Genomic DNA, 140,512 nt, shown 5'->3' with positions numbered 1-140,512 from the left:
GTTCGCACTTGCACAGCGTGTCAGCGTATCAAGGTACAACGGCACACCAAGCCTCCATGGGGAAAATTCCCTCTCCCTGATGCACGTTTCGACACCATTCATTTGGACATTGTCGGGCCTTTACCTCCATGTCGGGGAAATACGTATTTGCTTACGTGTATTGACAGGTACACTAGGTGGCCTGAAGCAGCTCCAATGCCTGACATCACGGCAGAAACAGTTGCTCGTACCTTTCTTGCTACCTGGATTAGCCGTTTCGGTGTACCATCAACGGTGACTACCGATCGAGGCAGACAGTTTGAGTCAGCGCTTTTCACCTCTGTCACATCTCTACTGGGTTGTGCGCGTATTCGCACAACTGCGTATCATCCAGCATCAAATGGCTTAGTGGAGAGACTCCACCGTCATCTAAAAGCAGCACTCGCCTCGCAGCCTCACGCCGAAGATTGGGTATCACACCTCCCTATCGTGCTTCTCGGCCTGCGTTCAACACTTCGGCCAGAACTTGCCTGCTCTGTAGCCGAGATGGTTTATGGCTGCACACTCCGTTTGCCTGGTGACCTCGTCAGCCCCGTTACTACGCAGAGTGTTTCGGATCCATCTTCTTTCGTCCAGCGTCTGCGGGTCTTCATGCAAAACTTGCGCCCATCACCAACTTCAGCTCATACTAAGAACGACATTTTTCTGCCGGCAAACCTACAGACATCTTCACACGTTTTTGTTCGTGTCGATGCGTCTCGCCGTGCTCTTCAGCCTCGCTATGACGGTCCTTTCCCAGTCATCAAGCGTTCTGAACATCATTTTACAATCCTGCGTAATGGGCATGAAGACACAGTCAGCATTGAAAGGATCAAGCCGGCACCCATTCTGACAAGCTCAGTCTGACCATTTTTTTTTCTTCAAGTGCCCACGGCCACTTGTCTGCAGGGGGGGCCTATCTGTGGCATACTTTTCTTCTTCTTCTGGCACGACACACTTGGGACATAAACTGGTAGTGGGTAGTCTGCTGTGGAGAAAGAAGAAGTAGTTGGAACAATGGCGGAGATACAATAATAAACCGCGCTGTGTTTTCGGAACCGCGTTTCAGTGTGCTATACAATAAATCATAAGAAGCACATCTCTGCGTAAACCTGCGCGCTTGTTGCTGAGCCTGCGTAGCATACCTGCTGCGCGTGCTCCCTTAACAGCCATGTTTTCTATATGGGGACTCCAGTTAAGTTTTTCGGTGTAGGTTACCCCTAAATACCTGACTGCCTCTACCTGGGGTATGATGTCTTGTTGGTAAAGTAAAGAAATTTGCACTGGAGCACTTTGTGTGAACACTACAATGGCACTTTTATTGATATTGAGTGATAAGTTAATGGCCTCCAGCCATGTTTCCAGTCTGTTCATGTATGCCTGCAGAATTTGGTATAGTGTGTGAATGTCTGCTGATGTAGCAAAAAATGCGATGTCATCGGCATACACGTACACCTGTACATCCTGTTGTATGGGAATGGTACATAGCAGAATATTAAACAATAACGGTGACAATACAGACCCTTGTGGGAGACCTCTCGTTTGTTTATATTTTGAAGAAGCCACACCGGATTGCGAGCAATAAAATTCTCTATCACTTAAGAATGCATAGATCCACGCTACAAAGTATTGTGGCAGACCTAAGTTCTGGAGTGAATGTATAAGTTTCACATGCTCCACACTGTCGTAAGCTTTTGTTATATCTAATGTTACTAAAGCGCAATATTGTTTCTCATATCGAGCAAGTTGTATTCTACTTTCTAGGTCGACGTGCGCACACCAAATGGAGCAGCCACGCCTGAATCCAATTTACTGCGCTGGCGGCGTCGTCTTCTCCTTCGTCGTCGCCGCTTGCGCTTAGTGCGCCGTGTACACCGCGCTTCTCTCCCTCGCCGCTGTCTGCGGCCCTCTCTGCCTCGGTGGCGGCGGCAGCTTGGTTGGGCTTAGCATGGCCATGGCTGCCTTCCTCCTCCTGCCTCTCGCCGCTGCGCATGCTCGCTAGCGTCGGCGCATCTGTCTGTCTGCCTTCCTGCTGCTGCGCCGGTGCCGTTGGTGCCGTAATGGCCGCAGCTTGCGCGAGCGTTTTTTCTGGGATAACTTGCGGTTCCGGGCCGTCCTCGTTTGGCTTCGGTCGTTTCGCCGGGCGCAGAGTAGTCATACGCCTTTGCGTTTGGCCTGCAGCGGTCGCCGTACCGAGTGCCGGGAATTCGTCAACGTCCATTGCCGCCGCCATGCTGTACGACTTCCTCGCGGTACAGTCGACGCTCGCGTGAGCGCCGCCACAGCGTCGGCACGGTTCGGTGCAGGTATCTGTGCGGTGCCCGAAGACGCCGCACCTGGCGCAGTGCGGGGTGTCGCATTGCGCCTTGAAGTGGCCCTCCTGGTTGCAGCGGCGGCAAAGACGACGTACGCCGCGGTACTCGAAAGTCGCACGATGACCCCCCACTCGCGCGAAATTCGGAAGTGGGTTTTCCAGTCGCATGTCCATTTTAATGTACCTTGTTCCTGTGCGGATGCTGGGACGGTCTTTGTATCGGGCCTCCTCGATTCTCAACGTGGTTCCGTAAGACTTCAGGCCTGTGACGACCTCGTTGTCTGGCACGTAACAGGGCAGGTACAGACAAGTGACACTTGCCACCTGTCGTGCCACCGGTACTAGTGGGACTGTTCTGGTTCCGAGGCGGAGACCGCCGATTTCTAATAAAGTTTGGACTGCTGCAACAGAGTTGACGCCGACTTGAAAGTCAAAGCCTCCATGGTGCTGGACACTGTATATTTCCTGAATGCCGACCAGGCCTTCCAAGGCATCGATTACTTCGTCCACCGACGTCCCCGGCGGAGTACGAACGTTGAAGAAGTGTTCCTTCGGTGGCGGCATGATCGCAACCCGCGTGCCGCCCTCGCGCGGGTACTTGCTGGAAAAAAAAAAAACTGAGGTTCTGGCGGCAAAGGGTCCTGCAACAAAGAAACAATTAATACGAAGCTCCTGCGGCACCCGTTCGTCCCTCGTAGTCGTCGTGATCGTAGTAGTGAGTAACAAGTCTTACGCTTTGACCTCCAAGGTGGTGCCGGTGGGAGATTTCTCCTGTGCGTTGTTGAACAATAAAAAATTCGCAGCGTGCGCCTTAACTAAAAGCCGAATTCTTCTGTCTCTCATTCCCCATTAGCAGCCATTGGCATGTTCCAGTAGGAAACGTTAGTAGAAGTAGAAGTGTAAGTGTTAGCTAAAAGCCGACTTCTTCTGTCTCTCATTGCCATTAGCAGCCATTGTTTACCTCCAAGGTAGTGCCTGGTGAGATTTCTCCTGTGCGTGATTAAACAATAAAAATTTTGTTCAAAACGCCGTTGATTGATGAAATAAACCAACGAAAGACGCCAGATGTTTTGTAAAAGCAGAACGAAAGAACGCCAGATGTTTTTCTTAAAGTGTAGTAGTAGTAGTTGCATTTAGCCACCTCGCCCGATCGTCAACGGGCGAGGTGGACCGGCAACGGCGCGAGGACCCTGCCGTACGAGAGTTAAATCACACTAAAAGACATACTTTGCGGGCGATACACTCTAGTGAGCTTTCAACTTTTCGTCTTAATGTACATGATAAAGAAATTATTTCTACGAAAAACGCAAGGCACACCTTGAGCAATATGTTTGGTTTTGGGACGCTAAATGGAACCATGAGGCGATGCGAAGCCGGAGCACTTGCACGATCGCATTCCGTTGGCGTTCGTTGGGCATGCTACCGACCTCGCGTCGTGGAACGCGCATCCTGTCTTCCCTCTAGCCTTGCCTTTAATTCGCACAGGGCGAGCGGGGAATGCGGTCGCTCTTGGCGCTCTTTCGCTCGGGAGCGGACTTCTTCCTTGCATTTCACCGATCACAAGTGATAATGAAGGGACCACGTAAACCAACAGTACAATAAAAGTTTGATGTTTAATATACACACGATGTTTCACACTCTTTATATTATGTACTGGGCGCATTTCACGGAAGTTTCACGGTTTACAGATGATTCCCTCCGTAGCTTCGCCCCACTCATCATCATTCACCCCGTGGATATGCTGTGATTTTTTTTTTTTATGTAGCGGCCGTGGCCCTGTGCGCATCGCCTTGTCAATTGCTAGCCTAGCTTCGGTTCTCGGTGCATGCCTCAACCATACCGCGCGGAAACCAAAGTCTGTGCGCGTAACATTGCCAGTTTAAAACTATCCTAGAATGGCTACTGCAAGTGCAGTCGCGCAGTGCCCACTACGCCGTAATTCTTCCTTTTGCGAATCAGCGAAGGGCCCACTACGCGTCCGTAAGGCAACACGCGAACCTACGCAGCTGCTTACTTTGTTGATGCTTTCGCTGATGGTGGTAAGTAAATATGTCTGACCGCTTTGTAATGGGTAGGCCTTGCAAACACCCACCCGTTGCGCAATTCTCATGTTTTGACGCGTGCTGCGATTCTACGCTTCTGCCACGCAATATTACATGCGTTAAGGAGACTCCTCCCACTACGTGACACTTATGTAGCTTTTTTTTTTCCGACGCAGTTTCTAGCAATGGCGTGGCTCGTTGGTAGTACTCCTGCTTGTCACACAGAAGGCCTCGTTTCGATTCTCACTCGAACCGAAGATTGTTATTATTTATATTATTCGCATCATTCTCGATTTTTCGGTCACGGACAACGCTGATTTTTCGCTCGCAACCGACGACACCGACGCCGACACCGGAATTTCTGCGAAACGAGCTCTTTAACGCTTTCGCGTTAGAATTATACTCGTATTCAGGAAACCCTACACCTTACCTCAAACACTGACGTCATCCACGCCCACTACACTCTACGAACGAGAATCGCTGGGTGCTATGCTACGGACTACCTCAGGTTTCGCAGTAGTAGAGCGGTAGAGCTGCATTTAGCGCAGAACTTAGAACTACACCAATCGCTACACAAGTTTGTTTGTTTGTTTGTTTGTTTGTTTGTTTGTTTGTTTGTTTGTTTGTTTGTTTGTTTGTTTGTTTGTTTGTTTGTTTGTTTGTTTCTTTGTTTGTTTACCTTGGCCAGATTCGTGCCGCCTTGCGCTTCCAAGAATTGATCATCAAATTCAAGCATGTCCTCATGCGATTTGGCTCTCCTTTCTTTCAGATAAATCGACAGGCTCGGGTGATAACTGATGAGAATCTGCTCCCTTACCAGGCGCTCTCTAAGCGCACAGTACTGCTGCGCCGTCTCTGAAAGTCCGATCCACCTGTCAAAATAGCGGCTGAGTCACGCGGCATAATGCGTAGCCGTCTCGCCGTCAGCTGGCTTTCCTGTCCTATAAACTTATCTCGGAAGCGTTCCACTGCGAATCGAAATCGCTTAAGCAAAGCAGCTTTCACCTTTGCGTAATTAGCTGCATCGGTTGGCGTCAGCCTACCGTACATACTGAGCGCTTCGCCACTCAAACAAGTGCTCAATGCTGTGGACCCAATAATGCTCCGGCCAATCTTTCGTTGCGATACCAATTATATGGACACAGTCGACTGATTTTTGCCATCGCCATCATGCCCCGGATATGTATATGTATGTATATATATAAAAAAGGCACAAGGAAAAATAAAGCAGAAGAAAAAATTCCGAAGCACCCGACCGGGGATTCGAACCATCGACCCCTCGCACCCCAGCCTGCTGCATTAGACAACTCAACCATGCCCCACTTTTTTTTTTCCTTTATTGCGCCGGCGAAATAACAGCCCGCTATTTATATACGCCATTTACCGCTGGTGGTAAGCAAATCTCGGAGGAGCTTGAGCGTGTTTTCTATCACGCAACGCTCCTAATTTTCTTACAATTTGAAAACTGCCCTTGAGACGCGCACGACAAAGTGGACCTTTTCTATGACCACTCGTGATGTGGAAGGGAAAAAAGAACAAAGAACACCGGGCACGCCTTACATCAGACGCCCCCGTGTGGTAGGAGATACAGGGGGTCACTCCACGCGCCACAGTTTAAAAGAAAAGGAAATATCTAAGAGCGTTTGATTCCCCATTGTCGACACTTGCAGACGCAACGCTCCTAATTTTATTGCGATAGCAATTATATGGACAGTCTCGGCTGGTTTTTGCCGCCGCCGTCGCCGCCGTCATGCACCTTATATATATATATATATATATATATATATATATATATATATATATATATATATATATATCCCAACAAAAAATAATTCAGAAATACTTTTTTCCGACGCGCGGAATCGAACCAGCGACCTCTCGCTCCGCAGCGCGTGGCGCTAACCACTACGCCAAAAAACGCAGATCCTTCAGGTAGCTAACGGCGAGCGTTATATACACACCCTTTACCGCAGTATTCAGAGACCGCAGGCGCTTATAAGCGTTTCTTCATTACCAGCGAGATGGTGCGAGGAGCGCAGCGGAGGAGGAGGAGGAGGAGAGGTTGAGGAAAGGAAAAGGCGTAACTTCTGCAACCCTAATGAGCGCAGCGGGCGCATTTCAAAGTCGTCGGCCAGCTCGCTCGCTTTTTCTAATATTTGCGCAGCGAGAACCCTTCCGAGAACCCTTGCCCTTCCGCTGTCTGCTCGCGCGGTAGTTGCTGCCGGGGGGCAGATATTTCTGCAGCGAGGCAGCGCGTCCATCACGGGCCGCTTTTCTTGCTATCGCATTCATTGCTTCGCCCTTGCGGCGAAACTGTGACTTTTTCTTTCAATGTGAAAATTGCCTTTGAGGCGCGCACGACAAATTGGCCCTTTTCTCTATAGAGTTTCCTACAATACTTTACGAAACAGTACGCTTTTCTGTACGCACTCATGATGTGGAAAAATAAAAAACAACACTGTGCATACCAGGCACACCTAAAGTCCCTGAAAAATTAGGCACACCTTGCACCAGACGCCCCCGTATGGCAGGAAACGCAAGGGGTCACTCCACGCGGCTCAGTTTAAAAGAAATATAAATATCTAAGAGCATCTGATTTTCCATTAGAGAGTTTGAGAATTGGGGACCCAAGACACTGGGTCACCAAGCTGCGTTGGGTAGGCTGCTCTTGCGTTCGGAGGATCAGCAGAGCTTGAGAACTGGGTCAAACGCAAGCTGCGTTGGTGCAAACGCACGGGGCGCCACATGTGGTGAAATTAAAATCGTGCGAGACGCGGGCCATACAGCGTCGTGGCCCGCGCTAGAGCACTGCACGGGCTCGGGCCCGGCCGGGTAAAGTAGTTTTCACGGCGGGCTCGGGTCTGAAGCTCCGGGCTTAGGGCCGGGCCCGGGTTTGAGGTGGCGGGCTCGGGTCGGGTCGGGCTTGCGCTTTGCTCAGTTCTTAAAGGGACACTAAATTGATACAATGAGTCGGTTAAGACTAATAAAGTGTGCTCTGAGAACTTGAATTTAATTAGTTTCACTATCATAAAGAGGAAATCAAGAGCAAAGTTCCATTTCTCCGCGCCTGACGACACGGATTTTAAAATGTATTTGTATTTTGGGGACTTTGGGTGAACGAAACGTCTTGAAACTTGGCATGTTAAGTCCATGGCCCTCTCAGAGGTCAATATACTTAATTTTTACCCATTAGGAACTACGTAGATCCCAGTAGACGCCGTCAGAATGTATGACGTTTAAGGTGGCGTCGGCATCCGCATTTTCGTTTTGCGTGTTTTCTCGCTTACCAAGACTCTTGCCGCAGCGAGCGTGGCGATTATGGAATTTTAAGAGTAGTTTACTGATAATAGGAGAATTTTTTTTCACTAGTGTCCCTTCAAGTGCATTCCTCATACGTTGCGCGTACATATACGTTTAACATTTTAACTCGATGAAACGATTTTTTATGTGGGTCAAGCTACTTGGAGAAGCTTTATGAGCGACCAGTACTGATCTTCTTTTGCTTCTTGCATATGGGGATACTTGATTTAACTGAAGCGGGCGAGCTAAAAGTAAATAGACCAGGCGCTTATGTACTTAGCATCTCACTATTCTCTACTTTATTTGCATTCGTTATTATTTTATATCCCAAATGTTATTATGTAATCGCAATCATAAATGTACTATAATAAATTTATACCTATAACTTATCATCGCAAGTGCAATCACGGAGATCCAAGGCGCGGAAACGTTCTTGGAAGTTCCAGCCCTCTATTGAAACGAAAGGACTGCGCGGAGTATTGTTCCATATAATCCCTATAAAGACACATTCTTTTTCCGTGGCTCTAGTCATGTGACGCGAGATGGACATACACAGCCTGCTTTGTGTGCCCACATTGTTAACGTCTGAGCTTTCGTATTGTGCCGCTATATCATGGGTCTCGAACTCGATTCAGCTAACTTACTTCCGCAAGGGCCAGGACAGTGGCGAAGGTGAGTGGAGAGTGAGTGGGGGGGGGGGGGGGTGAGGTTTTACCAGATGTTAGCTAACGTTGCCATTTGAAATACCTTTTTAATATTTCATATATGGGTCATTTCTGAAGGGTATTTGGTGGCAAGATTCCACCAGCATATCGATACCTACCTCCAAAATGACTATAATCTGGACGCCAAATCTGCAATATAGAATTTTGTTTCACGGGTATGTATCAACACATGATGGCCGCAGTCGGTGCCTCACGGAAAAAAAATGCTTTAGACCTGTCATGTCTGTGTAGCTCAATAATGTACTTATGAAGAAAATTGAAAATAAATGGGACGAAGACAGTCATGTGCGGGCCGCAGGCCGCTAGCGAGAGGTCCGCGGGCCGCATGCTTGAGACCCCTGCGCTATATAGTGCGAGAGCTACATGATACTGCCACAACAGTGTTGCAATGTGCAGGAATAGCATAAGTCCATTAAACATCTATATATCCGAGTTTAAAGGCAAGGTATATTCGCTTGAGGAAATATCTGGCTTGAAATAAGAATCGCGAATTCCATGACGGGTGATGTCGCCTTACCTCGAATCATATGCATCCAATGAGTAAGCATCGGTAAGCTTATTCGCACCTTTATTACCAAACTGGAATGAACCACGAAAATAGATCGCAATCACTACGTCCACCTCCTGCCAGTCCTACCAGTGCAGTCTTACCAGCGTAGGCCACCTTCTACCGGTACAACATCGTTAGGAAGGCATCCACCATTATAATATGATAAAAAAAGAACCCTGCGCAAGCCGTGCATAACCAACACTGCTGAAAACTGCAAGGAGAAGCCCTCAGATGCATTTATAGATTGTATTGAAGAGTGGCACAACGTTCGGGAACGAAAGAAATGAAGGGATGAACTGGACAACTATTTTCATTCTGCAGAGGTGCAAAAGACATCCTAAATCTGCTCCAGTGCTGGAAGTTAAGACCTACGACTCCCGACGCCTTCACATTTCTCAAGGCAAATGTGCGCCCCTGCGGCTAGCGCAAGCAGTGCAAGAAACTTTAGCGCGGCAGGACATGTGATGCAACGGCGCATGGTGTGCTTATAGCGGAATCTCTTTATAATTTGATTTTTTTTTGTAAAATACCATAAGAACAAATAAACTATTAACTATGCCACAAAAACTTGTAGAGTGTATATAAGAGCAGTGGTGTGACATATCAAAAGAATGCTATGACAAAGAGCTTAGTTTTTTCCACTCGGCTTCTTATACGTATTTCCGAAGTACACGTGGTGCACGCGGTTCGTTATCATTTTTATCTAGGTTAGTGTATTTACAACAAATCTAATAAATTTGGCTTTGTTCGTCTATTTCTCCTGATGTGGCAAGGTGCTACTATGATAAAGATAGGTGCTACATATCCAGAAGGGTGCACGGTTGGCTTTGTCGTTACAACACGCTTTAAAGGGACACTAAAGGGAAAAACGATTTTTGTCGTATTAGTAAATTACTCTTTCACAATTCTAAAATTACCACGCCTGCCGCGAGAAAACACGCAATACGAAATTACGGGTGGTGACGCCACCTTGAAATTGCCGCATCAAATGCCGGAACGTGATAGATTTTGACGGCGTCTGCTAGATCCTACGCAGTTCCTAATCGGTAAAAATGAAATGTATTGTCTTTCAAGGGGGCCATAGACTTAACATACGAAGCTTCAGAAAATGTCGAGTAGCCAAAGTCGCCAATATACGAAAAATACGCTTTGAAATCCGTGTTGGCACGCGTGGAGATTTTGGCGCAATATTTATAAATGAGACTTTGACCGTGATTTTCTCCGTTATTCATGCATCTGTGTTGGTGAAATTAGCAACATTCTATTACTCAGAGCACAATTTGACAATCTAAGCCGATTCATTGTTTCACTTTCGTGTCCATTTCAATTTCAATAGAGAGCGCAATAAAAACAAAGTGAAGAGAGCATTCTGTTCTCTGTCCCCTCTGTTTTTATTGCGCTCCTTCTGAAGCCGGACTCTCCTACAAAACGCTTTTCATGATCCCGATTGTATTCGCCGAAAATTAGGTATACCACTGCCGAAGAAACGTTCATCGTACCCCGTATGTCCGCTCAACTGTTTCCACGGTGAGCCAGCCCCTTTTTACAAGAAAGTATTGTAGGTTAAAGTATACTTGCTAGCGAAGCATGCGCCAAGCATGCGTACATATTTGGCACCTAAAACGCCTTGCGGTTGATTCTATGTTCGGGCAACACCACCTATATTATTCGCTCGGGCCCCTATCGGGCCCGATCTGTGGTCGGGCCGGGCCGGGCCGGGTAGGCGAAATTTTTTCTCGGGTTCGGGCCGGGCCTGGGTCTCGATTTTAGCCGCCGCGCCGGGCTCGGGCGGGTAAATTGTAACGAGTCCCGGGCCCGGGCCGGGCCCGCGCCGAGAATCACGGCCCGTGCAGTGCTCCAGCCCGCGCGGCGTCTGCATAGTCTCGCGGTGATCCAAGACGTCTTGGGACCCACGCTAGTTTTCGATTTTTGGGTCTTGCGCCAACGCGAGCACAAGAGCCCCAGAGTGGCTTGGGTTCTGCGCATGCGCCCTGGCGGCTCGCAAGCTCCTTGGCCCCAAGCTTTTTTGGGGCCCCAATCCTCAAACTCTCTATTGTCGACACTTGCAGCGCGTTACTCAAGCACAAAGACGTAACAAATGCGGCAGTTAGTTCATGCTTGCCCTGTGCATGCCTGTGCGTTCTTTTCGGGCGTCCTTTGCATTTCAGCGGCGCGCTGCAAGTATCGAGCGGCTTCTCGCTCTTCGTGTGACATTCCAATTTCTTGCTATCGCATTCATTGCTTCGCCCCTGCGGCGAAACTGACTTTTTGGGGGGGGGCAAAATGGTTGGCGACCTAGAGTATGCACATCATTCGACACATGGCTTTTCGGTCGCTCCACTGTCTTGGGGAAGAAATGGTAGGCGTGTTCAGGGTTGCCAGGTCGAAAACACAAAATATAGCCAGAAAGTAGCCATCTTCAGTAAAGGACAGCAAAAGCCACGCATGTTTTGAAACAGCTTCCACGCTTTTATTTAAATGACTGAATGCAAAAGCCTTTCCGAAATGTAAATAGGTAGAGCACACACCATTCAAAGTCATTTTTGCTGAGATTATAAAGCATAAACTGCTGACTAGCAATCACTTCGAGCCGGATGACGAAGTTTCTTGCGCTGTTGGAAAAAAAATGACACTTTCTGTTTAGAAAAAATTTATTTACACTATGTACAGAGTATACATCCTGCGTGACATGCTGTTTAGAAAAAATTTATTTACACTATGTACAGAGTATACATCCTGCGTGACATATCAGTGTTCAAGGGACACATTCACATTTTCACAATTGTACATCACAAAAACTAACACTTTCACATAGGGCGTGACATGCTGACTTGGAATTGTTCAGCAACGCTATCGTATCCAGCGACTATACCGTCTTCTCGTCTATGGCTTATCCCACAGCCTGCGCAAATGAACAATGCGCACATGCTGTTTACATCGTTTTGCGTCCCCTCGAATTGTGAAGAACCGCAAATAATTCCACGAAATGGTTAAATCATTGGACGAGCGTAGGACTCTTAAGCAAAACTATCCATAAAGGTAAAAAAAGTCACAGTTTCGCCGTAACGGCGAAGTAATTAATGCGATAGCAGCAAATTGGAATGTAACGCAAAGAACGGAAAGCAGCTCAAAATTTCCAGCGCGTCGCTCAAGCGCAAAGGACGCACGAAAAGAACACACACAGGGCGAGCGCGAACTATCAAGTGTCACAGCTGTCACTTATTTCTGTCTGAACAGCGTGCTCGTTTCGCAACGCGGTCGCTGCAGCGAGCGAAGTTACCTTTGTACGCTCTGTAACTTCGGCGCGGACATCGCGGTGAAAGCACAAGACATACAACCCCCCTGCTCCCTCCACGAGGCGCACGCAGGCGACCACGCCTTGTAGGGCGAAATGCACCGAGGCGCGCGCGCGCGCAACGCTACGTGCGGGGCGATTACCTTTAAAGCGCACCCCTCGCGCACTTCGTGCCATCTCGCTGGTCAGTAAGAAAGCACGCTAAAGTAAATGGTGTATATAAAGAGCTCGCCGTTAGCATGCTGAAAGACGGTACTCTTCGTGGCCTAGCCGTCTTACGCCGCGCGCTGCGGAGCGAGAGGTCGGCCGTTCGATTCCGCGCGTCGGAAATTATTTCTGAACTATTTTTCTTTGTGGCCTATATGTATATGGTGCATGACGGCGGCGACGGCGACGGCAAAGACCAGCCGAGACTCTTCATATAATTGCTATCGCAATAAAAAAATTCGGCAGATCCCACGCATTCTGGGAATTTCTTTCATGCGAAGCAGTCAGCGAGTACTTTTATGCTGTATTTTATGGCTTCGAGCCAAGCGTTACGAGGTGGATCGCCGTGTTTTTGTAAGTGTAATAGCTGTGGGCACATCGTGGGCTTACCAGGCATGTCGACTGCACTGGCGTTTAAAGGGTAACTTATGGTGCGACGTAACGTCAGCCTTCACGTTAGAGTACATACGTCAGTATTATCGAAACGAAGTGCACTTTACGGTGCGACGACGTGAATATCATAGGTAACTTTCGTTAGCGTATTCCTCCGTGGTCGAGCAATGTTTGAATATAGCTTGCTGAACAATAGGAATACACATGTAATGTTTATTGAACTGCTATAAAAGCGAAGCCAACACTGTAACCACAGGCGTTAGTCTGACATGACGCCTGTATTGTAGGAGTACATAAGTAGTGTTTATTGCTTTCTTGTAAAATTAGATAGCCAGCACCACAACCACAATTGACGTTGCACCAACATTACGTCTGCATAGGCTGTTTTTCCAAACTAGCTTATAGACCTGCCGTGACTCTGCGGATTGCCACGAAGAATGCTTGGGTTCGATTCCTGCCGGGATGGATGGATGGATGGATGGATGGATGGATGGATGGATGGATGGATGGATGGATGGATGGATGGATGGATGAATAAACTTTATTTTGGTCCCTCGGAACACGCCCTAGCACGTTGCGGGCTGCTCCCACGTCGGAACAGAAAGACCAAGCCTCTCTGCTGCGCAGCGGGCCCGTTCGACTGCCCATAGCTGCTCCTCGAGCCCAGAGCTGGTAAACCGCCACGTAACGCGGGGCACCGCCAGAGCATGCGTTCTAGATTCGCTATATCCGCGCATAATGAACATGCATTAGTTGGCTGTATTTCTGGATAAATCTTGTGCAATAGCGCGAGGTTAGGGTACGCCCCGACCTGAAGTAGCCTGAGTGTCACAGCCTGTGGTCTGCTTAATTTTCTGTGTGGTGGACGGTACTGTCTCCACCCCAGGTAAAAATGTTTGGTGATTCCGTTATACGCTGAAGTTATGGAGAATTGGGACCCTGCCTGCTGGGATACAAATGTTTTATTGCGATAGCAATTATATGGACAGTCTCGACGGGGTTTCACCGTCACGGTTGCCGTCGCCGTCATGTCCCGTATAAAGTTCAAATTGATAAGATCCCCACGCGCACCGTATGGTCACCGCGGGTAAAAGCGCGCGAGCGAGGGCGACGAACGCGGCCGAAGCTGAGATCAAACGAGTCGGCTCATTTCCGTCACTCGGAGGGCGCATGCGAAACATTACCCCGCTCGGGGGGCCTGTCGTCCAAGCAGACAGGAAGCGCCCCGCCCGTCTTGAACGAGCATGAAAAGACGCGGGGGGGGGGGGGTCGCTCGAGCAGCAACTCTGAACTGTGATTCTAAGGACGCGCCCACGATCGCTGGCGCGCGCGCTATCTCAGGAGTCATCAGCTGGCTGCTCGTATACCCCTTCTACGTGCTGCGCTCTAAACACGAAGTGACTATACGGAAAGAGCATTTCTCCCTGGAGCGGCCGTATTCGCTGACACCAGCGTTTTGTAGTTACGCGAGATCGGACACAAAAGAGTTAGCTGCCAGCCTCACTTCGTATAACACCACAATTTGTTGCTATCGCATTCATTGCTTCGCCCTTGCGATGAGACTGTGACTTTTTTTTTTCAAACCGCCACCACGAGAAAAAAAATCACGTGACGCGCTCACCCAAAAGCCCTCCTTACCCACAGCTGGCGCACACCCAATGAAGTAATAAATGAAACCAAACAAATTTTCTTTCTAGGCCTGGGGTTTGATGTCGGGTCCCCCCGGGTCGAAAGCGAGTGATTTGACCACTCTGGGCCACATTTTTTTTTACTGCCTTTATAACTAGGCCACGTGCCCATGGTTGCCCACTTTGAACTGAACTGAAGCATATGAATGCGTTCTTCCGACGATGCAAAAAAAAAAAAAAACGAGTGGGAAGCAGTACACTTGCCACGGCGCTTCATTGAAATATTTCGTGTTGGTGAACTAAAGGCGGTCTGTTGGACAACGCGTACGGTCGATGGCACCAACTGCACATTTCAGGAAAATTCCGACTTCGAGAAAACCGAATTCCTAACCCGCGTTTTCGTGATCGCGTGATGGTCCTTTCGTTGGTCCGTTCTACAGGTTGACGAACGCTGGAACGAACATGAAAGACGCCATGCCGCGTCAGCCCGAAAACAGCGTTCCGGGGATGGCCGCTACATAACAAAACTGAACGCTTACGTTACAAGGGAGTATTGCGCAACACGAAAGAAATAAAGTAAGAAAGACGGAAAGAGTATCGTAGGTCAGCCACGCCCACGCCAAGCTTTCCCACTCTCTATTGCGCCAATAGAAAAATGGCTCCCGATTTTTTTTAACGATTAACCGTTCACAGGTTTAGCCATTCATCGCTATCGATGCGTGTATTTTCTCTTTTCGTCGGTTACTTAGCAATTTCGGTAGGCGCTTTTAAAAAGAGCGAAACGGAGCCTGTACTCATGCACGACCCAATATGTTTGGTGGAACAAACACCAAATATAATTTGCCGCTAATGGCTAGCCAAGGGATCTGCAACATATGGCATCAAAACCAAGCAGTTCGGAAATTCGGACGATGATGGAGACGAGTGATGACGTATCGTCGAACAGAGAGTTGTTGGCACGGTGTGGAATGCCGAAAGAAACAAGCACTTACAGAGCGCACATCTTGAAGTCTAGCGCAAAGTAACGACGCAGGACGACAGAAAACACGAGGACACAGCGCTGCAGTGTTCTCGTGTCTCACGTCGTCCTGCTCAGTTCCTCCGTGGTAAACAAAAAAAAAAAGAAATTAAGGTAGCTTCCCACTAGTGGTGCCAAGCCTGAATGAAGTGCGGAGCTGGGCGCGGCCTGCCTTGTTTGTCTTTATTTTAAAGACGATAGTCTTTCTTGGGGAACTTAAACGCTGAAATTTTGGTCTGTCTTTCTGTCTGTCTGTCTTTCTGTTTGTCGGCACGTCCCTCGATTCAGCCACTCGGCCAAAGTTGAACCACTTGCCCAAGGGCCAGCCGTCTTGAACTGGTACGGCTGTTCATACTTGTGAACGTTGTCGATCAAAAAGTAAATATCATGCATATCTGAGGTGCAACATCACTAGGTAAGTATTAGGTGGCGTGTTCCTTTAATAGAAAATGCATACATACGTAATTTTAAGGACCCTAGTTTCTTAAGCTGCGCTGAAAATGCATAAGAATGGAAGCTTGAGCGAGTTGGTATGCGTTCATCTTTGTTGAAACAGCGCTCACTAGACGACGACGAAGTAAAAGAAGGCACAGGACAGGCGCTGCCTGTCCTGTGCCTTCTTTTACTTCGTCGTCGTCTAGTGAGCGCTGTATCAACAAAGCTGAAAATGCGACTGCGCTGAAATTTGCCTTCCTCCGTGCCCTTCGCACGAGCTCATTGTTGTGTTTCGGTTTCGGTTCTGTATTGCACTGTACGAATGCCATGGGTTGGTGTTGAAAAACTTTAGTTTTGAGAAGGCCAAGAAGGTGAAAAAAAATATTTTAAAAATGAAAAAGCAGCGTTGTGGGCGGCCTTCAGGCTGCCGGTTGTGGGCGCCGCTCTGGCGTTCCTGTTTTACCCAGGCGACGTGTAAATAAAAGAGTGTGTGGAGAGTACTCGTTGAGTGCGGACGTTTCTCTGCTTCAGCGCTTCGCGCCAAACCGCGTTTTCGGGCTGGCTGGCGTCCCCGCCGGTCGCGTTGGTCACCGCCGGTCTTCGCCTGCTGCTGCGCCGGGACTACCAGCACGCAACACAGCACTCATGTTTCCCGACGTATTGCCAGATGGCGTCCATATCTCACACAGCGCCTCTTCTATCGTCTTTACACGACATTTGCAGCGAAGCACGCAGATACGCGGCCAATTTTTCTCTTTCTTTCTTTCGTCCTCTCTTTCTTTCTCTCATAGCATAGCCATGTATAATAAAGTATAGCAAGGGGTGGAAAAGGGAAGTGAGAGTGAAGAGCAGAGAAAGGAGGAGGGGAAGACCACCAACATCGCTGTTTCCACAGACTTCGCACCACAAGGGCGCAGCTGCCCCACTTTCTTTCTTTCTTGCTCTCTCTTTTTTCTATCTCTTTTTTGTGTCTGCTCCTTTATATCTTTTCCTCTCTTTGACTATTTTTTTCTGTCTTTCTATCTTATTCTCTTTCTTTCTCTCTATTTCTCTTTCCTTTATTCTCTTTATTTCTCCCTCTCTGTCTCTCTCTCTGTAGTTGTTCTCTCGCCCATCAGAGTTATTGCATACCACGCCGGACAAATCGGCACCCGCGGGGAGGGGGGGGGGGGGTCGTTTGAGCAGCAACTGTGAACTTCGAGCAAAAGGGCGCGGTCGCGATCGCTGGCTCGCGCACTATCTTGGCAGGCATCAGCGGACGGCTCATATACCGAAAAAGCGGATCTAGCTGCACGTAGAGGTATATGCTTAAGGAAAATTCGACGGACACACTTCACTAAGTCAGATGCATCAGCAATGGCAAAGAAGAACGCCCACCGAGAGAGGGATCAGTTATGGAATCTTTCGCCTCAAGACCTCTTTCTCCGCTCCATAGACCCTGACTTAAAAACAAGACTTCCGCATCACCTTCCTCGTCACCTTGAGACACTCTATCATCGTCTTCGCCTCAACGCAGCATTCACCAATAGCTACATGTGCCGCCTTGGCTTGACCACTGACCCATACTGTGATAACTGTGGTGCTCTAGAAACAATAGAACATATTTTATTAGATTGCCAGGCATACAGAGATGAAAGAACTTGTCTCGAAAGTAGTATATGCTCAACTTCCCAAGCACCGCTAGATCTCAGGAATATACTCGGACCTACGTCTTCTCCTTCTCAGCAACGTAAAATTTTAAAATTTCTGTTCCGATTCCTCGAGGACATTCACCGAACTGATAAACTGTAAATTAACTTACATCAGCATCATTACGTTGTGACATGCACATACCACGATCATATTATCTTCTTTTTTTTTCTCCTTCTCCTTTTTTGCCCTCCTCCTCCTAGGGCCTTTCTGTCCTCACTCCCCTCCCCTATACAGAGTAGCATGTAGGCGCCTTCAGGTACGCCGGCAGAATTCTCTGTTTTTCATTAAAGAGCTTTCTCTCTCTCTCTTTTTCTACGTGCTGCGCTCTCAACGCGAAGAGACTGCGCGGAATACGCTTCTCGCTCCGTGGAGCGGCCGTATTCTCTTACACCAGCGCTTTGTAGAGTTACGCGAGACTGGATCTAAAGGAGTTAGCGTCCAGCCTTACATCGTACAACATTACAACTTTGCTGTTATCGCATTCATTGCTTAGCCCTTGCGGGAAAACTGTTTTTTTTTTTTTTCAAGGCAAACGCCTTAGATGCCCCATCATACGCGATAAGTGACCGTCGGTGTCGACGGTGTCACTGTCATCACGTGATTACGTCACCCTATGACGTCACAGGTCACCAAAAATATGACGTCATCGCATGACATAGTCGCTTGGTCAAAAGTGGGCCGATCCCGGAGGCACTGCAAAACCACGTAAGGTGCAGAAAGCTTCCAGTGCCTCGATCCCGAAGGCAGTGCGAAACCGCGTTAGGTGCAGATAGCTTCGAGAGGGGGGGGGGGACAATACAGTTGACTGTGAAGACAAACAAGAAGATGGCTTTCGCCTTCCAGTCGGGTTAAGCAAATGACCATGTGACCTTTTTGTTTGCTTATTTTTGTTTTGTTTGTTGTTTCTTTACTAATGTGGTTTGGTCTAATACAACGAGGGAACATGCGCAGGAAATGTTTTCACTGGTAGTTCGCTCGTCAAGGCTGACCGCGCGAGGTAATGCATGTGCAGTGTGGTGGAAGAGAGGGAAAGCGTTTGACTTCGGCGACTGAATCACAACCAGGGACTCGAGAAAACAGTCGACGCTAGAGTGTCGCTCTCACTCGGCCACCATGCACTCGCGGCAGCATCGCAGTCGCGGCTCTCCCTCAGCATTCTAGTACGATTTCAGAATTTGCTCGTCAATCCTGCCACTGTCTGCACATCGACTAATCGAGAAGGTTTAATCGATTAAGTCAATTAAATGAAAGGCGGACATACATGACGATGAGTCGTTTTTCGGGACGCTTTTCATCGATTCATACATTAATAATTTATCGATACGACAATCCCTATTTTGAAGCTGCCTCAGACCGCTGTTAACTCTGTGTGAAACCTCAACGACAAGCTTCCTGCCATGTTTACATAAAACGAGCCTTTGTTTACACGAGAAGGCTTAAAAATTAACATACGCCATCACTTACCTTCAGCTGATCGAGAAGCACGGCCGAGTTGTCCAGCGAAAAGCAGGAACAACTGCGAACGAAGGAAACAATATTGGAAGTATTTTAACGCAATGTTACGTATACAACTCAACGCTCTCTGCGCATGCGCGGTGTCTGCTACGCACGCGCATGGCGGGGACAAATGGTGATTCGGTATAACGGCACGACGGTGACAGCACTCACCGGCGCCAGACGCGCACCCTTCACATATGACAACTTGACAAATTGTGCGTTGCCCGAGTCGCGCCAGCATTTAGAAAATGAACTGTGCTTTATTACGACACTGTACCCAACTGTTAGTAGCGTCCTGTGATGAAATAAACTTTTTCTAAACACATCACACGAAAGCCACCTTCGAGTCGTTCTCAGGCAAATGCATTAGGAACCATGTAACTTGATTAAGGCGAAAGCCTTAGATGCCTCATCAAACGCGAAATTTTACCGTCGGCGTCCGGCGGCGTCAACACGAGTAATGCAAAAAAACATCATCGCGTGGTGACGTGATCATATGATGTCATCATGACGTCACAGATCGCCAAAATTTGTGACGTCATTGCATGATATCGTCGCTTGGCCGAAGGAGTGCCGATCACGGAGGCAGCGCGAAACGAGGTGAGCTGCAGAAAGCTTGTAATGCCTGCGATCCTGGAGGCAGTGGAAGACCACGTTAGATGCAGAAATATCTCGGAAGGCGGCGGGAGAGGATCCCTACATCGACTCAGAAGAAAAAGAAGAAGATGGCTGTCGCCTTCGAGTCGTCTTAGGCGAATGCATAAGGAACCCTGTGAGTTTTTCTATCACGACCGCGCAGCAGTCAGGAGCTACGAAGAACGCTCCCCGTGTTTTTTTTTTTTTTTTCTTGGCTTCAGCATCTGCTGCCTTCGTATACGGTTGGGCCTATTTATTTAATACAGTATTTTCAGGACCACAGCCCGCGATATAAGCATGTTCGACGGTAAAGCCCGTTCAAGCATGCACACGTATGCCAGCCGAGGCAAGATGCACAATCTGGGCGATGTGGCTGAAGTTCATTTTGATGAAACAGCGCGTTGCTTAACGGAGGAGAAACGAAACGCATGTCCTGTGGCCCCCGTTTCCCGTCCTTCCTTTAGTAACGCGCTGTTTCATCGAAACGTACATTAATCGAAATCTTTTTATTCGATGAGGACGGGTTTGAGAGAGAGATAAACAACTTTAATAAGCATAAGGCTCCCTGGTTACTCTGGCTGGAGCCCCTCGTCCCGAGCCCCAGTAGCCACTGCGGCTCGCCGGGCCTGGGCACGGGTCGCCAAATGGCTTCCCAAGACCAGTTTGGAGCGTCGACCAATTTATGGGTTTGATAGTATACGTTGAGTCTGAGCACCCAAACAAAAAAAAAAGTCACTGCTGTGGCGGTCATAAATCAGCTGCACGGATGCTATAAAAGATCACAAGATCCCATGTGCATTCACCTAATAAGACTCGAAGGCGAAAGACGTGTTCTTTTTATTCTCAGTAGATGTATTAGTGATACATGAACGGCCGGTCACGTAGGCTCCCTAGATGTATTTATCCTGCCCCGCCACCCTCCGAAAGCTTTGTGCACCTCGAGCCTAGCGTGGTTTCGCACTGCCTCCAGGATCGGAGGCAGCTCACCTGGTTTTGCACTGCCTCCGTGATCGGCCCACCTTTGACCAAGCCACGATGTCATGTGATGACAGTGTAGGCTTATGCCACAGGAGCGAAGGAACGAAACGGCTGAACCAGAATCGACGCCAGCAAGGAAACACGAGCCGTGGCTCCACGTGCCACTGCGAAGCGCCCAGGGACGTAGCCAGAAATTTTTTTCGGGGGGGGGGGGGGTTCAACCATACTTTATGTATGTTCGTGCGTGCGTTTGTATGTGTGCGTGCCTATATACGCAAGCAAAACTGAAAAATTTTCGGGGGGGGGGGGGTTGAACCCCCCCAACCCCCCCCCTTGGCTACGCCCCTGGAAGCGCCGTCTTTATTTTCTTCTCTTGAGGTCGCGCGCTCCTCTCCGGTTTTTGTTCGCCGCCCAAAGGAGGGCGCTACAACGGCATTATTTGGCGTTACGTCACATGACGTCCCATGGTGACGTCATCACGTGATGATGATTTTTTCCACCACTCGTCCCTGACGCCACAGGACGCGAGACGCCGCCGACGCGGTACGCCGATGGTCACATTTTGTGTTTAGTGAGGCATATAAGGCTTCCGCCTTAATAAATGACGTGACTCCTTTTCAACACAAGAGTTAAAGCGCTGCTCCGTTCCCCTTTAAATGGACGACCACATGCCGCGTGAGAACGACGTCAACGTGGACGGAACGTCGCGGCGAACAGGTGCACACTTGTATCACTCTAAGAAGAAATAGAGTGTTCGGGGAGTAATTCCACCCCACAACTATAGGCGCACGGCTTGTCGTCCATCCATAGATCTCATATGGCGTGATCACGCTCCCAATGAAGCGGTCAATACAGACCTAAAACAAGGATCACGTGACCGCGACGTCACGGATTAGTGAGTGGGCGTAAACCCTTCCCCCCCCCCCCCCCTCCCCGTGCCTCCTCGTAGGTCACGGGGACTTTTTCCCCGACAGCAAAAACGATCCGCCAGCGATATAGCGGAATTCCGGGCTCTTTTGCGGTTAAACTTGGCTCCCTTTAATAACCTGCGCACGCCTATGGGTGAATTCATACACGGCAGATCACGGCGGTCCACTTAAACACTTCAGTGATTACGACATGAAGACACACTGATACATGGAGTGTGTCTTGCGCACGAGGACGTAACAGCGATAAGAGCGATATAAAGGAGAAAGCGACCACGAATCACAAAACAGTGCAGGCGGCGACGCTATAGACCCTCCATATCGATAAATCGTTGAATAAAGGCTGACGAGGACGGCGCGATACAAAACCCCGTATGCAACAATAAAGATGATCCGTGATCGCGTCTCATCGAAGGAAGGACGTCCTCATATTGCACTCGCCGTGATAATGGCGACGCACCAGTGCAGCTTATTATCACGCAGAGCCCCTCAATATACCAGAACAGCGGGTACACGTGCGTGATTGTTTCAACATCCCCGACCTGTAGAGGTCCTGATCTGACACTGAGCAGAGTGCTTGCACCCTGGCTATGCCCTTATGAGCGGAGTGTGCTCTCGGTGAAGCAAGGACCCTGCACTGAGGGAAAGGGTTAAATGGCGAAATGAGATACGGAAGGAAAGAGAGAAAGCGCTATTCGCAAGCACACTGATCGGCTGTGTTGGGCCGATCGCGGCCAACATCCTTTAAAAAAAACGCAGCAATAAGATGCAACTTGTATGGGTGCCCGCTCAAGCGGGGAATCCGAGGAATGAGGCGGCCCACCGTGTAGCCCGAGGTTTGATCAACCGGGAGGTGGACCCCTCAAGCCTGGACTTCCCGCGGGAGGGAATTACCAAATATAATGAAATTACAGCATATTACAGAGAGAACCGCAAAACATACGCGGCCCCGCATACAGACCTCACAAGGGAACAGACTACGAGCTGGGGGCAACTTCAAACAGATTCTTTTCCCCCATCGGCTGTCTAAAATTTACACGGAAGCAATTCAACCACACTGCCGACATTGCGGCTGCCTGAAGGCTACCCAAAATCACATTCTTTGGGAATGCGAGGGAAACCCGCCTCCAAAAGCAATACTGCCAGCTTCCTCCCTCGAGGCGTGGGAGTCACTCCTGTCATCAAATGACCAACGCATTCAGACAGAAGTTATTAACTGGGCCGAAAAGGTCGTGGCGGGCTACTTGCCACCACCATTCGAACCACCGGCAAGCTAAATTCAACGACCTCGCTGTGCCGTGAATAAAGTTGTTTCTCTCTCTGCACATCCAGCACATGATTCGTAGTACTACCCTATTCGCGTTGAACCACAGCTGTCCCTATTACCAAGAATTCCTACCGACCATGATAAGCAAACTGTAACATCCGATCCTATTTCAGCATACAGCGCTCTTCCAATTATAACGAAAATTTCAAGGTCATTACAGCAATTTAAAAAAGAGCTAAAAATGTACTCACGTCGCGCAGACTAACCGCAGGACTTACTGTTTCTTCTATCTATTGTTTGCTTGTGTTGTTCGGCGTTTTTTGATCGAGGCAAATAAACTGTTGTTCTACTTGTTCTCTCCTTACAAGTTTTCTTGCTGCCATATGGTATGCCAAAATCGTACTGTTGTATGTGATCATTTGTGCACTTCGTTCTGTTGATGTTCTCCATTTTTTGCTTGAATGCTACCTTGTGCCACTGTTGCTTTGCATTGTCAGCTACCGTAACTGGCTTTGTACAGGAGGCCCTATACAGTCTTTGACTATGGGACTTCCTTCTATATACTAAATACTTGCAAAATTACCCAACTTTAACACTACATTCTGACAATATAATAAATAATAGCAAATATTAACAATAAATAAATAAATAAATAAATAAATAAATAAATAAATAAATAAATAAATAAATAAAAGAAGAACACTACCGTTTGTCTTCTCTACACCGTGTTCTTTGTTTATTGTGCTTATCGTCGCCTTGTCTTTATACAAGTATACAGTCGGGAGCAAAGGCATGGAGATCCATTAGTGCCAGAAGAAACAATGCCGCGGAAGGGCCGCAACAGGCCGCGCGTAGTGTCCCGTAAAGGTAAGCCACACAAGCGCGGAGATCTTGCGTACGCACCTCTCGCGTACGCAGTCGCACGCGTCTCTCACGTTGAATGCATGCTCACTGTTTGCACGCTCACTGCATGCTCACTGTGTATACAAGAGTTGCTCACGCTAAACTGTCTAATGAGGGACATCCACCAATAACGAATTAATTAATTAGTTAGTTAGTTAATTAATTAATTAATTAATTACTCTTCATTTTCCATTGAGCAGTCTATCGAGGGTGACAAAAAAGCCTTAGAGAGACGGCTTGCGAATCCTCATCCCTCTGACAAGATATGACAGCGAAAAAGAGTCCGCAAAGAAGCAATAAAGATAAAACTAACAGTAATAATAAGAGACAATAAATGCATAAATTTGGCATGTGAGCGCATACAATAAGCAAGCAGCTTAAGTAACAACTTCTTACTGAGCCCCTTCTTCATGGACGACTGAGAGGCACCAGTGAAAAGCAGTATGTATGCATAGGCCTCCCAAGCTCGGCCAGGGGGCGCTGCGGCGCACGCGTTTCGCCGCCTTTCTAGCGAAAACCGGTCGCTCCCCTCTCCGCGCCTGCCTTTTGACTGCGCTGTCTCCGCACGTTCAGGCACCCCGCACGCGCTGTTCTCTGCTCGCCGTGCACGTGCAGCTTCACGTGTCGCTTGCTCTGAAGGTTTAAAAAGATCCCAGAGATGGAAAAAAACGTTTTAACGGTGGGAATCTTACCAGAGGAGGACGGTTGATCGACCACCTTTTCGGGACCGAGCAGGTCGTCAAGGGCGATGCTGTTTGTGCGAGCGCTACGTGCGTGCAGATGAACGGGCACATTTCTTTGACATGAGTAGGGAGGTGACTGCGCGAGTTCTGTAATTATGTTACCGGTAAAACGCACATTCGTTGCGGCAGTCGTGTATACTCGGAGCTGTCAGCAACCAACCAGCACGCTTTCGAGTGCGTTTTCTATTGATAACTTTTCAATTGCTTAGATGCCAAGTTTGTCTTGCGGCTTTAAATTTATTATGAGCTCAGTGTGAAGAGCATAAATTTACATCTGCCCTGTTGAGTCACTGGCTGCATCGCAATGCGCAGTGTTCAGTTTCGTGGGAGTTTCACTTTTGCCGAGGTTTGCATCGAATGATAACAACGTCGGATCGCAAGTTTAATGTCGCCTTGGATTTTTTTAGAGCTCCCTTTGACAGCATAATGATATACGCAAACAAAAAATAAATAAATATTTCATGCCCACTTCGACGATGCATGTTTCTTGCAGAGGCGTGTTTCATTTCGAATAATATCGACGCCTCATCACGCACCGTGTTCGCTTATTCGAATGTCGCTTTGGTTGTTTCGACAGCTCGCTTGGTCAGCATCATATTATACAGGGGCGTAGCCAGGGCGGGGGGGGGGGGGGTCACACCCTCCCCGAAAATTTTCAATTTTGCTTGCGTATATGTACACGCACACATACAAACGCACGCACAAACATACATAAAGTATGGTTGGACCCCCCCCCCCCCCGAAAAAATTTCTGGCTACGCCCCTGATACTATACAATACCCACTGGGATCGCGCATGTGTATGATTATGCCGAGATTTGTGCCCAATAATAAGCGCATCTGAATTCGCGAAGCCATCGAAAATTTAATTGCCACCTTGGTTCTTTTTTCAGCTCGTTTCCAAAGCGGCATGCAAGGCTTTTTATTACGTGCCGAACGCATGACATTAATACGAGGCACGCCGTGGTGGATTAATTCGGATTAATTTCGGCCACCTGGGTTTCTTTAACGTGTACGTAAATCTAAGTACGCCGGTGTTAGTGCATTTCGCTCCCATCGAAATGCAGCTGCTGTATGCGTGAATCGAACCCATGACCACGATTTTAGCAGCGCAACACTTCAGCCTTCTAAGCAATCACGGCGTGTCGCATGCAAGGCCAATATAAACGCTCAGTGCAAACATACAGCTTAATTCTGTTTACAGGGAGCCGCGACGGGAAATGTACCGCAATCAGCTGAATTAAACACTTAGTACTCACGGTACGTTATTTAAACTGTGGTGTAATAAGCCCAAATGCTCCGCTGCTGTAACATTACAAATGGTTGACTCGGAAAGCCAGCGCGCAATCTCGAAACGTACAGCGGCTGTCTATTTGTTGTAACTTCGGTTCACAAACGCACTTCCCTTTCAAATGAGCACGATCATCGCGTTTCTCCCCGTTAATAGTTCGTAATACTGTGTACGACAAAAACTGCTTCAAGGTGACAAGACCGCGAAAGCATCGCATGCCATAATCCACTCTTGACGCCTCTGCTCCTCGGACTGCTTGCATTGGAAACGGTAGAACATGACAGGAAGTTTTCGGCTCTTCGACATTTTTAAACTTTTGTGACAGTTCACAATGCAGCAGGACTGCGTGCCTGCTTTCGAGTACGACGAAGGAACGGCACCCATAGCGTGAAAAATGCGAGATAAAAGCCCCGGGGAGCACGTTCTCCGCGCGCGCGATGGGAAAACCAAGCAAGAGCGACCCGTCCCAGCTACCGGAGTTTTCCCCTCTCTCCGCTGGGGCGGCGGACGGCGCTGCGCAAACTTGAGCGTTGGAGGCCTATAGCTGATGCTCGTCACTGTAAGCGGGGCTAGTCTAGCCCCCCCCCCCCCTCTCTCTCTCTCTCTCCCTCCCACGTCTCATTTTACAGGCTCAATCAATGGGAACGGCTGGGACCCCGTATGACCGGAAACATCAGATTGCGATCTGAGCCGCTCCGATAGCGACACTCCGTGGGAACGTTTTCTTGGTGCCCTGATCTGCGCGCCCATTCAACCGACAGAAGAAGATTACCATGTGTTCGGATTCAGGAAGCTTTATATGCAATGAGCTTCCCACCCCTGATTGGTTCTTCGGCGCTCCCGAAAAACACAATCCTCACTGAATCAAACGCGTCAATTTAGGGCTAAGTGGTGCCAAACTTTCGTTTCCGCAGTCTTCAGTTATAGTGCCACATCGGCGTAATAGTGGCTCGCACGCTTGCATCATAGCCAACATTACGTTTAGTGAACTTCCCGGTGGCGCTAGTCGGACTAACAGATTCGGGAACAGTGTGTATAGGACATTGTGAATACAGTTTAAACGTTTGAACTCTACAATAACTTTGAGGACGATGTCTTGATGAGCCTGCTCCACAAACATTCTGTTACACCGTGCGATGGTGTTCCCAACGTCTACACTTCCCGTTCTGATCCACGTAGCCTCGACCAGACACCTACTCAGCTATAACCATTTTGCATGGGTCAGTTTCATAAGTAAATTAAAGCGGCTATATTTTGTCTAAAAAGACCTAAGTATTGCGCGACACAATACTGACTCTTTAGCGTACTTGCGTTCATTCTGTAGGAACATTAACGCTGTGGTTCAATTAATATGAGGCAGCAGCGGATATTTTAAAAAGACCAGGAAAACGTAACATTGTCTTCACTCAACCTCAATGCGATGATTATGCTGTCTACAGTTATTTCTACGCAAAATACGATCTCCGTCGCCACTTTGATACAAGACTGAAAGAACAAGAAACTGTCAAAGAAATGATTGCCACCTGCAAACCCGTTACAAAAATGGATTTGCACAGTCTATAGACTGTCTAGAAATGGGTTTATGAAGTCTATAGATTGTCTATATCCATTTCTGTAAGGGACGTAAACGCACAAACTGGTTTCCGAGCCTCGCCAGCTCTAAATGTGTAAGAGCTCTGCTAATCTCAGAAAGCCTGGAGTCACAATACTAAACGGAATTCGCTAAACGTTTCGGCAGACTAGTGAACGTAGATCAATGTGCGCCTGTCACGAGATTCCGAAAGTAACAACCGTCCGCTCGAATGACGTCGCCATCCGTTAGATATCCTCATTAAGGTAACCAGGCAGATGAACGAAATATCACAAGCAACTGAGAAACCCTGGAGATGCATGGAAGAGGTCTCCGTCCATCCATTCCCACGAAGGATGTCATTTCAGCCGGTCGATCAAAAGCATGGAGGTGCTGGCGGTAAGCCACTGTAATGTTCTTGATCAAAAAAAAAAAAAACGCAGTATCTTCGAAGTGTCATGTTGGAATGTAGACACAGCTAAGCTTCTTTTCGCAATATATCGAAGTCGCTATTGCTTGGTGCGGCGCATTTTTGCCCCATGTTCTGTTGCACTTGCTATACCCTCGGCGCGGCCTCCGCAGTCGCAGTCCATGTACTTTACACCAGGGGCTAACGTTCTAAATAACTCATGTGGCTCTAAAGAACTCTCATGGGGCATGATCACGCTCACAATCAAGTGGTCAATATAAACCTAAAAACAAGGCTAGCAATGTTCAAAACCGGGTTAGAACAAACGAGCAAGGTCTAAAATAATATAATTAACAGAACTAACCAAGAAGTAATCGCAATAATTAACCTAAAATTGATAAACGCTTCGGAAACATGCGGCTGACACCGGGCCGCGCAAGGGAGGGCGCCACCGCCTCGCCAAGCGCGCGATTGCTCCTCTCACCGGCGCTTCTCCGGCGCCTTCGTCGCTACATCTGAAAGGGCAAATAACCTGACGGAACTTGCTGCAAACGACACGTATCTCAAATGCCGTAACAAGCAGGAAGTCAATAAAGCGATGCAAAAAAGTGGCACGCATTTCGCACGCCGAGTTTGCCAATCTCCCTGAGAAGATTCTACTCGTGCCGGGGAAACCTTGCTTACCTCAAACATTGACGTCATCGACGGTTTGGTAAACGCAGCAGAGGGAACTCTACGAACGGGAATCGCTGGGTGCCCGCGGCACATGCTTCCTCGGGTTTCAAAGTAGTGGAGTTGCATTTAGCGAAGGATTTAGAACTACACCGATCGCTACACAATTTTTTTTAGTGCCGCGTCCCAATCTGCCCCCGGCTGCTGCTGGCGATCCCTGAGCAATCCCTCGAACAATCAGAGGCTACTCGGCAAGGGAGCAGCAGTAGCCAAAGCGGAGGGAAGCCCGGAGAGGTTCGCAAAGAAAGAATCACTTTGAAAAGAATGTTCGCTAAAAAGATGGCACTGCGTAACTCTCCGCATCTCGAGATTCCGATACCGTGCCTCTGCGCTTGCGTCGAGCCCCGCGACTTGCCCGTAGCTTTCCTCGTACAGAGGAGGCCCGAACAGGCTGCGAACAGCACCATCCCGGTGGTAGACCAACTCTATACCAACGAGAGACATATGCATCCCCCACAGGCGATAGGGCTGGTCCGGCCACCTCCCACCCCCACGGAGACCAGCACGTCTTGCGTACTCGCCCACGAGGATGGTGACTAATGTACCGTAACAATACTATATGAGTGTGATGTTGTAACCTCGAGGCCAAAAATAGGGAGAAACACAAGGACATCCGACGCAGTTTTAGAACGGTAGACGACGCGAATCTTAGGATGACACGAGCATGGCTTCGCGTCCTATCACGCGCAGCTGCACCACAATCGAAGTCGAACACCCCTCAACGACGAAGTGACCTATACTACGAAGGATTACTGATGTTCTGGCTATGCTGCGAGCGTACAACAGAATGACCTGCAAAATGAAGTATAATGTTGAAGGTCCCCAGTAAGTCGTTGTAAATGCGTTTCGACAACTCGCACACACTTCGTCATGCCCTTATTTAACAGAACTACTTCGCTACGTTCAAATTACAGGAGCGCTATCTCCCGCGTCATTAATAATACAATTCTTGCGTGAATAGCAACGAATGTCAGCACGACCTGTAACGACAAGCTATAATGACTAAGGTACACGCATGCATAAAGTAAAAAAAAAAGTACTGTTCAGTGCGACCGCAAGCTGCAGCGCTCACACGGAAGTGTGCCTTGCGGCGCCAGTCTCTTCGTTTACCAGGCATACCAGAGGCTTTTTCTGTTTATCATATACAGATTCTTTTTATAAAAATGATATGACTATTATGCGCGCACCTGTCATTTTTGTAGACCACCCCTCTACGACGAGGTGGAAATACTTTGTCGTTGCTAAGATTGCTTTTGAAAGACTCATTAACAAGAACTTGTAAATCAACTTCGTACTATCAACTTTAGGGAAGTTGTCGATATTGAAAAGTTGCGGGGCTTCACAATTCATTGGTGACATCCCCACATCTTTTTTTTTAGCAATCCAAGAAACCATACGGAGCCTGTAATGACTCGGGTTCAATAAATAATTTGCTAGTTTGATTTGCCATGTTTTATAAACTTGGTTCTTATAAAGTGTCTTCGAAATCGACTAGAGTTCTTCGGAAAGAAGACAAGAAAGACTCTATCTCTCTCGCTCTCTTCTTCTTCTTCTTTGTTCTTGTTAGAATTTGTCCCAACCCTGAAATGGGTGCGTCTTTCCACTGCAGCCTTGCCGGTATCACGTTATACATACGAGCAAATTTAACTCTTCTCTGCGCGTTGACTGCCTCGCAACACTCCCTCTTTCTGCCGAACGCTTCCGCTTAATTGCATTTAACTGCTACACATATGATATATTACTTCAATGCGACAATATGAAGCAAGCAGGAGAGGCAGGAAACCAGCCCGCGCTGGTCTCGGCGTTACGGTGCTCGAGTGCTGACCCAAAGGTAGCGGGATCGAATCCATCCAGGCCGTGGTAGCCGCATTTCGATGGAGGCGACTTGAGGCCCGTGTACGTTGATTTGGGTGCCTGTTAAAAGAACCCCGGGAGGTCGAAACTTCCGGAGCCCTCCACTACGGCATCCCTCATAATCATATCGTTGTTTTTGGTGCGTAAAACCCCAGATAGAGCGAGGAGGCATACGTGAAAGCATAAAAGTAACAGGGGGTGTGACTCCACTTACGAGCAAGCGCATAACTGGCGCTACCGCAACGGGCGACATCGCTGCTGGCGTAGCAGCCACGATCTTGCGCGTTCCTTTTCAGCTCGTCGTGCTGACTCGTTGTTGAGTGATGGCTTCTGTCAGAGCGTGGATGTCAAGTGACTCTCATCCACTGGCACACAGCGAGAGACTGAGAAAGCCGGTGAGAGACGGAGCTGACACGGATGAAGGTGAGGGAGGAGGACGAGCTCTCCAGTGATACACGAAGATAGCGTTATGTTTGCTTCGAGTGTTTCCCTTCAGCCGGCGCAGATTTCTCGGCAGGCTCGCGATTACCCGATTTCCGGCGAGGTGGAGGCATACGAGGTCCGTCAAGGACGTTTCTCCCACGCCTCCCCGTCCTGACATTCTCACACCGTGCCTCTCCGCGGCGTTAATCTAAACCCTTTCTGTGCGTGCGACAAAAAACTCACAGGGTCCCTTACGCATACGTCTAAGACGACTCGAAGGCGAAAGTCCCTTTCTTCTTTTTTCTTCTCAGTCGGTGTGCTCATACGCCTCCTCCCCCTCCCCCTCCGAGAGCTTTCTGCAGCTAACGTGGTTTTGCACTGCCTTCAGGATCGTTGCAAGCTTTCTGGTTTCTGCATGTCACCTGGTTTTGCACTACTTATGTGATCGGCACACTTTTGGCCAAGCAAGGACGTCGTGTGATGACACCGTGGGACGTCATATGGTGACTTCATCGCGTGATGATCTCTTTTTTTGCATCACTCGTGTTGACGCCGCCGACGGTCAATTTTCGTGCCTGATGAGACAGCGAAGGGTTTCTCCTTAATAAAACGCCAGTGTACCAAGATACTGGCGCGCACGTTAAGCAGCCTCGGGTGGTCAATATAAATCTGGCCGGCAGGCTTGGCCTAACGGTCCCGACGTGGGAGTCGCCCGCTGCGCGCCTTGCAGGACCTCAATAAAGTTTTGCAACTAACCAACCAACCTCCTCACTACTCACACGGAGCGCCGCACAATCATATCGTGGTTTTTTGCAGCAGATAAAGGAGAGGAGTGTGTGTGTTCGGGAGTCGTAGCGACCATGGAACCAAGGAACCGGGCAGGCGCCTGCTGGTGGGAAGGTAGTCCTATATATGTTAAGGCCGGGGAGTGGAGGCACGTAAAAACAAAAAAAAAACCAGAAAAACACACTACAGTTCTTTTTTTCCACGTACGCCATTCACAACTGTGTTTACAGAACGTTTTCCACATTTTCTGTCTATTTTTTACATGCCGTTGTTCGACCTTGCACAGCGCTTTCACCTCGGCCTCGTGGACTATCCACGGTATAGTCAGGTAGCCGTGTGGGGTGGGGGTGCGGAGGGGGGGGGGGGTTATATTAGGACACGCACCAATATACTTATAGCCGGATCGCTTCCCCCCCCCCCCCCCACCCCCCCCACCCCCCGTGACTCGAAACAAGATCCTGCAGAAGCGCGCGAACTTGAACAGGTTGGTTCATTCACAAGTTGCGGGGGAAATAACAAACAGGACGTAAAAAAGCAGATAAACCACAGCGCTGTGATTTGTCCTTTCTTTTCTTATGTAATTTTTCGCACTGTTTGTACAAGACAAAATCCCGGCCACGACCCTGGCAGACAACACGATGCGTCCTTTGGGGAGTATGCAAATGGTCGTACTCGTTAAACCTACCGTGCACAGTTCTTGTGTTCGCGACTTTGAGCGTACTGCGACTTCTGCGACATTGAGCGTACCTACCTACCTACCTACCTACCTACCTACCTATCTATCTATCTATCTATCTATCTATCTATCTATCTATCTATCTATCTATCTATCTATCTATCTATCTATCTATCTATCTATCTATCTATCTATCTATCTATCTATCTATCTATCTATCTATCTATCTATCTATCTATCTATCTATCTATCTATCTATCTATCTATCTATCTATCTATCTATCTATCTATCTATCTATCTATCTATCTATCTATCTATCTATCTATCTATCTATTATCTATCTTCTATCTATCTATCTATCTATCTATCTATCTATCTATCTATCTATCTATCTATCTAGCTGCCTAGGACTTTGCGCTCTCCTGACCATATCGTTAGTCGGATGTATACCAAAATTGGTATGACATAACATGACCGTATTACGAACATCAGTGACAGGTCATAACATGAAAATCATGACACGCATGTCATGAACCGCATGATTTACATTCCATGGCCTTGGGGCTCTTGCGGCCGTACCGTTAATTTCATATATACCAAAATTGGTATGGCGTGACAAGAGTTCATGACGAACATAATGACAGGTCCTAACGTGGAAATCATGACACGCATGTCATGTGCAGCATGATTTACATGACATGGTCTCGGGGCGCTAGCAGCCGTTTAAATGAATCAATATATACAAAAACTAGTATGACGAGACATTTCTGTATGACGAACATAACTGACACATGGTAACATGAAAATCATGATATGCATGTCATGTACGACATGATTTACATGCCACGCTCATGGTGCATTCGCGACCGTTTCGCTAACTTGATATACACCAAAATTGCTATTGCGCGACGCGACTGTACGACAAACGTAAATCAGAGGTGGTAACATGAAAATCATGACATGCATGACATGTACGACAGGATTTACATGCCACGCTCCTGGGGCACTCGCGGCCATTTCGCTCGTTTGATCTACACCAAAATTGGTATTACGCGATGTGACTGTATGACGAACATAAATGACAGGTCCTAACATGCGAATCATGTTATTTGCATGTCATGTACGGTATGATTTACACGACACTGCCATTGTGCGCTTCCGGCCGTTTTGTTAACTGGATACATACCAAAAAAGTGTATGGCATGACACGAGTGCATGATGAACATCAATGACAGGTCATGCATTGTATATACCAGAATATACGTTTCATAGCATGGTACATACCAGGTTGTGCATGCATGCGTGCATGGCAAACATGCGATATATGGTGAAGTACACTACAATGATACTTGTAGAGGGAAGGGAATTCTTGAAAGGTACATAGAATGAGAGACAACACGTATTCGGGAACGTTTAAGGCTTCGTACACCCTGCGTCACAGTGGCACATTCGTTCTGGGGAAGTTATCAAGAACGGGCCCTAGGCTAGTTGCACCGACCAAGTGTCGAAGCTCCTTTAGGTACAATACATATACGCACAAGATAGTATTCCTTAAGATCTAGTCTATGTCGCAATAAAAAAAATGTCGGAGCTGCCTATTCGGACTCGTACCCATGACCAAGGTTGTTTACGAGGCCAGACAGCAACCAGCTGCAAAGTGTCTACACAGGCGCATACGTAGTGACCCAAGTCGAACATCTACAAATCCATAAGCACAGCTGTCAAGGAAACGACCACAAACGACAAGCAGCGAGAAAGAAAAAAAAAGTCACAGTTTCGCCGCAAGGGCGAAGCAGTGAATGCGATAGCAAGAAACTAATGCTATACGAAGTGAGGCTCGCCAATGGATACTCTCAGTTTGAACAGCGCTCCTGTTGCAAAGGCGGCCGAAGCAGCGAAGGAAACTAGCGTGCTTCAAGTGTCGAGCTGTGACACTTGATAGTTCGCGCTCATCTTCTGTTTGTTCGTTTAGCGGCGTCCCTTGAGATCAAGTGACTTTCGTACGCTCCGTAACATGAGCGCGGACATCACGGTGAAAGCGTGAAACAACCCTCTTCTCCTCAGCACGAGAAAACCGCGCGAGCAGACAGCGGAAGGGCAAGGCTCTCCCTGCGCAAACATGAGAAGAAGCGAGCGAGCTCGCCGACGCGCTCCTCGCGCCATCTCACTTATAATGAAGAAACGCTATAAGCGCCGCCGTCTCTGAGTCCGTCCAGCGCTAAAGGGTGTGTATATAACGCTCGCCGTTAGCTACGTGGAGGATCTGCGTTTCGTGGCGTAGTGGCTAGCGCCACTCGCTGTGGAGCAAGAGGTCCATGGTTCGATTCCGCGCTTCGGAAGCATTTTTCTGAATTATTTTTCTTTGGGGCTTTTATATATATATACATACCTATACATATACGGTGCATGACGGCGGCGACGGCGACGGCGACGGCAAAATTCAGCCGAGACTGTCCATATAATTGCTATCGCAATAAAAGGAGTTGACTTTCAGCCGACGCATGCGATTGCCTCTCTGTCCCGACGTGGAAGAAGCCCGCTGCGCGCTAATCGCGCGCACCGAAAGACCTCAATAAAGTTATTCATCCATCCACCCATGCGACTGGTGCACCGCTGCGCCATCGCGGACCCTCAATGTATTGCTATGACTTAGGGTACTTTATAATGCAGTTCTGGGCCAATCAAGCAGGGGAGTCCGCTGCATGCGCTTGCGAGGTGGTGAACTTTCGTATGTCCAGGCTGTATATACCACACAAACTGGCTCCAGCTCGCAAGGTACTGCAGCTGTCAAGCTGTTCTTGACAAAAGCACTCGAGCGAAAAAAAAAAACGCCAGGCCTGCGCGGATAGCGCAGCACAGTAACAGCGAAAGCTGGAAGAGCGGCATTTGTAGAGCCCGTTATAAACTCTCTTGTGGCTACTAATAAAATACACTAGCAACGTACCCACTACGCCACAAATCATAATTTTTGTGAAGTTGGAGCGACAAAAAAAGACAGCCAGGCCTGCGCTGAAACCGCAGCACAGTCACAGCGAAAGCTGGAAGAGCGGCGTTGTAAGCTCACTTGGGGCTACAATACAAGTACACTAGAAAGGTACCCACTACGCCATAAATCACATTTTTTGTGAAGTTGGGAAGCACCGACTAAGCCATTATTCGTCATTCTGCGGAGAAGCGAAGCACCAGCTACACCTCTGTAAGGCATTATGTGCACTTTGTTGACGCGACGACTGATGACGATGAAGAATTATGGCTCATCCCTTTGTAATGGGTTGGAAGCTTTAAACGGCCCACCAGTAATGTAATTTGCAATGGGTGACGCCCGCTCGCTATTTCCCTCTCCCGTCATGCTGTATAACATACGTTGACGTGGGAGAGAGACGGGGGGCGGGGGGCGGAGAACTTTACTGAGACCCCGAGGAAATGGATCATGCGCTTATAGGCTTCCTTGGCAACCAATACAAGTGCACTTGCGAGGAACCCACTACGCTCTGAATAATTGTAATTGTTGAGAAGTAGGGCAGCAGGCACTGTGCCATTATTCGTCATTTTACGGAGAGCCGTGGTACCTGCTAAGCGCATGTAAGGCATTATGCGCACTTTGTTGATGCTGTGCCTGATGACGACGAAGAATTATGGCAGATCCCTTTGTAATGGGTTGGAAGCATTTCACAACCTACTCGTCGCGCAATTCGCATTGTGTGACGCCTGGTTACAGAATTCGCGTTGTGCGACGCTTGGTGCTTATTTTACTCTTCTACTACGCTATATTGCATATGCTAATGTGGTTCCTTCCCGACATGAAGCCTGTATAGGACCTTTTTGCAAAGAAGTTTCAAGCACCGGCATGGCTCAGAGGTTGAATACTGGGCTCCCACGCAGAGGGCCCAGGTTCGAACCTCGTGCCATCCTGGAATTTTTTTCTTATTTAGTTTTTTTTCTTATTTCGAGCGATACTGGCTACGGACACCGGCGGCGGCGGCAGAGGCGGCGGCGGACAACTACGGCGCCAAAAACGGCCGGTGAAATGATCTCATAACAGCTTCCGCTGTAAAACGCCCCAGGATTGCAAAGAGAAACGCGATTTTGACCAAACGCACGTTCATTAGGTAAATCTCGCCGCTTCAAAGATGGAATACCGGAGCGCCTATTTGTACTTATTTATTGCACCCATCAAAATATTCCATTTTGTCACTGCACAGTGTCAATATCTACGGTAGCGGCAACTTTCTCCAACACTCGAGCGATGCGAAATGTTCCGATCTAAACGGCTGCAATGCCCTTGGCGAATGAATCGCGCACGTTTCGTCGCGAACTACAAGTGGCAACGTTTTAGAAACACGTTGCAACGACGGTAATCAAAGTATAGCGAAAGTTCGAACTAAAATTAGAGGGGAAATAGCGGGCAATGTTCGAAACACGTTACTTTCCGCTAGAGGAGCCCCGCGAAAGGTTTCGGGTTGGAGACGAAACAAGAACGCGCCGGCGGGCGGGTGTTCTGTCACTGAACGAAGGTGGCTGCAAGGATCTGTGCTGGTGGACGGTGCACATCCTTCGGACCGCGTGATACGCCTGCTTTTGAAGGTCGTCGGCTGCCGTCCCCGCGCGGCAAAGACCACCAGGTTTAAGCGCCTTCGGCCACTGGCGTGCCGTTAACTGGCCCATATTGACTGCGATGCGCTTCCCAAACTCGCCGTTCGCGCGGATGTCGGCGAAACACTTCGCAAAATTCGCTGCCGGGCGAAGCCGCCATGCGGTCTTGGCCGCCGCGACAGCGGAACGCCTCGGCGAACTGCCTCGTGTGTCTGAGCGGCACGTTCACGAGCTGTTCTGCCGGCAGCCTGTTCCAGTGGATGCTCTCGTCTTCGTCGGCGCAGTTGTCGAGAGCGAAGTATATGAAGAACAGCTGGCGCGCAGACATGTGCGGTAGCTGCTTGAACCGCAGGTCCAGGTGCCAGATACGCCGCACGTTGAGCAGCTCGTCGAACGCGTTCACCGACAGCCCGAGCGCCGACGTCTGTTCTAGAAAGGCAGTGCCCAATTGGCGCTCGACGGCGCGGGTCCCGCCGAAACGAGCTGGCAGTCTCCTCAGGGCGTCCTTGGCGAAGCACGATACTAGGTCGGCCCGTCGCCGGCGCAGCTCGTCTGTGAGGCCCAACGGCGTCTCGAACTCGTACGGGTTATCGTCGAGCAGCTGCACCAGACCCCGGTACAGGCGCACGGCAACGCGCGCCAGGTGGAAGACGAACACGGAGCTATTGATCGGCACGGAGACGTTGAACAGCGCCGCCGGAACGTGGATCGTGCGTAAGGCGCGCTCGAACGTCGCCACACCAGCGAGATCGGAGTGTGACGCCGCGAGCCGGTGCCGAAGCGTCGAGCCATTGACGAGCAGTCCCTCGAACAACTGCCCCTGCAACCGCTTCGTGACGTCCAAGAAGAAGAGAAGCGCGTTCTCGGTGTTCAGGCTTCCCGTGGGTGCGCACTGGTGCTGCTCGCCCGGCAGCTGACCAAACTGCACAGTGACGACCCTCTTGAGCCGATAGCGGACCAGCAGCGAAGACAGTTCGTTCATCCATACGAAGTCCATCACGTGCCCTAAGAAAACGGACTCGAGCTGGGAAAGCCACTCGAGCGCCGCGACGTCCTGGTTGGAAGCCTGACGCCACTGCTGAGACATCTTGGCGAAGCAGTCCGGCAGCGTCCTTTCCGTGAGCCGCGCGCAGAACCGCGACGGTGGTTCGTGGCTGTCCACCAGTGTACGGCCCATTATCGTCTCGGCGAAGAGCAATCGCAGTCTCGGCACGTCGGACGGTGGTAAGAAGGGCGAGACGCGAATGTAGGCGAGAAGGCCCATGTAGTTGAGCGCATCCAGCGACGACACTGACTTTAGCTTCTCGTCCAACTGGTCCAGGAGGTAGTGCTTCGAGCGGAGCAGTACCTTTTCGTGGCGGCTCACTTGACTGCGCACGTCGGCAAGCAAGACCTGAAGGAATTCTGTCAACCCTCGCCCGAGTTGCCCGACCTGGCGCACGACGGGGTCGTCGCTGTCATCCGCTGCGCCGAAGGATGGATGTACCAGGGAGGCGAGCGCGGTGTGGACTTTAAACAGGCTTTCGTTCAGGCCGGCCATAAACAGGCCCCGTTGATAGGCGGTCGCCTCGTCGACAGCTCGTGTGAAGAATTGGCGCACGACCACGCTTTCGACGCTGGCTTCGTGCAGCAGTAGGCGGGGCTGATACAGCTCTACTAGCGTGACGTTCGGATTGTTCGGGTAGACGCTCACGCCGGCCCCGACAAGGGTTGCCAAGCCCAGATCTCGAACGAGCTCGGCGGCGAAGCGGTAGACGGCCGATGTACCGCCGGTGGGAGGAGAAGTGCGCGGCCACTCCTGTATCGACCAGCGTTCGAACACCAATTGCATGGTCCTGTTCGAAACATTGTCGCGGTGCCACCTGTCAGCGCAGGCGCCGTAGAGCTTGGACGCCACCCTGACGTCTCCCTGGCTCGTGCCAGCGACATCGGCGGTGAATCGGGCCGCCAGACTTTCCTCAAGCAGCGTCTCCTGGGAGACAAAGGACGCGTGCTGCGGCACCTCGTTGAAGTGTTGACGCTTCCAGCGGGCACATACGTGCTGGTAAAAGTTGTCGCACGGATTCATTTCTCCAGCAAGGATATTGCCTATATAGTGGGCCTCGCGATCACAGTAGTCAGTCGAACAATAGTAGACCCCGGTGGTTGGAGGTACGGGTGGCAACGGATGTTCAGACGACGTCACTGTCGTCGTAGTCCGTGTGGTCGGACGTCCGTGCCCGGGCGTGGTACGCTTCGTAGACGAATCGACTATCACGGCGTACGTCGTGGTCTCCGGCGTCGTGTGGCGCGGCTTGACGACGATTATGTAGTAATAAAGCACGCCAACGCAGAGAGTGAGGACAGCGGTGAAGGCAAGCAACGTGACCAGGAGACAACTCAAGGCGGGCGCCTGCGACGGCCTGGAGGCCTCCTCCACCAGCAGGCGCCGGATCATCTTCCTTCGCCTGGCCGAACGCGACCTGCCTCGCCTTCGGCGGCCGCCACGGTCGTGTCTTCGGCGACGCCTTCGTGAATCCTTTCGGTGCCGTCGTCGCCGCTTTTCGCGCTTCTTGCTGCGGGAAGACGACCTCTTGCTTCGACTTCGGCGCTTCCTTCGGCCTCTCTTACTCCCGAAGCTCCTGCTATGGGTTTTACAGGACCGTGAGCTACGCCTGCTTCTGGATTGCTTGCTGCTTCTGCCCTTCGATCGGTCGCCTTTACTTTTGGATCGCCGACTGGATTTCGACTTCGAGCGCCGGCTGTGGGACCGCGTGCGATGCCTCCTGCTTTTTCGTTCGCGATCCTTTGCCGTTTTTTTCCAGTCACCGGCGGACGGAGACTCTGAATAAGCCCTCGTTGCCAGCCCGTCGTGTCCGCGCACTATCCTTACGTAGGTGGCGCTTTGACAACGTTCGAACGCTTCGACTACCGCTGGCTCGCCGATCTGCGTAAGGTCAGGTCGCGGCAGGGTGCCGCGAGTACGCGGACGCAAGCCAACGACGAAGTCGAAGTCGCGGCTTCCCCCTCCGTTGGCGCGTTCAACAGCAGCAGCAGTAGAATGGTCCCTATGGTCCTTCTCCGGCGTTATTCGCTCCTCGGGGCTGGTCAAGATACTGTGTGCTGTGGAGCTCGACGGGCTTTTGGCTACGTCTTTATCGTCATCACGTGCCTTCTTTCTATCCGGCTTGCGTCTCTTCCTGGAGCCCTTGCTGTGTCGTCCGTGGCTCTTACGGCTTCCGTGGTGTTTCCTATGTTTGTCCTCCCTTGCTCGCTTTCCTCCTTTCAGTGACTTGGAAACCGAAACTTTCGGCTCCGGCTGCCCTGTCCCTTTCTTAGTTTCTCGGTGGCCATACTTCCCGCTAATCACTGGACGACTGCTCATGTCGAAGTCGAAGACACGCTCGCCTTCACCAGCCGAGTCCGCACTTGAAGGCATTTTTGTTCGTCCTTCCGAAGGGGACAGTTCCTTCGTCAGACTTGCTCCGCCTTCGGTACGTAGATGTTTTCGAAGCGTCTTGTCCTTCGAGCTTTTGCTATGATGACCTCTACTCTTCTTCCTTTTGTCTCTATTCTTCGAGCTTTTGCTACGCCGATCTTTACTTTTGCTTATGTGGCTTTTCTCTCTCTGCTCCTTAGATTTCTTCGATTGCTCAGGTGACACCGATTCTTGCTGCTCGTGCGCCCCCTCGGTAACCGGACGACGGCTAACGTCGACATCGGTTTCGCGGCCACCCTGCTCGCCCTTGGACTCGACAGCAGCCTTCTCTTCACCCTTTTCCTTGGCAGTCGGTCCCTCGGGTGAACTAGTTCGTTCACCGTGTTCGGGGGATCGTTTTTCGTGGCCTTTCTTTTTCGAAGAGCTTCTTTTGCCATGGCGCCCACTCTTACGCTTGAATTTACGTTTGCCGCTTCCACGATGCGGAGACGTCTTTCCGTGCTTCCCATGTCGCCTCGAAGACTTGCTCTTGCTTTTCTTCGAACGGTGCTCGCCTTTGGAACGTTCCGGAGACTCGTCCTTGCCGGCTTTCTGATCTTCGCCACCCACGCCGCCCGCCCCGCCCGCCTGTATGTCTTCCGCGGGAGAGAGTAGCCGTGCTGTCTCGGTTGCCATGGTGCTCCTACTGAGCTGACGGCTCTCGCTGGGGCTCCGTCCGAACCGGAAAGGCACGGACTCTCCGGCGTCCGGGTGATCTCGGTGGGCGCCCCTTTTTCCGCCCTTCTTCCTGCCCTGTTTGCTTCGCTTACTTTTTCTTCCTTTAGAGCTTTTGTGCTCGAAGTGCTTTACCTTATCAGCACTCTGATCGCCCACTCTTTCCTCGGAACTCATGCTGGCAGCCTTCTTTCCTTCGTCGCTTCCCAATTCTGTGTGCGCGACGTCCGACAGAGGTTTCGACATTGGCTCCGGCTTGCGCGGCGGCTTATGAGGCTTGTCTCCTTGAGGTACCGTCTCCGGCTTGACATCGGACAGCGGTGAACCGGAAACTTTCGACTTGCGCTTCTTCCGCTCCTTGCGAGCTCTTTTAGAGCCTTTTGAATGTCTTTTCGATTTTTTCGACTTTTTCGAATGTTTCTTCGAACCGTGGTCGTCCGTGGGACGCGATATTGGCTCGGGAGACTCCGACGCCATCTTGGTCGCTTCCGGGACGTCCTTCGACGGTCGCCGTATGTCATATGACCGCTTTTTGTCGGACGGTCTCCGCAGCGTGCCGGAAATAACTGGGCTCAGAGTGACGCCGAAGCTGAAGTCTCGGCAGCTCGCTCCGCCTTTCTCGACGATAGGAGAAACGAGACATGTCTGCGTCTCCACGCACCTCGTAGCCGTCTCGTCGCTTCCTTTTCGCGACCGTTTCTTGTGCTTGTGATGTTCGTGCCCGTGGTGCTTTCGACCGTGTTTGTGCTCGTGTTTATGCGCGTGACCTTTGGATTTTCCTTTAGCTTTGCCAGGCTTGCCCTTCGGCGACTTCTCGTCGTCTTGGTTTCCTCCTTCGGGCGAGCCAGGCTCTTGCGTCTTCCCGTCGCCACCAGCTTCTTGAGGCACCTTTCGCGAACCTTCCTTCTCCAAGGAAATCTTGCGTCCGTGGCCGGACTCGCCGTCGTCGCTCCCCGGAGAAGGCGCCCTGCTAGGATCTCCCTTCAGCTCGGAGTATTTATCAACGCCAGCTTGCCGACTGCGGCGGCGCTGGTGCGCCCGGTTCGGCGCCGTGCCCGGTTCGGCACCGGCTTTAGCGTCCGTTTTCAGTTTAGCCAAGCCTCCCTCGAAAGGCAAAGCAATGATTCCCGCTTCTTCGTGAACCTGTAAAGGCCGCTCATGGTCTTTCACCGTGGCTAAAGCTTGCTCCGTCTCCTTGATCGCCACGAGCTGCTTCTCCAAATCCCGAGAACTTTTGTCGCGCGACTTGTGAGCTCCGACTTTTTTCTTCTTGGATTTTGCCAGCCGTTCCTTCGTTGACGCTCTCCCACCTCCCAGCGCTTTTTTACCTCCGGTAGTAGCGCTCACTTCCTTCGCCACTGCCGACTCTTCCCTATTCGGCCCAGTGGCATGAGATTCCGCGCTGCCTTTGCTATGCTGCTTCTTTCGCTTGTCCTCAGATGCGGTGCTCTCGGCACCCTCTTTCTTTCCGTCGCTCTTGCTTTTACTTATCATTGCCATAGAGCTCAGCGAGGCTGTCTTCTTCATAGTCGCCTCTTCGGGGCTGCCTATGCGCGAATCCAACCCGTCGCCATGCAATGCATCTTCCTTCCGTAACGCCGCGGCAAGGCGCTGAGAGCCGCTATTGGTGGACAGACGCCGCTCGAATGGTATGACGTGAGCTTTGGACTTGGTGCGCAGGGTAGACTTGCCCAATTCTTCCGGCGACTTCACGGCGTCCTCGAGTAAATCTCCTCCCTGAGAGTGAGGTGATTTCGACGGAACTGCAGCCCTCTTCGAATCCGGACTGCCGGACTCTTGCGCGTCAGTGTTCTTCATGGATCCCCTTCTACTATTTTCCTTCTTCCTTCCGTGCGCTGTAGAGCTCTTCCTTCTCGACTCTCCGGTTTTTCGAGGCGATGACTGTTCAGTCTCACCGGACACCTCCTCAGTGGCGTCATCTCTTGACTTCTTACGATCTCTTTGATGCGACTTCCTCCTACCGCCTTCCGACGTGCTAGAGGGCAGTTCCTGAAGTTGCTCCATCATTGAAGCCTTCCTGGCAGACCCCTGTGCTGTAGAGCTTTTTCGTCTCAACCGCTTTCCAGTGCTTTCCGACTCTTCGCTACTTTCAGCGATTGTCTTCTCGGTGACGTCACTTTCTGGCGCTGACTTCTTGCGTTTCTTCTGGTGGATCTTCCTATTGCTTTCCGATGCTCGCCTTCCTTTAGCTCCGGAAGATACTTCGCTAACTTCGCCGTCCTTATTAGATCCCGCCTTCTCTTTATGTCTATTCTTCCCGCCGACAGACTTCCTCCTCGCCTCAGCGTCCGGCACTTTCGAAACGTGCGGTCCTTCAGTATCGGTCCCGTCCTTGTCCCGTTCTATTCCTTTACCCGAAAGACGACGCTCTTTCTCTTCTCCCTGGTGCGCCGGTTCAGCGTGCGCCTCGACTACGGCTGGTAGATCGGCAAAGCTCTCCTTGCGCTCAGCCTTGCTTCTCCCGGGAGGCTGTTGCATATCTGCATGGTCCGCCGGTTCATCGGGAAGTTCGACCAACTCCGTTCCCACTCCATTGATCTCCCCGGGCTCTGCCTTGCTTCTTCTGCGTGGCTTCGCTGAAAGCTCGACACCCTCGGGTAGCTTCGCAGAACTTTCTTCAGGCTCTGCCTTGCTTCCCTTGCGTGATTGTTGCTTGTATGCAGGGAGCAGTGACTGCGTTGGATGTTCTATAACTTCAGGTAGTTTTTCAGAGCTTCCTTCACGCTCTGCCTCGCTACTCCTGCGTGGCTGTGTTTGCTTGTCCGCAAGGAACGCTGAGTGCGCTGAATGTTCGATAACTTCTGGTAGCCTTTCAGAACTTCCTTCCCGCACTACCTTGCTTCTCCTGCGTGGCTGCGTTTGCTTGTCCGCAAGGACCGGTGAATGCACTAGATTTTCGGGAACTTCTGGTAGCCTTTCAGAACTTTCTTCAGGCTCTGCCTTGTTTCTCCTGCGTGACTGCTGTCGCCTGTCCGCAGGGTGCGGCGATTTCGCTGGCTGTTCGGTAACTTCAGGTAGTTTTGCAGAACTTTCTTCACGCTCTGCCTTGCTTCTCCTGCGTTGCGTTTGCTTGTCCACAGGGAACTGTGGTGTCGCTGGATGTTCGGTAACTTCAGGTAGTTTTTCAGAACTTTCTTCACGCTCTGCCTTGCTTCTCCTGCGTTGCGTTTGCTTGTCCACAGGGAACTGTGGTGTCGCTGGATGTTCGGTAACTTCAGGTAGTTTTGCAGAACTTTCTTCACGCTCTGCCTTGCTTCTCCTGCGTTGCGTTTGCTTGTCCACAGGGAACTGTGGTGTCGCTGGATGTTCGGTAACTTCAGGTAGTTTTTCAGAACTTTCTTCACGCTCTGCCTTGCTTCTCCTGCGTGAGTGCGTTTGCTTTTCTGCAGGAAGCGGTGACTGCGCTGAATGTTCCGTTACCTCAGGTAGCTTTTCAAAGCTTCCGTCACGCTCTACCTTGCTTCTCCTGCGTGGCTGCTGTTGCTTGACCGCCAGGAACGGTGATTCTGCTAAACGTTCGGTTACTTCAAGTAGCTTATCAGAGCTTCCTTCACGCTCTGCCTTGCTTCTGCGCGGCTGTAGTTGCCAATCCGCAGGATACGGCGCCTCAAGCAGCTTTCCTGACCTTTCCTCGGGCCCTGCCTTGCCACTACTCGGAGTCTCTCGTTGCTCATCTGTTTCTCGGTGCCCGGGCAGTTTTCTCGCCTCCGTTCGCCTCCTGACCCTGATGATTTGCGTCAGTGATAAGCCAGAGGCTGCCAGACCTCTGTAGAGATCCAGGTGATGCCTGGAACGGGCACTGCCTCCACCTTGTCGACCAGTGGCTTCCGTTTCATCGTTAGCGCCCAGTTCGAGGCCGAGTGCAGCTTCAATGTCTTCGCTCCTCTCCGTTCGCATAGCTTGGCCGGTACGGCGAGCGGGCTCCGGCTGCTGTTCTGCCACAGCACCATTACGAAAGAACCTGCTCAAGACTGTGCTTATGCTGGTCGTAATATTGTGCAGCAGCGACGACCTGCGTTCGCGCTGTATACTGGTACCCACTGTAAGCGACACTTCAGAGCCGGCGCCACTGCGAAGCGGGGACATTTCGGAGTCCTCGTTTATCGGGGTCGGTCTGCCCCGGGCACCTGTTTCCGGCAAGCCGGCACTTTTATCTTCACGCTTTTCTTTGCCCAATTTCTGGATATCCACGTACACTTGAACGCTGCTTCTCGGTGCGGGTCGCTTACCACGTTTCTCGGGGGCAACCTGCGGACGTCCAGAGGCCCTCCCCGCTGGTACCGCCGGCGCTTCCCCCGTCCGCGGCGAGCCGTGCCCGTCGTCAGCGCCAGTCAGCAGACCAGCCGTGGACTTGTCGACTTCGACGGCCTCTCGCGCCGACGCAGCGACGTAAGCAGAGTCGCCCATGTCCCTCCGAAACCAAGTCCCCAGACGTTGCCGTGACGCTGCGCGCTTCTTCGGCGGCGAGCTAGTGGCTCCAGAAGACTGCTGGAAGCGTTCGTGACGTTCCCTTGGCGTCGGTAGCGGCTGTCGGCGGTTGATGGCCAGCGTTGCGACACGCAAGGGTCGCTTCGGTGCTGGGACGAAAGCGACCCGCTCCGGCGTGTCGGTGGGCGGCGGAGTCGTCGGCAACGCCCCGTCGTCGCCGTCTTCACTGGGACAGCGCGTCATGGCTCTCCGAGAAAAGGTCGGAAGGTCCCCGGCTCGTCTCGGCGAAGGCTTCGGCGATCTCTTGCGACTGCTCGCCACTGGCGGCGGTTGACCAGCACCTCGACTCTGGCCGCAACGCGGGAAGGCAGGTGATCTACTGCTACGAGCTACGCTAGGCTTGCGTCCTTCCATCATCTGACTCAAGAAGGCTACAGTGACGAAGCGACCCTGACAATGTCTGCCACAGAATCCGAAAACACGCGCAGGGCGCGGGGCCTCCTCACAGATTCGCGTGGCTAGCGTGGCGTATACGCGAGTGCATTTCGATGATGATGATACCCACACTTGACAAATTACGTATAGAAGAAGCGAGGCACAAACTGCGAATTGAGGGAAGCCTACAAAATAAATCTCTCATTGTTGTGATCCAAATATCAAAGTCATAACCTATAAATGTATGCTCATGAAGGTTGGTCCACCAACAGAAACCGTAAGCAAAAAAGAAACATTTGCTTTGATTCCTATTGAAGTGCCTTTGAAGGTTTATTACGGTAGCCAGAAGCAGCTCATGTTATTCACGCCTCTTCCTTTCGCCCTAGTGTAGGGTAGCCAGACACAGCTCTCGCTGGTCAAACCTTTCTTTGCGATTCCCCCTAGTGCAGGGTACCCAGCAGCAGCTCGTTATTCACACCTTTCTTTCCCCTTCACAGTGTAGGCTAACCAGAAGCATCTCGTTATTCGCATATTTCTATTCCTTTCCCCTAATGTAGGGCAGCTAGAAGCAGCTCGTTATTCACCTTTCCCCCTTCCCCCTATGTAGGGTACCCAAAAGCAGCTCGTTATTCACACCTTTCTTTCCCCTTCACAGTGTGGGCTACCCAGAAGCATCTCGTTATTCGCATCTATCTTTCCCTTTCACCCTAATGTAGGGTAGCCAGAAGCAGCTCGTTGTTCGCACCCTTCTTTCCCATTCCTCCTACTGTAGTGGAGCCAGAAACAGCTCGTTATTCACACCTTTCTTTTCCCTTCCCCTATATAGAGTAGTCAGAAGCAGCTCGTTATGCACACCTTTCTTCCACGTTCCCCCAAGTGTAGGGCACCCAGAAACAACTCGTTATTCACACTTTTCTTTCCCCTTCCCCTGTGTAGGGTAGTCAGAAGCAGCTCGATATTCACACCTTTCTTCCCCGTTCCCCAAGTGTAGGGTACCCAGAAACAACTCGTTATTCACACTTTTCTTTCCCCTTCCCCTATGTAAGGTAGTCAGAAGCAGCTCGTTATTCACACCTTTCTTCCCCGTTCCCCCAAGTGTAGGGTACCCAGAAACAACTCGTTATTCACACTTTTCTTCCCCTTCCCCTATGTAGGTTAGTCAGAAGCAGCTCGTTATTCACACCTTTCTTCTCCGTTCCCCCAAGTGCAGGGTACCCAGAAACAACTCGTTATTCACATCTTTCTTTCCCCTTCCCCTGTGTAGGGTAGTCAGAAGCAGCTCGTTATTCACACCTTTCTTCCCCGTTCCCCAAGTGTAGGGTACCCAGAAACAACTCGTTATTCACACTTTTCTTTCCCCTTCCCTATGTTAGGTAGTCAGAAGCACCTCGTTATTCACACCTTTCTTCCCCGTTCCCCCAAGTGTAGGGTACCCAGAAACAACTCGTTATTCACACTTTTCTTTCCCCTTCCCCTATGTAGGTTAGTCAGAAACAGCTCGTTTCACACCTTTCTTCCCCGTTCCCCCAAGTGTAGGGTACCCAGAAACTCGTTATTAAATGCGAAGCATTTCTTAGCGAACCTCAGGCACTTTGGCCGTTTCTATGATCTATCTATCTATCTATCTATCTATCTATCTATCTATCTATCTATCTATCTATCTATCTATCTATCTATCTATCTATCTATCTATCTATCTATCTATCTATCTATCTATCTATCTATCTATCTATCTATCTATCTATCTATCTATCTATCTATCTATCTATCTATCTATCTATCTAGCCGCCTACGTCTGGGAGCTCTCCTAGTCGTCTGCATAACTTAATGTAATATACCAAAATTGGCATAGCAGGGGATCAGTGTATGACGAACACGATTCACTGGTCATGACATGAACAACGCGAAATACCTGTCGCTTATATCATGAAACCCATTCTCTCAGTCAGGTGTGGCACATACCCGTATACCAGAGTTCATATTATGCGGGTATGTGCCACAGGTGATTTAGTCTCAATGAACACAGCAAACGAAAACACACTCACTGACAGGCAAGGAAAGTGATAATAATAACGATTGTTGGGGTTTTATGTCCCAAAACCACGATATGATTATGAGAGGCGCCGTAGCTAAGGGCTCAGGAAATTTCGACCATCGGGTATTCTTTAACGTGTGCCGAGATCGCACAGTACACGGGCATCCAGCATTTTGCCTCCATCGAAATTCGACCGCCGCGGCCGGGATCAAACCCGCGACCTTCGGGTCAGCAGCCGAGCACCGTAACCGCTACACCACCGCGGCGGATGCAAGGAAAGTGAGAAAGCTGAAGACAGAACATCCCTGGAAGACGCTCAACTACCATCCACTCGTCCACGTGGTCCGCAACGTGGACCACGTGGATTAGGCAAAAACCGGGGTCAATCCTTCCTACAATAAATCTGCTGAGAGAACCAGGCCTCTCATCATTACCGGTGATTTCAACATTGATTTATCAAGACCCGACAACGCTTGGTCCTTATACTGCGTGACAGACGGCTTGGATGTGGACACGGCACCAAAAGACCTCGCTGCCACGTCCACGACAGGAGGCATCATAGATCATTTCATCGTAAGAGGCGTCCTGGATTTCCACCAGCTGCACTATACCTCGTACTTCACTACACTCAGACTCTTCACAGCCACGATCACGAACGGATCCGATTAACAAGTCCGGTCCAGCTGCTGGTGCTCACTGACCCCTTCTACACATTCACACGGCTTCGTGAAACGTGCGGGCGTTCTCCGTCATAACGGACAAGTGTAAGAACTGTAACTGTGACTAACGTACGTACGTGCAGTGCGCCTGCGCGTGCCACTTGGCTGTGTATATATCTAGGGAAACTTTCCTAAATGAAGCTTAGTTGCGAGTAACGCCTGTCCTGTGCATCTGCGTTCCTTCCTTGTCCTGTTCGGATTCGCGCTATCCAGTATTGAAGGATACAAGCACTACACAACAGCTTACCGCGTCTGGTGTTGGTAACACCCATGTTTTGTTGGCATTGTTACGCAACTGTAAACAACTGGTTATGTATCACATATGCGACTCTTCAACATATGAGTGTGCGTATACCACTTAACCGCATTTTTCTAACGTCATTCCGTAACGTTTCGCTCAATATGAAAAAATACGCCACAGTCACCATCCCGCGCATGCTTCGCATAACATTGATTCCTACAGTACGTGGGATCTGCCGAATTTTTCACATTCTTTTGCCCTTCCTCTATGTAGGGTAGTCAGAAGCAGGTCGCTAGTCCCACCTTTCTTTACCCTTTGCCTTAGTGCAGGGTAGCCAAGAGCCCTAGCAGACGCCGTCAAACTTTACGGCATCGCGGGATCTGGTGCAGAGACTTCAAGACGGCGACACCACGAGCAGGTCTTTTGGAGCAATGGAAAGATACGTACTGATAGTCTAAGCTCGACATGACACACTTCAATGTACTGTAGTGAAGAGAGGACGACGACGAAGCGCACGACAAAGCTAGCAAGCAAGCAAGCCGCAGTGTCAATAGTAGAAGCTCGCGCTTGTTCGGTTTTTGGCTGCTTGACGCCCACCGCACTCCGACGCCCTATACTCTTGACGTCTGTCGACATTCCCTGAAGACGCGTCAATAAACCACGTCAAAGTACCGAAATTCGTCGGTGTGGCATGAAATCATGGTCGCCGGATCTCTGGTTCAACAATCTTTTCACGTAATTGAAATTAGTTTTTTACTGCCGTATTTGAACATTCTTGCGGCACTTTCCGTGTAAAAGTGAATCCTTCGGAGACTGTACTTTGCATAAATTAGAATTTCAATTCAACAAAGTTTCGATATAACGAAGCAAATTGCCGATTTTACCGAGTTCGTTATATCGAGGTCTAACTGTACAAGCGAAATATTTTTCTTAATGTTCTTTAAAAGGTCACGGTATTACGGCGCTGTATAACTCCGACGAATTAACTTTAAGCCCACTTTTCTCCTGGTCACATCGCATCACGTTTAGCATTTCAGATATTTGAACCATTCGAATATTCAACGTCTGCATACATTTTTTTTTGTGTGTGTGTGTGGAAAGCCCCAGTCACAGTGTCGTGCACACGTGTCGTGCTCCATATCTGCGCCGACACTGCGGACAACCAATGTACTCCACAAGAACACAAGACAAAGGCAGTTCAACATTGTTCAGGGTCTTTGTTTTCCAGTTTACATACATGCGTCGGAAAGACATGACAACAGTACAGTCACAAAACAGAAGATCACTTCTTTCAAAACTGCGCGCTCCGTGCGCGAGGAACACAACAGGGCCCATACCACGAGTTTGTTTCCTTCTGGAACAGTTACTTCGGTGTCCGGACATCAATCTCAATCCGCCCTTTTCAATTTCCTTTGCAGCCCTCTACCGTTTTGGGCGGAGCTTTGCGAAGTGATCCGGGACAGCCAGGCTCGTCAAACAAAAGCCTCCGAGATCGCAAGACGTGCGGGAATCCTGCCACAGCGTTTCGCGACTTTCCCGCCAGGGGAAGGGCGCATGCGCCGTTGCACACTGCGATAAAGGCGGATTGGGTACAAGCCCCACTGGCATTGGCACAGTGGCTTTGTCTCACGGATGTGGCGTCACATCCACGTCATCACTGCCTCCCAGAAGTCTAGTTCCAGAAAGACGACAGACGCCCACACGGATTCCCGTAATCGCGCAGCGCGGAGAAAAACGTCGCCGTATTCAATAACGTAACCAATCGGGCAACAATGCTTGGCATACAAGGTGAAAGCAAAAATTTTGCTCGTTAATCCGCATATTCAGAACGGTCATCTTCCACCTAAGAGGAGCCAGAACTAAACTAAAACGAAAGTGCACTTATGTCACGTGAGCATGTGTAGATTGAAGGAAGTTCAGGTATCGACATTTTACTCCATGCTGAGCACGTACACAGGCTGTCAATGGCAGTGCCAATACCAAGTTACAAGGCTACCGAGCCCTGGATCCAGAAGATATCAGAAGACCAGGAACTAAGGAACCTGCGCGAATATGTTTGCCGACAAGTACGAATGAACTGAGCATTGCGTGTATTTATTGAGCACTCGTGAGACGGTGAGCCGCTCAAACTGACCACTTGTGAGCAGTACCTTCACAACCTGTGTTAGTCCAAAACAAATTTTTAGAATACCAGTGAAACCAAACAAAGAAAAAAGAAATTAAAAAGCTAACACCGACAACCAAACTCAATGTGTTAGAACGCATCCTCAAGTCTTCGTAGTTCTTTTAAAGAAGGCAGTGGACGTTACAGCGACATTATACGCACATCAACGTTACATTATATGTGACTTGAAACAGCTGTTTCAATCAAGTGATTCATGCTGTAGTGTGGAGCAACAAAATTACTACATGCAATACCAGCAACTTCCATCACTGTGGCAGATGTCACCATTCCTGGCTCCTACAAGCACTGCTAGTAGCCGTAGCCATATGGAGACCTTAAGCAGATTCCAGCATGTTTTATGAATGCGAGTATAGTGTGAATATGATATTTATACGCATGTATTAAATTTTGAGACACTACACACTGCAGGAAGCTGGCAAAATAAATTTTTGGTAACTGTACTCTCTCCTCATTGCCAGAAACATCTTTATAATGTTTCAACAGGGGATGGGCTGTCTTTTCTAGAGTGACATGAGATGTGTATTCCAAGCACTGAACTGCCTGCGATCTGGCGAGACATAAAATGATACGTACTCCTGTATGTTGCTTTTTTGAAGCCATCACTACTACAGATATACCAGCGACATCTACTTTGACATTCCTTGCTTTCATCGTAAGCGTGTTTCTTTATAGTACAAGTTAAGGTGAAGCGCGATGTCTTGTGGCACAATAACACAGTATGGCCAAGAGCACCAGCCACCTCATAAGTGGGCATAGTGAAAGTTAAGCCGGCAGCAAATAAAGCTTCAGGCTTTTAGTATAAAACGAACTAGAAGGATTAGTGATGGCAAGTGCTAAATTTTTCTTGCACTTCATCACACTTATTCCAGTCATTGCTCATCAATCGCTGGTTCATGCGCAGCTTGATAAGACATCAATAGCAACGTGCAGATGCTGTATGTGTTGTAGACATTCATATTTGTGATTGCACGGTAACTGCGGTGCCATTTGGTATGCAGCTGCCAAATGAACTGCTAGCTACGAGATTTCTGTGCACAACTTTCTGTGTGCACCCCTGTTCAAGGTGCGCATTGCACACGCGAGGCTTTGCAAGTGGCTTTGCAAAAAAAGTGGAAGTGGTTTAACATCTGCAATAAAAAAGCAGCAAAACATTACACCTTAAACCATGTGCTCACATGAGCAGGAACCTTTTTTGTTGGCTTTACAAGCAACTAAGTTACATAAATAAGGTAGTGTTGTCAAGGCTTGCAAGAGCACAGAGGCAGTTGCCCTGCTCTACTCAATCACTTCATAATTGCACAATTTCGATATCATTTTATCCACACCCCATCGTTGCAGAACTACTCTGACTAAACGGCGTTCAGTAACCACCAAGGAAAAAATACACTGAGCTATGGGTAGCTTTAACAACTGTTACTATACCAAGCAGTGAAGTTGGTAGAAGCCAGCAATGGTGCCAACAGCATCATGAGCAAGCTGTCAGTAAGGCTGGGAAGGACAACAGTACAGTATTCAGCAAGATGAATAAATGGCCAAGTTGGCATGCGTTTGTCTTAAAACTTACTAAGTGCAACAGAAGATGCAACACGAGAAACATTGCAAGTGCCTTGTCCTAATGGGTGTGTTAAGATACCAGGCTCCCAAATCCAAAAGCTAAATTTCACTTTGGTATGACACCTTCAGAGCTTAACATCACGGCTATCTAGAGGAACTACGTTCAGGTACACAAACGCGACCATGCCACCATCTGACGTGTGTTAGGTCGCTTCTGCATCCCCTATCATGTTTTACGTGCTTTGTCAGCCCGGCACCAGTGACAAATGAGCTGCTGCTGTTCATCAACGATGATGAGCTCAAGAAACTTCACGCATGGCAGCAACAGCTATTTACATTTGTAATGTAAGCAGTTGCTGCTGCTATGAGAAGTACCACACTGCAAAAGTTATTCTTGCAGAATTCTTGCAATTTTGTGTCTCGCAGAATGTCTCTACCAATTGGTGGAGATCTTTCAACTGACACTTTGTCAGCTGAAACATCTCCAAAGCAGAAACTTTGTCTGCTGTTTCCACGATAATGTGAGGCCCCCACACACATACGTATGTATACAAACGAATTTAGCAACCACGTGTGGCCAAAGTATGACAATTCTGCAATGTACTGATCAGTTTGCACAGACGGCAAAGACTTTTATCTGGTCTGCACACAACAAAACTGTGTTGCTGCTATGGCTTTCAGCACGTAACTTTGCTAAAAGCTATTTCAGGCGCGAGCTCCCACACACTATTTCCAGGGTTGGAATGTGAAGAGCATGATCTGTAATCGCACACCAGAAGACACTTCAGCCGTTAAGTTCGCCAAGAGCGTGCTCTACCGGCTAGAGCATGCTTAAGCTCCTTAACTTAACAACCCACCATTTCTGTTGTACTTAATAAGTTTCAAAGATGAACAGTATACTATTACGTTACAATAGTCACAGCCAGTGTTACACGTTACACAACACTACATCAACCACACATGCACACAGCACAAACGACATAGTGCAAGTCATATTTTTTTTCTTTGTCACAAAAACTGGAACAAGGGAATCTGAAGAAGCCTTCTATAAAAATAGACTTAAGGATCGCAATGAACCGCGCTCTCCAACCGACAACAAAGCACACAGAAGCACTGTCAGTTGATGACTTGATTTGTAAACAAGAGTGATGACATCACAACGTGACACACTGCAAGATGCGGCAACAACTTAACCGTTTACATGACTATCGTCCCTGTAAGATTAAATGTTATCACAGCAGCAGCAACGCTGCGAAATACGAACAACACAACACCCACATCACTATGGAATCACCCCTCCCCCCTCTCTCAAGGATGAAACCACAGAAATAAGACACCGGGAACTTGAGAATTAAATGAAATCTGTGACAGCAAATGCGCACCATGCGATCTACACTGAAGAGTATCACACTTTTTATGTTTTTACAAGTTACAACAGAGATAGGCATTACATGCATTTGTTCAGCACAGCTTGGAGGGACCAACAGCTGATCACTGTGTTGTGCAGCCAAAGAAAGGTACCCTATTGCACACAAGCCATCATACTGTTATCAATTAAATAAGGAAGCCAGCATCGAAAGTCGCACAAAGCAAGCAGGAACAAGTCACGACAAAGCATTGCCATTGACACAGCATCCACGCCATGTGGCCTTATACATAAACACATGGTCCAGTCCTTGTTGAATATGTTAGACTATTAGAATAAGGAAATGTAAAGGCTTCCTCACACACAGATTTACCACTGTAAATTTACAGTGGTAAATTTACACTGGTACAGTAAATTACAGCAAATTAGTAAATTTACAGTGGTAAAGGAAGCCTTTCTATCCCTGTAAAGGCTTCCTCACAGATAGATTAATTTATATAGTCATTGAAAAGTGAAACTGCTTGCGCCTTGGCAATTGGATTGTTAAATGCAGGATCATTCCCTGCTTTGCCCATGGCCATATTCTTTCTTTTGCCTGGCACTTCCTTTTCTTAGAAAAGGGCATTTCCCCTTCTGTAAACCCCATGGATGACACATTAATGGCATCACTGGCATTTACTCCGAGAGCATGTTCTGCATTTCCCCTAAATTCCTGTCGAACGTTCGGTAACTCAATGGTATTGCAAAACTTTCTACTTAAAAGTACAAGCAGGCAAATTTAGTTGAACATTTTAAAAGAGAACATACATGTATTGCATGTTGGCTAATGCAGAAGTGAAGTTTGCCAATGCGAAAGTCGTACTTTCGAACTATATCTCTGTTTTCCTGTTCAACTTTCATCCATTTACTGACTTAAGAATGGCTTGTTGCCAATATCTGACCCCAAAAAAAGTCTGCTATAGGTTTACGCAAAAGCTTTTCACAAGGAACAATGGTGGACTGTGTAACAGCTAACACACGTGATAATTTTTCCAGTAGAAAGCATGTTTAAATATCAGTTGTCAGTCCCTCCAATGTGCTGAAAGCGCAGGTTAGGGATACACAGACACAAATGTCACGAAAGCACATTTCTCATGCGCATCTTTAGACGTCTTGGCAAAAGCAAGCTTTATAGAGTTCCAAGACGTTTTTTGATTTAGTACATATATTGCGAGCACGACAACCTGAATCACCTCCAACCTCTTTCTTTGTACACCGAGGAATGTACAATATTCAAGATTTCAGGTAGCAGACAACTGCGGGAACTGCATTTGATGCATCTTTGGTCACAGTACCCAGTTTAGCTGCGGCTGTCTCGCGCTCATTGGTGAAAGCACCACTTCTCTGGCTGAAGCGCGCTTCAAGTGGTCGCCAATAAAGGACGGTACTCGAAGCACTCATTTAGGCTATAACACCAAACAGTTCTCGTGTTGAGTGAAGCGAAAGTTCCAATGCCAATAAGAGCACTGGAGAGACACGTCGGCAAGGCATTCCCAACGAATGAAACTCTAGTCCACATGATTATGCATTCTATGTCTAACCACACCCAGCCAATGCTACAGCTTATCTGCGAAATCTGCAAACTCATTCTTTTCGGTCCAGGCCTTACAGTTAAGGCACACAAAAATAGGTTGTGAGAACAATGCCCTACTGACGCCGCGTCATCGTCGTGTTCTCACCACACCTTTAGCGCATTAGCATGTTTTCAGCCGACCACTCGCTACACATCGCACACTTAGCGGGACAGATCACTGCAGCACACAACAGTAGCACTGGCTACCTAGCCAGGTTAAAATATGGTGGCACTGGAAATGACATTCCATAATGACTCTCTACTTCCAGTTAATCTCTTGGTACTGATGCAAAAGCTGTAAAAATGGTGCTTATGGCGCCACCAAAATTCTGCACAAATGTCGATGAGCAACGGTTCTCAAAAGCACTTTGGAAGGTTGTTCGCTTTTCCTTTCTGGAGCTTTGAGAATAATTTCAAGTGAAGCAGGCATTGTATACGTATTTATAAAGATGCTTGGCCAACCTTCGCTGTTCCACGACATGTGACATTATACTACAGCATGCACTGGAACACATGCAACAGTTTTCAGTAGCCAGTGGCAAGAAATGCAGCAGGTGGATATGGAAAGGCGAGAAAAAAGTGCAAATGCATGCTTTGGCGAACAATCTTGGAAAAATCTCACAGGACAAAAAAACGTAAGAGCATAATCTTTCCGGCATCTCATACAGGCCCATAAAAACGAGCCCCTTCGAAATTCTGGACAGTGAGAACAGTTAGCATCAAAACTGGAACTTAAAATCACAGCAGGCGCGCTAAAGCAGAAAGTACTGGTAACCACATGCAATATTTGCTGCTTGTTTTGTCTAGATGCACCGCATCGCGGTTATCAGAGGGAAATACAATTTTAATGGTGTAAGTGCAAAGCGTTTAGCAGGAAGACAACCTGGACATGAGGGACAGACTGGACACAAGTGTGACACAAAGCAAAGCACAGAAAGACACTTAAAGAAATGTGAAGAAAGAACACCGTAGCACAGCTTTCAGTTATCTTCTACAAGAAAACCTGAGCTGCCAAGAGATCGTAAGACAGTATGTTAAACGCAGTAAGGTTCATCAATGCTGCAACACACTTAAGCAATTGCCTCCTGCGCACACAGTATGTATATCTACTGGCGTTGGCAGCATGTGACCTCTGCGAAAATCAGTGTATTCTACCTGTTCTTTTCAAGATTCCAATTAGTGCGTTGATCACTATTCTGCATCTTTACACTCTCCCGCCACTGACGTCACTACTGATCAATGCAAGCATTTCATGCAGCCCTGCAAACAGACAAGATGGCTTAAGAAAATATAGACGCTATTTTCACTAATCTCCGAGATATGTGGACTGGAAGATGCATGATGCAATAGAGAAGTTCTCTCTTACATTGAGCTGAGCACGTATAACCCTAACGCTATGCAAACACAAGCCCTTGTCACATTCAATAAGGCCGTCACTATCTCAAGGTACGTTTCGAAGTCGCAACATCCACGCCCCAGTAAACCAATGCATCGCCAAAAAGCAGCAACTGCACCAGTCTTTTGAAAACTGGCACGGTATGTAGCACGTGAGAATCTGAACTTATGAGAAGTTGTGAAGAGACTAACAACAAGCACATGAAACTGTCAAGTATCGAAAGTTCCAAAGTGGCGCCGAAGCGTGAACTTTAATATAATGAGCGTTAGCATACAAGCAGTACCAGCATAGATGGATTCTGAAATACTGAAATATGTAGAACCACAGTTTGTGGCATCCTGTGACGATGCAATCATGTTGAGCTGACTCACCAGCTTGCACTTATCTGCTAGCACAAGTGCATCAGCAGCAGCAGTCACTGCTAAGGCAATTTTGATTCGTATCTTACTCAAACAGTCATGTGAAGCCAGTGCATTACAGTTAATCAAAGGTGTCACAGGATGGCAACAATAATGCTGTTCCCAAATACAAGCTCCCCCATACCTCTATATTACAAGCACATATACAAATTACCGAATATAACGAATTATAGTATATAATGAAGCAAATCTAAAACAGCATGAACATGTAATGAACATTAGCACTGAAATTTAACTGTGATCATGCTATTTCTTCTCTCATAAGCTAACGCCCCTTACTGTGCATCGATCCAAGAGGCATACTCAACATGCTGCAGCAGTTTTGCCAACATAAAACTTGCACAAACTTCATACTACCTAAACACACAAGTCAGCACTGAGGCCAGCATAATAATCAAGCGGACTGACTGGAATGCGCAAGACGACACCCGCAAACAGGTGTCAAAGCAATTCACTCCTACACACTGAAACCAGCATCTCCTGAAGACTTTCACAACAGCTATCCTCTAGAAAATCACATCCACAAGAATAAAAATTGACTTGCAAGCCATTAGATGGCTTGCATTCAATGTACGTCCCACGAGGAGAAAACAAAAACAGAATAAATAGGCAACAAACATTAAAGGAATATGCACTGCACCACTTAAACACAGGAAAATCTACAACCATTTGATTTCAGACATGTGTGCCACTTATACAACCCGACCCTGACTGGCCAACAAAATATTTTTAAGGGTATAAATGGCGCAAAGAGGAGGGTAATCAGAGGAAGAAATTACAAAAGAAATGCCGTCAAGTCGGAAATAGTTTCATCGCTTGAAATGATCGGACCTGTCCATGAAAAAAATTTATCTTCACATTCAGTAGTAATTCCCAAGCTACAGCTAAAGATTTAGCCACTAGACATAAATAGCATGCTTGGTGAAAATAAAACATTGTTCACCAAAGCACCAAGTCAGCTACGTATGCATGAAAACGAAGTTCTGTGCTTCGTGCGAGAAAATATCAGGAATTATAGCTGGCACCTTTTTAAGTTTTACTCGTTAGCTCAGAGGCTGCCGCGTTAGTCAAAAAGGACTCTTGCTGTGTAGTCATTTTAAGTTTAAAAACGAAAATGTGATATGAGTGTCTTGGCACATGGTAAATGCAGATGATTGGTAAAGACAAGCACTGCACAATACAATTACCCAATGTGCCCTTTGCTACCTACAAAGGCGTCGCTTGCACTTGCCTCGGCAACATGAAAGACCCTGAATTGTGTGGCAGGCATGGAGTGATCAAACACCGAAAATCTCGCAACAAAAATTCACCTGTCATCGCCAAACACCACTGGCGCTGACCATTGGTCGTCCACTCACAGGTACTCAACCGCGGAACATTAACCGCAAGAAAAGCCACAACTACCGAAGCTCACTACGCTTGCACCATTCGTACGTCGTATACTTTGGTGCACGACACGACACTCATGCACTAGATTGCACAACTGACACCACCAAATCCATCTACTACATCCTTACACCAATATGCACTTGTAATAGAGAGCCACACTTTTCTCTTGTCCAACGACAGACCACAACCTGTCCAAGCAAGAACTGCCTGCCCGTAAAGAAAGATTCACAGAATGGATCACACAACTGAATGAGAACACAGAGAATGTGAGGCAGACATTTGGATTGTCACAAAATAAGATATTTCGCCAGGAAAACAATCTTTCACTTGCCCTTTTTTTTTTTCTTGAGCATTTGATAATTTTGAAATTTCCTGCATCCAAAAAGAAAATGCAACAGGAAAATTTAAGGAAAGTTTTGCGCAGAAAGCACAAACTGTGGTACCAACAGTCGTCTCTGAGCACAAACAGTGGTACCAACACAGTCTACATACCATGCTAGCACTTAATTTCGAAACGCAGACGTGTTTCGAAAGATTCGTGCTGCACTGCAAAAATATTTTGATGTCGCGCCGACTACAGCACATCAGAATAAAATTGTAAGCCTGTTCATATTTCCACCTACAATGAGTATAACGTCGCTCTGATACAAACACTGTGGGCAGTGTGAAACAAATTCATTTTTAACTGTTCCTGAAAAGACCAAAACCCCTTCTCTCTCTTTCGCTTTTTGCAGGTCGTTCAGAATTTCTGGAAATTTTGCTTCTCCAGGTCAAGCACTCCAGCACAATGACACGGCATGTACAAAGATACCACACAGGCTAGCTAGCTAGCAGCGTGACTCATGACAGCCAAGTCTTCTCACACTTGGTCCGTGAACCACAAATCAGCTCTTTGATCTGTCATCCTTCCCTACATACCCTAAGCTTCAATGGAAGCAACAGGTCGACAACTTGACTCCCGGCCTCTAAGCGTGCTTCCAACAGCACGCTCTTTAGCATCTCAAAAGCAGAACCAAGCATGCCAAATTATCTACTGCAGTTATTTGACAATTCAGAAGCTGCCACCTCTCCTAGCTCCACCCGAGGCGTTGCGCAAGCAAGCTGCCCCCTACACTACAAGATGAAAGGCGTATTTTGGCGTCTGTCTGCCCCACAACAATAATACGTCATCCAGCTCGCATAATTTCCTTGCATTGTCGCCATGCACTTCACGGTCACGAACAGCGTGCAGCTATAGGTATGACATAACACTCTTCACAGGAAGGCAGTAAGCACACAGTTTTCAAGAAAGGAAACGCAAGCAATCGAGATGACGATTATTGTCGTGCAGCAGAAGACTGCTCCAACCACTCCCATTTGGCTTAGAGTGCCCCTGCTTTCCTTGAGATCATCAAGTGCAACGCCACACTGGCAAACTGCCAGAACCCTTCGCACACTACGCTCTCATTTCCCTCTCGATTTCAAGACGAATGCTACACCCCAAGCACTCACCGAACATCTTCGACTCGCACAAGCAGCACAGCATATCTGCCGCCGTCAAAACCCCATTCCATCCCTGCACCAACGACAGTACTTTACAGTCAAACAGATTGATCTCACCAGGCGCTCGAGGACACTCTTCAAAACATCTCTTCTGAGTAAAATAAACGAGACAACGGGCCACTCCACACACCTGCAGTGTGCAACCCTCCCCTCCAAAAGTAAAAGTAACAGCACCCGATGTCAAGGACCGCTGATCACACTACGTCAGGGAGTATTAGGTTCTGACACCCTTTTTTTCCCCCAAAGAGTTCACCTTTGCCACGCAGGCCGATTAGCAAAGACAAAAAAGAACTGGTGCTGCTCAAGTCGGCAGCGTTTACAAAACGACATGAATCATGGTCTTGGGGCGAGAGTTCCCGATGCCAAAGCAAACGGCCGTAGGCCTCTTCTTGATGTTGGGCTCAAAGTACCTGCACTGCTTCAGGTGATTGGACATGTGCTCCTCGTCCGAAAGCACCCAATCCGTGATTGGACTGAATCCGTTGCTGAAGTACCAGCTCTGAAAAACAGACGACAGGGTAACGATGCTGCCGCATCAGCTCTGCTGCATCAGTAAGCACGGTAAGCCAGAGCACCACCACTCACAAACAATGGAGGCAAGGAGGGGTAATATGTTATGTTGTCCCATGTAAAATATAAAATGTGCGTAACCACCAAAATCACATCCCACATTGTAAAACTGATGTCTTGTCCTTGCGAACAAGTGAACCCTTCCTATTAATCTGTCTTGTTTTTGGCTACGGTCATCTAATTCCTAGCATTCTTTCACTCTAACAGTTCACACGGTCCTTTCGTTTTAGCAGTTCATGTGCAAAACCAAAAAAAAACACAGGCCATCTTAAGGGATCCCTGACAGCGAAATTTTTGCATGTGGCTTTTTTACTGTACTAATTTGTAGCCTTGTGTCCGGTAATGCCAAAATTGAATCGTAAATGCTCTAATGTATCGTACAGTTAATGCTAGTGTCGTTAATTGTGACCAATTTTGGCACCACTTCAAAACGGCTGCCTAAAATCGTAAGAAACTAGCACCCCACAGTGGGGGAGCGCCTGGGACCATTGCGCTCAAGCTTTGGTGACGCTGAACGCGCAGTTTTCAAATCAGGGGACCCGCGCGCAGTGAAGAAAGAAATGATGTGGGTGCTTTGAGCGTGTCCCCCTCAAGAAAAGCATTCCTGGTGTAAGCAGCCAAAACCACCTTGAGGGCAGCCCAACAACAGAGCGAGAGGGACCCCCTGAGGAACAATAGCCCTCGTTGGGTGTCAGTTGTGATTTCACGTGCACCCCGTCAATGTTCTGCGACGTCGACAATACTCGCATTTTTGTGGAACGTCACAAGAGGCCTCTGCCTACGTCATACTGTGGCTATGTCACGAGGTGCTGGAAACTCAGATGAGCTTATTTCAAAACCAAATTAAAATATCTTAAAGGCAACGTTCGTTAGTCATAATCGGTCAGAAATGCCCACGCATGTAGGACTATCAAACGACACAAGCATCTCGAGTTTCCAAATTTTGTGTCAGGGGTCCTTTAAAAAGGAAAAAGAAGTTATCAACGATCGTCACACAAGGGATGCCTCAGGAACAAACAAGAGGCACTTCCTATGCTAGAGTCCGGTACAAATTATTGTACGCCAGTGTCACGGTAATTGGGCATCGGTGACCTTTCCTGAGCTGCAGGCTGAACTAGCACGAATGGAGTCCGAAGTTATGGTGGAAGTTCTGTAATTCGCCCAACCTTTCTGCTGTCTTTATATGTGAAATCTGTGGGACAAGTCAAGGTGCCACAAAGCTGTTCGAATAATGGAGCATGCCCAAATTATCAGTCGACCGCTTTTACCAGGGGCGTAGCCAGGGGGGAGGGGTTGGGGGGGTTCAAACCCCCTTGAAATTTTTCAATTTTGCTTGCGTATATATGCACACACTCATACAAACAAACGCACGAACATACATAAAACATAGTTGAACCCCCCCGAAAAAAATTTCTGGCTACACCCCTGGCTTTTATCTTGCTGACAGACAGTAATTGCTACACGTAACCATAAGCACAGGAAACACAATCAACTGGAACTGTGATAGCAATATAAACAACTTTCTAACATTATAAACAGCAATATAAACAACTTGGGCTGTGTGGCTATAGCAGAAAGTGCGTACTTCAAGTGGCTGGGCACGGTCGCGAGCACTTTACCTCGACACAAATTAGCAGGTAGCTCATGCCTATGTATGTGTTGCGCTCTCCTCGCTCAGTTTGTGCTGAAGCGACAGACAGCACGAAAGTGACTTTGCTCACTTCAGCAGCAGCATTCACTATCTCAACGCGGATTAACAGACAGCTCATACCTTTGTATGTGTTGTGTTCTTCGCTCAGATTGCGTTGAGGCTACCGACAGCTTGGTCACTTTGCTCGCTTCAGCAGCAGCATTCACTATCTCGACGCGGATTAGCAGACAGCTCATACCTTTGTACATGTTGTGTTCTCCTCGCTCAGTTTGCGTTGAAGCGATAGACAGCACGAAGGTCACTTCGTTCACTTCAACAGCAGCATTCACTATCTTGACGCGGATTAGCAGGCAGCTCATACCTTTGTACGTGTTGCGTTCTCCACGCTTAGTTTGAGTTGAAGTGATAGACAGCACGAAGGTCACTTTGCTCGCTCCAGCAGCATTTTGTCGAGCTACGCCTGACCGGATGCTAAGGGAGTTAGTTGTTAGCCTTACTATGCATGGAATTCTAGTTTGCTGCTATCGTAATCATTGCTTCACCCTTGCAGCAAAACTGTGTCATTTTTTTTTACCTGTGTGCTTAACAGAAGCCTAAAATATACAAAACTAAATGCAGAGGCCCCGGATTTAAGTTTTTTGAAACCCATTTAGTGAGCATGAAGTTGTCTTTAGTGCCTCCTTTGAGCATTATGTGTGGTATGCACTACACCTTCCAAAGCACCAGTCGCACAGAGACGAGCTTACCTCTGAGCGGACATTCCAGCAACGTTTTCCTAGCCTCTCCCATTTCAACACCACCATTCCACGGCTGGTCAGGAGTGAACAAGAGACATCCCTCAAACGCTTCGAGACGAGAGAGAGGTTATTCAAGCTGAAAGCATCCAGAAAGCCAGCTATGAACTGCAGAATCTGAAACAGAAAATGCACTTCAAGCAAAACCTGTTTGGATACAACATGCAGCAAGACACTATCACAGCCATCACAATAAGGTCATCACTGTATTCTGATTCTGATCACCGAGAAGCCAGCCCCAAGGAATAAAAAATTCAGAAATAAATTGTTAGGTTAGATGCCCCAAAACTGCACAGTAGGTTATGAGGGATGCCATAGTGGAGGACTCTGGATAAATTTCAACCACCTGGCGTTCTTAAATGTACGCCTAATGCAAGATACACAAGAAACGCTTGTCTTCTGCCTAAAGAAGAGTGCGGTTGCCACGGCCAAACCCACAATCTTGTTTTGCTACGCAACATTATATCCAATGAGCTACTACAATGTGTGGGAAAGCAGACTAGTTGCCTGAATCAGCAGAAGCAGATTATAGCTAGCTTCATTTCTACTGAGAAGGAAAATAAAAGAGGTTTTTAGGTTACTAGACATGGCAGTGTTAGACAGTTTGCTTTGAATGTTTGAAATTTGGCAATGTTAGACAGCTGCATTTTGAAATCTGCACCCCTCATCTTTCTAATAGACTTTCTGTAGAGCGATTCAACGCTGCTTTGAAGAGCATATACGTTAGAACCTCATTGACACGTGTTAAAAAAATGCGGAAAATAAACGTACCATCCGAGGAAACATACAATCCCAATCCAGTAAAAATTGAGGCTGACAAGCTCATATAGAGGCGTAAGGACAAAAAACATTTATTTCTCAAAAAACAGGGTAATTTTCTGCTGCTGCCTCTCGCCCTTGGACAAGAACAGTTCCTTCTGAACAAACTGTAGACGCTCGTCCGCATTTTCATTGTTTTTGGTGCCAAAGAAGTTTTTAAAGCATCCAGTTCAGCAAGGGCATCGGTGACGGTAGCCGGCGCAAGCTTTCATTCTCACCACTGTCTTCAGGTGCCTCGTCCCCCCCCTCCTTCGCTGCCTCACCCCCCACCACCTCAGCAACAATCTTGGCTAAACTTTGCTGCTCGCAAGTCGGGACATTGTTGGCAATTGAGACGAACTCGGCGAAGGGCACATCTGCGCCAGAGGAAAGGAACTCCTCATCCATGTCGTCGTTGCTGTCAGACGCGCACAACACGGGGTCGTCTTCGCAGCGCTCCGTATTCCCTGCTGTAAGCTGATGCTAAAAGCCGCACTCCCTGAAACAGTTGTTAACCATTTCACTTGTCACACTCTCCCAAGAAGTGTAAGTAGTGTATAGCGTCGAGAAGTGACAATTTCCCAGGGTCATCGCCATGTGACATGCAAGCAAGAAAGCGTCGCAAAACACACTTGCAATACAAATGTTTCATGTTTTTCGAGAGGCTGCAAGTGGCTAGTGGTGTTGGCAGGTAGAAACACCACACGAAGGTTGCGAAGGTGTGACGCGCCCTTCGGATGGGCAGTGCAGTTGTCCAAAAACAGCAAACCACTGCGTCCCTTGCATCCGAGTCATCCGTCAAGGTAACAGAGGAAGTATTAAAAACGTTTGCAAGTCATCCATGCCTTCGTGTTGTTCTTGTTGATACAAGCAGACAAGCGATGTTCCGCAGGCATGTCGGGTTTTTGGCCTTCCCAATCATCCCTGGCTTCATCATGTCACTGCCGTCTTCGTTGCAACAAAGCAACACAGTTACTCAGTCTTTGCTGACCTTTCCACTGTGGCAGGACTCTCCCTTCATGCTCAATGACTTGCTAGGTTGAACTTGAAAAAAAAGACCAAGCTCATTTGCGTTGTAAACGTCGCGTGGATCATAAGAAATAATTATGGAGGGGGGGGGGGGCAGTGATAACCACTTATAGACGTCGACTAGATTCACACTTGCTGCCTCCCCGTTCACATGTCGGTAGGCGATGCCATGCCTAGCTCAAAAGTGACTTGTCCAGGCGGTGAAGTCGTCAATGCCTAAAACATCGGCAATTCCAAGTGCTTTCTCCTTAAGCATGCTGCCGTCAAAGTTAACTGCGGAGGCCCCTGCTTAAACCACTACAATAGTGCCTCTTCCAGCTCCCCATGATGAGCTCCATGAGCTTGCTTTGTTGCGCCGCTGAATACCAAGGCGTTCATCTCGATCTCTTTCCGCTTTGACACCACAGTATTCACAGCAGACGCTGGCAGTCCAAGTTCATTCGCTATGTCGATTCGCTTCCGAAGCAACCGCTAGGATATTCAGCTTCTCCTTAATCAACAAAGGCTTGCACGTCTTCAACGGCATGCTAAATGCAGTTATTTCGAATTGCGCACTACTGAGCAATGTGCAGCCCCACACAGGGCCTGGCCTGCCTGATATCCCAAGATTTTTTTCTCCTTGAAGTAGCGACAGTTGCGGCAATCACTGAGGCCCCACAGACGAATCTCATTGGGTGACGCTTGCTTCCGGTAGAGATCACCGGCCCACAGAATTGCAGACATGCTCTGGTGAAACAGCGGGTCATGCATCCACCACTCACTAATGACGGGTGAAATAGCAAGGGGAGATAGGCGTGTTGCATTCGCATTTTGTCCGTTAAAAGGTGTGTAGCTAACGTACTTAAATGTGCGTGGCTTTGTAAATCTTCTAGGTTAGGAAGAACATGGCAGCAGAAACCAGCTGCACATGAGAGGGAGGTCGGGAGAGGAGGCAGATGTAGCAAAAGTGAGAAGTCTAGGAATTTAAGGCCTGCCCAGCCCACGCGCTGGGAGAAAAGCGTAGAGGCATTGCTACAACTACGTGGTGCAACACGTTGTGTAGCGGCGGCAGCATGTGCGTCTTGTGGCGAAGCGTGGCGGATCGGAGGTGTCCGACAGCATCCATTCTTTGCGCCACACTGTTAGCTCCGCAGTGTTCTCCCGTCTGTTGTAGCCATGGAGTCTGAACAAAAGTGTGTGGGACGGTCACATTTCCACGTACCGTGCTACGGATGAAGGCTTTGCAGTGCTCAGAGAAATTGTGAAGGTACCAGTTCAGAAAGAAACCACTGTGCTACAGAAAATACAAAGACATTTTTTGAAAGCCAGTTGAAGACTTTGACGGCTTGGATGGTTCGATGTGTGGTTGAGAGAGCTGAGTCAATGACTGAGAGGGTGATTGGATCGATCCATTCGAAAAAGACATGGAGGGGACGATAGAGTAATTCGGAGAAGACGTGGAGGGGACAGCTAAGCACAGCAGAGAAACCACCGTCACCACACGGCAGCAGTCTGCCACTTAGTGCTTCAAAGCACCCGAGAGCGGCTTTTTCTGCACACCTAAATGAGAATTTTTGGCTGAGGAACATATTACACGACCACAGTTTGCCGCAATGCCAAACGTTGCTGTCGAATAATCGTATTTTCCGGGGACATATTAAGCGGAACATATTGACACATAGCTCTATTGCGGTGTTTCTAGTTTTCGCGATTTTGAGCGCAGGAGTCGGGAAATTGTACTAAGCGGGAACATATCAACAAGGTTCTACTGTATAGGCTGTTCGTCAGCAATTGACAACAATCAAAGTTCAGTGGGTATGTTTCTTTTGCCTATTCCTATGTCTTCATGTCCTCCTGCCATAAGCTATCATAACTAATCACTTAGCCCAAAGTACGTCCTAAGCTATTGAAAAGTTGTGATTCACTGGCTATGGGCGAATGAAAGACCGTGAAGCACACCATGAAAGGATACAGAACAAATGATGATCCAAGATGCCTCAACAGCAACGGAAGTCAAGATCACATCAACTGGCACAGAGCTACGCAGTTGTAGAAAAAAATGTCTCAGAGCTGTTTGTTTGCTTGCAGGCAATGAGTATTTGTAGAAATTGTTCTATAACATTTAGACGAGTTGTGAACTGCATTTAGCACAAAGAAGGCAAGGACAAACAATGCTGAGAAGAGTTTGATACCTGTTTGTGACCATACATTTCGTAAAAAAAAAGTAAACAGGTCACGCAGTCACCATACCTACTGCCAATCAAGGGTGCCTACTGGGCGAATATTTTTTCGGAAAAAAAAGGTGTACACTAACACTGCAATGATTCATTGTCGGCTAAAATTATTGCATTGTAATAAGGTTGCTTTGTGAATATGAGCCTTAAGCTAGTTTTGCAATTACGAAAAGGGTCTATTAGATCCTTTTCATAATTGTAAGGCTAGCTTTCCTGCAATGCAGTTAGCCCAACTAATAACGGTTAGTCGCTTCTGCAAACAGCCGGTTCAAGCACAGTTTGCTTGCACTACGACGTGGCAAATGTAGACTCAGCTCTCTTGATATAAACACGTATAATAGACAAGCCCCAGCATGTGCAACTAGGACGTTGTCTCCACTTGAAGGCACGATAGCTGCCACCATTAGTTGGGTGAATATGCAGCGCGGGGAAGCACACTTGTGGATTATGAAAAGGGCCTATTGGTCTCGCACGAAAAGATGCCAGTTGCCCATCCAGGTCTTACTTCAAAAGGCAAGTCCGACAACGTTTTGCCACTGGACTTTGTGGCACCACCAGTTTCATTGCAAGCACCACTAGTGTGCAAGTGTCCATTGGCCAGGCAAGGCCGTGCCCTGCAAGAACAACATCGCCACACATTAAAACAACACAGGTGTGCATATACGCTCGTAACATAAATGTCTAAATTTGAGAAATACTAGGTGTGAAAAGAAATGCACTAAAATGTAAACTTTCTGTTCTTATCACGCAGTTAAACCTTGCTGAACCACAGCTAGTGACACTTAAGACTGTATAGGTAGGTTAAGATGCTCAAGAGCTTTTACAGAACCAGTTAATTTACACTAGAGTACTCCCATTGCCTTCAATAGGCATTACAGTGAGGTGAATTGCATAAAAGAAAAAATATAATACAGGTTACATAGAATAAAACACCACAACATGATCTGTTCTATACTATTACATCATGAAACTACCACACAAACACAGTGTTTGAGGTTATATTGACAATATCATATGGTAACTGACCCAGACTCGAATTGTATTAAGGAAAGAAGACTTACTAAACCCATTAATATGGCACAAAGTTTATTTAACTTTGAGTTCACCATCAACTCTCACAGCCAGGCACATATGAATACTACTTCATGCGAGGCTAGACCATAATGTTAGTCAGATGGCCATGACACAGGTGAAATTATAGTGCTATAGCCTTTCCAGCCCTATTACATGTCATTTACTTGAAAAACTGCCACTGCTGTTGTTATCTGTGTTTGTTGTGTTGCACTGATTTGTGTCAGGTATACATAACATAGGGCTTCTTTCAATCAGTGTTTTCAACGTTTTCAAGCACTATTTCCCACTAAGATCATGCAATGTGACAAGCAAACGCCAGCTTAATTCTCACAACGATTCCCTGCAAAGCACTTTTGTGCAACAGTGAAAGATTCCAACTCGTGAAATTCCAACTCGAGCGGTCCAGAACTTTGACCGATAGAGCATTCGAGCAGTCCGTATCAGCCAGTAGAAACCACCGTTAGATGTTAGACTGCCACTCCTTTGGCTGCCCCACCAGCATTATAAGAAACAGAAACAGTGGTCCCTCAGCATTACTGCCAAGGCGCATAGAACACATGAAAGAGGTGCTGTGGGTTGACTCCTCCCCAAGGACGCCATTTTGAAAAGGAAGCCGCGTGCCCGAATCATTAGATTCAGCATTACAAGAGTACAGGAATGTGTTATGCTCTTTATGTACTGTTCCACATGAACAAATGTCCAGTAAATGAAAGGTACCTGTGGTCATGTTAATGTTCTCTTCAATTCCCTATCTTCAGTACTGTTTCCTGGCCAGTTACACACAGACTCCAGCCACCACCACTTTTTTTACGAATACTACACGCTTCTGCTTTGTGCAAAACCAGAGCTCCTGCCATCACAGATGAGCTTTTTCACAAAGCTTAGACAACCAGCAGCAGGGGTTGTCCCACATTACAATGCGAAATTGCGGTTATATGGAAAGCGTGGTTACACACACCACTCCAGCTGCTTTCTGAGGTAGGATGTTTCTGGATAAGAATTGTTTCAATTCTAAATAAAGAACTGCTTGACACTGCACTGGTCAGTGAATGTGAGTGAGTGTTGCCTAAAGGTTACTCACCCCTCATGTGCATCGCCCTTTCCATTTGGCTTCGCCTTTTCAACTGATGACTGTAAGGCAGCTTTCAGAACCTCACTGCCGTTCGTGGAAGTGCCACTCGGTCTTTTGGAGCAGCTTTTGGAACGAAACAAATTATTGCAGTTTGGAGCATAAACCTGGCCTTTTGAGCAGGGATTTATTGCACCGAGGAAAACTACACTGTGCATGCAATTAGAGAAAACATTACTATAACTATTAAGGGTATGCAGTACGGCGTGTTGGTACAGTTCCATACTGTTTTCAGCACACGGAAAGGAACAGCAAAAAAGACAAGACAGGACAAAGTTTCATTATGAAACTATAACTATAAATCTGTGTGCATTAAAAAAAATAATAACATTCGTGCTAATTCACGTTACACTCGTATCCCAGTTACCTCTTATCTAGCCTACCCCCCCCCCTTCCTTTGTTCATAATAAAGTATATTTTTCTAACTTAATTGTTCTTAGAAGCGAGCTCCTGCTTTCCTTAGCTTCAATGTCTACTGGTTTCACATGATTCCTGCCAAATTCAAGTGGCTTGGTTCCTTGTAACATTCCTTTACCTATGATTATAATCTTCTGAAACTTGTACTGTGGGGCTTTACGTGCCAGAATTACAACATGACCTACCTTGAGGCATGCCGCAGTGGGGACTTCAGTCTAAGTTTGTCTGTCTGGAGTTCCTTAGCATGTGCCTAAACCTAAGTACATTGGGTTTTTTTTTTTTTTTGCATGTCCTCCCCCCTCACCATGAAATAAATGCAGTCGCCATCGCCAGCTAAATGCCATAGCCACTAAGTTACCATGGAGGATAAACCTCTGAAATTGTGACTGCAGTCACACCTCGCAAATGTCAGCCAATCTTGGAACGTACAACTCCTAGTTTTTCAGAACAGAAAGCATTGTTGCTGCATACATCTAAGAAGGCCATAAAGTTGGCTCTTAATCCTACTGTGCCTGTGGTTACTGGAAGCTGCAAAACTCACATTATTAGTAAGATGCAAATGAAAGAAGGAAATTTAAGGGCTCGTTTTTCTTTGTTAGACGCAACCTTGATGAAAATCAACAGACAAGGAAGGTATAGGGGATGTTATTTGTAGTCTTTTAACTGTATTGTAGTAATTATGGTATAAATTTGAAGAAATTAGAGTGGACGAAAAGACAACTTGCTGCCTGCAGGGACTGAAGATACAACCTTCGAATAACACGTCCGATGCTCTACGAAATGAGCTACACGGTCGTCTTCCCATACACTTTAGTAAGAAGCAGTTTCTCTTCAAGGTCCCTAAACCACCCAGAGGTCAAAATTAAATTGTGGTGTTGCAGTTCTGCACGAGTCTTCAACAAACATGCAGCCGCAAGAATTTTTCAAAACGGTGCCTTATTAGCAGAGCTACACATGTTGAATGATCCAAAAGCACTCGCATCGCTCTTTCCTTCACTAAGCTCTGTTCGTTGGCTAGTCTCTCCTCCTGGGCGAGTGCACGTACCTCTGAACAGACAAACAGATTATTTTTGCGGATGACATGACCAGACTCGAATGCTGATGTCACGGCCAACTCCGGGTATTGCCGAAAGTCCCAGAGAGGAGAAGGAATTGTTTCTTTGAATTTGTGACGCGCTTGCGGCTCATAGCGCTGCCGCACTTGGTGTTATTCATCACGATGGCATTCTGAATTCGATGCGCGCGTTTGCTTGAAATGTTAAAGAATTATCGGAGGCGGCTTAGGGGCTCTTCAAAGGCTGACCCGCGTGGCAGCATTTCTCACGCTACTGGCATGTGGCAGTAGCAACCTGCACACCCGCGAATTCGAACTGCCGTTCGCTGCTATTCAACTCACCTTTCACCTGCATCACCATTTTCACTTGGCCTTGCGCCGTCGACCGCTGATGTAAAAGAAAGTCCAAAGCTCTCCAGCACTTCACTGAAAACGAGTTGAGATCCTGGCAATATCGGGTGAAACATCCTCCTTGAGTAGGTGCAGCCATACTGTGCCAATGGACATCGGTGCTCGAGCCAGCCGTTGAGGCCACAGTGTATGTCCCTGTGGACATTCTGATAATGCCAAGCGTATTCGTCTCGACGAAAGACCTGAAATTCATAACGGTTTTTATTTGTGTGCGAAAATTTGAAGGTAAAGTAACAATAAGAACATAGGATTTGCGGTAAACTTGCGTTTCTCTTAAGAACGTGGGACAGGGGTAAAACACGTTCTTCCCACGTTCTTCAGAGGAGCGCAAGTAACTGTACCACGAATTCCTACAGATTAGCACAAACTAGTACACTACCAAGTCATTGTATTTAACTTTCTCAAAAGCGAATTACGAATTTTCTAAGCAGGTTCTATGCTTTGTGTCAAGGGAGTGAGCATTATCCCAGAAGCAGCCCGTCATCAAGGCTACTTTCTGCTATGCGAGACCACTGTTCTGATAAACTTCAGCGCCGAGAATGCCCTCTCCAGGCTAGAGTGCGACTGGCTCACGAAAGTCCACTTGCGTTAATATAAACAGCTCTGGTTACCACTCTTCTCGTTTTTCGCAAAATTTCAACATCTTTACTTTGGAATCCCCGCATAAGATAGATGCTAGCGCTAAACCCCGAGATATGTATTACTGCTCACGTTGCATGACCTCGGTCGTTCTGAATCGCCAAGTTCTCCCGTGAACCGAAAACCGATAAAAAATATTTCGGTTTCATTCCGGAACAAAATAATAGATAACGTTTCGGTTATGTTTTTGTTCCGATCAAAAATATCGATTTTTTTTTTCGTTCCGCTCAGACGCACTGGTTGCAAATTGCGTGATCCCCCCAAAAATGCACTGCCGAGGCCAGAACATCAGCCTTTGCACTCCTGCAGAAGTCCATAAGAAAGGTGCCCACTCTTTCCGTTGAAAAGGTCTGCTAGGAGAGAGTGCTGACAGGCATCGTGACAGACAACACAAACTCGTGACGCAGGTGGCGGTTTCCTGTTCACACAAAAACCAAAGGTGCGTTTCGCATGCAGTGGCACTACATGCACTTTAAAATTGATTTTAAATAAGTTCTAGCCTATATTATCTACCGATATTTCGTAAATGATGCGTGTGCGTCAATGCAAATCTATCCCACAAGTTATCTTGCCTTCAAAATTTTGTGTCAGTACTCCTTTAAGGACTAGCAGCCTGTTTGGACAACATTTCTTATTCATGGCTTGTACAGTTTAATAGGCCAAGGTTTAGTGGATTTTACACAGCCTGAGACAACAAACCAAACCTTACCTCTATGAATGTGTAATACCTTGCAAAACGGTGAGTTTCCTTTGCCCCAGAGTGCTGATCAAATTATGAGGATTTCTAAGAAGATGGGCCATTGAAGTGGTAAGGAAAGAGACGTGGCTAGGAAAGACTTGCAGCTAACATTCATTGAAGCCGGCCAACTAACTTTTATTGAACATAATCTTGATGAATAGGGAATGATGTGATAACTTTTACTTCCACAGCCATCTGTTGTCTAGGTACAACAGGAAAATTGTTACCTCTCTTCAGTCACTTTCTACACGGCTCAAGATCACTGACATTTTGCAAGTTACAAATTGCAACAGTTGTGATTTCATAATAAGTAAGTCAACCAGTCTCGATTGCTGGAACTTGCAAATGAACGAACCAGACTTGGCACATGCATGCATTAAAGCTTCCAGAAATATTCTGCTCCAATAAAACTTTGTTGCAAGCGGGCGCCTTTTCCTGCAAGCATCAATCCTTTCTGCACTACTCGCAATGATCTTTGTACGGATGTCCCACTAGCTAGCCTAGTTATTCACGCTCCTGAATAAGAGAAAGTGACTGGAATATAATGAAAAATGGTGCACGCAGTTCCTAATCGCTGTAAAGTCAGTGTGACACCCACCTGGGAGCAAGAAAACGTGTACACCGTGTCCGGCTTCACCTGGTACCGCGTCAGGAACTCAACACACAGTTCAGTGTTCAGGTCAAGATCGTGCCTCCAAGCATAGCGTGCACCAGCCAATCGCATGCTCTTGTGTTCCTCTTCAATGTGCTTTTTCTTGGCTTCCTTGAGGCGCTGTATCTCGGCATCCGTGATGGCGGACGACAGGTCAGACTTCTTTCCCTCTTGCATGTTGATGTACCCATTCAACAAACTCGCGATTGGGACACCGCCGTAACTGCCACTACTGCAGCGGCCGTTGTACGGGTAACGATGGCTGCCAGTAGACCCAATGTCTACCTGCAACAAAAGGAAATTTCAATTAAAATTTGGGATCCCTTACCCTATCGGGAAAATGGGAGCAAGCGAGGCTTGGCACGTGCGTGTCTGACGCAATACTTTTCTTTCTTTCCATCGCTTTGAGCAATGCTTCTTCCGAACCTTTTTCCTTCCTACACGCCGGGATTTGGACCTTCACTCACTCACTTAGCAGCACAACAGTTCAGTTGCTACAGGCAGCAACGACGGTCATGTGTTCATATCCAGGCAACAACGAAACGTGGCAACGTGAAATGACAAGTCGCTTCAATAGCATATCACATTGTCATATCAGAAATGGCTCATCGCCGACAAGTCCACGATCGACAGAGCGTCAATTATTGGAAAACGGCACGTACAGATACGTGTGTGACCAGCATATCTTTGAGGACTGCAATTCTGCTGTACACTTGCTGCGTACTATGCCATCCCCGCCACCAAAATATGCAACTTCAAACAAGCTTCACTTGAAAACTAAGACTTATGCTATGCGGTTTTACTAGCCAAAACTATGATATGATTATGAGGCACAACAGAGTGGGGGATTCCCGATATTAAGTTTTACCCACAGCTGTTTGTTAATGTGCCCCTAAATCTGGGTGCATAGTTGTGTGCCTCGCCCCCATCGAAGTGCAACCACCATGGCTCAGAATCAAACTGGCGACGTTGAGCTTGGCACAACACCGTAACCGCCACGCTACTGTGTCAAGTTGGGAATTTCAGCGCCACCTGAAGACTCCTTTAAAGGGGCCCTCCAACACTATTCAACCCCCCATTTTTTACTTGAGGGTTGCGTAGACTGATGGCTGGGGATAATTTTAGCACAGGTCTAAGCACCGATATCAAATTATTTAGTATTTTAATCACGCGCTGAAGTTGCTACATCGCTGCTGACCGCGTCAGCACGTAGTGGCGCTTGCCAGAACTGTTGCGGGCGGAAATGACGAAGACGAGCGCTGGCCTATGATTGGATAAATGTAACGTTAGAAGTAATAACGTCGTTGCACCAAAGTTGAGATTACTATACCGTTTCGTTTTTCTTTTCTGTGCTTTTTCAAGGAACTCCAAATAGCCGCCGTCGCAACAAAAAATATCACTACAATCACAAAGTACGACAGAGGCGCTGGTTGCCATTTTGCCTCTGGTTTTTAGATGTGAAGCATCTTATAGCGGAGTTGAATCCGGTGGTGGTGGTGTGCGGCATGACCACCCTTACTGCACATGCGCGTACCCTCTCCACTTCCACTATCCCCTCCCCTCTCCCTCCCGCTCTCCACATACCTTCTCCCCTTCCCTTTCCCTCTCCCCCTTCCCTTTCCCCCTCTCCCTTCTGCTCTCCCCTACCGCTCTCCACTTCCCCTCTCCCCTCACCCTCTCCCCTTCTCTTTCCCCCTCTGCCTTCCCCTCTTCCCTCCCCCCTCACCACTTCCCCTCTCCCCTTTCCCCCTCACCACTCCCCCTCTGAGACGCGGGCTCTACATGCCGAAACACTGCTTCGCATCGCCTCATGGTCCCCTTTAGCGGGAGATGGTGTGATTTTTTTTTGTTTTTTTGCCTGCGCCGGTCAGATGTCCATATGAAACGCTTGTCCATCTTCCTTCTTTTTGCGTCTGTACGTTTGCGAGCTGCCTCTTTCCTCATGTGCGCTAGGCTCATGATTGTTGTTGAAACGGTGCAAGTAATCCTCTTCGTTGAATTGTCGCTGCACACTTGTAATTCGTCGGGCTGCTCACTGAACAACCCGCGTGGGGGCGACCGTGTTTAACCGCCCATGCCGCTCCACAAATTCCCTTCTCAGAACGAGAGGAGGGAATGACATGGAATGTCGTTGTAAAGAACAGCAGACAAAGCCTCGCCAGCCTCGCTTCGAAGCAGTAGCGCCCACTCAAGTTCTGACAAGTCAGGTTTCAGGAACCACATTTGTTTCTATGGCAACGACGTCAACAAAATGTTGGAAAGGAGAAGCAACAATGGTGTGCGAGCTTCCCCTACGTAAGAGCTTTCAGCCCATTTCATTGGAGCTCCATCCGACGTCACAGCAGAGTGTGAAATGTGGTCACGTGACCCCGCGAAAATCGAGTTGAGGGTAGGCATTTTTTTCTCTTGTATTTTGAATTTTCTAAATTGAATAACTTTGTACTGCGTGCCGCCATCGCTGCCGTTCTTACTGCACTAGTTCGTCCGTACTTCAGTCTACGCAATCCACGAGTAAAGAATGGGGGGTTGAAGAGTGTTAGATGGCCCCTTCAAGAACAGCTGCATTGTAATAACGAGGAAGAAATTGACTTATTTGTGAAATAGGAAAACGAGGTCGTCTAGACACCACATGCTTTCATTGAAATGCATGTACTTTTTTCCCTTGGTATAATGAAGTAGTTCCATGCAGTACACTCAAACCTCATTATAACAAAGTCACATCTGCCATGAAAATAACTTCGTTATATCCGAAAGTTCGTTATAAACGTTTATTTGTACCACTGTATCTATTACAAGACTATTCTTCATTTACTTTGTTATAACCGATAATTCGTTATATCCGTGTTCATTACATCAAGGTTTGAGTGTAGTTTCAGTGCAACAAAGTTTGGGCCAATACAAAAAGAAAATTTAGCAAATTTGGACAGACATTGTTTCTTTAAGAAAACTACAACATTGTCTACATATCCAAAAACAGCGAGGTAGATCTCACTAAAGTTTAAGAGTTAGTTCTTTGCTGGCAGGTGTGAAAAAATGTTTCAAATGAAGGAAGCATACTTGCTAGAAACATACTTATGCGGGACAGTGATAAGCGCATCAATGACACTTGATACACTTATCAGTGTTGGTGTTTGCCCCCAACCATCATGCAAGATTCCAAGCTATCCGCATTAGGTCCGAAAATATTGCAATTAAGACCTTTTAAAAGATGCTAAGATAAATTATCAGAATGGTAACATAAATTAACAACATAAAATGTAGTGGAACAGGAGGCTACAGGAACATGCACAGCCATTAGTGTAACAAAATACTAGAACCTCGGTGCAACAAAGTTCGCAATGTAATGAAGTTTCTTTTATGACATGTACTACACCATTATATGAAGGTTTAACTGTATGGTCCCTTCCGCCTCTCAGGCTAGGGCCAGCTATACCACAGGGAAGTGTTTTCTTAGTGCAAAACACTAAGTATATGTCGAGGCTGACATAGCATAGCGTGTGTCCTATGAGCAGGAGTTTGCCGGTCCATTACGTGAAGGAGAGTTTAGTCAGCAAAATGAAAAGCCACATAGATGCAAAATAGGCGCCTCGTTCCATCGTTTCCCTTCTTTTGTTCAAAAATCCATCGAGGCATACGTAGAGTCAGGCATGTTCCACGAATACCATTTGCATTTTAAAGGCAGCCGCGGCACGCTTACAGGCGGTGCGGCCACTGGCACGGCGGTGCCATCCTTGCTTTTCTTCGGGATTGGCTTTGGACGACGGATGTCCTTGTCCGTGAGGCTCCGCAGGTCCCGCATGGCTAGAGCAAAGTCCAGCTGGAGCCTTCCTGACTGATCAGCACACTGCCGATGGACGTACTGTGGGTCGCGCATAGTTATGCTGCGACGCCAACCCCACCGGTTCCACTCGGCCGTACAGAACACGAGGCTCGCGGGGCAGTGCTGCAGGTGGCTGCCGAGCTGGTTTCGGAGCATCCATGCCGGGCAGCCATTGACGGCGTTGGCACATGGCACCTGCAGCAAGGTAAGAGACGGTGACATTATGAATGAAGTTTTTAAATAAAGGCCCCAAAAGTATGGGACCCTGAAGCACTTTGCGTGTGCCGGCTCTTGGTCAAGCAGGAGGTAAGAGTTTTCAAATAGGGTTTTACGCTCAATGTTTGCGTCTTGCGCCTGCAGCACCATGGTGGCCAGAAAGGCAAACTACGTTGCATAATAATTAAAAGTTGGCATAGAAAATTACCTCTGGTATGCATATTCTTTAAAACTTTTTTTTTGTAAGGTGTAGTGGTAATGAATTCGCTAGTAACATCCATCAATTCGGTGAGTCCCCATTCTTGCCATCATCAGCCAAGGCAATCCAACTTATAGCCACCCTAGCTGCATTTAGCCTATGAGCTCTCAAATCAACAAATGATCTTAAAAACATGGGCTATATGACAGCCAATCTTTGTTGTATGCATGAGACATGAGAAAGCAACAGCCTATGCCACCATTTTTTAATTCATAATGTCAGCCATTGCACAGAAATCGCGTCAGTTTGGTCTTGGCCAAGAGCCATCGCTTCAATGGGTGCCGCCATGTTTATCTGGTGCAAAGCTTTTGGGTCCGGCTTTGGGGCTCCCGCTAAATTCGAGAAATAGCGTCTCCAACGAAAAACCTAAATGCTGTTTGGGTCTCGCACATGCGCTGTGGCCTTAACGTTATTTCTTTGGGGCACCTATTCGAAAATTCCCTAACGGCTCCAAGACTACCAACCATATGAAGTTTATTGGGGCAATCCCGAATGTTGAGTAAATGTCCAAAGTCCCCCTTCACACTTAACTCCAGTATGTTTGCTAGCACTCCTGTTCAAGCACTTGTACTTACATCTACCCACTTGACCCAAATATTCATTGAATTCTTTGCCTTTCGCATCTTTCTTTTCTCACTCCTGCCTGCGCAAACACCCGCACATATGGAATAAGCATGCAGGAGCGTGCTCACAGATGAATTCACCAGTATACTTGACAACAGCTTTATTTTAGCACTAAAGATGAACACTTGAGCTCGGCTCTCATTCCTATGTGTTTGTCTTTTCTAGAGCTAAAATCAAGATGTCGTCAAGTATTCACTAACTTGCCCAGCAACGAGTACTTATTCACCAAGGAGGTATTCACATGGGATCATCCACAGGGAGCACTAGCGCGGCAGTCACCATAGCCGTGGTCATGCGCGCGGTCATCGCTGTAAGGTGCTTGGCTGCGCGTGTTGTTTTAATACCATTTCTCATGACATCAGACTGTCATATACCGGATCGATGCATGACCACGGCTATGTTAGATGAATGTAGGCACTCGCTGGCTCTGCCTGATGGGCCGAGCCCAGTGAATACCTTCTATATGCACATTGCCACTCTATACTTCAAAATTCTTAACAAAATCCTGCAGATGCAACACCAAAAACGTTGGGGTTGATGAGAGGGAAGAGGGGGATGGCAAACACTCAAGATTCTCCCTGAGCACATGGCTTTGTAGAATGCTTATGCTTGTTATTGAAGGTAATTTACAGCAGGCACAGCCCACAAACAACAAGTTTTGGTACGGCATAGTGTGACAAGCAGTGTTTTGTTCTTAAATCAGAGTAAATTTTTTCGGAAAATCTGCTGTGACCTACTTTTTGCCAATTCAGGAACTTGTCTGAACAAACTAGTTCGAAGCATCTTGCAAGCATTCACAATTGGAAGGCTTCCAGAGGTTTAAAGGCCAAACATTTCTGACAATTTTAAATGAGTTGAATGTTTGACAAGTTGGTGTTTAATAGCGCACAATTTTATTTTTCGTAAAACTTCACTAACATTCACAAACACATAGAAAAAAATTTTCATCGATAAAATTAGGAGGCTTGGCAGCTACATGGAGGAGAATCAATTTGAAGGTCTGAAAACAGCTTTTTTTTCTTTTTCTTTCTCCTTCAGAAGCTTTATAGACCCATCCTGAAATTACAGCTGTGCTCAAAACCTACACACCTTTATTACTCAGAATGTGATTCAGGGAACTTTTATGAAGATGAGACTGCTGTCAAGTGGTTTGTGTCAGCCGATTTACGTAAATGACATAAGGCATAACAAAACGAAACTCCGCGGTTTCATGTACTGCAGGCCAAATTCCCGTAATATTCCATGGAATTGGCAGTTACATTTCCTTCGGGCATCACATGCATAGCTGCCAAATGGTTCTTTATTGATCACAGCAGTGCGCAATCAATGCCGCGCGAAAATGACAGCGCTGACTGCGCTAGCTTAGAGTAAACGCAGTGACAACGTACAGGCCAATCAACAAGCAAAATAACAATAATAATAATGACACACGACGCTTTCCTCACCTTGACATTGGCACAGAGCAGCTGATGCTCGTCGCCTTTGCAGGCATGGAAGCTGGCACCGCATTCAAGCTTGCAGTGCACGATTTGGCAGCTGATTCGTTTCTCCAGGCGCGCCGAACATTTGGCAACGTTCACGCAGTTCAGGCAGTGGGGATGTATGGGATCTTCTTCCGCTGCCATAGACCTGCGACAGAACGGTTCCCCAAACGTCGCTCACAAAGGCCAGAGCGAGCGCTGACGTTTCAACAATGAAAACACCGTAGCGATGCCGCGCGTAGGCGCGACATACTGCAGAGCGGGGTAACGACCCGACCAGTGGTCACTGTTTTAACCTGATGTCGTTTGACCTAGCACCTCAAATTGGACCGTACCCGCTAAACTTAATATTCGAGAGATGTCAACAACTGCAGGCATCAGAGCGCAATGCCCGCAATGATGGGGTTACCCAAACAATGGGGATTCGGATTACAAACCTTTTTTTCGGACAAAAGTGCCTCCCGGCCGACACTGGATGCAAGACCGCGTTCAGAAGTTCAACCTGAGCGTTAGTGGTAAACCGGAGCGAATTAATTGCATCGCAAGCCGACAACAAGCACCGGGGGGTAGACGTTTGACAAAGGGATTAGAAGATTAAAACGATTAAAACACCACACACACAGCTGATGGCTCAGTGTTGCTAGGCGCGAGATCGACGTTGCCGCTAGACTAAGTGAAGATAGCGCTTGGAAATTGTGGAAAACGCGAGGCTGGGAGTGCTGAAAGGAGCTTATATTTAGTAGCTCACCGGCTCAGCGAGATTTTGGGGGGGGTTATTTTAAGACGCGCGACGTGGGTGGGTCCAGGTATGAGCCAGATATGAGCGACGCGACGTTTGCGTTGCCCATAGTTACGTTGACGCCTGTTGACGTTTGCCTATGCGGACATTTCAATATTGGCGCGACTTTTGAAGCGCCGACTTTTCGAGGATCATAACTGCGCTGTAAATGTGGGTTTTGTGCCCCATATACGCGTTGTGTAAACGTTCGCGGGGAAGCTTTTAAAACCACGTAGATATTTTGTTAGAGATTTAGTCTGTTGTTCAAAAGCGACGTCAAACGCTGTGAGAATTGCCTGTCCGGATGCGGTTACCATGGCCTCGCTGAAGTGAGCTAGCAGCTCACTTTAGTCTTGCCTGCACCAACATTTCTAAATACAATCTACGGACGTTGCCCTACACTGCACACGCTCTCTTAAGTAACGATCACGTGTTAGAACGATGCTTTTTTTTTTTTTTTTAACCTTCGTCCGGGTTGCGTCATGCTCTCATACAAGTTCTCCTTCCTACATGAGGGCCATTTTTTGTTTTTTTAGTATGCCCTACGGCATAAGTTAAATAAAAATGGTCACGTATCGAGGCAGAAAGGAAGGGAGAAGATCTTTCAACACTTCATGAGCTTCGCCAACAGGGGCGTAGGCCCCTGTCTACACCACTGTTCGCCATCAAAGAATAGCATTATCATTTTTAAATTATATTTCGCACGTTTGCAATTATAATTGAAATAAAGGAAATACATGTGAAAACGAAAATTGATTACCAATATGCTTCAAATAAGGAATTTTTAAAATAGGAAGGTACTTGGCCGATGCCTCCTCGCAGGCACGTGTCACACGTAGAGTGGACGTAAAAAAAATTTGGCAGATCCCACGTACCGTGGGAGTCGATGTTATGCGAAGCATGCGGCGGGAAGGTTACTGTGGCGTAATTTTTTTTACTGAGCGAAGCCCTACGAAAAGACGCTAAAGATTTGTAGGAATTTTATACGCACACATATATGTTGAAGAGCCGCATATGTGTTGTAAACCAGTTGTTTACAGTGCAACGTGTATTACCAACGGCAACGTGTATTACAAACACCAGAAGCGGTAAGCTGTAGGAAGTGCTTATACTTGTCCGTTATCGTGGAGAAAGCGCGCACATTTCACGAACCCGTGTGCATGTGTGGAAGGGGTTCCTAACAGTTCTTCGACAAGGTCACCATCACCGTGATCCGAGAGCACAAGCAGCTGGTCATGATTTGTTATCGGATCCGGTCGCGATCGCGGTGGCGAGGGGTACTTGTGTAGTGAAGTATGAGTTATAGTACAGCTGTTAGAAATCGTGGATGCCGCGGTAATCTCGTCGACAAATTGTCTGTCTATAGAGCCGGCGACATGTCGGAATCTGAAGTCACCCATCGCGTTGGAGAGGTTTAGGCCATTGAGGCTGGTAGGCCTGGATAGGGCTACGTAGACCAACATCAGTGGATGGCGCTTGTTCTATTCTTAGACTACCTGGGCGTATGTGACCTACGTAGCCTAGTCTACAAAGCGGCTGTCAATCAATATGGCATCATCCTCGATCAGCATGAGGCCATCACCCAGCCTCGTAAGAAATGGACACTGCGTCGTTCTGGCGGACTAAGTGAACATTACGCTGCGATAATGTGAATATCATACGCAACCTAATGTATTCCCCCGGGGTCGAGCAATATGCTTCACTATAGCTTGCTAAATCATATGAATACAAATGCAATGTTTATTAGACTGCTATAAAAGCGGAGCCAACACTGGAATTATGGACGGTAATCTGATATGACGCCAGTATTGTAGGACTATATATGTAGTATTTATTGCTTTCTTGTAAAATTACATACCCAGCACCACAACCACAACTGACATTGCACCGCCATTACGCCTGCATAGGCTGTTTTTTCAAAACCAGTTTGTAGACCTGGCGTGGCTTTGTGGTGGAATACGTGATTGCCACGCAGAATGCTTGGGTTCGATTCCTGCTGGGATCCTGATTTTTATTCTTTGCATTCGTCGGGTCAGCGCTGCCGATGTCGGTTTTTCTTAACGCTCTCGCATTTAAATTACCAATGTCTGTTCTCGCCGTTCCTGGGTCATATAAACTGTCATTCACCTGTGGCGCATACCCGTACTCCGCGGCCGGTGGTAAACGGGTATGTGCCACACGTGCCTGGAGGAAAGGGTTTGACGACGTACGCGACAGGATTTTCACGTTATTCATGTCATGACCACACAGTCGTATTCGTCAAGTCATCTTACCATCCCATGCCAATTTTGGTCAACATCAAGTTAAGGAGGCGATCATGAGAGCACCCAGGCGTAGGCGGCTAGATAGATAGATAGATAGATAGATAGATACGTAGATAGAAACGCTCAAAGTGCCAGAGGTTCGCTAAGAAATGCTTCGCATTTAAAAACTTTGAGGATGCTTGAGCTTCGCCTTCAAGAGTAGAACGCCGCCTTCTCTCGGTGCATGCCTCAACTGCTCCGCAAGGAAACGAACGTCTGTGCGCGTAACATTGGCCGTTTCAAACTATCCTATCTACAGAATAGAGTGTACTGGAACTGTACCTAAATGCCTACTTCAAGTACAGTTCTCAAGTGCTCACTAAGCCATAATTATTCCTTTTGAAGAATCAGCGAAGGGCCCACTACGCGTCCGTATAAGGCAACACGCGAACTTACGCAGCTGTTCACTTTGTTGATGTTTTGATGATGATTAAATATGTCTGAGCGCTCTTTAATGGGTGGGCCTTTAAAACACCCACTCGTTGCGCAATTTGCATGTTTTGACGCCTGGCTGCCACGCAATATAAGTCGTCATAACTCATCGAACCTTTAGTATAAACGCGCCCGATCTCACGTCGGTGATGATGTACTGGGCAGAATTCACGGAAGATTCACGGTTTACCGATGAACCTCCGCAGCTTCGCCCACTCATCATCATTCACTCCGTGGATATGCTGTGATTTTTACTCCCACTAAAAGACGTTCATATATTGTTTTTCCTTCATTTTTTTCCGAAGCTATTTTAAGCAATGACGTAGCTCTGTGGTAGAACAGCTGATTGCCACGCGGAAGGCCTGTGTTCGATTCTCACTCGTGCAAAAGAATTTTATCACTTATTTTAATTATTTGCATCTTTCTATATTTTTCGGTCACGCGGACAACGCTGGTTTTTCGCTCTCTACTAACGCCGGAATTTCTGCGAAACGAACTTCTAAACGCTATCGCGAAATATTGAAAACTTGGGCTTGTTCTTGCCTCTATTGCAAACCACCAGCGTATACAATCTCGACGAAGGCAAGAAGGAAGAACATGCCACAGCGCTGAACTTTATGATGATGATAACGCTCCTGGGATGACTGGCACTACAGCGTACTAGAAAAGGCACCATATGGTCTTAAATTTTGGCAAATCCTGCAAGATATTACGGTGTCAATTAGACAGAAGAGTCATTCTTAATTAATCTAAATTTTATACTATTTACTAAATAAACAATTTCGAGTAACCATTAAAACAAACAAAAAAATCATTGTGACAGAAGGCCATAAATAAGCTAAAAATTATTACAACAAATTTATGCTATCAGACAGAAGAGTCATTCTTAATTAATCTAAATTTTATACTATTTACAAAATAAACAATTTCGAGTAACCATTAAAACAAACAAAAAAATCATTGTGACAGAAGGTCATAAGCTAAAAATTATTACAACAAACTTATGCTATCAAGCAGCAATTTTTTTATCGGAATGATTATCCGAAAAAAATGCCAATGTGCCTCGTGTTCCCTTATTTATCAACTCAGAACAGTAGCGCAAAGAATCAGACAGACGGCTACAGGTAAAGGCGGGACACAGCGCTGACTAACAACTCTGCGTTTATTGCATGTGATCGCAATAATATATACACACGACACTGCGCGAAGGAAAAAGAAGAAGGGGGGGTGGACACAAGGCAATCGACCAAACAATCAAACAGGCGGCTGATGTGACAAAAACAGCATTTCCTTCTCCGACAGACATATTGAAGGGCAACTCACAGCGTCTCTATTTTTAATCTCTGCCGCTTCGATAATTTCCCTCGTGAGCTGATCAGAACTTTTGGCTAGCGAATGCGCGCAGTTGAACAGTGGCTTGCAATCGCAAGGTGCACAATGCGCGGCGAGGTGGCCTGACAAGGCGAGTTTTTCGGCATTGTACCGGTGCTCCCGCAAGCGGTCGTTCATGCACCTGCCTGTCTAGCCTACATACTCTTAGCCACATGTGTGCGGAATAGAATATACTACACCCTCTATATACACAAGGCACAAATGGTTCGCGGTGCTTGTTGTTGTTGTTGTTTCCCTCCGATCATGGCTCATACCCAATGCAGGTGATTGGCCGAGTAGGCCCGGCGGTGAATTTTTCCAATATTTTCTTTAGCGTGTCATTCGCAGAAGCTATAATTAACTAATATATTGAATTGATGTACCAATTATTGGTATTGAAATATTTAAAGTAGGCAGAATTTAGCTAGATATTCTTTTAGAGTGTCTGATGAATTCCTCAGTGGCGACGAAAACGTCCCTGTGGCTGTATCGCAGAGTGGTGGTCCCAAAAGAAAGAATAACCGGTTCTAGGACCAGCTTTCGAAGAGGTGGTAAGATGATTATTTTCCTCGATGTCGTGAACCGGTGACAGGATAGAAGGAAATGACCAACGGTTTCCTCCTGATTGCAGAAGAGGCACAGCGGGGACGTCGCTAAACCTGCTCAGTGTAAGTAAAAATTGAGGGAGATGCACCCGTTGCGCACGCGGGTGCCACATATATATATATATATATATATATATATATATATATATATATATATATATATATATATATATATATATATATATATATATATATATATGCGTGATCACGTGCAATAAACACCGAGTGTTAGTCAGCGCTGTGTCCAATCTTTACCTGTCGCCGTCCGTGTGATTCTCTGCGCTATTGTTCTGAGTTACGCACTACTAAACTAGCCCATCAGTCTGTCCTTGTGTTATTTATCAAATATCGATATTTATAAATTTACACATCTAGCGCTTCTTTATAATATGCCCGATTCTATGTCAGCCCGGCAAGGTGGGTATAGGTAACACCATTACACCAACGGAAAAGAAAAGAAGAAGCAGAAGTGATACTTCTAAAGGGCGCCGAGCTGTTGTCACATCGACCATCATGCCACACGGTCTGTACAACTAATTTTCATCACGCGCTGTCACGAATCGCTACCGCTTCTGCAGGCGATGTCGTTTCTTCGATCTAGTCAGCACGAGAATGCTCGCAAACTTCGTTATACCGAGTGTGTAGGCCGGTTAGGAGAGAGTGCGTGTTATAAGCGGCCTGTAAATTGTAACCGGCCTTCAGGCTACCTGCAAGGCGTTTTTGTGTTGAAAGGCACACAAGAGGGACGTAGTACACCCGACAACTGAGTTCTTTTGAGGGGGGGGGGGGGGGACAGTAAGGCGGGGAACCTATGCGTTGTGTTATGATTAATGTCAGCTCTTTAAGGGGGGGGAGGCAAAGGGGGGGCGGCAGGCAGAAATTTCAGGGTGGGAGGACGGGGTGGGGGGAGGGAGGAGGGCCCGTTTCTTGGCGCTGCCCCTGCATGCGAAATGAACCTAATAGCGGTCAGCTGGGCTAGCTCAAATTTCGACATTTTTTTTTAATTCGACGCAAGATGAAACAGTACCTTTCCTTTTTTTTTATTGTGCGTCATGTTTCCATGCGCTTAATGACGTCTTCTTCGAGATGGGGAGGGTGTTGCGCACATTTGTGACGTCGTTTAAGCGTTATAAATCGCGATACAAACATATCCAGCAAAATAACAGAAAATGGGCAGCTTTGAGAAATTCAAGCCGAAAGGAACAAAACAGGTGCTTCAGCCGTTTATTTTTTCTTCCTTCAATTAAAAGAAAAAAAGAGCTGAACATAACTTTTCATTGTTACCTGCGTATGGGGAGAGCCCTACTCCCTTTTGATCTTTCATCGAGGATGAAATACTCTACTAATTAGCAATTTTCGACTAATGAAGTTTTTAACTTATTATATTCTGATTACACGTATTGTAATTTACAAATCGTATGCGGTGAGAATTCGCACTTGGAAATGGGTATTCTACATATCTCGGACAGCATCCACTTGGAAAGAGACCAATTTCGAGACAGCAATTCCTGAATTGGCAGAAATAAAATTGTATTTGTGTTTCATACTCTAAGAAAAAAATATTACCTGTGACTCTTTTTCGGTGAGCCCCGACTCGCCACATATGTAAGTTACTCTTTTTTTTTCGTGAGTCGCATATGTAACTCCCTTTAAAAATATACACGCCCCGCAACACTTTTTCAGCATGTTTAGAAAACGCTGCCGATCGGTAGTCGAGGCTCCTGAGAACACGCGAGCCAAACATTATAGAGCAGCACGGGGCCTCGGATTTACAATTAATTCTCAAAGTTAGCTAGGAATCGCTCCCTCTTCTCTCTACAAATGATGCCATATACCCAAATTACTGCGCCATATACCCAAAGTCCAACGGCCATTGGCCGATTTGAGCTGCCGCGGCCGCCGCGAGATGCCGTCACGTGCCCACGCGCGCGCTCGCGATCACACTGAAAGCAGTTAAAGTAAGCCAGGTTTCTACAGCGCGACTGGACGCGGACGCAGAGGAACACGCAAACACACACACAGCGCTGTAAACACACACACACACACAGCGCAGTAAGCCGCGCGTTGGAAGAAAAAGTGAAAAGTGCTCAAGGTCATGCGCACGCTGTCAAGGTCAAGTTCATGACGCGCAATGACAAAGGGACGCATCTTCTCGCCCCCTTGACACCCCCCTCCCTGCGTAGCTTTCAGCGGGCTCGATGGCACGAAAGGAGAGGGAAAGCGCTTGAAGCGTGCGGCGAATCCCTGTAACTCCGCTCGTACTTGACGGATTCTGAAAATTTTTGCGGCAGTCGATTCGTGAGGCAATAAGCTCTTTTAGTGAAGCCATTAGACGATTACTTGGAAAAGTGTTGCAGTGCCCCTTTAACCCTCGTTTGCAGTGTCGCGCCTCCCACGACTCTCCGAGGAGAGTATATATGATCTCCAAAAGAGAGAGAGTTAAAGTGTATCTATAAAGGGAGTTATATGTTTGGAAAGTCGGGACTCACCAAAAAGGGTAACAGGTAATATTTTTTCTTAGTACAAATCGTGCGTGAAAATCAACTAGCGTTACAGAATAGCTTTGTGTTGCAACGCATAAAACGGTGTTATATCAAACGAGTGAAACAGTATATGTATTTTAGGGCAAGTTTGACGGCTCATGTATCGAAGCCCGTGCAATCTAACTGCGAAAAAAAAAATATCGGACGCCTGCTCTTTCGTATAACTTTATGGTCGTCATAACATTAATGAACTAACAGACAATAAAGCCAAGGAAAGTATAAGGGATGTTATTTGTAGTTATTATGATGTAAATGTGAAGAAATGTAGTCGACGAAAAGGTATATACCGAATAAAGTGGGCGGGAGGATGACCGCTGCCGTATACTCAATTGGTAGAGCATCGGACGCGTTATTCGAAAGTTGCAGGTTCGGTCCCTGTCGGCGGCAAGCTGTCTTTTCGTCCACTTCTCATTTATATCGTAATTACTACGAATGACAACCCCTATACTTTCCTGGCCTTTATTGTCTGTTAGTTCATTAATTTCGTGTCCAACAAAGAAAAACGAGTCCTAAAAATTCCTTTTCTCTCGTTCATTTATGGTCCTCATGCATGTAACCTAACTTTACCGCAGGACGCCATTCCGGCTACAGCCATTACGAAGACTACGCGTAAGAATGAATGCATTCACCTCGATTTTATAAAAATTTACGCGCTTTCTTGCACATTCTTGTACAGCCGGATCCACACGAATGCGACAGCGGCATATTGCGTCCTAGTTCTGCAGCGCATCGTACAGTCGACGGCAAAAGTTTAGAGACCACTATAGGTCTCAGAAAAGTTTGAATTTCCCAGCAATTCACGACTGTATTCAGTCTTACCACACAGTACATGCGGTTAGCGCGTTTTAGAACGTGCCGGAGATCTAAATTCCAAGCTATCGGCAAAGCAGCGGGAATATTCAGCTTTTTCTTGTGCCTCGTGGTCTATAAACTCGACGTTCGTCTCTTCGAAATCTAAAATTGTAACGTAGCGACTAGAGTGACCTGCAAACAGTATCGACAAAAGCAACTAGACCATTGTTCAGGGGCGTAGCCAGACATTTTTTTTCGGGGGGAGGGTGGGGGTTCAATCATACTTTATGTATGTTCGTGCGTGCGTATGTATGTGTGCGTGTATATATACGCAAGCAAAATTGAAAATTTTCGGGGGGGGGGGGGGTTGAACCCCCCAAACCCCCCTTGGCTACACTCTTGGCAAGAACGTAGCCAGAAATTTCTTTCGGGGGGGGGGGGGGGGGGGGGGTTTAACTATACTTCATGTATGTTCGTGCGTGCGTATACGCATGCAAAATTGAAGAATTTCGTGGAGGGCTACGCCAGTGTCGACGACACGAGATTGGGAAATGATGTGCTTGCCAAATATACATCAAAAGCAAACATTGTTTGTGTCACAATATATATGTCGAACTGTAAAGGGGCACAGGCAGGGCATGTAGCGAGAAGGCAAGTGCACCAGGGGGAGGCAGAAATTCAGGTGGGCAAATGAGGTTAAGAAGTTTGCGGTGATAACGTGGGCGCAGCAAGCGCAGGACCGGGTTAACCTGGAGAAGAGTGGGACATGCATTTGCCCTGCAATGGCGCGTAGTAAAGGCTGCTGCAGCTGATGATGATAATGATGTGTCGTACGTAGTCAATATGCTACCGCACATACATAGAGACAACAACCTGCGTTGGTTCAAACTAATTTCTTTTCTTTTTTTCCTTTACCTTGTACTCTCGGTCATGCAGCTCCAGGAAGAGGAGTCGCAAGGAGTTCGGAGCCTTCGTCGCGGTCTTCCTGATGTGCGCGACATTTTGCGGATTACTCATAGCCTTGCTCATGTTTCTTTTCCACAACAGTGAGTATATATACCGTAGACATCTAGATGTCGATATCAAGATCAGCACGGTCACTTGTGCAAAGCTCGTTTCAATGGTCACTCGGGCATGAGCTAACTCCCTAAAGGGTGCGCGAAGCGTCACCCTTTAGGGAGTCATTTTTAATCGTGTCTATGAGTAGTGCGAAAGCTCCCGAAAAGGGAACTAGGGGACGCCGTCCCGTCGCTCTCTCTATAATTGCTCTCGGTTTCGAAATCGCACATTTACATGGCACGGTCTAGTTTACAGTGATAATCTGGATTTTTTTTTCCTCGCTCCTTATCTTTCAGTGGTCAGGGAAGAGCACATACGTAAGTATGCACAGCGCTGCACTGAACTGGGCACATTTCGTCATACGCATGACGCATAATTTGCTGCCTCTTGGGAACTGCATGGTATATCAGTCATCCCTAATTAACTGCAGGGCTGTCGTATTAATCGCCATCAACATTGCTTGCATGCGAGCTTTGGGTGCTTTATTGAACACGGTTCGGGGGCCAGGGACCATAAGGTCTGACCAGTCGCATAGTCACGATATTTTCACGATTCTTGTCCATTATACAAAACGATACGAGTGAAGGGGTTGCGCATACGCATGTGTCGTTCTTAATCAATGAATGATGAGCGTTCTTAAACATTTCAGTCAACGCTCGGCCGTATAGTCGGTGTTGTATAGTCCTCCAATACCTCGTCCTCCGACGTGCGTTTTCCAGAATGAGGAGCGACGCCGCTAATGCTGCACCGTTCAGTCTCAAGCAGGCATACTGGAGAGCCAATATTCAAAGAATAGAAAAACAACTGAGAAGCTTACGATGCAATGTGCTATTCTCCGCGCAGAGGACATTGGAGACATCAAAATTATATGCCAACATAGGCGCTTTCACGAGCTATAGAAATCCCCCCGCGGTTTCTCACCCGGAATATTAAGTGCCACTATATTGCTAAATCCCTCAACCTTTTCAGATATAACTTAAGCTACTCGGCAAAGGATTCCTTAATTGGGCAAGTTGGTGAGGTATCTTCGAGTGCGTGTAGCGCAAGGGGTATACCGCAGGGACGAAGCAAAAAGACGCGGACATGCGCTGACTTTAGTGTAACTGAAAGTTGTCGAAAAACATTCAAGTACATACAAAAAAAGAGGGGTTACAGTTATCTCAAACAAACCATATAAAACAAGGAGTGAAAATAAACGTTAATAAAGATGAAACACTACACAATTAAGGATCACTGCTGAACGAATTATCACTATTGCAGTGCAGAGATGCGCCCCTGGAGGAATGGTTGGGCAGAGCAATAGACGACATGGTCATCCGGTTGACTCATCATTTGGGCCCGCCTCCAAAATAATATGACAAGAGGGGTGCTTTCAAACAAGTCGTCAGTGCTTGTCCACGTCTCTTTGTTTTGTCCCTGTGGCGCAGCCGTACCTCTGCACACCGTCGGAGATTAAGTTCTACCATTGAACGACTTTGGTAACCCGCCACCGTGATCTAGTGGTGCTCGAGTACTGACCCGAAGGTCGTAGGATCGAATCCCAATCGTGTGTGTGATTCTTATAATAAAATAACAGGAAGTGAAGAGAAAAGTGAACCCCGCAACTGTCTCTATAGCAGAGTAGGACACCTCAGCAGTGGTTCACAAGGGAAGGGATTAAGGAGGGATTAAAAGAACGATAGGGAAAATGGGGGGGAGCGGTTAGAGGAGATCGTGGACGGGGCCCCGATCTGCGAGCGGTCTTCGACGAGTGGACATCGATCGCGGACGAGAAAACCGTCAAGCGTGAAATCCTCCGAGCGACTGAAAATCCAAACCGCGGCGGCCGCATTTCGATGTAGGTGAAATGCTGGAGGCCCGTGTGCTTAAATTTCTGTGAACGTTAATCAGATGGTGAAAACTTCCGGAGCCCTCCACTACGGCGTCCCTCATAATCATATCGTGGTTTTGAGACGTAAAAACCCAAACAATTATTATTGTTTAGACGTAAGATGAAGAAGCAATTTTCCACTTTTTTTTTTTTCATTTTGTGTCGTGTTACCACCAAGGAGGAATAGTCATCACGCGCTTTATGCCGTCTCCTTCGAGATGAACTGAAGTGGTTTGCTGGGCGAGCTGGTATAGATGTATGCAGAGGCTTAGCGCGTGGAAAACTGGACACAGATAAACTGTCCCGTGCCTCCTTAATTCTCCGTGTCCAATTTTCCTCGCGCTAAGCCTCGCCATGAGTCTTCTTCGAGATAGAAGGGTGTCACCCACTTTTCTGACGCATAGCGTACGCGGTATTAATCATACACACATGCCCAGGCAAAATACCATCACATGCCAGCAAAACCCTATCAACTATTATGAGGGACTCTGGGTATACCTCGCCTAATAAGGGACGCAAGAAAGACGTGTATATGTTTCCCTCGCAGAGAACATGAACTGCGCGAAGCCCATCGTGGTGAGGCTGTCGACGGGCATCCGGTCGATGAACAGCATCATGACGTCGAACGACAACGGCAGCTGCGACAACGAGCTGGCGCAGGGGTGGTACCGCTTCGAGACGCCCTACGGGAACCGCATGCCCGAGCAGCCGGCCTCGCCCGGCATGTGCAACACCATGGTGCCCTTCTGGTTCTACGGTATCCTCTCGCCCCCTCCTTTCGTTATACAGAGATAATGATTCGTTATAACGAAACCACGCTTATAACGAAGATGCGAAGGAACGCGGCGGCCGTGGGAGGTGTCATGGTGGACGCGCTTGAGGGCAGATAGGTAGTAGCAACTCGATACATCGAATGTATCAAAATTATTAAAGCTTGTTGTGACGTGATCCTTGAAGGTAACAAGGACTCGACTTGACGAGATGAGGAATATAATGGTGAATAATACGAGACAGTTACATAAAAAACACGTGACCAATGCACTTAATGTGTGGTTTTGCTATGCTCACTTAAATTTACTTACTATGTAAAGAAATAGACAAAGTGAAAATACAGACAAGCCCGACTTCTAACTCAGAAAAATCGATTTACCCTTTACATCGAAATATTTTCCAACACTACGATGCTTTGAAGTCAAAGAATAGCAAAATCTACTGCTACATCGACAAAAAAAAATAGCCGGAACACTTTATACATGGAACATCGGGAAGCGTGAAACGCCCGTAGAAGTTGCTAGCAACAGTCGTAGCACCTTACAATCCTGCATGCGTCTCGTCACGCATCTGAAAGAGAGCGGTATGGATTCCATATCGCAGTGGACCGAATAATGATGAAATAGTTGGTCAAGTCAAGCTTTTGATTCAAAGCCTTCAGCCTGACTTGGTCAGTGACAGCAACCTCATCATCGTGTTACGCACTGACCAAGTGTGCCGGGAACCAAGCGATAGTATGCGAAGCATCAGGTGGCCTTTGTCTGATTATGGCCGCCGCCTCTTTCGAAATTAAACCAGATCGAAAGGCTAGTATGGCTGATCTAGAGTCGGTATAGATGTAAGGCCGCGAAGGGTCGGTCATGGCGAGCGCGATGGCAACCTGTTCAGCCGCAGACACCGTGATGTGTCTTACCGAAGCTGCATTAACAATTCTCCCATCAGGGTCTGCTACCGCAGTTACAAATGAATCTGTGCGCCCGTAATGGGCAGCATCGACGTAGGAAACTAGTTGAAATGCTTCGCATACCATCGCATGGTTCCCGGCGCACATGGGAAATAATGTACATCCCAGCAAACCCAACCCGAATGAGCTAGTTCATGACCGAGCGCGAGGTCTCACATTCCGCGATGGTCCCGATGCGCTAGACAGTACGGGTTGTGAGCACAACTCCGACCCATTGCTTTCTTTTCACGAAATCGTTAAGCACTATCAGCTTGGGCGCAGGAAATTCCCCCTCCCACACCCCACGCTCACTAGACCCCAGTCTTCTACGCTCAGAATGTTACAGACGGGATCATTCCCGTCGAGAGGTCAATTTAGCCACTTTGCTCCGGACATCGACCCACACTGCCCTGAGTGCAATGCAGAGTATTGCTCGCTAGCACACATGCTCTGGCAATGTTCTGCGTTACGGAATGCGCCTTTTAATAAACAAGAGGACTGGGAGGAAGCCCTCAAAAGCGGCAATCCCCAGGAACAACTAAGGGCTGTCCAAAGGGCCCGCGAACGGGCGGAGGACCATGGTCTTCCGGTCCCAACGTGGGCGCGGCCCGCAACTACGAGTTTGTAGTTCCTTTGGACCTTAATAAAGTTTGTTGACTGACTGACTGACGCACTGACCAAACGAATTTCCGTCCAGCTCTTAAATAGCGGCAGACAATATATATATATATATATATATATATATATATATATATATATATATATATATATATATATATATGGCCATCCACTGTCAACGTTTTGTGTGTACATAACTTAAAGAGACACTCAAGAGAACAACGATTTTTTCTAATATTAGTAAATTACCCTTTACAATACCAAAAGTACCACTTTTACCGCGAGAGGATGCTTGGTAAGCGAGGAAACGCGCAAAAAGAAAATGCACGTGGCGACGCCCTCCAGAAGTTCCGGCAACTGCTCACCATGACGTCATAAACTTTGACGGCGTCTGCCTATGAGTAATAGTTTATCGGAAAAAAATTGTTTACATTGCGTTCTGAGAAACACAAAATCTTAACGTAGCCAGTTTCGGAAACTTTCATTAAACCAAAGTGGCCACAATACGCAAGAGGACTTCGAAATTCATGACGTCACGGTGACGTTAAGGTGCTGAAGTTTCGGCGCAAAATTCAAATATCAAACTTTCACCTTCATTCCCTCGTCTAGTAATTAACCTACGATGGCGAAATTAATGACAATAGAGTGCTAAACGCAAAAATATTTGGAGACGTCCCTAATCATTGACTTAGGTGTCTGGCAGTGACACCTGCACCTGGGCATTCGTGTGTCCTGGTGTTTTAACTGCACCCGCGTGTCCTGGTGTTTCGCTCACTGCCGAAGCGCATCTCGGAGATATAAGCGCGTGATTGAGATCTGCTCCACCAGGTGTCGCAACGATGCCAGTTGCTTACAAGAAAACCGTCTGCTCTTTTAATTAAGTGATTAAATTATTTTTTATTAATTATCCTGACAGTTAATATTGCCCTTGTGTAAACTTACGCTCTGATATATGTATCTAATACAACTCTTAACTTGAACAAGAACCATCGATTTCAAACCGGTTTTGTTTTTAGAAGACTTTTTCTGAATTATTCGGAAAACCGGAAGTACGTGCTCGACCGGAAGTGTTTGGAAGAGAAGCAAGAGTGTGCCACTAATAATTTATCAATCTAAACTGATTAACTCCAGCTTAGCATCGCTTTAAAGCCTCGTCCGGGAATCGCACAGGGCGGCATCCCCCGCAGCCGAGCATGCCGATGCCCGCGGTGGCTTGCGGCGCGGACGAGACCGACTCGTGCAGCTACTACGCCAACATCCGGGTACAGCACTGCGGCACCTACATGGCCTACTACCTGCAGCCGCTGCCCAGGTGCTTCATGGCCTACTGCATCGGTGAGTGGTGCTGGGGTGCCCGATGTGCGATGCCGTTTTTTCTTGCGGTTGTTGTTGCCGCCGGCTTTGTTGTAGTCACCGTTTCCATCATGCTCGTCATCGTTGCTCCGGTTGTTTTGTTGCCACAGCAATTAAATCCCGGCGCGTTCTTGCCGTCGGCGTCGTCGTCGTCGTGACGTTCCGTTTAGAGTCCAAATCGATAAACATCGCCAAACGCGTCGTATGTGCGAGGGCAGCCGACGATCGCGGCTCGAGTAGGTGTGGAAACACACCTACCCGTTTGGCGTCGCGTAGAAGGCCCGAAAGGTCCCAGAGGAGTGGGGGTGGGGGGGAGGGGACGATGCTTTTGCAGGAACTCCGTCCTTTGCTTGGCCGGGCGCGGTTGCGCGCTCTCTATCTTCACAGAGATCAGCAGACGGCTCATATATGTGGATACCTTTGTACGTGCTGTTCTCACCGCTCGATTTGCGATGAAGAGATAGAGAGCACGAAGGTCGCTCGCACTCTGGAGCAGCCGTATTCCCTTACGCCAGCGCTTTGTACAGTTCCGTCACACCAGATCCTAATGGAATTAGCTGTTGGCCTTACTTCGTATAATACCAATTTGCCGCTGTCGCATTCATTGCTCCGTCCTGGCGGCGAAACTGTGACCTTTTTGCTGTTGCTGTTACCGTCATCCCTTTGCTGTCATCTTACTCTTTCCATCTTCACCATCATCGTTGCCGTTGTTTTTTTTGTTTTTTCACTTTTCCAACATGCTCATCATCGTTGTTGCCGCTTTTTGTGTTGTTACTAGCTTCCGTCATCGTCGCTGTTGTCAATGTTTCTATCATCATCACCATCATTGTTGTAGCCGTTGCTTTTGTTGTCTTCACTTATTTCTATACTCCTCGTCATCATCGTTACCGTTATTATCGTCACCGTTTCCGTGACCCTCGACGTCGTTGTTTTGCAGCTGTTTTTGTTTTCGTCACTGCCTATCCATCCTCGTCGTCACCGTTGTAGTTGCGGCTGTGTTTGCTGTCGTCAATGTTTCCATCATCCACATCATTATTACTGCGGCACCTCTTTTTTATTTTCACTCTTCCCATCATACTTTTATTCTCGTCATCACTGTTGTTGTCGCTTTTGTTGCTGCAGTCGTCGTGGAACGTCGGTTCCGGCTCCGTTTTAGCAATCATCTAGTATTTCTCGTAAACACGTATTATATGGACTTACCGAACCAGAAATAAATATAAACGACGAGCTTATCATTAAAGACAGCGAGTACGTAGCTAAGGACAACAGTTGTTACGGGATGCTATGTCCAGAAAGCAAAATGCAGGCTCTCCAACTTGACGAGGAACGTAGCTGTTTTTCTGCGAACATCAAGTGTATTCAAATAAGTGTTCATACTCACCCCTGTAATATTCATTCACGGAACTGGCAGCATCTGTGAATGAATGAATGAATGAATGAATGAATGAATGAATGAATGAATGAATGAATGAATGAATGAATGAATGAACTTGTATAATTCGGTTGTTGCGCGGAAAATTCAGGCTACAGCTAGTGAGCGACTCCTGAAGGAGTAGATGAAGCGATTATGGTTACGATCCGAAATACCTTGTGCTGCTTACAGGAACAATCAGTAAACTGAGTAAAAAAAGTTTCACATGCTTCGAAGTATAATGGATTACGATTCGGCGACGCTCTCTTGCGTTCCGTTTATTGCCAGCATGAAAGAGGGAAGTGGTCAGGTTCAAGATATTGCAGTAACCTGATAAAAAATGGTGGTGCGTAAGTGACCAACTATTAGTAAGGCTAACGACCGCGCGAAATAAACGATGGAAGTAATATAGGGTATAGGGGTGGTCAAAAGTCCGCAGGCCACGCTGCCATACGAATACATGGGATAGCTGCCTGCGAACTTTCGACCCCCCCTTCCCCCCCTGTACATCGCATTAAGAGATAAAAACACAGCGGAAAGGCATTAATGTTAAAACACGGGTACCTATGATTGTTCTATACTAGAAATATTCCAGGAACAACCAAAATCTGGCAGGCCGCCGGATTTTCGGAAGAACTCACCGGTGCTCTAACGGAGTGAGGAAGTTTGAAATAACTTACGCTGTCGGCGATTTCGTGAATGGGTGCATTTAGTTTTGCCGCAGCACGCGGTAGTAATATAAATCGTTTAAAAATGTATTTGGTCTGCGGTGACCGTCACACAGTACTTATCGTTATCGTCATCACAATCATTGTAATTGTGACCATTCTTACGATTCAACTGTGCAGGCGAGCGCCTGTCGCGAAGGAGGTATCGGAATGCCAGCGACATCTTCGCGCACTTGAGGAACATGACGACCGAGATGAGCACAGGGGCCACATCACCGGATGCGAACGAGGATCGCTGACGTCACCTGGGCGGTGCCAGAGCGGTGCTAATTGGAATATAACGGGCCCCGCCAAAATTCAACCTCTTGGGTTCCCTGTCTGTACGCCTCCCATGTGACAAGACTTATTCCGAAACTTTAGATGGTGTCCAGATTGGATGACGTCATCCACGCGACAATCCTACGGCGAAACTAGTGGAGCGAGATTTATCTGGTCTCACCTCTACTTTGTTGGCGCTGTAAGGGAGCGAAATTTCGCTTGACATTCCATAGAAATTCCGCTGACATTTTACACATTTCCTTAGAAGTTTTAGGTTATACAACATTATGCATTATTTAATCGGTTACACATCGCCAGCTAGCCTAGACTGAAGAAACTATGTGCTTAACATTGGCCTCCGAGATCGACTACCTCGCCTGCTCTCGGAGGCCACAATATATATCATAATGCGAAATGGCGTTACGTTCACTGCAATTAGTACTGAGGTGAACGTACGTCGTAGGACAGCAGATCTCTACGAAAACGGAGTACGCAAGTACTGAAAAACGGAGTTGAACAACTGCCTTTGTTCATGCCGTGTAGTGCCCTGACAAAGCGTTTGAGAAGTCCGTGGGATAAACACAGACTGAACGTTTCTTATTCTTAACGGACGGCCCATATATACATTACATCTAGATAATAGTTCGAGATTGTAAGAATAGGAGGCCGAGCGCAAGAAGTCAGTGTCTATTCCTAGTGCATTATCTTTTTTAATTACATATTTTCATGCGGAGACATAGCTAGCTGGAAGAACAATATGACTGTGCTTACATCGTGTGGAATGTTTTCGTTGATGTAATGACACTTAAATAGTTTGGTCCGTTCTGTTCGCCTTGTATTCAGTTAAGCGTTTCACGGCAATTTGTGTCACCCCCCCCCCCTCTCGTTTTTCTTTCACTCACCGATGTTGTAATGTCATGACATAAGGAAAGCACGATGTGTTGTGTTCAAAGTTACAATAAAGAATGACAACCAATGACAGCGCTACCTTATTCGGCATTTTTTTTCTTGAATTCCGGCGGCGGTGTGAGATCCATATCATGGCAATGAGGACGAGTATTCCACACGACATTCCAACGGTAGCTAACAGTACGCGAGGCCCGTACACTGTGCGAAGCACGTTAAGAAGAAAACACCAGCCTGGCCGAAATTTCTGGAGCCCTCCACTACGGCGTGCCTCAGAATCATGCTTTAGGCACGTGAAACCCCAGATATTATTGTTAAATATGGCGGCACGCGAATAAAAAGTCACGTTCACAAGAGAGGGTGCACGGGTGTACAAATGCAAACCTTGTGAAAGTTGATCCTTATTCGCGCACCATCATTCCTCCGAGTATGCACGACACACTACGCCATTGCTACAGGAACAAACGGGTGTTAATTTCGAAATAATTATTCAATGCCTTCGGTATAATTAACACATGTGACTCGAGATACTACGCCTGTCTTCCCAAGTGCTTGCGTGCGCTGAACGCCGCAAGTTCTTACGCGCGCATTTCACGCTGCAAATCGCTTTGCAAGCCGGAGATCTCGTGCATATATCTCTTGCTGCGTGCTCGACCGAAAACAAACGTCAGCTCCGGTGAGAAGACCCGAAGTCGTGTTCTGAGCAGCAAACCGTGCAACTTGATCTCAATCTATACAGCTAAGCCACCAAACAAACAAACAAAGTCTGGAGAACAACTGCAAGCTGGTTTTAGCAAGCTAAAACCAGCTTGCGTGAATGCGAGCCAAGCGGGAAACGGCGAACTAAAAGAACTTGTAAGAGTTCACAGAGGGAAAAAAAAAAAGAACATTCGAGCGGGGGAGGAAAGAAGGCACGTGACAAGGCATTCGTGCCAGAAGGGCGGCGCGCGCCTTTCGAGCTGATCTCGGCAATTAACTCCTCGAACAGCCGTCACGAGATGAAGTATACGAGACGCGTAAATTGTCCTCCCCTCGGAGCGGAAACACCGGCGCACACGATCTTGCTATAACAACCGACGTCTCCCCCCCCTCCCCCCTCCCCAAAACGACGTCTCTCCTCAGCTAAGCGACTTGCCCTCGGGCGTAACAAAGAGCGAACGTCACGAAAGCCGCCGCTTGTTCGCGTTGGAGCAAGAAGTCACGTTAAACCATTCCGCTAGGCGCTCGAAATGGACTTGTTTATGCCGCCCAGGCAGAGCGTATACATACTGCAGGGAGGGCAGCGAGCGCCGCGCCGCGGCCGAAACGCGAAGGGGTTGTCAAAAACCGGACGGCCATAATTATGCAAATCGCCGATTCTCGCTGTCTTTCAAAAAAAAAAAGAAAAAAAAACTGGAGCCGTCGAAGTAGCACGGCGGTGGCACCTGTTGATAGCGGAACGCGAAAATATTTCGCGTGCGTCAGGAGTGAGCTGCTGGTGGCAGCTGCGCGAAGTTCCTGCATTTGCGATGCGAACAGTTCGTGGGAAGACTGAAAAAGGGAGGGAGCAAAAAAATGGTCCGGAAGGACGTATAGGCGATATGGAAAACACTAGCCGACAACTGGCCAGTGCTAACCGATGCTGGTGGTATGCGAGTCGATACGGTAGCGCCGAGACACCGGTCGCCGCTTTTCAAGAGCTGCAGGAAGCATCGGGGTTCTCCATTGGTCGGGTCCAGGATAAAACAAGCTTCGCAATGGGTGCAATAATAAAAATAAGTCGATGGCCTGCTTCTCAAAATGGCCTGCTTTTGTTCCCCGGCTTTCCTGGGGTACTAAAAGGAAAATACGCTCTTTGTGCGCAAAACGTTTCAGAAAAGAAGAGAGATAGGACGTTGTAAGTGTGCGCTCTGTCCTATCTCTCTTCTTTTCTGAAACGTTTTGCGCACAAAGAGCGTATTTTCCTTTTAGAATGCAGTACCAACCAGCTCAAGTAGCCACCCTGTGTTTCTGGGGTAATTGTGTGAAGTGTACACACATATATAGTTCTCGGAATGCAACATATATGAAAGGTCCTCGGCCCTCTTTATCGTCAAAAACCCTGCTTGGCCATAACGCTGCACTTTGAACAATAACGGTACCGGTCCGACTGAGTTAAGGTACGGGGAAGACCTGGCGCGATTTTATGCTTATGCTACGCAATACTACATGCGTTAAGGAGACTCCTCCCTCTACAAGACATTCATATAGCGTTTTTTTTATGTTGTTCCAAGCAATGACGTGGCTCTGTGGTAGAACACCTGTTTGGCACGCAGGCCTACAGGTTCGATTCTCACTCCAAAGATTTTATTTATTATTGCGATAGCAATTACATGGACAGTCTCGACGGGTTTTTGCCGTCGCCGTCATGTCCCTCCCGTATGAAGTCCAAATTGATAAGATTCCCCCGTACATAGTATGTTCTACCGCAGGTAAAAGCGCGCGAGCGGGGGCGACGAACGCGGCCGAAGCAGAGATCAAACGAGCCGGCCCATTTCCGTCGCTCGGAGGGTGCATGCGATAACACCACCCCACTCGGGAGGCCATCCCTCGAAGCAGACAGGAAACGCCCCGCCCGTCTTTGACGACCATGAAAAGACGCGAGGGGAAAGTGGGGGGGGGGGGTCGCGCGAGCAGCAACTTTGAACTTTGAATTTAACGGCGCGGTCGCGATCGCTGGCGCGCGCGCTATCTCGACAGCCATCACAGCGGGCGGCTCGTATACCCTTCTACGTGCTGCGCTCTCAACGCGAAGTGACTATGCGGAGAGCATCCTTCCCTGGAGCGGCCGTATTCTCTTACACCAGCGTTTTGTAGTTACGCGAGATCCAGTACAAAACAGTTAGCTGCCAGCCTCACTTTGTATAACACTACAATTTGTTGCTATCGCATTCATTGCTTCGCCCTTGCGGTGAAACTGTGACCTTTTTAATTATTTTATTTGCACCTTTCTCTATTTTTCTGTCACTGACAACGCTGATTTTCCGCACACAACCAACGACGCCGATACCAGAATTTCTGCGTAACGAGCTCTCTAACGCTATCGTGTTAAAAACGCCAGGCCTGCGCGGAACACCCAGCACAGTCACAGCGAAAGCTGGAAGAGCGGCTTTTCTAGAGCCCGTTGTAAACTCTCTTGGGGCAATTAACACAAGTACACTTGCAAGGCACCCACTACGCCACAAATCATCACAATTTTTGTGAAGCATAGGGAAGCACCCACTATGCCATAATTCGTCATTCTGCGGAGAAGCGAGGTACCCGCTACCAGGGCCGAAACTAAGGGGGGGCTGAGGGGGTTCTGACACCCCCGAAATTTTTTCATGCTTTAACTTTTCGGGTGACACTAAAATACTTGCACGCCCTTACAGTGGCCACCAAATGCCAAAGTTAGCCGTTCTACACACATGTACTATAGTCTTTCAAAGGGAGTCGGAACTGCCAGCCACCATAGTCCTATGCAAATCAAATTCACTGTGCTGTTGCAAGAGAACGATATCCTGACATGCCCTGAACGCAAGCGTTCCCCTTAAACAGTGGACCCGTCTGTGCATTTAAGCCAATCCAAGATTGTTTTCTTTTGCAGGCGTAAAAACACGACTAAAAAGTCGTATAAAGGCCTTTCTGCATTTTCCATGCGCTTTTATATGCGTCATCGGGTTTGGACACAAGCTAATTTAACTTTCACTCCAAAAGGGTTAATTAACAATCCATCTAGTCTGTAGTTTGCCGTCAAGCTAAATATCTCAAGCAGCAAGACTAACCAGGAACAGCGAGAACTCGCAGTGGAGGCCTTATGACGGAAATCCATGCAGATGGAAGAACCACGCTGCATACAGCTTTATTATTTTGCTTTTATTTCGGCACTGGCGACACAGTAATGTTGACATACGTTTGTAGAGGCCTGAAAGAAAGACACAAGTTTTAATTGCCTTCCTACCGCCTTACGTACGTATGTAACAGGATCTCATCGTACACGGGAATCGTGCGCTGTACCGCATTTTCCTCGCCTATAACCCGCAGATGTGAATTACACGCTTAACGTATTTCCTGCACGAAAATAATAATAACTGTTGGGGTTTAACGTCCCAAACCCATGATATGATTATGGGGGACGCCGTAGTGGAGGGCTCCGGAAACTTCGACCACCTGGGGTTCTTTAACGTGCACCTAATCGAAGTATTCACGGGCCTCTAGCATTTCGCCTTCACTGAAATGCGGCCGGTATTCGATCCCGCGACCTTCGGGTCAGCAGTCGAGCACAATAACCACCAAACCACCGAGGCGGGCTGGGGAAATGAAGCCGTGAACGCTTCATGCTCGTTCACGTGCGGCACAATATATAAGTTCGACAATAGCATAGCCTGCACGCGTATAACTTCGACAATAACAAAGATAGAAGAGGGCGGAAACGAAGGGCCACGTCCTCGAGATCAGTACCCACACTACAGTGCGCCAGGTCGGTGTATATACATCTCTCCACTTCAGAAAGACTGGTGGGTTACCGGCGGCACTGGTACTCGAACCCAGTACCTCCTGCATTGGAGGCGGACGCTGTACCATTTTATCACCACCGCTGAGGTCGTGTGAGAGGCGTGTATTGCACCCGGGCTCCTTTCGCGCGCTTCCCTCTGGACACGGTGATCCGCTGCGAAGTCCGGGTGTGCCTACGAGTCTGACTACACAAAACTTCGACAGCGCATAAAACACGGACACAAGAGATAGAGACGTAGATAGCACAACCGCGTGTTCTGTCTACGTCTCTATCTTTTGTGTTTTATGCAGTCGAAGTTATGCATCTTTACCAACCTGACCAACTTGCCGCACTTATCTGACAATACAATTCTGGCAAGATTAATTGCGTTAATATATGGGAACCGGGCGTCTTCCAGACAGTGGAACGTCTTTTTTTTTTTTAATGAAGTTCATTTTTTAAGGGCCGGAGATGAAGTCAGTCAAAGTTGATAGACGCGGACAAAAAAGCAGAGGAACGAGGTTCAATCACATCTGGTACAATACTGGACCAAGATGTATATGATACAACGTAGCAGCAAGGGAAAGAAGAGAAAGATAGACTCAGAGAAACATACAATAAGTTGTCATGCAGGCGCATGCACACTGTTCCACGTTCCTATTTAAAGCTTCCTGAGTGATTCGACAGTGTGCACGCAAGGATATATTTGAAGGGCAGATAGGTTAACACGTTTAGTGTCCGGTTGGCTGCTCTGCCGACAGGAATACAGCAAGGACTGAAATTGATGAAGATGAAAGGAGATTTTTTTTAAATCCTGTCGGCACACGCCTGGTCATTAAGGAGCAACCAACCAACCAACCAACCAACCAACACTCTCTCTAATGTTTCATTCTAAGATGTGTTTCTGTAATACGCTGGACCCTGACGCCGAATTCTTGAACATTTAGTTTGCATAACCAACGTTTTTGTAGTCGGCCGGCGGGTTTCGCTAATGTGTCAAGCGTCACGACTTGCACTGAAGAAATCTGCTCTTATCGGCATACACACACACAAAAAAAAATTTTTAATTAAAACACGACGTATTCACGAACACGCGCTCTAATCGCTGTAAGTTAACGCTTTCGACTTTCCGCTTTAAAGACTTAAGTGATGTCAATGACACAAGGTCTCAGAAAGAATTTACTGTAGAAGACAAGATGGCGACCTCCTTGTGAAGTGCAACTGTAGAGCACGCTCCGTCTCCCCACCCCACTTAGCGTGAGGAGGGGTAATGTGGCGGCGGCGTTGGGGCACGTCATCTCGTTAGCGCTGGATCACGTTGCACGCCTAGCAGCACGCAACGCGCGCGCGCGAAGAAAAACGAATATTTAAGAGCGCAACGGACACCCTCACGGCCCTTCCCGTCATCCGTCGCGGCTGGGCTGCTCGCGCTGGCCCCGCGAAACAACAAGCAGAACTGTGGCAGCACCGCGACTGTTGTCCACAAGGCGAAGAAGAGGCACGGCTCAGTCGGAACACCCCACATACACCAAAGGAGCGGCACGCGCGGAACTACGACGCTCGACCGACGTGCGCTATGGCATGTTCCAGGACTCTCTGGACTTTTGTTCTGGTGACCCTGGTCGCCGGCGTAGCGGCTGTGTCCGCGCGTGCGCAAGACGGAGACATTCCACCGTCCTGTACTTGGCGTAAGTACACTATACTGTATATGCGTGTCATGAGGAAGTGCTAAGCATAGCACTGCGACACTCTTATAAGAACAGTGCCGCGCGGAATGCCGAGTCATATAGACCAGTTATAGACCTTTAAATGTGCACTTTCGTCCCTAAACCTCTAAATCAGCACTTTCGTTTTCAGTCCCTAAAGGGACTGAAAACGAAAGTGCTGATTTAGAGGTTTAGGGACGAAACGGGAGGCTGCAACCCTCAAACCAAGCCCCTGGCCTCGCTACTGCCGTAAGGTTACCAGTTCGGTTGTGAAATGTCGTCCATTTCGTGATTATACATTTCCATTTCTCGTGAAAGTGATGCCCGCCTCCTTGCACAATCCGGCTGAATGAGCAGAACTGTGCGGTATCTACGTCACAGCTATAGTCTTATGTTTCACTTTTTGAGCGCACAAAAGAACAGGGACGAAAACGACGCGGACACAGCGCTGACTTCCAACATATGCTTTATTTTCTACAGTGGTACATATTATATAGACAACAGAAAACAACGCACGCAGGCGCATTGTACAGGAAGGCTTCATGTAAAACCACAAGTAAGTATGCATGATAAGCAATCAAACAACCTGATACCGGATTTTTTCCTTCTTTAAGAGATCGAGCGGTCATACCTGACTACCACTATCGTCGAGTCACCCTGTGGGCCTTGCTTAGAAAGTCTAGTTCTTTTTTGGATAGGTCAATTGAAGGTGCACTAATGCACGTGTCTCCCAAACTTGCAATCTTCGCCGCTTCAATTATCTCACGTGTTGCTTGTGCCTGGCTCCTTCCTATCGCAGTGCACTGCGAATACATGGGATCGCACCCACACTTCCTGCAGTGGAAAGCCTGTGTCCGCGCTGTGTCCGCGTCGTTTTCGTCCCTGTTCTTTTGTGCGCTCAAAAAGTGAAACATGAATTACCAACATGCCCATGCATACGCTCTCTCGAATATAGTCTTAAAATTTGCTGATGAGCCCGACGTCGCTGGTTCCTGCTGACAACGGCCGCCTCATTTCACACGCATAACCGCGAAACAATCGCGCATACCAGGACCCGCCGAGCGTTGTTTTATAACGATCACCACTATTAAATAAACGCTCTACATGTCTCAGTGCTCGCTTACAAGAACCCATCAAGCGTTGCCGTGCCCATTATTTCTCCACTATATAGCAGCAGGCTTTCCCCTCACTTTTATTGGGGGAGGGGGGAGGGGGGAAATAAATTGGGTGTTAGAGATTCAAGCACACGTTAAAGAACCTCCAGCAGTTGGTGAAAATATTGTTTTATTCCTATACGCGACGAGTAAGTCTACCATATTGCTGATGTCAGGGCACTGTGCCAGGAAGGCTTGAATGACATAACATAGTTCGAGATGTTTCGCTCGTTTAATTATATCAAACTTAATCCATACTTAATGTTAGCGCCAAAGTTCGTAGTTTATTTTTGCCATTTTTCCTGGTTAGTCAATTACAGAAAAAGCAATCTTTCCTCTATGCTGCTCCCCACTGCAAGAACAAGCAAAAAAATAAAATAGCCGCACGACGCGTAATTGCATTAACAACATTTCCGACAGAAGCCACGTGTAACGAGCCCGACGAGAAACATATACATCAGCTATAAGAAAAACGCGGAGTCATGACATATATACAGGCGTGCGACATATGACAGCTGCAAAAGGGGCCAGCTATGTTACACATAAGCATATTTATGGTTGTTGAACGCAGCACAAGTTCGTGCTATATTTCATTAAGCGCGCTCGAGTTAATTCAAAACTTCCCCAAGGCAATCAAAGGGGTCTTAATTTCCTTCGAGTCCTGTTGCAAGCCACAACCAAAATTTCGGTCGCTTATTATCCGGCATCCGAACCGACACGATACTTCTCCCGTCTTAATTTTTTTAACGATACCTGCGATTAAATGCACCGTCCGCCTAAAATTTTACGTTGCGGTGGCGTACTGTTCTGCAAAACTTAACCTGCGCAAAACTACACATATAGTTAAGCGAATGTATAATGACCGCAAAAAAAGTCAACTTTTTTTTTTGATGCTGGCGACAATTATGACACAATCATCAGTCCCCATTTACGCAACACTGTCCCCCATACAAACCCACGCGTTTATTCCTGGCCTTATACACAGGGATGATAGTTAATTCTCGTAAAACCTACCCCCATCCCCAATAATGATGATTTTCAACATACACTTATCTAATTATTACATCAGCGATAGACTTGATTGTTGTGTCAAATTATAGGTCGATATAACTCTTCCAATTGATGGCCGCCGTTGTCCCCACAACTTGCCCCCCCCCCCCCCTTTTTTTTTTTTATTCACTGCTGAAAAAATTTCTCAGTAATGTCTTGGTGGGTGAATACCAGCGCATCTTTGCATGCAGTGTTTCTAGAAGTAATATTTCTGCCGCTCCTGGCGCCAGAAATATTACTTCCAATCGATAGGCACACTAACGCCTTTTGCAGATCAAACATCCCTGGGAATCAGAGTCCGCGTGGAGGCGCAGTGCGAGATACACATGGTCAGATGGCCCGAACGCAGAAGTATTCCCGCAAGGGACGTAACGCACCGCATTCCCAACCGCCTTCGCCACTTCATCTCCCGCGCGAGCACACACTGCGGCTGGCTCACGAGAACAAATCACTCCTCGCTCTGTTAATGAGATATCCGCAAACGACAGCTGCGGTGAGGATGCTCGCGACGCTCGCCTATATTCGATGTGCCGGCGACGCGTAATCGCAACTGGGGGCGCCTCATTGGAAGATCACGCGGGCACGATCTCTCGCGTCGTTTCGCGTGCATTCATGCAACCGACCCGCACACATTCCCAGTACAAGAGCAGCCGCGAGTTGATTGGCGGGCAGCACTTCCCGGAGGTTGGCCAGATTTCAACGGGACAACAAAAGTGTACGGTTCCTATCGAGTTCCCAATGAAATGTGTGACATTTTCTGTTTTGGGATGTTTGGTTTGAAGAGGACGCGACCTACACATCGTCACGCGCGCGTTGGTCGGCATGCCTTGGGAGTCCGTCACGAACTCAGATGTATTGCACGGATGGAGAAGTTATAGCGAAAATTAGGGGTGTGCGAATATTCTAAAATTTCGAATAACGAATCGAATAGCATTCTATTCGATTCGCTACTCGAATCGAATTGTACATATTCAAAATACCGAATATTTTTCGAATAGTTTTCGAATAATCAGCGCCGACGGGAGAACCCAAAAACAATGAAACTTTGGAACAGTTAAAGGCCATTTTTCTTCTTTTAATCACTAAATTACGAGTATGCATGCAGCCCAAGCTTTTACGAAACTACCGACGCTATATTGATTACCGGATTAAGGCGTTCTTTTTTTTTTATGAAAGCTCCACACTCGCTCACTTTTTACTATGCTGCATCTGCATCGCATTAATCAGTTCCTGTCTTCATCTTGTAAGACCTGAAGGTGCACCTGCATTCAGCTTCAGGAATAACAACAGAAGCAAGGGTTGTGTTCGCGTAAATTGTTCTTGCAGTTACAGCTTTCAACACTGATGTCTACATGCCTTCAATGCCATGGGGACCATGTTGCGATGAGAGGTTCGTTTCATTACAGCCTTAGCTACATGCATGGTCTTCGGTTCAAAATTGTTTAGATTTTATGTCTCAGTTTTATTTAAAAGCAGGCGACAAACTATCTGCAGTCACTGCTGTATTTCAACCAACAGTTACAAAATATTTCGAAGGTTCTGGTCGCTGCTGTATACGAGCTTACCTCAGAATTCATAACTGTCGTATTTTCAGTCTGTTAAAAGTAAGCGCAATGCTCTTTGGTGAAAGTTTGTGAATATTTATTCCAAAAAAATGTTGTGGAGCTCTTGGAAAGCTTTGAAAATAGTTGTCCTACTATTCGAAGAGTATTCGATTAGTATTCGTATTTGATTCAATTCCGAAATTCACTCTCGCACACCCCTAGTGAAAATGAAAGGTGAAGATATGCATTACTGATGCTCGCAGGCGTGCGCACAGGCGGGGCACAGGGTGAAGGGGGGGGGGGTGCTCTAATGATCTAAAGAGGGCGCCAAGTCGGCTTCATATCTTCACTTAGTCGGACCTGTGCCTTTATTGCTTCATGTGCATAGTTATGAAATTGCAAGTTTTTGACGATAGTGTCAGGCAAGGACTCCTGATGTTGCATTCCAAGATAGGTTTACTTCTAACCTTTATTCCCGGAATGCCGGGGTCCAAAGGCAGGCCGTTGTGAGTAGCACGCCAGATTGCTTCATTTTCATTTTTGCATGCATTGCAAAATTTATTTTCTTTCGGACTCGTCCAATGGAAGTGGGGTGGGTGGGGGTGTTGCGGTGCGGTGAAAAATTTGCCCTCCCCTCCTTCCTTAAACGGAGAGCTCTGCGCACGCCTATGCTGGCACTTCCTGGCAATCGACTACCGGCAAGATCTGTAGTGACAGGAAAGGGAGCTTGGCAGCTCGCACGACCGACTTGGACGTCAAGGCATCGTGAGGTGCGTTGTTATCCAGTCCAAAGTGTACTGGATTGCAAGGAGTAGGGATGGATATTGGTTAGCACTACCACAGTCAGATGAAGGTGTAATCGAGTAGTTAGAAAAAAAGAGAGAGGTGAAGTCATACAATGTAGTAATTCGGAAACATAGGGTAGACTGGACGTTTACCCAGCCCATCAAATGCACAGCGTTTGCTTTTAAGTTATAATGCCAAAGAGACTCCGAGTTTGGTTAATGTGGATACGTTTCTTCGGTTATCCCTGATACGAAGAAGCATACAGGGGGTAAAATTCCCCAAATTCGTACACCGCCTCGTTTTTGCGACGCAGTGAACGCCGTTCTCGAGGGGTGCTCCGACGACAGCTTCGAGTTTAAAGACATCGTAAGTGGTGCCCTACGGTCCTTCTCGGCACAGAGAACTGGGACACGCGGGTAAGCATGTACAAGTGACGTCGTGCCATGCTCGCAGTCAGGCTGGGACCTGCTGAAGCGGGAGTACTTCGCCTGCCTCTATTCCCGGATCATACAGGCGGACTCGCGCACTACCTGCCAGGACGACGCCCTCGTGAGTACATATCGCTTTAGGCGTCACATAAACTAGAAGGAAAAAAAAGAAGCAAAAACTCACGGGATCCTGCGTGGTATTTTTTTTTTCATTTATTTTTGCCTAAGACAACTCGAAGGCGAGAGCCGTCCAGTGCGGTCATCCTCTTCGATTATGACGATGATGATGAGAGCACCGCATTGCTTTCGCCTCCAAGTCCTCCCAGAGGAACGAGCAGATGATCAGAGAAGCAGTCGAAGGTACGTACGATAATGATTTTTGGTGTCATTCGTGTTGCAAACGACGATTACGCCGATGGTCACTTTTCCCGTTTGATGAGGCACATAAGGCTTTCGCCTAGATGTAAAGAACAGCTGGGCGTGTGCTTGAGACAAAAGAAACGTGTGGCAGCTCCACTACCATGAAACCTGAGGAGGTGCGTAGCACGGGCACCCAGCGATTCCCGATCGTTAAGTTCCCACTGCTCCGTTTACCAAAGCGTCGGTGACGCCAATGTTTGACGTAAGCATGCAGGGCTTCCCCGGCACGCGTAGAATCTTGTCAGAGAAATTCGCAAACTCGGTGAGCGACATTGCGCTACTTTTTGCTGCGCTTTGTCGACTTCCTGCTTGTTACGGCAGTTGAGATACGCGTCGTCTGCAGCGAGCTTCGTCAGATTGTTTCCCCCACCAGATGTAGCGACGCAGCGCCGGCGAAGCGTAGGGGGAGGGGCATTCGCTCGCTCGGCGAGGCGGTGGCGCCCTCTCTTGCGCAGCCCCAGAGTCAGCTGCAGGTTTCCAAAAAAATTTTAACGATTTTTAGTTAATTATTGCGATTACTTCTTGGTTATTTCTGTTAATTATCTTATTTTAGACCTTGTTCGTTCATTTTAACCCGGTTTTGAGCACTGCTAGCCTTGTTATGGCCTGTATTGAGCCTGTGAGCGTGATCACGTCACATGAGATGCATGGATGGGCGACAAGTTGGGCCCCTAAAGTGCTCCGCACTTAAAATTGAAATGGGAACAGTTCTTGGAACTACCACGGCCGGTTGGGGGTCATGCGCGTGCGTCCATGCCCGCCGCAGAACGTCACTGACACGCGGCTTCGGTTCTTCATCCAACGCGGAGCGCGCAATGACGCCACAAGTCCTGCGACAAGTAAAAGAGAAAGAAAGGTAGGCTCTGACAGTGAAGCTCGCCTCCTGCAAATACGGAAAAAGGACAGTTCACTTTTTTACAGCAGAGCTCTTCAGGCTTTTCGTTGCGCCGGGTAGTGCGAACAGAAATGAACCGGCACGCGCTCGCTTTGTCCTCTTCTTCGTCTTCTGCTTCGCTCCCACAACACGCGCGCCGATTTGTCCGGCCGTGGAATGCAATAACTATAATAGGCGAGTATGTTACGCGACTAAAAATCACGTAACATTACGTAACAGCTAGTCACGAAACTAAAATCACGTAATATCACGTAACTAGTTACGTGATTAAAATTACGAAACATCGCGTAACAACTAGTCGACGTGACTGAAAATCACGTAACATCGCGTAACATTTAGTCACGTGGCTAAATCACGTAACGTTACGTAATAACTAGTCACGTGACCAAAAACCCGTGACATTGCGTAACTAGTCACGTGAATAAATTACGAAAAAAAGCGTAACTACTCACGTGGCTGAAATCACGTAACAGTTAGGCACTTGACATGTTCCCGCCAAAACACGTAACCACCAGTCACGTGACAAAAATCACGTAGCATCTAGTCATGTGACTAAAATCACGTAACATCACGCAACTAGTCCTGTGCTAAAATTACGTAGCATCACGTAAGCACTAGTCACGCGACTAAGATTACGTAACAGCTAGTCACGTGACATGTTCCTGCCGTAAGCCACAAAACTAGTCACATGACTCAAAATCACGTAGCATCACGTAACAGCAAGTCACGTGACGTTCCCGCCAAGACCACGCAACATCTAGTAACATGACGTGTTCCAGCCGGTCGTTATTAAAATCACATCTAGTCGCGTGACTAAAAATCACGTAACAGCTAGTCACGTGACATGTTCCGGCCATAAACCAGGTAACTATTCACGTGACTCATAATCACGTAACATCTAGTCACGTGACATGTTCCCGCCAAAACCACGTAGCAGCTATAGTCACGTGACTAAAATCTCGTAACATCATGTAGCACTAATCACGCGACTAAAAATCACGTAATTTCGCATAACAGATAGTCATGTGACTAAAATCGCGTAAGTGGTCACGTGGCATGTTTCCGCCAGAACCACGTAACAGCTAGTCACGTGACTAAAGTCACATCACGTAACAGCTAGTCGCGTGACATGTTCCCGCCAAAACCACGTAACACATACGTAGTTGGGGAACCGATCGAAACCTGAGAAGGATAGCTCGACATAACCATACTTAAAGGGGTGGTGCCATCAAAATTGCGCCTGGCGTGTTCTTTGTTGCAGACGTTTCAATTATTGCCCTAGAAAGCATGATACACGCTCCAAGATTCACGTCTTCTCGCTAAATAATTTTATATCGCCTTATTTATATGAACGACTTTCGGTTTCTTGGCGCCGAGTTGGACAGTGACGTCACTATGTAGAAAGCTTGAACACGTGGGCCCACAAAGTTGTGACGCACTTAATGCTGCATCGTCTCCTCTTTCACGCACACGCGAGCAAGCGTCCGTATGCCTTCAAAACTCGCTGAACTTCTCTAATAGAGAATATTAGCGTGTACGGAATTGCGGTATACGCAGAGATCTTTGCAGACACTGGGTTACCGGACGATGGTATCGACATATTGCGACGCATCGTGCAACCACAGTTATAGTGCATTTCGTTGTTTTCGATGAGTGACCGTGGCGAAAAACTGTTGATAAAGGCAACGCATTTGAACTATGTCGCTGCCGAGAATTTACACCAGCATAGAAGTAAAATATTTTAGATTTCTGCAACAGCAATTCTGTGCTTCCCTGGTTCATCTTAGCGCCGCCAGGTGGACCCACCTATCAGATTTCACGCTTACGGCTACGGTAACCCGGCATGCTAAAGCAAAAAAGTGTGCGAACGAGCTAAAATTATCTAAAGTCGCCTTCGCAGGTTCGAGTGACGACGCGAATCACTTTGCAAGATGCAAGCAAGTTTGCAGGGGCGTAGCCAGAAATTTTTTTAGGGGGGAGGGGGGGGGGGGTTCAACCATACTTTATGTATGTTCGCGCGTGCGTTTGTATGTGTGCGTGTATATATACGCAAGCAAAATTGAAAATGTTCGTGGGGGAGGGGGGTTGAACCCCCCCCCCCCCTGTCTACGCCCCTGCAAGTTTGGCTACTCCGGTAATACGCTGAGAAAAAAAAGTGAAGGTTCGCAGCCGATGCTCTCTTGGCTTGTCTGGTGCAGCGGAGCTGTGGGTCATCGCCCATTGCAGGTCATTCTAATATGGTCGAACGTCCTGTCCTCATTTAATGCGTATGCAACATGAGAACCACATGTTCATATAGTGCTAGATACTCAAAACAACCACCAGTACAGTGGCTGATGAACGTAAGTGCAGCTGCTCTAGTGGGAGGCGATGGATCGCCGATGGGCTAATGCGGCCCTATAGTTGATTTGAGCGGTTGAGCGACCGTTTGATCAACATGGGCGGCATGCGTTTCGTTTGCACGAGGGGCATGGGGGGGGAAACAACATCCACGGAGGCTCATGAGGCCCTCGCGTGGAACAAGCAGAACGATACGTAGTGGTGTTTGCCCGAGGCTTACTGTGTAGCGTCTAGCGAAGCAGCGGTACTCGGGTCCCCCACAACGCAGGCCCATTTCTGGAATGTGGGTGCACTCTGGGCTCCACATTCTTCGCGTGGTCTAGAACAGGCGCGAATATTTATTTGTATAGGTATTTTTTTTATTGGTTTAGCAATATAACGATGCAGGCGAAGGTCTGAAGGCATTATAAAGGGTGTTTTTTTTGTTTTTTTAACGGCGGAGCTGTTCTAGGGCGGGGCCTGACGACAGATGAGTGTCCGCGTAGCATGTCACGCTCCGGTTCCCAGATACACCCATAGATTAAACGGGGGAAGGGCGTCTCGATCATGAATAGGGCCTAAAGTCACTGTAGCAGGGCCGGGTGTGGCAGGGGCTGTCACAAATTCTTTCCCGCGCATCTCTACCCTACAACTAACCTAATCACAGACACTCACACCAAATCACAAAACATCCCAGAAAATCACAGAAAATCATAAAGGAAACACAGGACTGCAGCTCCGCTCTTTCTGCAGATTTCACACTCTGTGGAACTGGGGTAAGCTTTTTTTTTTTTTACCGTGACGAATAATGAACCAATTTGAAAAATAATTTCGGTAAAGCATTCCACAGACGGCACCCAACAACTTGCAGTGATTGGTCGAAAATTTCAATGAAGCTTGGCGAGGGGCACCCTACACCAAACGGGGTGGATCCAAGGGCCTATTCTAAGTCCGTGATTCTAAATGAGGTGCTAGGCACAAGGTTTCTATGAAAAAAAAAAAAAGTTACGCTTTTTTCCACAATTCACGAAACATTTTCTCATTGGGAGACAGATATTAAACCTCGTTAAATCAGTCTTTGCGAGAAGTTTGAATAACTTTTGTTTTTGATCTGGCTGGCGATTATCGCGCAAATTCTGATGTCCACCGCTGTTGTGAAAAGTTTGGCAGTAAAAATGTTTTATCTTGAATTTTAATTTATATTTAATATAATGTGGAACAGTATATAGTCACTTGTCGTACAACTGTGGAACAGCTGCGTGCCTTATGCGAAGCAGCGCACGCACATATGCGCTAATTGTGAGCGCGAAAAGTGAATGACTCTTCCTCCTTTTTACATATCATCATCACTTGTGTATCTTCGTCATCTGTATATATCATCATCAATGTGATTTCGGCTCGAGCACGGCTGAATAAAGCGGTTCCCCATAAGTGGTGGAGGCATCCCATAATCACTATTTCTTTATCTCGCGAATATTTGCAGCTGAGTCAAGTGCAGGACTGCAGGGTGGACGCCTACCTAAAGTTAAAGGTGAGCTCGCCTCAGACGTCGCTGCTATACGTGTGATGCTTATGTAAAAGTTGACAGTGTGTACTAGCTTCATTTAAGTATATTGCGTCATCAAAGCGAAAAAAAAGGGGACCGAAGATAGTGATAGGTGTGAAGATTGAGATTCGCGATAGGGGTCCAGACAAACTGAACCGCGCTAGGACACAAAAGCAATAGATATGTTCAAGAAGGATTGGCACACCAGCTGGTAACAGGCTTGATACGAAAGCCACAGAAGACGAAAAGGCTTTCGAATTCGCGTACGCTCTTCGCCTGTGACGTCATAGACTGCGGCGAAGCTTCGCCTCGGCAAGTTGTTGAACAAGTCCTACGTAACGATCCAACATAACAATAATTAATAAGGCGACTCGTTAACATTCTTTGCGGAAGTCACAAGATATCAAGCAAGACTGAGCAGTAACGCATGATTTATTGGTGTCATAACCCAGGCGCTCGGGAAAGTGAAGCATGGCCTTCAGTAGAGCGCTCATACCCCCCCCCCCCCCCCCACACACACACCGCTTGCAGAGTTAATATAACTATTAATGGTACTAACTCTCTCCCGTGAACATTTCTCTTTTATTCCCGATCCAGCTCTGCCGATGGCACCAAAAATTATGTTAACTTGATTAGTAAAATGAAAATACAACAACGTAATCATCACTATGTCATCTGGTTCAACTCGGAAGTGGCCCGCACGTAAAGACGCGGCACTTCATATTCACTTGAGCGAGACCAGTTCCATCATTATTATATGGTATAAGTCAAATCTTTATAAAGCGAAACTAGCAAGAAGCTCTTTCGTAATATGTGCGTTTCCTCTTTCTTTTTTTTGTGTGTGTGTCGTAGAGCAGAGGTCAATTCTTCACAAAAATGCGAGTTCAACATGACTTAGTGTTACTGTTCTCATGCCCGAAAACGCTCATGTTTTGCTTCTTTGGCTCGAGCCATATTAGAGTCATGCAATAGTTTGATGCTGAACGCCGACACTATCGTCAGAACGAGAATGGCCCACTTTAAGACCATATACATTCTCAAAGCAACTACATTTTTCAGAGTCATCGTACTTTTCCGAGAATGACAAGCATCCACCCCGCAATATTAATTTTGGGAGTACTCATTTCCACAGAGAGTCGTCTTGTCTTCCTGTGTGTCCCGCCTTTTTTGCGCTCAAACCGATTCCAGACTATGAACCAACACGCCCAGCAAAGCATTTTATCAAGATTTGACATGCTTAGAATCTACCTTTGGGCGTACTTGCATTCCTTAAGGGTGCAAACATTCTCCCTATCACCTTTGACTCCTTTTCTCGAAGCTCTCATACTCCCCTCTAAAGCGAACGTTATCCGATTCAGTAACTCCAATTTGAGTGTAGTGTACCCTTATTCCTCAAGGAAGAGGCTAGTTCTATCGTTCAGGAGTCAGACCAAAAGGAGTTAGACAAAATCTGTCTTCGGATAAAAAAAATAAAGAACCTTACAACATGCACTGTGCAGCCCTGCTTCACAAACCTGTGTTACGAGCATGATGGCGTGAACAATTTTTTTTTAATTAGCATTTTATTTAACTTTACAGCCTGACGTCAAGCTGAAAAGCCCACCGTTTGACAACTCTGTCCAACTCTTCAAGGTATGTGTGATATGTAATTCTGCAGTCATCATCATTGAATGATCTCACTCACGGAGTTCAATGCCTCGCGAATCGATTGCCGCAGTTGTCAAGGGCGAGCAGAGTTGCAGTGATTCATCGCACGCTTTTAGCGTTTTTCTTCTTCCTATTAGAGAGTTTTAGCTAGATACGGAAATACGGTACGCAAATACGCTACCGTATGACGGTACCACTCCTCCTTTCCAGGTCGTCGACTTTTTGCCGGTGAAGGCACCCCAACAGCACAAAAGCTTTTTCAAAAATTACTGTGGGGGTTGTCGCGCCTCACTGTTGCCCGTCAGCCAACGCATTATTAACGAGACACCTGTCGTTTGGAGTACGGATTGTCACTGGAACGGGGAGCGGAAAAAGCACAACCAGCGGGAAAGGAGGAACGCTACCGCACTGCCTTACCGTATTTCCGTAACTTGCTAAAACTCTCTATTCTTTCGTCCCGAAGAGCGCGCTGAAAGCTACATAGGGAAGGGGGGGGGGGATTACGACAGAGGAGCAAGAAGTTACGACAGCGCGTATCATGACCTTGAGCATGTTTTCTCGATCAGATCAGCCAATGGCCGTACCCTTCCCTCCGTTGACGAGTCGGGCCCGTGGATGATGTAATTTGCCGAGAAGAACGATAACTTGCTAGCTGTCTTCGAAAAGTAAGTGTAAATTCCTTGCCGCACGCAGTGCTATAATATTTTGCTCATATGTTCACAGGAGCCTCGCCTACCCATCGGCAGCGTTTTCTTACCATATCCAAAAAGTGTTGCCGGGCCCCTTTTGTCATGGCCAGAAAACGTTGCCGATCGATAGTCGAGGCTCCTAAGAACACGCGAGCCAAACATTATAGCGCAGCACGCGGCCTGGAATTTACAATCAATTCTCAAAGTCAGCTAGAAACCGTTCCCTCATATCTCGACAAATGACGCCATAAACACAAATGACCGCGCCATAAAACCCCCCAAGTCCACGGCCATTGGCTGATTTTGAGCATCGTGAGCTGCACAGTTACCGCGGCCGCCGCGGGATGCCGCCACGTGCCTACGCTCGTTACATGAAAAGTAAGCCGCGCGTTCGAAGAAAACGGACGCATCTTCTTGCCCCTTTGCCATTCCCCTCCCTGAGTAGCTTTTAGCGTGCTCGCTAGTACGAGAGGAGAGAGAAAGCGCTTGAAGCGTGCGACAAATCTTTGCAACTCCGCTCTTACTTGACGGATTCTAAAACTTTTTGTGGCAGTCGATTCGTGAGACAATAAGCTCTTTGAACCCTTTATATCCATAGCCATTAGGCTACTTGAAAATGTGTTGCAGGGCTCTTTTAAGGTTTCACTTGCACCCCCGAACCCTTGGGTGCAGTTCCAGACACTGTCAAGTTCAAGCCGTCATGTTTGCGTTTAGAGTCAATCACTGGGCGAGATACGTACGGTCGGCGATTTTGACGAAATGGCGGACTTGGAGCGTCTGAATGTTCCTCTCCCCCTCAACCCCTCCGTGCAGGTGTGCTTGTCCACGCCTTGCGTTTGTGTAAATTACGAATGAGCCGTAACAGTGAGCTACAAATGTGGCCAAAGAGAAATATAATCTATTCCTGTTCCTTTGCACAACAGAACTGCATGGCCAACACACTGGGCAAGTTCAGGGAGGCTGGCATGACCGCCCTGCGCGGGTTCCGGGCGGGGCCGGAGGGCGCATCGCTGATGGGGGCCCCCTTCAACGCAAAGCCCAACATCACCGTCGAGTACACACACTTCGTGTGAGCACGGCAGCCACGAGCCAACTGCCAATAAAAAAAAAAAACGAGGGCATTCCTCAAAGCGATCCCAGCTGTCCGTACTTCCGGTAGACTTTTTCGACCAATTCCATACAGCAATGAGAAGCTGTCGAACAAGGAACGTCAGTGGAGCCAATGCTTTAGCAAGGGGACTTGTCCAACATCAGGAAAACGCTGCCCTGACAACGACAAGTCCCTCTGTGGAAACACTGGCTGAAGCGACATGCCCTGTTTCACATACGACTTATCAGTTCATGCCTACATCTTTGAATAAACGTACGTCTTTTTCTGAACTCCTTACAATGTGACGCAAACCAGGGCCGTATCCAGGAATTTTTTTCGGGGGGTGTTTGTGTGTACAACGGCTCACTTTGGCAACTGCTGGTCGCTGTGAAGGCGTGCAAGTATTTTAGTGTCACCCGAAAAGTTAAGCGTGAAAAAATTTCGGGGGGTATCAAAACCCCCTCACCCCCAACCCCCTTAGTTACGGCCCTCTCTCTTTACCGTAGTGCTCATTTTATCTTCTCACAGCACTGTGAAGTTGCCACACTGTATTCGTTTGCTTATTACACACCCAATTTTCGATCATAATCTGTGTTATGTGGGCTCATCCTTGTGCATTCACAAATAAGCTGGAGAAATGTTAGCGCATTTCGTCGAGTACTTAATTTATAATTTAATATTTTTATAAGCACGCGAGCGGCCCGAGAGTCAGGGGTGCCGTGACGTAACAAGCAGCTTGCTGTGCGAACGCCTGCATTCCGGCGAACGATATTGTACCGTCGTCAGCTGCGCGTGAAATCACGATATTTTAGCTTTCATCAGCTTGGCACTGAAACTGAATGATTCGCAACGGCTGAAACTTTCGTAGAAGACGACGGCTCCACTCCATGCCGCACATGACGTCATACACGCCACGGCAAAATGGCGGTCGCCGGTGGTGGGCGGGGTTTGTGGCCGGCAACTTCTAGGGCTTGTTTTGCACTGAAATATTTTTTTAAAGTCTACTTTTCGTATATGTATAGGCATAATAGACCCTCTACATCTATTTTTCGCTGAAAACCACAAATTTTTGGGTGAGCGTGTCACGTTCCTTCGCGACACGATTAAATTACAGTTAACGTTCCAATTCAACACATGGCTTTACAATAAGTCCCATATTCCTCACAACAAATGCTACATGAACACCACACACAAACAATCCTGTCCCTCCCTATATACCATACAGGATTAGTGGTGTTATGGGGCATACGGGTTTTCTTTTCCAAGTTTTTCTATGACCTCAGCTTATAATATTTGACGTGTAAGCTGATTATGGTAATGTTCGATAACAACACATTGTGTTAAGTCGGGGATGCACTCATAGACCTTGCAATGAGGTCACAAAACCGCAACCCTTGTTGCCTGTCTCTTATCTGCTGTTTTTTCTCTCTCTTTTTATGAGTTGCACTAATGCTGGAAAACGTTCTGCAATACCAACCCGCCACAGTGCTTTGGGTAGTCCTCCAACTCCTTAGTAATAGCTTACACTCTAATCGGCACTCCAATCTTCTGTTTAAAGCAAGTGCTCTTCAAAGTTATCTACAGAACATAAAACTAATACGCTCAAACCTCGATATAACGAACACGGATATAACGAATTATCGGTTATAACGAAGTAAATGAAGAATAGTTTTGTCATAAATACAGTGCTACGAATGAACGTTTATAACGAATTTTCGGATATAACGAAGTTATTCTCATGGCAGATGTGACTTTGTTATAATGAGGTTTGGGTGTAATAATATGTGCTATATGTTTACAACATCTCATAAACACATGGCATATCATGTGGGTGAGTAGTCATGAAGGCATGGAGTAAGACATCATTGTATGTGAAACCAATTTTTTTTTTATTCGTGACTGCATGGCTGAATCACTTTAAACCACATATGCCTTTTCACAGAATGAAATGCTGGTTTAACAATGAACTTAAATTCCTCCTGTATTCAAGAAATCACACCAAATATACATACTTTTTAAATGGGAATAACCAGAATCATTTAAAATGCATAAAGCATCATGTATCTTTTTAGTAAATGCAAGCGTAATGTGAACAGTGTGCAACAGTGCAAGAAATAAATGACGAAAGTTTAAAATACCTGCGTTAGAACGAACTAAATTAACTAAATGCCTGCGTTAGAATAAACATGACACAGCAACTATGCATAGGCTCTCTGAATTAATGTCAGATGGGCTAAACATACACATCCACCGGAAAAATGCAGATTCTATAAATGCCAAGCCACTCTCAGGTACTCTGGCCAGAGCGATATGTACTAAACATAAATGACAAACCAGGTACCAAGGAAATAAAAACTATCTAACCCTGTCTTATAAAGTAACCACACCTGCCAACTACTAATACAAGATATGACAACTTCTCTAAGGAACATAAGTAGACACAGTATGAAAGAAAAAAAATGCATGTTGCGTTGCCATGTCAAGTGGAGGTAAGTTTCAATGGCAGTCAAAGATTAGCACTGCTCTATATTAATAAAAGAGAGTTAGAGGTTTCAAAAATGCATAGACTATGAGCTTTTTTTTAAACCTGTTAGCATCAGGACAGCATGAATGCAATGCACGCTGTTGCACTATATACACCATGATCGGATTATATGGAACGGATTATATAATGATCGGATTATATGGAACGTGGAATTGTGCAGAACACACCACGGTTGTGTTCCATATTAATTCTGGTCATGCGAGACCTGCCCACAGTGTGCACAGACAATGGAAAAGAAGGCATCAAAAATCTTGGTAGACATGGCAAACGTCTTACGCTATGCACGCAAACTTTCGCAGTGACTGCCGAGTGAATACAGGCAATTTCACTATCCGGAACCACCATGAAGCAGCAAATACTGCAGTACTATGGGTTATGTTAGTTTAGCCCTGTGTACTACATCATTTTTGTCTTTCATCGATTATCTCGGCACTCTGTAAAGCTCACGTAAGCAGGTCAAAGTCACCAGCAGTTTTCGGCACATCAGCTTATTACACACTTCCCAAGTCAAACAGGAAACTTTACCATTGTTATTCACATAGCTGCAACGTTTTACAACCTCTAATGCACGATGGCTGCGTGAGTGGACATGACTGCTTACTTCCACAATAAGGGGCTGTAAGCATTAGATTATATTGCACATTTAGTGACACGCACAACCTCAGAAGCTGTCAACAACCGTGGCATAAGCATTATAGGAAAGTCATGCAAAAGTCGCCGGCGTGCTCCTCATAGAGCAAGTTGCGAACGGCAACTGACCAACTGTAAGGCAATCACCTGACTATGCTGCCTGTTGGCAATCCTTATTCACCTGTCATCAAGCAATAAAAAGTTCACAACCAGTGATGTCATGCTTTGACACTGCGAATAAAAATGCAATGTGGTCACACAGGTGCATCAGAAAACAAACAAACAAAAAAACATACATGTACAAATGTGTGTGATGAGAGAACCATGGATTTGGCAATGCTGCTACTAAACTTTAAGAACTAATTTTCTTCGTTAAACTTTTGTCATGCCTGCTGGCCGACCACTGACAACGCCGTTCCCATCATACATTGAATAATTCGCACCTGTTGAAGATGTAATCTTAAATGCATTTCAGGCACCTCCAGTGTCATCGGAAAGCAAATGGTTGTAGAACAGATTGAAAATTTCAGTTACTATTCCTTGAGCCCAGATTAACTATACTCAATGTATTTTTGTAGCACCCTGATGACCCATTAAAATTTTTGATTTATACTTAAATGTGTCATTCAGCAAACATATTCTAACACAGCACAAAAAAGCTTTCACGCTACACTGCAAGAAAATACAGTTTCAAATGTGACAAAGATATCTTAACTAGATTGCAAATGTGCACGAGACGAAAAGATGATACAATGAAACAAATGTCATATCTTGCTGCTCCACATTTCACTTATGAAACAAAGAGCATGCATTAAGGAATGCCTTCATCGTTTTTTTTTCACACTGATTTAGAGGTTCTGATATAGTTTGGGTATGTTCATCACGCACATGATGGCATCTGTTCGAATGAACCTCACATGATTCTTAACCATTTAACTCCTAAGTTCTTTCGTAATGTACTGTGCAAAAATTTACTGTTATTCGTCTATATTATTTCTCGATTCAATAACAACACGTGAACTACACGTGAACTCTACCTCTTACATACCCAACAAAAAAAAATGGCTCGAATAGAGTACAGCCTGGGCTTGGCAGCTAGAGGGCTAAAGTGAACAGCACCAACTCTGCCAGGAAATCACACCACACTTCATGCATCACTAAACTTTGCTCAAACAATCAATATGTATTGGCAGCAGCTTAAACTCTAACAAAGAGGGGCTGTGAGAGGAAAACATCAAATGCTTTTGAAGGAATACAAGTTAAGCTATCACATTTAAGGCATGCTAGCCATGAATCTCCAGTCCCATTTGCAGAAAAATCAAATAGGTGCTTAAGACATCTTTATGTTAGGTACAATGGCAGTTGCACATGTAGCAACTACTGGAGAAACACTGGTGCTATGTGTCATTAACAACTAATTACCTCCGAGTTGTTATATGCTTCATTAGGGACTGCATGTAATGAATGCGTGCTAAGAGCACTGCATTTCCCCACAACTCCTTTTGTGCATGTACTGCAGGGAACTAAATTTCAATGCATGAAGGATCTTTAGTTACCACTGCCTATGTTCTGCGCAGTATACACAAGACCTTAGCAGGTTTCTTTTTTTGTTGTTGTTGCTTCGCACTTCCATTTTACGTGTGCTATGGTTCTCTCGTCAATGAGCAGGGTGTGAGAAGTGCATAAATTATAATGACAAATGTGGGAAAATGTGTGAAAAAATTAACTCAGATGTGATGTCTAAACACAAGTGTACATATCAAGCACAGAGGACACATGCAAGCTGGGATGTGTGCTTATGCAGGTCGCACACACCACTGGACCTTTTGAAATGCACTGTGCAGAGAAGTCATAGTGCTCTCGTGTAAACAACACACCACTCCTTTCACTGCACACAACTTTGGTACTCAGACTGGCATTGCAGCAGTCATCATCAACTAGCAGGGCTAAAGAAAGCTGTTACCAGTGCAGCTTTTCGTTAACCTAGAGCCTAGTGCGGGAACCTTTGCCCAATCCTTCAGGCACAAGCGTCATTAAGAGCCACCAATAAAACAGAAGTCCCCTTCCCCACCTGCCATTTAAAATTTTCAAATATTATTTTCAAGCTCGAAATCTGGTGCATAGTAAAGCCTAAATATAAAACATGCAATAGAGTGCTCTCGGATGAGGTAGTGAGATTCTATTAGACTGTACCTGCAATTATAGTTGACGTAACCAGCACCATCAGGAACCCCGGCACGCCACATGTACGAGGACGCAACAAGAGCCTAGCTAGGTCAGAATCATGTACTTAACCCTGACTATGACAATTAGTATATGTTCGTAGTTGTCATATCGAGAGCCTAGCTATGTCAGAGTCATGTCCTGACAATGACAATCAGTATACATTCCCAGCCGTTGTGGCATTAGCGCAGTGTCTGTTCTCCTATTCTGAGATTATCCAATAAAAAGACACACAGTGAGGTTTCTAAACGATAGCTGAAGGTTCAGATAAAATCATCATTTCATTGGCCTAGCATTATCGGTTTCTACCCTCACCCTTCTATAGACATGCCGCATGGCTTCAGTCAAAATTGTGCAGGCAAAACTTTGTGCGGTTTTTCAGTAGATGCTATAAAATACCTGGCAACAGTGCCTTTTCTCCTACAGCGAACATCACTTGGTGCTTAGAACGACAAAATACACTTCGCTACTTATCAAACCACAAAGTCTCGGCTGGTACTGCCACTGGGGTAAAAATATTTGCTACAAGAAACGTGAAATTATAGTGCAGAATTCTTGATTAAACATCACCAGCTTTTTTTCAATGTTCACCGCTGTCCCATTGGGCATCCACAAAGAAAGACAAACCAGCCACGCACCTTTTCTGCACCTTTGAACAAGCAGCATGGTATGGTGCTACACTGCTGAAACGAATGGTGGTGCGCAGCACCTCGTGTAATGGTTCAGGTGACGCGGGTGAGTCGAACGAACCTGTCGTTTAAAATTTCCGCAGGCTCCCTCCAAGACAGACTCTGCAAAGCTCAATTTTTCAACAAGTCGGCTTACTCAAGAGATCTGAAAGCAATATTTAGTGCACAGTGTATTGAGTGCACTTCTGACAAGGCCTGTTTGAAAAGGTTTCAAGCGCTTTTGGCGTGTCTGCCTTGGAGGGAGTCCTCCGGTATTGTCACGAGCGATCGTTCGAAAATGCATTCCCCTGGCTCTACAAAAGCCATCCATTTAAAAACCGGGCCTACCATATGCACAAAAAATAAGCTAAAAGCCATTCTCAAGAATGCGGCTGCTCTTCAAACAGCTTGGCACTGTTAATACCCCGCACCGTGACCTTGTTGGGCCTCACGATGAGGCCGTGATTCGGCTTGCACGTGAAGTAGCGCCTTCCCTGGACGCTGCCATCGTTCCGACCCGTGGGCCCGCGCAGTTCCACCCCGAGCCAGGTGCCTTCCTCAAAGTGCACCGGACCGATGTACCGGATAACGCCTTTTTGGGAGTTGACGGTAACGCACGGGTACAAAGAAGACGGAAACAGACGAGAATGCAGATCATTACAGTGGCCCGACAATGGCACAAACCCTCACACTTTGACAGGAAAAAAAAATCGAGATCAACGAACCTAGAATCCTTAGCTTCAGATAAGCACAGGAGGGGCAGGAGATGGAACAGGTACCCAACACTGGCACTTGTCCATCTAGCCTGTTCCGTTCTCCATCCCTCCTGCACTACCTGAAATTATGGAACCATATCAACTAAGCCCAAGCGCAAGGCTAGCTCAGTTGAATTCTTCGAGCTTTCAGTTAGTTTTTGTGCAACACGAGCCCTTCGTGTAGTAACTTTCTGTTCTTTTGTCTCTCATTTATAGCGTTTCTTTTTTTTTTATATCTTGTCAGTGAACTTGCCTCGTAATGCATTCTTCTAAGTGACTACAATACAGAAAATTAAAAACTGCAAAAAGAAGTGCAGCCATGACAAAAGCACATTACATGCTGCTCAGAAAATCACTCCTAAAGTCAGTGATTGTAGCTCAATGCATGTTACTACATCTACAGACTAGCTGCTAGAGGGACATCTGTTAACTTCTTACAGGAATTCTAAAAACAACATTGTAGTTATCTGCTCAACTACGGATAAAAAAACTCATTAGTCAAGATAAGACAGCGCAACGTTCACTTAGTGTAAACCACAAGCGAGAACTGGTACGAAAAGCTCACTATTTGTGCCATAATACTAACGCAACTGAATACAACACATGTTTGCTTGCCTGGCATGCTTACAGATGTAGGTTTAAGCATGAAATGTTTCTTTGGTCATTATTACTCTAGTAGCACCAAATGTTGACACAATGTCGCCGCCACATAGAGAAAGTTGCTTCAACGTTGTGGCAACATTGTGTGTCACTAGGGCATACAAGCTTTATTCCGTGTTTCCTACAGCATGATAGTGCCCAGATGATCATACATCAAGGTGCCTATGCAACATTAGTGATTGGTTATACTTTGGGAGACCACAGCAAATATAGATGTAAGCTGCAGTCACATGTTTACAGAGTTAAGCAAGCACAGGAAGCCCTCTTTACTGTAGTCATTATGTTGCAGCATGGTAAACTTTACAGGTGAAACTTGCATTCTGACAGTCACTATACATTCTTGATTTTAGTGTGCTTACTTTGAACGCCAGTGACTATCCCTTGGATTGTCATAAAACTTACTACAACTTACAACGGTGATGGTGTAATATAACAAAATTACACACAGCGAATGGAAGAAGCATTTCAGGCTTAAAAAAGCCATTTCAACTGAGAGCTAATTCACTAAACAAAAAGAAAAATTTATTAATTTTAAAAGTTAATACTTGCAAGCAATCTAGAAAGACTAATTAATGTCAGTAACAATTTCCAAAAAGCAGTAAAAATGCGTAGCTAGCAAAAACATGCTTTCGGCAAGACACAACTACAATTAGTGGCATCTACAAATGGCAAGTCGGCGCAGGGTCTCATTAAATATTATCAATCTACAAGCCAGATCACGTAGCAGCTGCGTGATGAATCTACTGTTAGACACGAGGCTACATTGACAATATGCACTCTAATGATCTTCATGTGATATGCTGATTAGTTAAACACAACTTGTTACAGCAAGTAGTATATTAAGAAACATACAGGGTGCCCAGATGATTAGTGCCCGCTTTCAATCTCTTAATTCTTGACAAATTGTAACCAGATCGCAATAGGATCAATTTTATTACACACGACAGTGGCGATGAAACACATTAATGCAATCTTGATATTTTACATATCTCTTCTAACTTTTCTGTGGATATCTGCAAGCACCTAGAAATGCAACCGGGAGGTAGACTTCTAGGCAGTGGGATGTTCACGTGGCGTGCCACGATTTGGATTTTCCAGCAATTCAGCATTTATACTGCGCCTGCCGGCCCAATAATTCAACTAGTGCCTCAGGAAAATGTAATGTGATCTCAAATAAAGCTACAATATGAATTGGAAGAATGTTTGAGAATGTTCGCGCACATTAAGCTGCCCTGCCATTTCAAACGCTTTCATTCATCACCATCTACCACTGCCCACGAGCCATAAGACAATAATTCCCTTAATGGAATCATTGAGACTCTCAATGGAGTCGTAGAGACTCCCTAAATAGTAGCGTCATCGAGAAAGCAGTCGTGAACACCTTGAAAACTCCATTAACTCAAGAAATTCCACGCAGGCACTGATGTTTTGGGCACCCCGTGGCTAAGCGAAAAAAGGCTGTGGGTCGGGGCTTACCCAGCTCATTGCAGACAAACACATTCATCCCCACTGTCAGCCAGCAGCCCTTCTTGAGCACGGTCTGCACAGTTTTAGCATGCTGGGACTTTGTGCTGTTCTCGGCGGCAGCCAGAAGATGGGAGGGGGGAACAAACAGGCAGTTAGGGATCAGGCACGGGTTCGCACGCCGTATCGTCGTGCAATGTAACGTGAGCGGAAAAAAAAAAAAGCGTGCGACAAAGAGCGGCAAAAATATGGAAGCAGTGCGTCATTCGAGTTGTTAGTAAGCAACGAGACTCACGGTGGTTTCTTATCGGTGCCAGTTGATCTCTGGGATGCGGGGCTGCCACCCGAATCACCATCTGAAAAGAAATTGGCCGCCCGAGTCGTGAACCAACTGTTCTTGGACAAACATAAATGGTCGATTCACTGAATCATTGATTTTCATTGACAAAGAATTATGCTTTTTACAAACTGCAGACAATTTGTTTGGACCCATAGCCATAATGGCTTGTATCGGGTCTTACACCTGAAATGCTGTCGTATAAACAGCGTGCAACAGCATTTCGCGTTGAGAAATCAAAACAAATGCACAATGTAACAAGTCCTGAAAAGTGAAAACCTACTCATTTTCAACAAACTACTAAATGCAAAGGCGACCTCAAAAGCGGGTGTTAATACTACAAGGGTAGTATTTTCTTCGTAGAGTGAAATTATGATCTAATTTGTCATCATTTAGTTTGCAGTTTTAGGTAAGAGCACTGGCAAATTCCTATGGCCTCTGTCAATACGCGTTTTTAGCAACTGGTAGATTAAGACAATTGTCAGTAGCAGCCCCTTTGTCAGGTGAATGTGCCCTCACTGAACTGAGTGATATGGGCTTGTTATGTGCCGTTATTTCGTGAATCATGTCCGCTACATTGCGCGTGTGAACGGAGCTCAACGAAAGCACGTCGTCAATCAATCAAATCAATATTCATCTTTCAGTGCCTTGAAAATGGGTTATGGGTTATGCGGTATGCTGTAACATGACCCTCTGTATTATCTTTGACACACCTGGGGTTCTTTAACATGCATCCAAATGTAAGTACACCAGTAAATTCGCACCGTTCCCACAGCGAAATGCAACTGCCCCAGCCGAGAATTGAACCCGCAAGCTCACACACAAAGCATTAGAAATGCCACTGCACAAACGCGGCAAATGCAACTGTAGACAATATAAACAGCAATGATCAACACCACACTCCTTTTCACAAATAGCAGGCAACACTGCAGAAGCAACGCAAGCAGTGCAATTACAGAGGTGTAACTCAATGCATGTTGCAGAGCAGCATTTTCTACCTGCCACACATTATTACACAGTGCCTATAAGTGGGTTCCCTTTGCTTCTCGCGCAAAAATTTAATATTTGACAAACTGTTAAAATTGCCTGCACATAGTGTATTTGCATTGTCAGCGGGCGATAAATACCTGTGGAGCTTCTGCTGATGGATGTGTTCAGATCGACCAAGGAGTCCAGGTCAGACGCTTCCTCATCTGTCCCTGGAGGTATCCTATTGAAAATGTAATGATTAAAAAAAATTGTGGAAGAATACGTTAGATCCAAGGTGATGTCAGGAAATAAGCGAAGGATTTAATGATCATATGAAATTTATACATATAAAAACAAAGCTAATTACTTGTTAATTATGTTGCTAATAAAGTCTGCAAACTTTTACTATTCGGCTAAAGACTGATTCACTGCAAAAATGAGTTGAATTAGGAGAGGTATCAGGGATGCATTTTAAGTGCTGTTCGGGAATCTGAAAGACAATAACTATTAAGCCTAAAAAGACAGTCACTAAAAAGCAGGGTAACCATTACACAAACAGCTAATTAAATCAGACCCCGTGCAATCAAAAGCTGAACAAATAGAAGTGGTGCAATCAAGGCATGATTTCCAATTCCAGGTAGCTTACTATGTCATAACAAGAATGCTCCATGAATTATTCCTAGCTGATTTGGTACAAGATAATGTACATGGTTGGTGTTCGACACTTGAGCACAATAACATGTGTGCAGTTTAGCACAGTTTCCTAGACTTCAGGAAAATCACAGAGGGCACTTGCGATCCTCAAAACCTTTTAACACTGTAGATGTTCAATGAAACCCTTGGCTCAGAAGCAAGCACAAACAAGACATACTGCCCTAAACTTTGTTCTTATTTTTCTTTGTTACTTTGTTCTTATTTTTCTTACAGAAGAGAAGAGCGGCCCACTGGCCGCTCTTCTCTTCTGTTATCTTTCTTTTGGGTATGCTTTATCTTATCCATTTTTGGTATACAATCTGCCTACTTGCTTTCTTGAGTGTTAAAAACACGGGCCAGTGCAACGTCGATCATTCGATGCACTGACGTTAATGTACTCATCGTCCTGGCTGTGGCAGAGTTTGTTCTTCAGGCCCGGGCTTGCCCAATAAATCGTAGGGCCCAGAATTGCTGCATCGTCACATCCACTTATATTGCTGAACCCGCAAATCTACTCTCATTGTTTCAAGTTTCGTTGCATCTAAATGCATCTACAAGTATTCTCAAGTTGCATTCAAAAGAAAGAAGTTGAAAGAATGGCGCAGAAACGCAAACAACGTCACAATTGCCAGTAGTGCCTCGAAAACTCACCATTTGACCTTGGAAGGCTGAGCGAAGACGCCATGGTTCGCAGGGCAGGAGAAATAAGTGATGCCATTGACGGAGCCGTTGTTCTTGCCTTCGGGCTTGGCCAGCTCAATACCGCACCAGTACCCTGTGCGTTCGGGCGACGGTTGCTCGCATTGTGCTTTCCACAAAAGACACGTACACACACACACAACACACAAAAGAAGGAAGAAAAGACATGCAAGCACAAAGTCAATCACAACATCCAATGACAACAAAGACATGATAAAAGAATGGACAATAAACGAGTTGTCGAGACACACACCTGGTGCAAACTGCGTTTCGCCCAGAAAGCGCACCACTCCTTTTCTCTGACCCACGACGACGGAGTCTCCGATGGAGAGCTTGTTGTTCTTCCGATCGTACAGATGCTGCTTCTGTCTCAAGTTGGAGAGACCTGAAGATGGTGGAAACAGAATATTCTATCGGTGCTTTAAAGGGCCAGTAAACAGGACCCAACGTTTTTTTTACACTTCCCAAAGTAGCTCGCTCATTTGTTCAGAAGGACGCAGCAATCACGTCTTGTGAATAGCAGAGTGCTGCACACCCTGCAGACGTCACATTTTCAAAAACAATTCGAACGCCCCTCTCCCGCACCTGACCAGCCTGCTTCTTCCGCAAAGTGACGTAATGTTGCCCGTGGACAACTTAACGTAGTACCGACTCCGTTGCTTGGTCCTCTGCACTGTGAAACTGTGCCTTGGCCCTTTCAGAGATGCGGTTTTAGCAGCGCAGTTGTCACGCCTATTGCGTGTTTGGTTACCTTGTCAGTGCCTTGTACTGCACTTCTCACCATGTCGCCTGCAAGCAACTGCCACGGCCAACACGCACAGGAAGCCTTGCTCGATCGTTGGCTGCGCACCTATGACCCATTCGCTTATGTTTAGTTACGTTGCCGATGTGGGCATAGTCATGACAACGGCTATGTCTATTCCTCTGAACGACAGAGAAGAATGGAGAGGCCAAGCTAGAAAATTAGGGGTGCGAATATTTGAAATTTCGAATATTTTTGTAATAGTGTTTGCTATTCGATTCAATTCGCACCGGAATTTTACTATTCGAACTCTTCGAACTTCCCATAAACAAATACAGTCAACGCCCGATTGAAAGTGACCCCTTCAGATTTTCAATATGCGTCACCTCATTACACTTTCGTATTGCGGCAAAGCTGCCTTTCAAGCTCCGTTACGGTCGAACTTTGCCAAGAGACAACGTCCGATTGGAAGTGGTCCCTAGACTTTCAGTATGCTTCACCTCATTACGCCCGGCATTGAGGCAAAGCTGCCTTTCACGCTCCGCTACGGTCGAACTTTGCCAAGAGACAGTCAACATCGAATTGAAAGTGGTCCCTAAATTTTCAATATGCTTCACCCGATTGAAAGTGACCCCTTCAGATTTTCAATATGCGTCACCTCATTACACTTTCGTATTGCGGCAAAGCTGCCTTTCAAGCTCCGTTACGGTCGAACTTTGCCAAGAGACAACGTCCGATTGGAAGTGGTCCCTAGACTTTCAGTATGCTTCACCTCATTACGCCCGGCATTGAGGCAAAGCTGCCTTTCACGCTCCGCTACGGTCGAACTTTGCCAAGAGACAGTCAACATCGAATTGAAAGTGGTCCCTAAATTTTCAATATGCTTCACCTCATCACACCTCGGTATTGCGGCAAAGCTGCCTTTCACGCTCTGCTACTGTCGCAAATTTATTAACTCAAGAAAACGCTGGTTCCAACATGGACATGAAAGATGTGGCAGAGGTGGGGGCTCAATTAATGCTGTTTTGGACCTGAAATTTGGGCAGGAAGTCCAAAAAATCAGAAACCGAAGCTTTTTAGCATCCAAAATTTCAGATGTTCTTAAATGTGTCGTCGTCTACGAGGCAGATTTCGCACTCCGGACTTGTAGGAAGCACACCCTTGTCCGCCACATCAGTGGGGCTTCCACAGAAGTTCCACAGAAAGAGGAGGAGAGGCTGAGGAAATGGCGTCTTTGCCTATCATGTGTAAAGTGTTGTCGGCAACACTTTGGTTGCACCAAATCATGTACATAAATACAATTCGGCCTCTACACTGCCTCATTCGCCAGTGCTTCATCAACCTAGCGAAAAGAAACACTTTCATGTTGCTATCTCATAAGAATATGCTTAGGAATCCTCTCTAACTTTTTTTTCTGCAATTTCGCTTCGAAGTATTCGAAAAATAGACTAGAAATATTTGAGAAATATTCGAAAAATATTCGATTCGATTCGCACTCAAATTCAATATTCGAATTCGCTTCGCACCCGAAATTTTGCTATTCGCACAACTCTATAGAAAATGAAACCAGCTGAATGATTGTTCTATCCCCTTTAACTTGCTTATTAGCACACTCATTTGTGAAATTCTTGAGGCAGTATGTTAACAACTGACAAGTGTGTAGTTATCTCTTCATCACAAACATTGGCCCACGGGGTTGTTTACTGGCCCTTTAAAGGGGCCCTGCACCCTCAATTACGCACGTTGTTTTTATCGGCCGTTTGCTTCTATGGGTCTTGATGACTGCTGTGGCACCAACAGAAGCGGCGAGAACGAAGCGTTTGATATTTTAATTTGCTTCCGAAATGGGCTTCCGCGCCGATTGCAGCGTCGTACAACGACAATTTCTGTTACAGGAAGTGAGGTAGCGTGCGTGACTTATGCTGTTCATTTTGATTGGTGGGAAATAAATAATATATAGTACACGCTTGCGACACACTCAGTATGTGGAATTTACTCATTTTAATTTGTTTAATGCTCGTTACAGCTGCGAAAAGGACACCAACTTGTGCATCGATTTTAACTTATCAGAAACTGCGACACAGATGGCGCTGCCGAACGGCCTACTCAAGGTGCAGCCGGCGCATCCTTCATCAATACACTGTGCGTTTCTGAAACGTTCGAACGTCCTCCCGCCTACCTGCCTACCGTTCTTCCCTCTCATGTCAGCATACATTGATACAGTCATCTGATAACTTGTGCGGCACAGAAGCCGTAAAAAGGAGCGGCGCCCGCTTGCGACTAGAAGGCCACCATGTGCTGCGGGGTTCCGGTATGGCAAAATGTAAGTTGCGTTTTGATTGGAAGCAGACAAAACTCCAGTGACACGTCACTGGGCGAATGAAATACGAAAGGGTAAGCCAATTTCTGTCGTCTGCTTTTATTTTGAATTTGTAAGTTCAATAACTTCCGTTTCCGTGCGTCTATCTCCAAAATTCTTTTTGCCTTCATCTCAGGACGATACAAGGAACGCGTTCCGATGTAAAAATCGGAGGGTAAAATATGGGTGCAGGGCCCCTTTAAGTCATAAGAGCAACTGATAAAAGCAAGCCCAAGTGACCAGCACCACAGAACTGCACCACATGGCACCTTCGCACATCAACTGGCATACAGTGAGGATGCCGGACTCTTGGCAAAGTTGCACTGTGCAGGGAAAATCAGCAGTTATCGATAGTAATGACGTTTCTTTCAATCCTACCTTCATGCAACGCAAAAAGCAAAGTCATTACTATTAGCATAATTACCAACTGTGTGTCATTGCTACAATAAAAAGGTGTGTAACATTCAATTACAAATCACCAACAAAAGCGTATTTGAATCTATAAGTTGCTCACAGTTGTTAAGCCACCACACTTGGTTCCCCAAAACACACAGCACTTGAAGAAAAGTTAAGGGTCATTTGCAGCTGCCTTCACGAACCTGCAAAACCACTGAAAAGCTTCTAAAGGTAAACGTCTTTGACAGAAACCTGTCTGGCTGGAAAAACAAAGTATGGTAAAAGAGGGCACTCAAGCCAAGATTTTCAATTGCTTTTCGTGAGTTGCCCTTCATGAAGTTGCCCTTCATGGAGTTACCCTTTGTGAAGTTGTGCTTTGTGAGGTTAAAAACCAGAGCTCACCCGTCTCAATTTTTGAGGATACATGGGACACATCCACCTTTGGGTATGAAATACTCTTCGGTGGACGGCTCGGCTTCGTAGGTGAAGACACTGTGTCGACCTGAGTGCTGCCATCATACTTCTGAATCTTCGTTATTGGAGCGAATATTCCTGCATGAAAAGTAGACTAGCATTTAACTACCTACAATATTTCAAAGAAATCACTCCAATTTTTATCAAGAAAACAACACACACAGCACAAACTTCCTGCACACTTTATCAAGCCTGTTTATGTCCGTAAAAGTTGTTTTAACTGTCGGTAGCTGTGTACAACACCCCACACATACACAACAGCAGAAGGCTCTAAAAAGAGTTGCCAGTTTGAAGCTTTTGAAAAAGTGTGAGAGACTTTATCATCTTCAGAGTTGAGACTTGTTTTTGATATAATGGTCAGTTTACCTACAAGTTATTTTCAAAAAAGACAAGACACTCCCAAATTATTTATCTTTTAAAATGTGCTCCACAGAATCGGCCCAATAAGTAAACACAATAAGTAAACACTTCATACAAAACGTTTTTTACTTCTGAAGGCATGCAAGGGGGGTTCACCGTGATTCATAGGGCACTGGAAGTAAGAGACTCCGCCGAGCGAACCGTCGTTCTTCCCAAGTGGGTTACACAGCTCCACGCCAGCCCAGATCCCAGTGGCAAAATGGATGGTCCCGCAATACCGCAGCGTGCCAACCTGGATGTTATTTTCACACAATGAATCAACAGCGCACAAAACAAGGACGAAGAGGAAACAATTCTGTGTGAAGGTCAATAATTCCGCATATCTTCTGTGTGCCTCCCGCATCCTGCTTACAGAACCAATATGGATCCGTATAACCAATGTAAATTCCCTAACAACTGAATATCAACAACGTATAGAATCACTATGGGCATTGCACAAAGTAACACCTCAGTGCTTTTTTTCCCATTTTAAGTGACATTCACTCTAGCTCATTGATTAACCTCATTCTGACTCATTCGATCTACGCAAAAACAATAGTTCTGTGGTTTTATGTGAGAGAATCTTGATACGATTATGATGCAAGAAACAGTGGAGGACTCCAAATTAATTTCGACAACCTGGGGTTCTCTAACGTGCACATAGTTCTAACCACACGGGATGTTTTTCCATTTTGCACCCTTGAAGATGCGACCACCATGGCTGGGAATCGAACCTGTGTCCTCATGCTTAACGGTGCAATTTCTTGGCCGCTTAGCTAGCAGCGAATAGTCGTCTCATAATCTATGAAACTGAGTTGAGAAAGGTGAGGCGATGCAACTTCTTAGCCACTAAGCTAACACAGCGACTTGTCATTTTGATTTGCCAAAGTTGAGACTACAACGAGATGACTGTTTCACCCATTGTGTTACCTTAGAGCCGCCCACGGTGACTTTGTCGCCAATCTTGAGCCCCAGCGACTGCAGCAAGACGCGGCCCGTCGATGGAGAAGAGGCCGATTCCTGCTGTGGGCCGCTGCCATCAGAGCCATGGACCCCAGAGGGCAGCGAGCAGCGCAGCAGGTCTCGCATGTTGCATGCCGTGCTGACCTCGCTGGGCAACGCTTCACCCTTCCTCATCTCCGGAACGCATTCTACGCAGCAAAGAACCGAGGAAGTACAAAAGGATCAGCGAAAAGAATTAAATTACATTGCTTCAGCATGTGCAAACACGGAAGGAGCCACACACAAAATGAACACGCGAAAGAACAAATGTGAAAGAACGTATCTGTAAGAACGCCTGAAACAGCAATGGACGTGAAATGCATGTATACTCTGAGCAAGCAACCACTGCCATGATTATGCATTTTAAAATGGAGTCTCCCAAAGGGCTACATGTACTGTCTTCTACTTATGAAGGGCGCACAGCACTGGCAGAATATGCTCCGGTGTATTGCACTTGGGAATTCGAAAAACAAACTAAGAAGAAAGCATGGGTGGTCTGCTCAGTAATTTTGTCGCGCATAACATGAAATATGTACAACGTAATGTGATGTACATGTAGAGAGTTCAACTCTGCACAAGCAAAGAACACCTTCTATGCACAGGCTACTGAGCAATGAACAAGTACACATGGTTAACGACAATGGCTGCGATTTCGTTTTTAGTTCTGAATGCAACTGCTTGTCAAATATATGGCTAACTCCATTCACACAATGCAGAATGGCAGAGCAAAAGGTTTCGACTCTGAATGTGCCTGTTTATCTCCTGCATTCTCTATTTATTCCCAAAAATGTACTGCGAGGCTTAACATCCCAAAACTGCATTCCCCTTGCATTTGGACTCTGTTTGTGACAGTACGGAGATGACAAAAACATTCTGTGGCAATCAAACAAAACAAAAGTCTACAAACTTCACACCCACCGAAGGGGATTCTCCCCAAGCTGTCCAGACTGGTCAGACTGGCTCCACAGTCCACGAGGGTCTGAGCAGCTCCCAGACAGAGAGTAGCCGCTGCTATGTGGAGTGGTGTGCCGCCATCAAACACCTGGCAGGGGCTGTCAATGTCTGAAAGTCAAGTATTGGGAATGTCTTGATCAAAGGGCGTGTGAATTTGAAGTGTTTGAAGTGAACGACGGCACGCAAATACCCAGCTGTGGCATGCGAATACCCAGCTAACCAACACAGAAGCGGTTAAGTGGGGCGTGCCTTTGATCAAAACTTGAAAAGCCTGGCTTCAAACAGAGCGAAACTCCCTCACAATTATAGTACGGGTGACAGATTCTTTATAACGACCATCTTTCAAATAACAGTGCATCATTTACCGCACGTCACCTTGCCAATTCAGCTTTGCTAAAGGTGCGGTGGCGTCTGTGGGTGATAACAGCTAAGAGAATGCCAGCAAAAGGGATAAAAATGAAGGAATCAAATGAAGAACTACACAACAGAGACAGGTAAGTGGCTGAATTTTCTTTCTCTGGTTTCTCCGGTTTTGTTCCTATTGCTGGCATCCTTTTAGCACTACTGTGTATCAACTTGTCCCCCCCCCCCAACAAGTCACTTCTAAAATACTACCCAAAGTGTTCATCGTATCAAAGAATTCATCCGAAGAATGCTCCCTTTGATTAGGTTCGATTGAATTACCTTCGGCTGGGGCTCTAATATAGCAATACATCAGGTTGAGATCATGTGCTGCTTATGATAAGACAAAACAAAAAAAGTCTCTCCATGCAAAGTGCACTTTCCTGGAAAATGACGGAGTGAAAAGAAATGGAAGAAATTCCAAGATATCTGAAACACCTGCTTATGGATTTGTTTGTGCATACCGCAACTCGAATGAAGTCTCGGTGACTCAGTGTACGCATAACAAGTGCGTGAGATATGCAATGCTATCGTCAAGCTCCATGACTAAAAAAAATGAAATGTAAAATTCAAATATTCAGTTCCCGTAAGATTACTCAATTTCAGCTTTGCTGAAATGGCGCAACAAGTGTTATCGGTGTGATGTTTAATCAACATGAAATTACATGTTCACAAGAAAACAATGCATCTTATATGTGCATTTTTTCTTTGATCACAGACATAGTCTTTTATATTTGTTTTCATCATACTGTTTTAACCACAAGCCAGTAACCCAACTCCAAGTTTTCTTGGCTCTTAAAAGGTCTTGACATTTTTCACCAGTTTAAAATTTCATGATCTTTTACTTACCTGACCTCTTGGTTGCCTTTAGAAGCAATTCGATCACAGGAGGAACATCAAAGTATGCAGCGTAGTGAATCGGGGCCATGTCGGTCCAACGACAGCGCAATGTGGGGTCCGCACCGTAGTCCAGGAGAATGCCCACAGTTTGCGTCGAGCTCGTCAGGTCGCCAACACCAGTGGCCCCTGACTTGCAGGCATAGTGCAGGAGCGTCATGTCTGTCAGGCCATCACGATCGTTGACGTGAGCACCTCGTTTCAAAACCTACACCATAACAGAATTGCTGCACTTTAAAAAAAAATGGATGACAGCAAATAAGGGGAGTGGTGGGGGAGTGATATCGAAAAGGCAGGGAGGTTAACCAGGCTTAGCTCAGTTGGCTACGAAGGCTAGAAAGACGTATCTCACAGTTCAGATTTGAGGGATGGAAAAATATCACTCCATATATACGAGGAAGACATAGGTACGCACAGTGTAATTCAGTGTAACATTTCATCATACCTTTAATATGGCCAAAAAAACAAGGCAATCATTACATCCCATATATGAACCTTATTACTGCTGAACAAGTGAAAGATGCATATCTGCGAGTGGTGGCCGTGGTAGACCACGTACACTTACAGCCAAGACATATGTCACATACTGGAAGCACAGACATTTGTAGCCTCTAAAAACCTGTAGCCTCTGAAAGAAATTCTGCCTAAAATGTTGTGATGGCACAACACTAATCCGCTAAATAATTTCAAGCATGCTTTGGTTGCAGGTTCTAGGGCAACACATTTTTGACCAAGATGGTACACACTTCCACTTGGCCAAGATTGACAACGCTTATGCACGGTGCTTCTTGCAAAGGAAGCTCTCAAGGAGACGTCGGCGTTTACTTGAACTACGCAAGTCACGCATAGAAAAGATTTCCTTGTAACACAGCCACAGTGCAACAGCACTGTTGACGCTCACCTCAGTACAGAGTGCCTTGATGTCCTTCTGGGTGCGCGGCACCCACTGGCGAAGGATGGCAAAGATCTCTGGCACGGTGGTGTCGTCACTATGCAGGATGTTGAGACAGTTGGGGCAGTCGGTGTCGAAGAATGGTACGTCCAACATGCGACACTGCGGGCATGCCGGGGCATCTGTTGGCTGGTATACGATGGCATGCTGCCTCGACACATGGCTCCCTCTCCTGGCCCCATCTCTGCCGTCTTCAGCGTCACCAACACCCATGGACGATGCGCTAGGGGAGATTGCTGGGCACTCTCAACCTGCAGAAAATTGAGCCGTTTACAACTCGTATAGTAACAAGGTTAATTTATGGAGAGAAAGAGCGGGGTGCCTTTTAATGAAAAGCGTAGAGGTCATAAGTAGTGCAAGTCGGTGAGTGCTGCTCCTCTGGATCAGTACAGAGAAGAAGCTATAAGATCTACAAATAAAGCAGACACCACAGCTGAGCTGTCACTTCCAGAAATTAAACTTGTTCTGAGGAGTTGCTGCGTGCTGAACCAGCAGCACAGTATGCATGTGCAGTGCTCATGGAGTGAAACGCGACAATTCAGGGCTAAGTAACGCACATACTTTCATTTCCACCACCTTCATAAGGTTGAAGACTGGGTGTGTTGGTAAAGCATCAATGTAGACTGAATAGCGCAACTACTCGACGGGACACAAGAAATATCTTTCTTGTGTCCCGTTGAGTAGTTGCGCCATTCGATTTACAGTGATGTACTACTTTCAGTTCCTGTCATATCGGTATAATTTCGACTCGAATGCTTGCATCAGAGCCAACATTAACGTTAGCAGCCAGATTCACAGTGGAATGACACGGTTATCTCAAGCAATCGCACATACCATTTGTTATACTAAAAGTTCTGATGTTGTGTTTCAATCAATGAACACCACGCAGGGTAATGCACAGTCACAGAAAATGTCTCATTGGTATTGAAGCCAATATAACTTCACCATTTTTTACACTTCACAGAAGTATGCTTTATATGATGCCTAATAAATAAGAATAGTTTTCCTAATTTTATGCTAAGCACCAGCTGCTATAAGCTATTGAATACCAATGAGGTGTTTCCCCTGGAGCATGGTTGACCCTGCACAGTGCTCAGTGATCCAAATGTGATAATGGCCTGCATGATAATTGGCACTTTCAGTCAATCTTGGAATGTCGGAAAGATCGAGCTTCACGCCAGAAAGCAACGAAGGCGCTGATGAAGTTTCTGCGAGCGACCCGCCTCGTTGAACGATTGTGACACTCCTGTGTGTGTGTGTGTGTGCTTCCCTCCCTCCCTCTCCCATTGCCCTCTTTCTTACTTTTCTGTCTCCCCTTACCCCTTGCGCAGTGCAGGGTAGCAAACCAGATATGTTTTCTGGTTAACCTCCCTGCCTTTCCGCATTACATTTCTCTCTCTTATCACTGGGGAACCAAATGTAGTCGTAGAGCATCACAAAGGCCCTCACGCTGTATACCACAATGCAACAGCTCAACCTCCCTGCTGTCGACCAGCAGTGCAATAAGTCCCAGCTGGCATGTGGGCTTGTTATATGTTGAGTCACTGAGCACATTCCACCGCCTACCATGCCGAAGCACAGATGGCCACTGTGAGATTCAGATGACCCTGTATAGTGGAGTGTGCTAGACTGATTGTGACCACCTCTGGCTTTTATTGCAATGGATTTTACAAGGACATTTAAGGTGCATTCACTCTGCTGTCACCATGCTGTCCTAGTTTTGATGGTACGAGCATGGCTCACATGTGGATGGATAGTCTCCAGAGATGCAAGACTTGTATAGTGCATTTGCCTGTAAAAACAACGAAGCCCAAGTGGACGCAATTTCATGCTTGACTTA

General features: G+C 46.9%; 4 protein-coding genes across 6 annotated transcripts in view; 2 read left to right on the top strand and 2 right to left on the bottom strand.

Moving 5' to 3' along the window:
• Positions 1-56,908: 56,908 nt before the first annotated feature.
• On the bottom strand, positions 56,909-80,601 carry LOC119405107 (F-box only protein 30). The gene is made up of 9 exons (XM_037671901.2): positions 80,383-80,601; positions 79,910-80,093; positions 77,243-77,560; positions 73,492-73,830; positions 71,447-71,697; positions 69,586-69,699; positions 67,936-68,044; positions 63,343-63,507; positions 56,909-60,874 (listed from the first exon to the last, which is right to left on the bottom strand). The coding sequence occupies exons 2-9, from the start codon at positions 80,087-80,089 to the stop codon at positions 60,692-60,694; spliced, it is 1,659 nt and encodes a 552-aa protein (XP_037527829.1). The 5' UTR covers positions 80,090-80,093; positions 80,383-80,601; the 3' UTR covers positions 56,909-60,691.
• A 9,109-nt stretch (positions 80,602-89,710) lies between these two features.
• Positions 89,711-97,761, top strand: LOC119404126 (uromodulin). Its single transcript, XM_049419419.1, has 4 exons — positions 89,711-89,815; positions 92,246-92,455; positions 95,201-95,365; positions 97,643-97,761. Exons 1-4 carry the CDS (start codon positions 89,758-89,760, stop codon positions 97,759-97,761), a joined length of 552 nt encoding a protein of 183 aa, XP_049275376.1. The 5' UTR covers positions 89,711-89,757.
• Positions 97,762-104,608: 6,847 nt separating this feature from the next.
• LOC119405106 (uncharacterized) lies at positions 104,609-118,758 on the top strand. Its single transcript, XM_037671900.2, has 6 exons — positions 104,609-104,866; positions 109,732-109,784; positions 109,872-109,967; positions 114,964-115,011; positions 116,605-116,658; positions 118,286-118,758. Exons 1-6 carry the CDS (start codon positions 104,755-104,757, stop codon positions 118,433-118,435), a joined length of 513 nt encoding a protein of 170 aa, XP_037527828.1. The 5' UTR covers positions 104,609-104,754; the 3' UTR covers positions 118,436-118,758.
• Positions 118,759-124,877: 6,119 nt separating this feature from the next.
• Positions 124,878-140,512, bottom strand: part of LOC119405105 (CAP-Gly domain-containing linker protein 4) — a 17,452-nt gene continuing 1,817 nt past the window's right edge. The window contains exons 2-13 of one of the 3 annotated variants that reach the window (XM_037671895.2): positions 138,622-138,923; positions 137,673-137,928; positions 136,386-136,529; positions 135,396-135,616; positions 134,583-134,718; positions 133,995-134,144; positions 130,349-130,480; positions 130,048-130,204; positions 128,862-128,944; positions 127,693-127,753; positions 127,410-127,504; positions 124,878-125,110 (exon numbers count right to left, since the gene is read on the bottom strand). In XM_037671895.2, the coding sequence (XP_037527823.1) occupies positions 124,899-125,110; positions 127,410-127,504; positions 127,693-127,753; positions 128,862-128,944; positions 130,048-130,204; positions 130,349-130,480; positions 133,995-134,144; positions 134,583-134,718; positions 135,396-135,616; positions 136,386-136,529; positions 137,673-137,928; positions 138,622-138,885 (1,911 nt within the window). In that variant the 5' untranslated portion in view covers positions 138,886-138,923 and the 3' untranslated portion in view covers positions 124,878-124,898. The remainder of the gene's footprint in view (positions 125,111-127,409; positions 127,505-127,692; positions 127,754-128,861; positions 128,945-130,047; positions 130,205-130,348; positions 130,481-133,994; positions 134,145-134,582; positions 134,719-135,395; positions 135,617-136,385; positions 136,530-137,672; positions 137,929-138,621; positions 138,924-140,512) is intronic. The other 2 variants (XM_037671896.2, XM_037671897.2) reach the window with 2 other exon arrangements.

The sequence above is a fragment of the Rhipicephalus sanguineus genome, chromosome 9 (genome assembly GCF_013339695.2).
Source record: "Rhipicephalus sanguineus isolate Rsan-2018 chromosome 9, BIME_Rsan_1.4, whole genome shotgun sequence".
Classification (NCBI taxonomy): Eukaryota; Metazoa; Arthropoda; class Arachnida; order Ixodida; family Ixodidae; genus Rhipicephalus; species Rhipicephalus sanguineus.
Note: the sequence above shows the minus strand (reverse complement) of the source record. Positions and strands in the feature narration are given on the sequence as shown.

Bases quoted from the DNA above. Each gene is read 5' to 3' on its own strand.
- LOC119405106 (XM_037671900.2), top strand. From the start codon at position 104,755: ATGGCATGTTCCAGGACTCTCTGGACTTTTGTTCTGGTGACCCTGGTC. The intron at 109,968-114,963 runs GTGAGTACATAT...GAATATTTGCAG, and splicing joins CCTGCCAGGACGACGCCCTC to CTGAGTCAAGTGCAGGACTG. The intron at 116,659-118,285 runs GTATGTGTGATA...TTTGCACAACAG, and splicing joins ACTCTGTCCAACTCTTCAAG to AACTGCATGGCCAACACACT.
- LOC119404126 (XM_049419419.1), top strand. From the start codon at position 89,758: ATGTGCGCGACATTTTGCGGATTACTCATAGCCTTGCTCATGTTTCTT. The intron at 89,816-92,245 runs GTGAGTATATAT...TTTCCCTCGCAG, and splicing joins CATGTTTCTTTTCCACAACA to AGAACATGAACTGCGCGAAG. The intron at 95,366-97,642 runs GTGAGTGGTGCT...TCAACTGTGCAG, and splicing joins CTTCATGGCCTACTGCATCG to GCGAGCGCCTGTCGCGAAGG.
- LOC119405107 (XM_037671901.2), bottom strand. From the start codon at position 80,089: ATGGCAGCGGAAGAAGATCCCATACATCCCCACTGCCTGAACTGCGTG. The intron at 77,561-79,909 runs GTGAGGAAAGCG...ACCTTGCTGCAG, and splicing joins TGCTCTGTGCCAATGTCAAG to GTGCCATGTGCCAACGCCGT. The intron at 71,698-73,491 runs GTGGGTGTCACA...TATGAATTTCAG, and splicing joins ACACGTTTTCTTGCTCCCAG to GTCTTTCGTCGAGACGAATA.